This window comes from Tiliqua scincoides, chromosome 5 (genome assembly GCF_035046505.1).
Source record: "Tiliqua scincoides isolate rTilSci1 chromosome 5, rTilSci1.hap2, whole genome shotgun sequence".
In the NCBI taxonomy this organism is placed as follows: Eukaryota; Metazoa; Chordata; class Lepidosauria; order Squamata; family Scincidae; genus Tiliqua; species Tiliqua scincoides.
Genome location: NC_089825.1, coordinates 102,857,398 through 103,001,576, shown reverse-complemented (window position 1 = coordinate 103,001,576; position 144,179 = coordinate 102,857,398). Strand labels below are relative to the sequence as shown.

Genomic DNA, 144,179 nt, shown 5'->3' with positions numbered 1-144,179 from the left:
ATTAATGCATCTTGTAGGTCTTTATCAGTGTACTTGGCGGCATTGGCATTCTGTGCCAAGGCCTAAGGTTTTGCTGATGCTACTACAGACTTTAGGGTACACCAGTTGGTCGAGGGTTTGTAGCAAATATGTCCCCCTAAACCTGACCGGCATAAACCCAATACTCCCGGGATTTTAGTCAGGTTGAAAAATCGTTTTGAGGTGCTGTGTTCGACTCCATATGAGTCCTTACTGTTTAGAACCATCAGCATTATTATGTTTATTGGTGCCTTCCGCCCCAGTGAGGTTTTATGTGCCTCAGCGGGTGACCAGTCTGGAAGGGCCTTATAGCTGCAGGAGGTAGTTATTAAAGCTGACACGGTCATTATCACCCTCCGTCATTCAAAAACCAACCAGCGGGGGGTGGGTTTAAAAGTGTGACTGGGCCTGGCACAGAACCTAGCCTTGTGCCCGGTAAGAACACTTTGATCTTATTTGGCTGCATGTCCTACGGTCCTGGGTGCCTTGTTCTGCAATGTTGATACCTCACCTGTTACATTTTTCCAGATTAGGGTCCGTTTTCGCAGGGCATTGGCGGACCTTGGGTTCTGGGGGGAAGATTATGGCCTGCACTCTTTCAGGATTGGGGCTGCATCAGCTGCAGCTGATATCGGCCTCCCAGCCTGGGACGTTCAGAGGATTGGCCATTGGCGCTCCTGCGCATTTAAATACAACGTCAGAGAGCCTGACGAGCGTTGAACGGGATTGGCTCGGCCATTTCCCCTTCCCCTGGTGGTAGGGGCGAGGGGTGATGCAGATACCACAAAAATTTCTGGGCGTGGCCCGTGACAGCTGTTGCACTGGCATTGCCAGGTGCTTATAGTGGCACTGCCACGTGGTAGTGTATTGCAAGTTATTTTTCCGGGCTTGTCCTGTGACAGAAGTTGGGCGCTCACTTGCACTAGCTTTGCCATGTGCCATACAGTTAAGTAATGCATGTTTCTGGAATTGTGATTCCTGTTTTTCCTGTCCACAGGTTCCAGGGCGGGAGCAGTTTGGTTCCTTATCTGCGGACGCTCCATTGTTTTCTGGGCAAGGAAGAGGGTGGCTTTGGCACGCAGCTGCAGCTCAGTTCCATGGTTACTGTGCATTGGGTTGCATGGCAAGGAATGCTGCGGGATCAGCTTCTTCCTGCCTTTTACGAGTTTGTCCATGCTCGCACCCCACCTCACATCATTGTTATAATTTGGAGGAGAATGACCTGGGCCAGAGGACGACTCTGTCCTTGAGGCTCCAGGCCTGCAGCGATAATCTCCACATTAGTCAGAGTTTTCATGGGATGGTCATCTTATGGTCTGACGTCTTGCCTCGCAGGGTTTGGAATTACACCTCTGATGTTAAAAAGATTGAACTGGCTAGGAAGAAGGTAAATTCGTATGTGAGGCGAGCAGTACTCCATCATGGAGGTGGTGTCATTTCTCATCCAGGCATCAGGTATGATGCGCCCCAATTGTTCAGAAGCGATGGAGTACACCTTCCGGTGTTGGGCAATGATTTTTTTTTTCTTGATTTGCAACAGGGCCTGCGGAAATTTATTTCTGTGTGGGGCGGTGGTGGGGTGGTGGTACCAAGAGCTAGGCTGACCCCTTGGGTGGCAGGTGTTGTGCGGGTTTTGGGAAGCAAGGTCATCTCGATGTACACCACAGGGTGGCAAGGGCTGGGTGGACTCCACGCTTGGTCATACTGGCATTCCCAGCTGGGTGACTCAGGCTGGATGAACCTCGGCCTGGTGGTAAAGGTGCACCACGGGTTCGCTCGGGTGGCCTGAGCTAGCCTGCCACCCTGGCCGTTCGGGTTGACAATGAAGGGGGCAGCAGGCTTGTACTGATGCTGCTCAGAGTCTGGTGTGGTCGCCCAAATCATTATAGGGGGAAGTAGACGGACAGCTCCATTTCCCACATGTAGAACCCGCATGACTTATTTGTTAGGCCCTGTTGCAATCTTAAGTATGCTTAATTAGTTAATAAAGTGACCCTTTGTACCATATGCCCTTGCCTGTGTCTTTATTGGGGGGTGCTGGGTAAAAATGATATTAAGAGGCTAACGCACAAGAGGAACTGGATTAGGAAATATGTAATGATTTATTAGTTATAGTGATGTATGATATCTTGCACCCTCTAATATTGTTTGTATGTATTGTATTGTGTGTTATGTTTTGTGTGTTTGTTATTTTTGTTTTTGGGAAAAAAATTTTTTTTAAAAGGCAGGGAACTAGAAGCATGCAGCAACAGCCCAGGTTTGCATGATTGTAAAGGACTTTGTGCAGCTGGAATGCTATAATTGGAATCTATCTAACTCAGTGTTTCCCAAGCTGTGGGTTGGGACCCACCAGTGGGTCAGGACCTGATTGTTAGTGGGTCAAGAAACTAAAACTGACAAGCTGATAGTTGACAAGGAAACTGTATTGAGCTGTATGAAACGTGAAACTGAGCCACAAGTGAGCATTTACTAATTTGGAATTAATTGGTTTTTCTGTGTAAATATCAAATGCAAACCATTGACTTGATAATTCTGCAACACCACTGAAGGAATAGCTAAAAAATCTTGTACAAGAAGAACAGGATAAGATGATCAAATATTTGAGATCAAAAGATATGGAAGAAGAATGACTTCTGAGTAACAGGTCTCTGTTGGTAAATTTTAATGGAGAGATAAACCCACCAGCTGGGAATGCCGGTGGCGGGAGACTTGTCCGGTTCCCCGCCTGCATGACGTGCTGAGCAGCTCTTGGTAGGGGAGGGGGCAAGCCTGGGGCATGTAGTTAAAAGGCTGGCCCCATGCTTCCCCCAACCTGTTTGTTCCTTGGCAGCAGTGAAAGCCACCCACCCGCCTTTAAGCACAGTCAGAAGTCTAGCTGGTTGCCTTTTGGGGCCGGGTAATAATTTTTAGGCTTTTCCCCTGATTGGCCATGGGGTGAAGCTTTTTTTGACATACCCCTGACTGTCCCCTTGGGGTTCTCGTGGGTCTTTCAGCCAGGTTGGCCGTGTCTGGCAGGTTAGTGCGGGAATGGGAGGAGAAATAGGGAACCGGTGTCTACCTTCATGCAAGCAACAGGCCGAGTTAAGGCCAGTGCTGAGCCCTGAGGCTACCCGGATCAGGGGTAGCCTGGTTTGACCCCAGAATGGAATTGGTATGCTCAGCTTTGTGATTCTTCGGCTCAGGGTGGGCAGAACAATTCAGCAGGCTGGACCCGGTTTCCAGGGGTTGGTGATGAAGAACCTGGGGAGCTCAGGTTCTGAGTCAAGCTGGTTTGCCCAAAGGAGGGCTCAGACAGGAACTGTCTCCTAATAGTTAGGTGTCCGCATAAAGGGGGGGGTGGAGTATAGCCAGGACACATTGCATTGCACCAATCGCTGTGCAGCCTTGTAATGGAATAAATTATGGCCCTGTTTCAACCGAGTCTTTTTTGTCAGGCATGTTTGTGGGGGGATACTTGAGCAAAGCTCCCTGCTTTGGAGCAAAACTCCATTCAGGCTTTGGTTACGAAAAGGGTTTCCTTTATCTTTTGAAATAAATCGAGGTTGTTCATGTTATCCTGTTTCAATCCTTTACAAGAGTCACCCCCCCTTACTGGTTGCAACTGGGGCTGTGTACAGCCTCCTCTGCAGGACTTCTGAGGCCTCTAGAGGGCCTTTAAACATCACGTCCAGTTTTCATGGAGGAGGGCTGAGGGAGATCATAGACAGTAGCAGCTGCGAGGGAGGCATGGGCAGCAGTGCTGCCTCCAGAGGTGTGGTGCCCCAGGTCACTTGCCCCCCCTTGATCCTCCAGGTACGCCAGTGCTACAATGTGTCAGAGAATGTGATTGGGCAGTAAGCCACTCTATTCTCTCCAAATGCATTTGAGCTGAAATGATGAACAGCAGCACACCTGCTAAATGAACTTGGAAGGACACAACAGCACTACGGAAGTCCCCAGTTTCACCTTATGATGCATTTTTGCACCATTAGGAACAAAAAATAGCCCCAAGCTATTGTTCTGACCTTTTGGTTGTGGTTCCTAGTGGTGCAGAAATGCAAAGTTTAGTCCCTTTCCAAACAAAATATGCCAAAGTTCCATTTTCATTACCTCATTAAAATTCAAATGCATTTGGAGAGAATAGAGGGGCTCACTGCCCAATCACACCATTCAATGCACCATTGAGACAAGTGGCATGCAATGAATTGAGGGCTTTTCTGTCACTTTTATCCCTCTGCATCATGCCTCTCCTTTTTAGTTTCTTATTCTTCACATAAAACAAGTACCCCCCCCCCCCCGGCCACCACTGCTGTTCTTCACTTGTTGGCTCACTTCAAGCTCCAGAGTGAAGCTGGTTGCCTTGCAGGGAGTAGAGGTTAGGGTTAGGGTAGAGTGGAAGGGGATCGTTAGTTCTGCTCACACAGGGAGCACTTCTGTTTTGGCGGCCTCAGGGCTCTTCACCAGCAGACATACTGCCCTATATGCAAGCTGTTCCTCAGTGGTGTTTGGGGGAAATAAGGTCACCTTAGGCATGGGGCCTGATTGGGTCCAAACTGCCCAATCAAGTTAAAGCTGGCCATGACTAGCTTAGACAAATTACATGGGCAACATTGTACATTACTGCAAGAGGCAAATGTGGTGACATGAAACAACACATCAGCAAGGTTACTCAATCCTGCTTCCAATAAGCATCTTCCTGGTGTTCAGATCAGATCTTAGAACAATAATATAACATTTGGGGAAAAAGATACAAGTCAATAATCCCAGGGTGGAGGCCAAGATAGCAAACACCTCCACAGCCACTGTGGTTTTCCCCTTGGTGCTGAGATACACTGGGAGAAAGGAGATCCAAACACTGCAAAAGACCAGCATGCTGAAGGTGATGAACTTGGCTTCATTGAAAGCATCTGGCAGCTTTCTGGCAAAAAAAGCTAATGCAAAGCTGATGAAAGCCAGACAGCCCATGTAGCCCAGTACACAGTAAAACATGAGGACAGAACCTTCGTTACATTCCAGTATGATTAGCCCAATCTGTGAGTGCCTGTTGGCATCTGGGAAGGGAGGCGATGCTGACAGCCATGCAAGACAGATGGCTACCTGAATGAAAGAGCAGCACAGAACAATGGAGTTGGCTACTTTTGGGCCTAGCCATTTCCTCATCTTGTTGCCTGGCTTGGTGGCCATAAAGGCCAGGAATACCATGACAGTTTTGGCCAAGACACAAGAAACAGCCACTGAGAAAATGATGCCAAAAGCCTTTTGCCGGAGAAGGCAGGAAACCTTCCCAGGCTTGCCAATGAAGAGCAGGGAAGAAAGGTAGCAAAGGAAGATGGCGCCCAGAAGAACACAGGTGAGGTTCCGGTTGTTGGCCTTGACAATGGGAGTGTTCCAGTGCTTGAGAAAGATTTGCATCACCAGACCTGTGATCACAGCAAAGGCAACAGCGAGGGAGACCAAAGCAATCCCTAAAGGCTCCTGGTAGGAAAGGAAAGATGCCATCTTGGGGATACACTGATTACGGTTCTTGTTTGGATATTGATCTTCTGGGCATGGATCACAGTGACCTGCATCTGAAAAAGGTAAACATTGTGACATTCTGAGTTTACTCTGATTGTGCAGAGTGGCCATCTTTAAAGTACATCAAGAAGGCTGGCACCCAGGAACCAAAGCTTTAACACACCTATGTTTTCTCTCTTTATGCACAGCCCTGATGAGGAGAGATAAAAGCCATCACTTAGGAGAATATTTCCCTTTGATGTGGAATCTTGAGAGACCATTTTCACTGCATAGCATGGCTACAGACTCTGCAAATTGGACTATGAATAGCAAATAAATACAGTGTATCGATGGGGAATAGGATATGGTGCCACCAGTGCCAACAATGACACCAATTATGCCTCTCTCCTGGACGTGATTTGCCCACCCCATAACTGCCCTTCCCTACTCCATTCCATCCCCTCCCTGTCCTTCCGCCATCCTATTCCACCCCCTCACTACAATCCCCAAGCCCCTCCACTGGACTTAACTGGTCCAGCACGCATCTCTGGGGCTGTTGTGCTTTAGTGACAGTGTGTGCCAGTGGAACCACTACCCACCAGCGCAGAGATTCAATAGATGTTGGACATATGCCCTTCTCACCCCCACTTTGGATACTCATGGATTATGGTCTGTCATATATTGAGGTGCTGCATGAACAGGGATCCATAGTCACAAAATGTCACAACAAACACAAATTTGTAATTAGTAGCTGGTAATTGTTGACATTCACTAACCTGTGTGATTAGAAATTGTGGTTTCAGGGCAAGATACACAGTCATAGCAACAAACTTGTTCCCCCTCTCGATCTCTTTTCTTGTGTCCAAGAGGGCAACTCTCAACGCATCTAGAAGGTGGTGGTGTCTAATGATTAAAAAAAGAAATTGGAAGGTATGTAGCACTATGAATACAGGACATTAGAATTTTAAGGCCCCAATTCTATCCAGTTTTCCAGTCGTGACGCAACAGTGCCATCAGGGCACACACTGGGTCCTACGGTGGGAGAGCACTCACAGAGGCCTCCTTAAGGTAAGGGAATGTTTTTTCTCTTATTTCAGGGCTACACTGCGGCGGCATCAGTGCTGGAAAATTGGATAGCATTGGGCCCTAAATCACTGTTAATTGAGATCGCATGAAACGACCAGTCAGAATTGTGAAGGGGTCCCATAGAAAAGAGACCCAAGGGAGACAGGAGAGGAAGAGGAGGGAAGTACATACAGAGAAAGAGGGGCATCCCAATTCTAACTAAATCCCTCCTCACCGATGAAGCCACACCATCTGAGCGCATGCTAAAACCTGTGGAGGGGCAGTCCTGGAGGTCTCCTCCAGATAAGGGAACATTTGTGACTGCTTCCCCACCAAAGGATGCAGTGCACACCCCACTGGTACAATTGTACCACCACTGGAAAATTGGATAGGATTGGGCCCTGAATCTCTTGTTCCATGCAATTAAACACTGTCTGATGGTGAATGCTTCACAGAAAAATATTTCAACATGGATAACATGTCTAGATCCATTGTCCAAATGAACGCAATCTTCATCACTTCCAGCTGGTGTGGTCTCACTTCACTCCCAGTAAGATCTGTCTCCGATCAACCTGTTGAATTTGGGCATAACTGCTCAATGGAGATGGCAGAGAACCAGGAAAGTGAATGAAGGGAAAGTATTTGAAAAAAGTGTGATTATTCATTATGAGTATTTCTTTGGCTTAGTTACACTGTAGAATGGAGAGTATACTCAAGTCAAATATAAATGTGAAATTTTTGGGTGTCAGAAGAACAGATTATGGCTCCCCAGCCCAGATCATATCAAGCTTAGTTCAGAGATCTTTCCTTTATTTGTACCTGCTTTAATCTCTTATTCCATATAATAAAATCCTCTCTGATGATGAATTCTTCACTTGAGAAAGAATTTCCAACTATCAGGGCAATATGACCAGATGCATTGACTGAATGGATGTGGTTGAGGATGTCGTACCCAGCTGACAAATGCCTCTTCTCAAAAAAGATTTCCTGTCCAGCTCCATTATTAAAGTGAATGTTTTTCAGGAAAGAGTGGAGCTGCATTGAAAGAGAGTCAAATAAACCCACTGAAACAGGACAGATAAACTCATAGTAGTCAATCATGTCCCAATCCTATCTCCCACCATTTGCACCAAACCAGCTGCTCGATGGAGACAGACTTTGTATCCTATGGTGGGGTGGTGAAAATGGCACTTTTCTGCGGCAATGAGGTCACCTTTATGCTATACTCCCTACCTCACCTTGCCACACCCCTTGGGTTTGCACCATTTGCACCATTTGCACCAAACCAGCTGCTCGATGGAGACAGACTTTGTATCCTATGGTGGGGTGGTGAAAATGGCACGTTTTCCTTACTTCCTGGTAAGGCCCCATGATCCTGACAGCATCAATCTTTGCCCTGATCCTCACCCAGCCCACCCACCACCACCACAAATCCCCTACAACAACTAGTCAGCGCCAAGGGAGCTAGACCAGCCACTGCTGCATGGCCAGTGCTACTTGGCCCAGTAGTGCATGACAGTGTTGCATTTCACAATGCCATAAAACATACTGTGCTTCTGGAATGCAACTTCCAGCAGTGCAGGTGATGAATGGGACTGGGCACTCAGGGCCAAATCCTATCCAACTTTCCAGCTCTGGTGTTGCCACAATGCAGCCCCATGGATAGGGACCACATGTCCCCATACATTAAGAAGGCCCTAGTGACTGCCCCTCCATCACAGGATGCAGTGCGCACCCCACTGGCACAATTGCACCAGCAGTGAAAAATTGGAGAGGATTGGGCCCTTAGTCTTGTACAATCATTCTGCTATAGTACTTGAGTGAAGGGCATCAGAATAGAGCCCTGGAGAAGCAACATCATGCTAGTGACATGCAGTCAGGCTAGGCAGGGTAGGCAGAGCCTCACCTGACCCAGCAAGTAAAAATACAAAAGAACCCAAGAAGTTAAAAGTCCTTTTTGCCTTTCCCATACTGCTTCTCTCTGCTGCAGCACACAGCCTGTTTTCAGGGAGGACAGGGAAGAGACGGAATGTGTGTTGCCTCCCCTGGCCTGGATCTCACTGCACGTCACAGGAGGTAGGAGGGAAGGGGCAGGAAATGTAGAGGTTTGGAGATGGGAAGAGAGAAGGAAGTGCATAACTGGGAGAATGGATGGAAAGATGGTTACAAGATTACCTGCCAGGGCTGAACATTCTGATTTTGAGATGTACTTTTATGAAGCTTCCCTTTCTCTCGGGACATGTACATGGCATGCAAAGCATTCGCAATTGCGTAGACTGCATTGTAGATGTTGAAGCTCTCGCCTGTCATACCAGTGTCATAAATGATCTCTAGTTTCCCCTCTCTTGTACAGTTTTCTTTTTGGAATTGGGTCTCATTGAGATCATAACAATGGCTTGTGTCAGAAGAATAGACATGGAGAAAATTCATGACTGCTTTATTAGGAGTAAAGTTATGAAGGAAGTCCTTGAAAGCTGGCACTGTATTTTTGCGGAGTGAGAAAGATAAGGCTCCATGGAAAATGTTTTGACTCAATACTCGCCCAGTTGGTAGCGAAACAAAACTCCATTCTGGTGGCACTATCCACACTTTCCGGATGTACTCCTTTGTGTTTTGTTCAAAAATATCTAAGGCAAATGCTATGTAATCCTGAAACCATGATTCCCCATGAAGAATAATCACATTGGCTTTGGTTAATAGAAGCGTTTCCCTTATCTTTTGAAATAAACCTAGGTTATTCATGATATCCTCTTTCAATCCACCATATATATTGACTGTTTCCACGAATGCAACACAAATGCTGTTCTGTTCAAACAAAGTTTGGAGGTCCTGTACAAATCTCTCCTCCGCATCATTTGAAACAAAGCCAACCCACGTCCATCTGAAGTGCAAGAGAAGCTGGACCAGCCCCACAGAATATGTTGTGTCCTTTGGTGCCATTCGGTACAAAGTAGGAAAATCATTTTTATCACTCAGCCCTGTCTCAGATATACCATAAGAGAGCTAGTGGGAAACGTGAGATTGTAAAGAAATTATAAATGACTGAAGTAATGTGACTACCTCTGAATATCTATCAATATTCAGCCAGCGACATCAACATTTTCCATGATATTTTCACTGTGTCAAGTAGCTCTTCGCCTGTACTCAGTTGCTCGTACCCAGTGATGTGCCTGTTTCTGTTTTTTCATACTTAGTGGCTCACAGGAGGGCGTCCTCCCCACAGTTGGCCTCTCACTAGCCCTAAACCTGTCTGTATCCGCTTCTCAGGTCACTCTAGTGGCACTATTCTGGCTGCCAGCATCTGGACTGGTTGGATGCAGTGATTGGCTCTTTGGAATGCGCAGTTATGAAGCCTGGATGTCAGGACACCACTCCGTGGGTGACAGGCCATGTTGGGATTTCCATGGAAGCTGTTGGCCTTACTGGAAAAAGTTGTACTAGCATTCATGGGATTGATCTTGAGATATGACCAACATTGCACCAGCAATGGTGTATAGTCAGTGCAGCATCTGAATAAGACTGGATTGTAAATCACTAGGCTAAACCTGCTTTCTAGATGTGGCTGCCTGCTGCATCTGTTTCAGACAGCCACACCTTCCCTATGCAACAATTTCTGGACACAAATTTGGATTCCACACATATGGTATTTTTTGATTATTTAATTTGTTTGTCCTCTAGTTACAGTGAACATAATTAAACTGAACTGCATTAAAGCAAAGTACTAATGAACATCAGCAACAAAATCACAAACCTGTGGGATCTTGTAGACACTGGTGACTGTGGCCAACTGGCTGGAAGTTTCTTCAGTGAGCCCTCCAATAACAGACAACACATTCTCTTTCCTAATGCATGCATAATTAGTTACACTCCTTTGTTCTGTGAACAAAAGCTTCAAGAGGGTATCATATGTTCTCTGTGAATCATGATAGATGTCACGCATGTTGGATCTCAAGGTGACATTTGGCAAAAGGTTAGGATTCCTATTGATCTCATGAATCGCAAAGATGAAGGACAGGGCTTGCTGAACCGGTTCATGATTTACGCTGCAAGGTGATTTGTACAATGTATGTTATAGCAGAAATACTGTCTGGCAGAGATACTTCTAGCAGAAGCGTACAGGAAGACCTTGATAAAACTGAATACTGGACTTAAATGAATGCAGTTAAATTCAACAGGAACAAGTTCAAGGTTCTGCACTTGGGCAAAAATAACCAGACACAGGTATAAAATAGGAGATACCTGGCTTGGCATCACAACAAGTGAGAGGGATCTTGGAGTTGCAGTGGATCACAAGATGAACTTGAGTCATCAGTGTGATGTGGCTGCAAAAAAGGCAAATGCAATTTTAGCCTGCTTTAGTAGAACTGTAGCTTCCACCTGGGAAGAAGTTGTGGTTCCTCTTTGGTCTGCGTTAGTCAGACATCAAGTGGAGTGCTGTGTCCAGTTCTGGGCACCTCCCTTTAAGAAAGATGCAGCCAAACTGCAGTGCTTTCTCCAAGTAGCATGTTGTTTAACTGTTGATGCACATAACCTAACCTAGCCTGTCAGTTTGGTGGACCACCAAAAATTGGGTTATGACCCACTAGTGGGTCCTGGATCCAAAGTTTGAGAACTGTTGATCTAAGTCCTTGTTGCATCTTCTCCTGCCAATTTCTCCTGCTATTCTTTGTGAGAACTGTAGCAGAAAGTGGCTGTTCATGACTTTCACCCATTCCAAGCGGTTAAAAGTTCACAATTTTTCCAAAGATGGTCAGTGAACAGACAAATACATGTATCCCACCCATTCAATTGCTTTTAATAACTCTGCATCTTCAAGCAACTGATATTACTACTATGAAGCAATTTAGAACTTACCTCACAATCGGGACCGAGTTACGCGGATATTCTGTAAAAGTGTGAATTCTCTTGGAAACTGATATTATAGAGAAGATCCCCCCTATGATAATTTCTGTCAGCATGGTTAAGTCCGGAGTAGCACCAGCCACAACAACAGAAACAGCAACACTAACATGAGCACCACTGAACTCTTACAAGCTACGATCTTCCTGACTACAGTGGCCCTGATTGCAAACACCATCAGTGGAAGTAACACAGTCCTTGATGCTCCCTCATAGAAATAGGTTCTGTGGACCCAGAGTTTCTGCTAAGAAGCTTTTGTCTCTTTGGTGAAGAAAAATTGCCTGAAAATGGCCTTCTCTGTAAAAGAATCCCTACTCTCACCTTTGAGTCGTACGTTTGAGGCAACAGAGTTGTGAGCTCAGAACTTCACCACCTATTGTTATATACTTATTCTTAACTCTGACTTGTTATTCTCCTGAACTGAAGAAAAGAAGAAAAATAAGTCATCAATAGTGATTTTGATCATTATAGAGCATCAATAATTATCCATTTTGATGATTATAGAGCAACCATCTCCTTTGTGGTAACAGATACTCTGGGTCTGTGCAAGGGGGGGGGGATGGACATGTTTACAAGAAGACCAAAAACTGACATTTGTCCTCCCATTTCTAGCTAATTAGGACATTTGCTTCAAACTACTACTGTACTACTGAGAGCAGTAAAAAAAAATATTTGCAAGATGTTAGAAAATTTGCATCTGTCCTCCCTGTTGTAGCTAATTAGGATGTTTGCTTCAAACTGCACTCCTGTGAGCAGATAGACATTCACTGAGTGGGCTGTTCTTAATTTTACTTCAATGGCATATGAGAAGAATTGTGTGGCCCCACAGAGAGAGGCCCTGCTTTCCAGGATGGGAGACACCAAGGAGGAAGACCCAAATGTGGGTGTTAGATGACTCAGTCATTGATGATAATAGCCAGGCTGGACAGTGAACAAGGTTTCCTATTTTGTGTTCGGTTTAGTTCAAGGCATTGCAGAAATCCTTCTAGATCTCTAACCTTACTTCTGGCCTTCCAGATTAGGAGGATCTAGATTAGGAGGACATCTGACATAGGAGGACATCTGAGATTTAATTTCCTCTAGGCCCCAACTGCTTCCAGGCAGTGCCACAGATCTGTGACAGCTCCCTTGTTAACAGGTGGAAAAGAGAGATTGAGCTGGGTGTCATCTGCATATTGGTTGCAGACACCCAATTCCAAATCCCAAGGTGACCTCCTCTTGTGACTTTAACATGTACACATCAAACAGCATGGGGGACAAGATAGATCCCTGTGGCAGCCCACAGGTCATTCATCAGGGTGCTGAAGGCATGTACCCCGCCTCACCATCTTGATCCAAACTGAAAGGAAGGAGCAGAACCTCTGCACAACCATGCCCTCAAGCCCAAACAGAGCCAGCCAGTCCAGACACCATGGTCAATGATATCAGAAGCCACTGAGTGGTCAAGTAGGACCAACAGTGACCTGCTCCCTCTATACAGTCCTCAGAGTGGGTCATCCTTCAAGATTGGCCATTGGATTGGGCCATCAGTCTGGAGACAGGTGCCTGAATTAGTGTTCAATCCTTGATTGAACTTGGTCATGAAGTTGGTGGATTGGAAAACTTCCTTTTGTAGTTTCTTTGTTTACTCCAGGAAGCTACTAGGATGTGGCTTTTGTCCACAGGTTGGATTGTGTTGTACAAGCAAAGTGCACATGGAATTTTCCAAGAAGCAAAAGCAAGGCAAGAATTCTCTCAAGCTAGGCAGATAGAGTGGAGGGTGATGCTAGTGTCTGACTGCTCAAAGTGACCAAAGTGTGGCCTTCCTCAAGACTTGTGGTATATGAAGTCTACGCCATTAGTCCTAATTAAGGGTCATAGCACAGGCCTGGGTCGTGCTCTCAGAATTGACCATATACATATATAATCAAGTGTGCCATGCATCACACATCCAATTAGAAGCTATCAGGCCACAGCACTGCAAGACATCATGCAGATGCAAAGGAGACATTGGAATTAGCGCAATGTGCCCCATGCAAAAGGAACTGAAATGCAACATACAAGATGAAATATGCAAACATGTGCTGCAGCAAACAGGTAGCAGCACACCCAACACAAACACCTCATTTGCCAGCATTCAAACATGTTAATAGACGTGCTTTTCAAAACATACACCTAACGTGCACAAACGAGAGGGGAAGCAAACACGTGCCCAGATTCTGTGTCAAAGCTACGTGTGCCATCCATGGAATTCGGGGGTGAAAAGATGACTGTGGTCAAATTCAATTGGACTGAAATTTTTATTGACGTCTTCAGAAAACCAAGCAGGGGTCTTGATGGGGATACTCAAAATTAGCATAATCCCTCTGACACTATGCAGGGGAAATCTAATACTAGCAATCAGGCTTCATGGTGTGCGATGACGGCCAATGGTATGTTTGTGTTTGGTCCGCTGCTGCAGCGTTTGTTTGCACATCAGCTATGGTGCATTTTGGTGTGGTGCATCTCACAAGGGAGCAAAAATGAGCTCCTTTGGTCCAGACTTTTGCTTTAATACACAGGGCCAGGCCATCATCAATAACCAAACCACCACAATGAGGAATAGGCCCCCTTCCAAGTCACATTGCGCTAGCCACTGATATAGCGGGGGGCTGGGGCAGGGTTTGGAAAAGCCCTGGGCAGCATTAGGGAGAGGGAGGCGGCATGCCCCCATCCACTATCTCATGCCACCGCCACCCCAACACACCTCCTGTGTACCCTGTACTGAGGCCTCCAGAGGGTCTCCCAACTGCTTCTGGTTTTTAACAAAAAAATGGAAGTGATGTTTTAGGCCCTTAGAGCACCTGTGGAGGACTAGAAGAGCCCCCTCCCTCCGCCATCCACAGCCTTCTAAGGACCTAAAATGTCACTTCCCATTTTCACCGAAAACCAGAAGTGCAGTTGGGAGACCATCTGGAAGCCTCCATGAGGGGGAAAGGGGGGGTGGCATGTGGGAGTGGACGGTGGCATGCAGCAGTGACAGTCTCGGGGATCAGCATCTGTGGTCCTGCCCCATGGCAACACAGGAGCCAGGATCACAGCTAGCACTAGCTGCCCTCTCAATATGGATTAATCATCACCTTATGAGTTTCTGTTGCTTCCAATTTCACCACCAGGGGGAAGACACATCAAGTTGCTTGCTCTAGGTAGAAAGCTCCTTTCCCCTTTTTTCTGTTTTTAAACATGCTAGCAATCAAATTCTAATTAAAATGACCCCCAATTTACCCTAGTGTTTTGGGGTTTTTTCCCCCCATGCTACATTCTCTCAGGTATTATTTGGGGAGTATATGGGCAATTGCATTTATGTTGCGTTCTTGAGCAAAGTACAAGAAAATACCTACAGCACTGATCAGACATCCTTTGAAGATCAGAAAACAATTCTAACATTAGTAATTGTGATTCTTAGTGGCTACAACTGATTTAACACATCATCATTTAATGGAGAACGTGTATCAAATTAAAAACAGGTTTTAAAAATGCTAGGTGGGAGAGTGTACCCAAGAGCCACACTGTGCTACAGCCTTGGTTAGTTGCAGCTTTACGTTTTTTTAAATCCACGCTGGACTGGGTCCCTTGGTTTAATCCAAATATGGTTGAAACATTTGACCATTGTGTAAAATTACATGCTTGCACTTTAAATATTCTGCATCCTCTGCTCCTTCACCATCCCCAGGTAAATCATCTATCGGCCCAAGCATCATGGGTGACAATATACATCCATTTTTCCACCCCAAAGAAGAAGCAATTAGTGTAGTTTTAATTTTACTGGGAAAACTGTACATCCACACCAGGCTACAGTGTTTCAGCAAAAGAACTACGGGAAACAACATCTATGATTAGTTTTACAAACTGCTTTTTTCTCTTAATAATGCCTTGGAGTTGAGATCAGACTTTAGAATAATGGTATAGCATTTAGGGGAAAAGATGCAAGCCAATAACCCGGATACTAAATTGAATGAAGGAGCAAGACAGAACAATGGGGTTGGCCACTTTCTGGTCTAGAATTTCCTCATCCTGCTTCCACAAGGACCACCACAATTGTTTTTGTCAAGACACAAGACACTGCCATAGAAAACACAACGCCAAAAGTTGTTTGTTGCAGAAGGCAGGTCACTTTTCCAGGTTTCCCAATGAAAAGCAAGGAAGAGAGATAGCAAAGCAGGATGGAGCCGAGAAGAACACAGGTGAAGTTCTGGTTGTTGGCTTTGACAAAGGGAGTATCTCAGTTCTTGTTCACAGAGCAAAGAAATGCAGTTAATTATGACTGTGATAGGAAAAGAAATGTGCTTTCTCTTATTGGAGGGCTCACTGAAGAGACATCCAGCCAGTGGGCCACAATCACCAGTGTCTACAAGATCCCACAGGTATGGGATTTTGATGTTCATTTTCATTTGTTCTGGGCTTTATGGTCACTGAGGGTCCACTGCTTCATTAAGTTATGCTCAAACAAATTGAAGAAACTGAAATGTCTGCATTATTGGAAGCCAAGTCTGTGAATGTTCTGGCCTTTGAATTTCTCTATTTACAAGTTGGAGAAAAGTAATTATAAGGAATCAATTGGTACACATTGTGGAGAGTGACATGAACTGACTGATGAATTGTCCTGTCCTGCTTAGGAAGATGGATAAGAACTCAACTGGAGAAGAAAATAAGTTTTGAAATACTGAAAATCGAATGGAAACTATTTTGGCCCAATGTTGCATATAAGCAACAGGGATCAAATGTGTATGCATGTGGGCTGGGCAAAATGGATTAATGTTTTGAGTACTTACCCCTGCTAATTAGGCAAAGAGGCACCTTTTTAAGTGTGCTATCCTTATATTTAGCAAGGAGAGAACAACTGTCCCTCTTCACCTCATCGTGGCATCTTTTCTGTTGGGTGTTGCTGGTGTCTCTCACTTTTTACACTGAAAGCCTTTGGGGACAGGGAGCCATTTACTGATTGGTTTTGCTCTGTAAACCACTTTGTGAACTGCTTTTTGTTAAAAAGCAGTATATAAATATTTGTTAATAATAATAATACTAAATATTGATAGACAATATTTAATAATGATAGACAATAATAAGAGGTCGTTTCTTGATAAATTCCATGTAATTTCTGTAAGATCTAACGTAGCTTACTTCTCCCTTCAGCTCTCTTATGGTTCATCTGTGACTACGCTGAGTGGTAAAACCAACTTTCCTCCATTGTACCAAATGGCACCAAAGGAAAGGACTTCTTCTGTGGGGCTGGTTCAACTTCTGGGGTTGGTGGGGTTATTTTTTTTTGGTATTCCACCTTTTACCAGTGTTGCGTTAATGTGTCTACGGTAGAATAAGGGTTAAGTAGAATTATTATGACCTTGAGAGAGGCCGGATTTTATGGCCATTTTAGTGGTTCTCATAATATACTGCTTTTATATTTTAAATTAGAGTAGTCTTGTGAACAGCATTTTTTCAGTATCGTAATATGGGTTTTTAAGCTGTGTTGGCTTTGTATTGGTACTGATTTTATGCTGGTCTATGACCATAAAAAAGATTTTGAGATTTGAGACAAACATTTCCCACCTGCTCCAAAAGATTTCCTGGCTATGAACTGGAAAAATATATTTATAAGAAAAACTCAACCTTTGTTCTTCTCCTTGTAGCTAATTAAGAGTTTGGTTCAGAATCTACTACTTTGAGCAGATGGGCTTTCTCCAAATGTATACACAGAAATTCTGCTTGCAGGCTTTTGCTCTTTGGTAACTATAGTGAAGAAAGTGAATTGAACCCTATTTCTCTATGGAGTAACACCTATTATCAGCTCTGAGCAGCACATTTGCTTCATAACAAGTGTGAGCTTGGCTATATTTTTAACATGGACATGTTCTATTACTGAACTGAGAAGAAGAAGGGGAAAAAATGATCAGCAGTGATTTCGATAATTACAGAGCAGACAGACACTGATATCAGAAATTCCCTGTCTATGTAAGTGGGGGAGGGGGGAATGTTAGCAAGAGTTCAGGGAATCTGCGTTGTCATCCTAATTACAGCTAATCAGAAAAGTTGACTCAGTTATACTAATGCAAGCCAAAAGCTTGGTCCCCTATATCTTTATGGAGGGCACAGAAAAATTCCCATCTGGCCCCCATCTGTGGGTCAATATCACTGAGACAGTTAGGCAATGGTCTGATTCAGTATTAAGCATCTTCCTAGTTGCTTAATACTAGAGTAGTAGAATTATTTATAGGCTAATTCATTAGTTGTAGGGAAAGAATATCTAGATAGAGAGCCGATGATTTTTTTTTCTTGAAGGCTCTGGATCTGAGAAGACCTTTGTGACAACTGCAGTAAAATGTTATGTGTCCCAAGAAGCAAATGCAGGAGACCACTGAGAACAAATGAGGGTACAGAAAAAAAGGATAGAACCCTAACACTACCTTCATAGTTTTCGGATTCCAAATGTAAAAAAAAAAATAAAAATAAAAATAAAAACAGAGAGAGAGAAAAAGATTAGGAAATCTGGAAAGTCCCTAAACTCTGACAAAACTTTGTTGTTCTGTGGTGTACTGACGCTCACAAATTGGTTATACTCCACAAAGAAACTTTCTGAATTAACAGGGGAACTGCTACGCGCAATGGTCTTTACCATGTATGTCCAAAGTTAACTTCAGAAAGATACTGAGTGTTTTACCCAGCACCCCCCAATAAAGACACAGGCAAGGGTATATGGTACAAAGGGCCACTTTATTAACTATTTAAATATACTTCAGATTGCAACAGGGCCTAACAAATAAGTTGTGCGGGTTCTACATGGGGGAAACGGAGCTGCCCATCTACTTCCCCCTATAGTTATTTGGGCGACCACGCCAGACTCTGGGTAGCGTCAGTACAAGCCTGCCGCCCCCTTCATTGTCACCCCGAAGGGGCAGGGTGGCAGGCTAGCTCAGGCCACCCGAGCGAACCCACGGTGCGCCTTTACCACCAGGCCGAGGTTCATCCAGCCTGCCTCATCCAGCCGGGAATGCCAGCATGACCAAGCATGGAGTCCACCCGGCCCTTGCCACCCTGCGGTGTACACCGATATGACCTTACCTACCCAAAACCTGCACGACACCTGCCTAAAGTGACCAAGAAGACCTATGGAAAAACCCCATCCCGCCCCTAACTCCACAGTCCGCGGTAGGCAAAAAACCACCAACCGATGTGCCAATTAGGCTGATGGCAAAAATTCCTACCCGGTCCCAGAAGGCAACCAGCTAGTCTCGGACTGGCAAAGGGTGGGCGGGTGGGTGACCGCTGCCTGGTCCCGACTGCGCGGGCTTCTCTGAGCAGCCTGCATGTGGCCCCAGACCAATTAGCCCCCAGCCAATCAGCTGCGAGTCTGGCCCTTCCTGTGTCTTGTGCTGGGGCAGGGTAAACGCCGGTGGCATGCTAATACCGGAATTCTAATAATGCTAATACCGGAATTCTAATAAATGAGACTTGGGGGATTGGGTCCAATGGGAATGCAGAAGCAGACAAGTTTTTTAAAATGTCAAAACATCTTCTATAAAGAAACTTCCTCTAAAGACAGAAGAGTCCCTCTTCTAATTTACACTGATATTAATCTAACAGCCGTTTGTTAGAACATATTTCTCCTTCCCTTACTTTCTAATGAACCTGCAACATCAATTATTCCTTCAGCTATTTCTAATTATTATGGCAATCCTTAGAAACATTTAACTTAAAGAAATAGTTCTACGTAGAGAGGCTGATTCAAGAACATTGTTGTCCTATTAAAATTAACATTTTAATCAATTTTAAAGCATTTTTATCAAGTGTAATCACTGTCATATAGGTGGTATAGGGGTTGAGCCTCATTATTTGCTGGTTCTGTTCCAAGCACTCACATGGATGGCAAAAAACACACTACAGCAAATCAATTTAAAAAACAAAGTTTCTTTGCTCTGGTGACTTAAAAACAGCCTTGCTGACCTTTGTGATGTAAGATAAGAGTCATTAAGAAGACAATCCATCAATCAGTCTTCCTCCAAGCTAGCCCCGCCCTTCACCAAAACTTCACCAGTTTTTTAAACTGATTTTAAAGGGGTGCATTTTTCCCCTTCTCCAGGGATCAGCACATTCCTTCTCACTTGCAGTGGCCATTCATGTTGAGTCAAATCCATGTATAAAAATCTGAGTATAAATAGTCTGGACCTGAATATGTATTTTATGCCTATGGCTGTCAGCAGACAAAGCATAAAACAAGCTTAAAACACCCCTCCCCCCCGCCCGAAGAGCACAACTACATAATTCATTTCAGGCGCAATCTTTCCTTTCACTTGGGCTGGCACAAGTCCCTTGAACCGACCTGAAAGTGTCACAAAAGTGTTGTAAGGCACATTTGTGCCACTTTTTAGGGAGGTGGGCCATCACCCAGGGATCCCCTGGCCTCCCTGAGCCGACATGGGCCCTATAGAATGGGTGAGTTGTGTTGGCCAAGCTTGACTGGCGCAGGGGTCTGGGGGCCATGGGGGCAGGGAGGAGGCAGGAGGGACGTGATTCAGGGTGGGGGGAGGGAGGCTTCAGGTGTTCCCAGGGACAGGCAGGGAGTGGGAGGTGGGGCCAGGATCTGGAAGTTATGCCGGATCCTGATCCCATTCCTGAGTGACTCAGGGCAGTCCCGGGCTGCTTGGATTTGCAGAACCTTATCAAGTGGCGCAGATCCAAGTAGACCCATTGGGGCTGATGCAGCGTGACATGGAGTAAGGGGAAAGGCTTCCCCTTGCCTCAGACTGTGTTGCTTTTGGCCCCAAACTTGCACTGGATGCAGCGCTAGCTGAGGAAGATCACCAACAACCTTCCCATGGTGGTAGTGCCTTGTGGAGCACTTGTTAAGCTTTATGCTCATCAGGTGGGAACCATTCATGTTGCCTTGCATTCCCCATCACCTGGCTTTCAATCAGAGCCAAGGCACACTTGCTTACTCATAAGTAAATGTGAACGTTTTGCTCAGTTTTGCTTTCCGCAGGGCTCAATACAATTGTCAGCTTGGAAGGAGGGACTTTGTTTTCTGATGTTTTGGGGGACCTGCATTTGTTGGAGTGGGACAATTCCACTGGTGCTGCATTCCTCTCAGCCTGGCCTTTCCAAATGGATCAAGGCACATTCGCCTGCTCACAAGTAAATGCACAGTGTGGCTCAGTTTCACTTTCCATAGGAGTCATGCATTTACGGTGGCAGCTTCTGAGCATGCTCAGAAGACTCTGCAGCTAGTTAGTAGAAATCAGCAGAGCTGCATGTGGAGTTAGGAGCTTAGAAACACAGTCAGAAAAACTCAGTGGTTCAGAGATGCCCTGCAGCCACTTTAATCAGTAAATTTCAGTGTTATTTTGTTAATTGAGCAGGATAGATCAGCGGTTCCCAAATTCCTCTTCGGATGTTGAGAACGCTGTAAGTCTTGCTGGGAGTGGGGCCTAGGTCTGGGGGCATCTAGGAGCGTCTTGGGGAGGGTCCGGGAAGCCTGCAGCCCCCCTCTGCAGGCCTCTGCAATGCTTGAAATCACTCCAATCGGTGATCTAAGTGCACTTCCAGTTTTCACATGACAACAGGAAGTGCACTCTGATTGGCGATCAGATGCCCAAAAAGGGGGCTGCAGGCCTCCTAGACCCTCCCCAAGGCCAGCACAGCTCTCCAGGTAAGAGGGAAACCCACTGGGTCCCCACTGCACCATGATCACTGTGGCGCCTTTGGGAAACCCATTGCTGGGCCACATACCATAAGTGGGAATGGCCCACTTCCTGTTCCCTCAATGGGTCGCAACCCATCACTTTGGGAACCTATTGGATATAGCATTTTATAGTTTTATAAACTCAATTTCATGTTATTTTGCGGTATTTTGTTTTTACCATTTTAGACTGCCCCTACTCATATGTCCCTTTGTGTTCAGTAGGGCTTTCTCCCAGAAAAGCATGTATAGGATCGTAGCCTTAGGTTCAGTGAAAATGAACATATAGCAGCTGCATACCTGGCAGCTGTGCCACCCAGGGGCACAGGACCGCAACATGTTGCCCCTCCAGAGGAGTCTCACTCAGCCATGCAGAGCCTCACGCAACACCCCTGGGTGCTCCAAAAGCCTTCTGAGGCCTTCAGAGTGCTGTAAAACAGTATTTGCGGGCTCTTTTTAGTGCAAAGGGGCATAGCATGGGGCCTCCCGGCCCACAGAACAGCTCGAAGGGGTGGGCGGAGATGGCAGCAGTGGTGCCGCCCCCACAGGCTCCACAGGCATGACTCCTGGGGCTCTTGCCTGCCTGACCACCCCAGGACCACCACTGATGTATAGAGATTAGAAATCCACTCCTAAGTCTATGCGCTAAGCATGTTCTTTTTAGTTGTATGAATAAGGCCAAAACTTGTTTGTCTTCCGGTGCATACTTAGCCACTCAGCTACAGAAGCTCTCAGAATGGTAACCCCATCAGGGAACACATGCCAAAAATGTACCAAAACAAAGCTTTAAAAATGTGCATTGATTTGTGTGGACTGATATAGTTAAGCATCTAAAAGTTTGTAGAAGGTGATTCATTATTTTGCATTACAAAGTAAATGAAGCATTTGGGATTATGACCAGTGGGAATGAAAGGATAAGGAATGGTGAATGTTACTTTAAAAAATAGTCTCAAGTTGAAAACTCTCTTCTAGGCAGAGATATTTGTCCCTTTTCTTCCACAGGTGAAAAACTCTTTGTTCTTTTAAAATAATCTTCTAGTTCACTGTTTCCCAAACTTTGGGGACCTACTGGTGGGTCCAGACCTGATTTCTGATGGGTTGCCAAAAGGTGATGGGAAGATCAGATAAGTAATTGCCTCAAGCCCTGAGGCTATTAAAAATAATTTGCTGTAGATGCTAATCACCCTGCAAAGAGCTCAACTCCTGCAGAAGCATATAATTACAATCAGGGAGAGACTAACAACAAAAACAACAGGTATTTATATACTGCCTTTCTGGTCATTGGATTGCTCTTAAGAACATAAGAAGAGCCCCGCTGGATCAAGCCAATGGCCCATCTAATCCAGCTTCCTGTATCTCACAGTGGCCGAACCACAGACCTCCGCAGCCCCATGCCCGGGGCAAAGCTCCGCAATGGCACTCCCCCGCGGTCTATCGCCACCCTCCCGCACAGTCTGTTATATGCCCCATCTCAATCTCTCTCTCTCTCTCTCTGCATTACTGTGTTAGTAATTTAATTTAATTTAAATAGCTAAGAGGATGCTTAAACAATTCAACACTGATTCTTAGCAAGTCAAATCCTACTTGTGATGAAAGAACTAGGGGTTACCAGTGACCACCCACTGATCCAGGGCAGTGTCACCTAGTGCCAAGCGCTCACTCTTTTCCCATCCACTCACTCTTTCACTTGGTTTGAAAATGCACCTTATTGGACAATGCCTTGGTATTGCCTAGGAAATGCCACTGCCATCAGCCCAGGGTATCAGGGTGCCAGAGGGGTTCCCTGAGCAAGGCCCCTCTCCTAGAACAGGTTGTGATCTTGATGGGTCTCTGTTGAACTCACAGTAGCGCCTACAGAAGTGCCTACAGTAGGCTGACAATTCCACTGTTTTCCCAGAACAAGGCACATTGATTTATATTTTATTAAAAGATTGATAAAAGGGAAAGGGGGATTAATACAATTTAATTGAACAGAAGGAACAAATATTTCAAGGCCTGGTTAATACAGAAGCCTTTACCACTAGCACACATATAATCAACCAGTGGTGCTGGTGCTATGCAGAAATGCCAAGCCAAGTGGTAGTCTTTGCATATTCCAGCCAGGGGCAGGGGAGTATCTTCCCTGTGGCAAAACAGGGCACACCAACTGGAGCTTGGGGAAGCAATTGGAGCACATGTGCCCTCTCAGCAGCTGGCCAGGCAAAATCACCCAACCAACTGCTGAACGCATGGGAGAACCCTGAAAATGATGTGATGATGCTGGATGGCATCATGATGTCATGGTGCTGCTGCCTGGGCACCAAAAGCCCTGGGTACACCTCTGGCCAGGGGGCTTGCCAGTCAGCCTCACCAAGCCAGACAAGCGCTGCTTGAGTGGCCCTGGCTCACCCCCTGACTTCATTAACCTCAGAATGGGTGCAAGTTGTCAACTCCTTCCCACCCAGCCTGCACAACACCTACCTGAAGTGACCAGAAGAGGACAATTATGCAAATAAAATTATACTACTAGGAAACGATCAGGCAGGCACCTGAATGATTGCCATAAAAATCATTTTATGGTCAATCTGGTCAGTCTCAGGTTGGTGCCAAATATTTATTTTATGTACTCTCTTTGTTAAAGAGGGGAGAAGGTCAGTGCAAAGTTTAGGGGTAGGCAAAAAAAAACAACTGCTAATCTGGCTGACTGCAAGAAATTTCTACCTGGCTCAAATAAAGGGTCAACCAGCTACTCAGACTGTACGAAGGGTGAGCAGGTGGGCATTGTTGGGCGAACTTGAACTGTGAGGTACATGCTGTCAACCAGGTTACACAGCTCACCTTGCCTGCTACCCAGAGTTGCCCCAGCTAGTAGAAAGCCTACATTTTCACACCTTTGTTCCCACATGCTGGAGAGGGCCAGTCAAGTGCTTCGGCGCAGGATATCACCTCATCATAATTATGAAAGATAATGTACTCTGATAGGGTTGTTCCATCGTCCTCAGGCCTTGAGCTTTCCAAGGCATTTGGTCTGACACTGTTGATGGACTAGTCACAATGCTGACTGAGATGGACTTCTCATCTGATCAACAAGGGAATTCTTCTGTTTATGTCCGGCATGGGATTGTGTGCACAAAGAGCTTCTATGTATGTCATGAAGTCTAGAATTACTCATACACAACTGCCAATTTCAGTTAGATAACAAACCAGTTCATAGCTTATCCATGCTGAGATGTGAAAGGTCTTGTCATCCTTCCTCACCAAGCATATTAGAGGTAATAAGAATAGGAACTTATTTTTGAAGCCAAAGTATCTGGGATCCTTGCCTCCTATTGACGTCAAGGAGCCCAGTGTGTAACTTTGGTTGGGGGGGGGGAGCTTACGCAATGCCACGACTAGAGGAATACAGAATCCCCAGTTGGATACTGCTAGGAAACTACCAGGCAGATACATGACACAGGATGATGGCATGGTTGCTATAAAAATAGCAATGGTGGCCAGACTCTTGTTGGTTCGAAATATCTCTCAAGTGGCAGAGGAGGACTAATGGACGTGTTTGCCTGCTGCACTCTGTTACATATAAAGGGGGGGGGAGGTCAATGCTAAGGTAGCTAGCAGCTGGCATCCATATTGAATGTTCAGGCTGAAAAGACCACTGGGAAAACAGAAGGAACTAGATGGCGGACATTTCCCTTCCATTCTGAGGTCAACTGGGGTGATGGAGTGGTGGTTGTCTTGTCCACAGCAACTCACACGAAAAGAATTAACATGGGGCAAGGCTCATCAGGATACATATTTTCTGGCCTCAACATTTATGTTGTCCAAGCACACGTTAAACTATAGATGTGTAGATACTCTCTGAGAAAATCAGCAAAATCTAATTGAAGCTTTCTTTTGTTTTATTGAAATTATCTAAGAAACAGTGGCGTCAGTAGAGGGCTGTGGCGGGTGACACGCATTGGGGGGCTGACACCACTACTGGTCAAAATTTTTAAAATCTTGGTATTTTCGAAAAGTACCATCATGTTATATATCAGTCAATGCATAATTTCATGCACAATGTAGTGAAACAAAGTACATTGAAATACCTCTATTTTTTCAAAGATTATAGCTAAAAGACCAGCAAGAGCAGGGCGATGGTACATCACCATGCCCATCACCCAGGCCGTTGCCCTGCCCAGTGCATGGGAGGAGGTCCATCATAGGGGTGATGCACTGGCCTCCCACACTGGGTGACACAAACCCTAGTTATGCCACTGCTAAGGAATTCTCCGAAATTTTGCTTTGGACACAATTCAGTGGCTATCTATCTTTCCAGTCACTTGCGCTATATTCTGAAGTATTTGTCTGAAGTTCTAGAGATGAAATAACTTCAGAAACTAATGAGACTTTTGGGAGGGAGCCCGAAGGGAATTTTTTTAAAAGCAGAGGTTTTTTTTAGAGAGATTAGAAAAAAAGTCTAACCCATGGTTTCTTAGTTAAAAATTCCCATTGAAGATAAAGTTGCCATTTTCTCCATTCATTTATCCTCATATTAATCAGGGAGTTCAATAGAAGGAGTTTGCATTTCTTTTTTTGTTCTAATTTGGTATGAATTTGAATTTGGTATGAATTCAGCCAAGGAAAGGACAATTAAAATGCCCTTGTATTCAAGAGTGGGGTTTTTCTTAAATCAGAATTTCTGGCCAAATAATTAACTTTTGTTTTAGTTTCAAACTTTTGAGCTATGTTTCTCCCTTTTTAAAGTGTTTTTCTTTGTTTTATTTTAATTATGCACAGAGGCTTTCATAGGAGAGGTGTTAGCAGTACAACAGTGTCTCCGTAACGCCATAGGATATCTTCAACCTGGATATCCTTTTCTGCTGTTTTCAAAGGATTTTAAGAAGGCAAGTAATGCATTTTCTTTGTCATTATGTTGCTCATAACATTCATTATTTAGGGATATGCATTTCATATGTAAATTATGTATTTATGTTATTTTATTCCCATATTCTACTCTCTCTCTCTCTCTCTCTCTCTCTCTCTCTCTCTCTCTCTCTCTCTCTCTCTCCCTCTTTGCCAGCAAAGATAAAAAGTAGTCATATTATGGAAAACATGGAATTTTTCAAAATGTTTTCTTAATCAATCTCTGCTTGGTTCTCTTGCACATATCCAAATAAAGCTCGTTAATGAAGCCTACCTGCCTGTCTATCTGTCTGGCATAGCAAATTAAAATTTTGTAAAATAAATATTGTCCGCATCTTTCATTTTCCATACACCACACATGTCCTTCATTCAGTCTTGCTTAACAGCACAATCTTAGGCATATCCACTCAGAAGATCTCATTGTGTTCAATGGGGCTTCTTCCCAGAAAGTATAAATAGAACTGCAGCCTAAAAGACCTAATTGATCACTTTCAAAATTCCTATTGGATGATGATCAACACACTCAGATCTGAACAACACTGATCTCCTTTCAGATATTATTGAGTGATGATGAAGACTTTGCTGAAGCACCAATTTATTAGATAGCTCTTTGCTAAATTCATTTGATACCTCTTTATCAGGTAACAAGTGTTACCCTTCAGTAGTCTTTGCCCATCTCTGTCTGGTCATTTAAAGTCTGCCTGTCCATTTAATCTGCTTTAATCTTCATATCGTCATTTAAAATGCATTGCTTGGTCAGAACCCAAAGAACATGCAATTCAAGTTCTCATATTCCTCTATTCAAATGTCTGCTACTGAAATGGGACTTATATTCTCATTGGTTAAGAACTCCAACATGCCCCAAATATTTGGGTCTTGTTCTTTCTAAATTTATGAGTTGTTTCGTTTTTCTATAATCATGTACGTACCCTGAACCTCATATGTGTGCAAGAAGTCATTCACAGCAACTAGAAGCACAGGCTTGGGATTCATGTTGCCTTCTACATCATCTAGGCAGTTGATTTTGATGTAGATAAGCCTGGTGATGGGGACAGGTCGTCATGCTCCTCGCTATCCACCTTTCTTGCATGTAGAAGTCCAGTTGTTTGAGTGAATTTCTTTTGCAAGATGCACCATTGTTTCTGGGGGTTTTGTAGTTGGTGTTGTTTCATCCTAGAATAAATGCAACATACTCAAATGCTCCTACAAACTGTCCATGTTGTCCATATCCAACACTGTCCATATTGATTGAAGATCTGTGTTAGATGAGATGAATTCTTTGGAACAGAGTTTATCTTTAAATAAAGAGGCTAGTTTGATTCAGTCAGACAGTTTCTAGAAATTTTAAAAACAATTATTTAATACCAGTGAAAAACCCAAGAACAATATTATTTTGAAGAGGGGTAGGCCAAGGAAGATGGATATTTTCCTCTTTCCCCCATCTGCTTCCTCCATTTCCAATGTTTCTTAAAGGGAAGAACTAAGTTCCAATTTTTTGGGTTTTCCTATGCATCCCAATATAAATTTGAGTGTGGATGCTGTCCAATGCAAATGGAGGAAGTGATCCCTGAATTTGTATGATAATAATGACTTATGCAAAAATCTGGAATTCTGGGGGGAAAAAATGATTCACTCTATCGCTTGTATAACTGAAACGTAATAGGCATATCGTTCTTGGCAACGTTAGAATTCTTAGCTCATAACTGCCCTGGAGATTTACTGCTGCCTGTGACTTTGATCTAGCTCAGATTTTCTCAGTGTTGTCCTCCACCATACCACGTCACATGGTCCACTTATTGAAAGTACCACCAGAAGCAACTGGCAATGACATCATCACCAGTTACTTCAGGATTGGGAGGCTAGGTGCAATGTGACAAAAACCAGTAAGAGGCTCAGGGTGAGCGGGAGGGCTTTTTTCAGTGTGGAAAAACATACTTTGGAGCCCCCTACCACTGTTTGTTGGGTCACATTCCTGGTCTTGCTACCAGGCAGCAGGTGTCCAGTGGTCCCACAAGTACCCCCAGACATCACTTCAAGTACCACTGGTGGTATCCGTACCATTGTTGAGAAACATGGATCTAGTTCACACAAATAGGTGATAGGTCATAAAACTGTATGTATATGTACATAATATTTCTTCTTCTTTCTTTTTCAGGCCTTATGCAGGAAGTTGGTGAAAATGAGACAGAAGTGACTGAATTTGTCCTCATTGGCTGGTCAGGTCGACCAAAGGCAAGAATGGGTATAATGGCATTCTTGCTGTTTTCCTACTCAATAATTGTTGTTGGCAATGGGCTCATTGTCTTAGTGGTCATCACTGATCCACGGCTCCACAACCCCATGTATTTTTTCCTGTGTAATTTGTCCATCCTTGACCTTTGTCTTACGTCATCTGGGATCCCACAGTCTATAGGCTACTGCCTGGTGGACAGACCTGTTATATCTCTTCCTTTGTGCTACACTCAAATTTATGCCGGTCTGTACTTTGGCGCAACTGAGTGTATTCTTCTGGCTGTTATGGCTTATGACCGTTACGTCGCTATTTCGAATCCACTGCGCTACACGCTCATCATGAATAACACCGTCTGCATCGTGTTAGCCGCTTTTACGTGGATTGTCCCCTTTATGATCACAGTCATCCCCTGTGTTGCTAAGCCAGCTAGATTCTGTGGAAACAATGAAGTGAACCATTTGTCATGTGAATTTAAAGCAGTCTTTAAGCTAATCTGCACAGACACCTCCATGAGTCAAATAAGCATTTCTGTAACCAGCACTTTTACACTAGTTTTTCCCCTTGGCTTTATTCTTTTTTCCTACATACGTATTCTTTCGGCCATCTTGAGGATGCACTCTGGAGGTGGCCGAATGAAGGCTTTTTCCACCTGTGGGTCTCACCTGGCTGTGGTGAGTATGTTCTATGGCACCTGCATGTTCACCTACCTCCTCCCTGAGAGTGTCAGGAGAATCAACCGCGATACTGACAAAATAATATCTTCATTTTATGGAGTGCTGACCCCTATGTTTAACCCTTTGATTTATACACTGAGAAACCAAGAAGTGTTGGGTGCGTTGAAGAGACTGACGGTTAAAAAAAGTGATGTGTAATATATCTTCAACAGATACTATGGTAGCATCCTTGTACCATAACTTTGTATCTTTGTGCCGCATCTATTATCTTTGTCATATCTTTGTATGATAGTATGGTACCACATTTTAACAGGTGCATTTTAATAATAAAAATATTATTATTTTTAAAGTTCTTAGAAATATAAAAATTGTGAAGTTATTTTAGAGATACATCTCCAGAGGTATAGAGAAAAATGTAAGCAGTGACCTAAATGGTCTTGAATTTCTCTTGCTCTATATCCAGGCATCTCTTCAGGATTTTCCTTGTGGTGACCCCAATATTGTGGAACTCCCATTCTCTGGTGGATGTGGGAACTTCAGTTGAGTGCGATGCTGAACATTTTAGTGTTTCTATTGGCTCTATTTGTTAACTTATGATTTCAATGTTTAATATTTTTAACTGTATTGTTATTAAAATTATTGCTATTATTAAACATACACAGTTTACTAGGTTTTTGGACAAGGATTTTTTTGGATTCACACTTGTCTGAGTCCTAGCCACCAATTTAGAAGCTAATGAAGTATCAGTGCAATATGTAGCATGTTTCAGTAGTATGGCCTTTTGCAGCTATACGGCTGGTATTCTATCTATGCCAGCATTGTCCAGATGTTTCCTTAGGGCCCACAGCATTGCGCCTAGTGTCCTGTTCAGTACTGGGAATGTTCTTGCTTTCTTTCCCCAAAGCTGCTGAACTTCAATTTCTAAATCTTGCGTTTCATAACCTTTTCCAGCTCTTTCTCAATTCTGCTGTCCCCAGCGATTGCCACATCAATAAATTTCTCTTGATTTTTTTAGTACCAGCAGAGTGCTTATTATGGCTATATTTACTGTTATTATTGTAACAAGGCAATTGTGTGAAGGTGGGATAGCAATTCATTAAAAAATGTAATCATGCCTCTTCCATTTCATAGACCTTAGGACAAAGCATTTACAGATGTTGTTGCTGTTTTTCAATTGAGCAGTTATGGGTGCAATCCAAGAACACATATGGGCTAGCGCAAGTCCTTCGCACCAGCCCAATGATGTTGCAAAAGTACTTTACAACTGTGAAGCACTTTTACATCACCGATTGAGCTGGGAGGCCAGTCCAAGCTCTTTGGGGCCATGTAAATGGTAAGCCCCTACAGGCCAAGTCAGGCTGTTGGGGAGGGCCAAAAGGAGGAGTTTCAGGGCAGGGGTAGGGCAGGCGGTGGTTGGGTCCATGGGCGGGCAGTGGTGGGGTGGGGAGCATGCCAGGATCTAACCCTGGTCGTGGGCAGCCCAAAGCAGCTCCAGGCTGCTCAGATTTTCGCTACCTCTGGAGGTGGCGGAGATCCTAGTAGCTGCATTGGGGCTGCTGCAGCTTTACCTAGGGTAAGGGCAATGCATTCCTCTTGCCCCTGGCCGAGCCACAACTGGCCCCAATCCAGCCGGCCTCCCCGTTCCAATGCGGATAGGATTAGGCTGCTAGTCAGCAAAATGTAACATGAAGCAGTTATTCCCTTGGGTACTACCACAGAAGTTTAAGACAAAATGTGTTCATTTAATAATAGAATGAGGCACACTAGATGTCTCTGTACTGTATTCCACAGAGATGTCTCTGAAGTCTTTTATGTGCATTGATAAACTATAGTACAAATATCACATACTGTTAAGAAGATTAAATACACTTAAAAAATGTTGTTCTAAAGACTTAATTATCAATATTATTACTACAGTAGGGTTGAAGGAGAAGTTGGGGATATTTTTGGTGCCCAACTCTATATCTACTGTTTTCCATAGCAGGAGAACCATGTAAGCCTGATAATCTATCACAGAGTTAAGCATGCTTAAGACCATTGGAAATGAAGGCATTAAGCATATTTAACTAGGATCCCAATCCTAATGAACTCATGTCCTGCTGGCAGAGAGCTGGCCCAGAAGCATAAGTGGCTGGAAGCTACATTCGTGGGGCAGTAGAAAGGCCTCCTGCCAGCACCACTGGTACATTGGCAGTGAGGATAGGCAGTGGGAACAATGGGCCTGGAAGGGGAAGGAACTGGGGAGTGTCTGAGCAGCCAGGGGGTGCGTGGGAGACAGAACTAGGGAGAGAAAGTGCAATCCTGGTGGTACATGCATGCAACAGGACCCAATGCCTGTCCCCTTTCCTCTTCCCTCTCCGTTATTGTCCTCAGTTTGCACCAGCAAAATAGCTGACACAGATCCAAGGAAACTAGTAAGGGCAGCAAAGGTTTGCTACAGGGTAAGATAATGTTAGTTCCCTTACTATGAGAAGACTGCCACATACCGCCTACCTACCATAGGGAACATATGAATATTTTTGTTTACCCAGTGGGTCATTAAACTCTGGAACTTCTTGCCACAGGATGTAGTTATGGCACCTGGCCTAGACTGCATGCAAAAAGGAAACTGCATGAGTTGGGGGCTGGTTAAATTCCCCCATGCTCTGCCCACGCCTCCTGCAGTGTCCAGTCCTTTACTCAAGAGTCCTGCATGCATGAGGAGGCTGGACAACACCTGATCTCATAATGATTTCGTGTTTGTGAGATTGGTAGAATCATTGCAGCTGTTGCTGCTTGGTTAGGAGGCCAGGGGGGCAACCCATCATTTTCTGTGGATGATTTCTGCGTGATTGCCGCAACACAACCTACAAAGACTAAGAAGCACATTGGATCCATATTATCCATATGAGCACTAGGAAGTATTCCAAAGTGATTGACAATACCAGTCCTATCCTTTTGTTAAATACCTTGTAGTGAAAGGCATAGAGGAGGACATTCCCAACCCTCTTGGCCTTTCTAATACGCAAAAGAAGGATAAAGCTACAGCCAAATCCTATTGGTCTTCTCCTTTGCGGGAACTAACATTATGTCATCACAAGCAATAAATAAAACATACAAACAATAAAAACAGATTATGGCTGTCGTAAAAGCTATTCTGGCAGTGCACAAAGCTATGTGCTGCTGGAGGGCCACCGGAGAGGCCGCAGAGGCCCACGGTACAGTGGAAGACAAAGGAGGGCCTGCCTATGAAAGTGAGTTGGCAGTGAAATGCAATGGGGTGGGGGAGGGCAGAACAGGGTGGAGTGGAGGTTGGCAGGAGGTGTGCCAGGAGCTGGAGGTGGCACCTGATGTGGGAGATGCTTTTCCCACACATAGCAATTGGCATGCCCCCTTTCTCTCTGATGGGGAAGCCTTGGGTGGGACCTGGTCAAGGTGATGCATTGGAAAGCTGGAGGTTTAAGGGGAGGTAAAAGGAAATATCTTTCCTTACCTCTCCCAAGCATCCCAAACTATTCTAGCACCCCAAACTATTTCAGCAGCTATTCTACTTTCAAGTTAATATTAGAAAGCCTCTTCACTGTACTCTGAAATTTTATGCATGGAATAACTACACAAAGTAATGAGACAATTGGGACTGTTCCCAAAGGGGAATAAACTAAAAAAATCTAGTCCATATTTTCTTAGATAAAAAGCCAACTAAATATGAAAGAATTATTTCTCCATTCATTTACACTGATGTTAAAGATTTCTATTGAAGCTGTCTACATTTTTTCTTTTTCTTTTTAATGCATTTCTGGAGTTACCTCAACACTGCAAACTATTGGTACAGGCTGAAGATACTGAAATTGCAATTCAGGCGCATATTAAAGCTAAATCAGGGTTATTTTAAATAAATTTTATACACTCACATGCACAGTTACACACATAAATGTCTGATATATAATATATATATTTGAATGCATATTCAATTTATATATGTAAGTTCTTTGAACACGTTTTGATTTGTTTCTCATTCTGAAAAATAATTACTCAGTTTTAATCTACGTGATGAAGTTCACTTTCAACTTAAATCGGTGGACCAACAGAACATCTTCAATCTGGAAAATGATTTATTTTGGTTTTGAAGGATTTTAAGAAGGCAAGTAAACTGTTTTCTTATTAACTATTTGCAATAATGTATTTCAAAGTAAAATACTACCGGGTTTCATGCAGATTTTGCTGACCCTATACATATCTTCATAAGTGAGTGCCATTGAATTCAATGGGATTGATAGGGTTGAAGCCTTAATACATTATCATCACAGATATTATATAGGACAGTGTTTCTCAAACTGTAGGCCGGCACCCACTAGGTGGATCATGAGTTGATTTCAGGTGGGTTCCTATTCATTTCAATATTTTATTTTTAATATATTTGATTTGATGCTACCATGGCATGTGACTGCATTAGGAAAATGTGACAGATCTAAACTTTAAACAAGCTGCTCTGTATATGTTTTTAACAATAATAGTAAATGGAACTTACTCCTGCATAAATGGGGGTAGGATTGCAGCCTAGAGTGTTAACAAATTTTCCTGTTTGATGACATCATTGCCAGTCATGACATCACTTCTGGAGGGTCCTAGATTCTCATTCTAAAAAGTGGCCCCAGTGCTAAAAGTTTGAGAACCACTGATATAGGATATTCATCTATTTTATGCAAAGTTCTAGTCTGTCTGTCTGTCTGTCTGTCTGTCTGTCTGTCTGTCTGTCTGTCTCTCTCTCTCTCTCTCTCTCTCTCTCTCTCTCTCGCTCACTCCATGTGTGTGTGTGTGTGATTCAGTAGAATCAAACTGTAGTTTGTCATCAGTGTTATAAATGTGATACTGATTCCCTCAAAATATTTTCTTAGCTTGCATATGATTTTCTTTCACATTTGTAAATTAGTCTTTTTATGCTTGTTTTTTTTTTCCCTGTCTACTGATCAATCATGGTACCTTGATAAGATCAAGACTAACTTATTTATCTTTTTCTGTAGACCATATATTTCCTTCATAAAATTTTCATTAAAAACATCGTATAAAAAACAGAAAATGAAGTTATGTACAAAGGTTTGCAAGATATATTAATAAATGCCTATGGGTGGATGGAGGGATATTCTTTTGAAACTGAATGGACAACACTACAGACTGTAGTCCTCACATTTTTGAATGTCCACCTTTATAGCAAATCATTTGCATATTGAAAATCAGTACAGCGCTAACAGGAGAGATAGAAACAATCTAGCCCAGAGATGCTGAATGTGTTTTGTACAGCAGATCAAATAGCATTCATGGTGGCTGCTAAGGACCAGAACTGGCATCATTAAGCAGCAAAAACCTTCAGTTCATGTGCAAGGAGATCTGCAGAACAGCTAGTGATCCTAGAAAGGCATACATATTCTTTGCACGACAAAATCATGCAGCCACTTCACAGGCTCCCAAACAAATATTATACTATAGATGTGCATCCTGTTATTGAATTAGAGCAAATTTGATGCATGCATTAAAGCCCAATTGAGCTCCTGACAGCCCAAACCTAAGCAACTGTCCGGCACTGACGCAACTGCAATGCAGCCCAGAGGTAAGGGAACAATTGTTCTTTTACCTTGAGGGGGCCTCTGTGACTGCCTTCCCACCACAGAACACAGTGCGTGCCCCATTGGCACAGCTGCATCAGTGCTGGAAAATTGATTCGGATTGGGCTATGAGTCTCTTTTTCAAGGTGGGGACATATATTCGTAGGGTAGACCATTAGTTCCATTCTAAAATTTAAGCACTGTATGGCTTTGAGCTGTAAACACTGAATTTATTGATTGAAGATTTGTATCATATGCTGGGAATACATCATAGAACTGATTGGTTTTAGGAGAAAAAACATAATTTGATCAGTTAACTGTGTAGCAACCCTTCAAAACATATGTTGTATGTTATAAAAACATTGACACAGAGGAAGGAGAGAGCAAAGAAAGGGACTTACCTACCCTCTTTTTCCAACCCCTTCCCAGTAACACAATTCCCACCCATGCTTCCTCACTTCATAGCAGTTGAGGACAACCTACACTTCCCAGCAGTATTGCTTGGTAGATGAAAAATATCCATTATGGATTATACACCTCTGTGAGGGTACCATCTATCTGCCCTGATGACTTTTGGTGGAAGTTTACCAACTCATCACTATTTGTGTGAACTAGCGTTCTGAAGAAGTCTGAGGGATAACCAAATTTTTACAATGTGTTTAATTTTTCAAATGATTCCTCTCCAAAAACAAAATCTACATTCTTTCTCCTTCTCCCCATTACAGATCAGCCTTCATGCAGGAAGTGGGTGAAAACGAAACAGAAGTGACTGAATTTATTCTCATGGGCTGGTCAGGTCGACCGAAATCAAGGATGGTTTTGATGACTTATTTTATCATTTCCTATGCAGTAATCATTGTGGGAAATGGACTCATTGTCTTTGTAGTTATACACGACCCGCGACTCCACAATACTCCCATGTATTTTTTTCTGTGTAATTTGTCCATCCTTGACCTTTGCATCACGACAACAACAATCCCCCAGTCCATAGCCAACTGCTTAGTAGATAGACCCGTTCTGTCTCTTCCAAAGTGCTATGGTCAAGTGTTTTCAGTTCTTTTATTTGGCACTACTGAATGCTTCTTTCTGGCCGTCATGGCTTATGACCGCTATGTGGCCATCTCCAACCCGCTACGCTACACGCTCATCATGAACAGGTCCCTTTGCATTGTGCTGGCTGCTCTGACATGGATTTCTGCTTTCCTGATAACAGTCGCCCCTTGCCTTGCTAAGCCATCCCGATTCTGCGGTAACAATGAGATAGACCATATCGTATGTGAATTTAAATCTATGTTCAGGCTCCTTTGTACAGATACCTCTTTGAGCCAAATAAGTGTCTACTTCACCAGTACTCTGACACTGATTTTCCCCCTCAGTTTTATCCTGTTTTCCTATATATGCATCCTTGTGGCCATCCTACAAATGCACTCAGAAGGAAGCAGGATTAAGGCTTTCTCCACATGTGGGTCCCACCTGGCAGTAGTGAGTATATACTATGGCACATCCATGTTCATATACCTCCTTCCTCAGAATGAGAAGGCACATGAGATGGAAAAAATACTTGGTGTACTAAATGCTGCCTTGCCGCCTATGATGAATCCTTTAGTTTACACACTCAAAAACCAAGAAGTGTTGGGTGCGCTAAAGAGAATGTTGGGAAAAGGTTGGCGTGAGTAGCATCCGAACCATTTTTGTAGATATTTTATTAGGCTATTTTCTTGGAAATGTACGGCCCCATTATTCAAGTTGTTGTAAAATGTGTTTTAACTGTTTTTGAGAATTTCATTAATACAAATTGCGAAATAAATTTTGGCTTCCATGACATAAATGTTCTTCATATTTAAGTTCCTATCAACACAGGCACTTTGTCTGGGCATAGTCCAATGAACACTCAAGACAACACACGTTGGAGAAAGGGTCACTTTATTAGCATTTTAATACAGGAAAAGGAGACTGAGACCTGCAGTTGCAGGGGCAGCGAAACCCCTGTGTGGTGCAGAGGCGGGACCACTGGGCAGCCCCAGAACCAACTCTGTCCCCCAGGCAGGATGTGCACCTGACTCCAAGCTGTGCCCCATTCTTGTGTGATGCAGCTCATCCAAGTCTGTCCCATAAGGGGAAGGCAGCCGGACCGCGGGCTGTGCCGCCTCAAGCTGCTGAGCATCAGGGCCCCAGTCAATGTCCTCATGCCACTGAGCCACTGAGGACTGCTATTGGGTTCTGCCCTGCCTATGCTGTCTGAAGGTGCACTCTAAAGTCCCAAGCACGCCTCTACTGCACCACCTGCCACAAGGAGGGGTCAGCCTAGTGCTTGACCGCCTACTCCCAAACATGGGGAGAAGCGCCTTAAGGCCTGCAGGTCTCTCAGGAAGATGTCTGCCCCTTGCTCAGACAAGTGCACCCCATCTCCTCTGTAGAGAAAAGGCATCAGGAAGGCAATTGCTGGATGCAAAATGACCCATCTATTGGTCTGTGCCACCAACTGGCCAATCTCTTTGGTCACCTTCCTCCTCATCCTCTCCACCTTAGCACAGCAGCTGGCACTACACCACACCGCTGCTGTAGGAAGTCTGACCAGGCCACCGTGAGGCCAAGCCTCAAGGATGGTGAGGTCCTTGCATGCTCTGAGCCTGAGCGATAGCACGGACATCCCACACAGATCGTTTCCACCCAGGTGGATCACCAATACATTGGGCGAAAGGTTCTCCTTCAAATAGTCCACCATTGCGGCAGCAGCTGGCCCCACTGCATCCACTGCCTGGCCAGCCAGCCAACTTGCATGGCAGGGCTGAGCCCAAGCTGTGTTCCAACTTGACTCATGGCTGCCCTCTCGAGGGCCCAAAATACAATGGAATGGCCACAGACCAGTACATGAAACGACTTCTCACCACATCCTGCAGGACGAGAAAGAGAAGTTATTGCCACAACCCCTGTCCCTTGCAGCGCCCCCCAATGGGGGGGGTGCCGATCTTGATGTAGCACTTATAGACTGACGAACGCCAACATCCCATCCGCTGAATGTTGCCGTCAGGCAGGCCCAATGCAGTGGCAGCAGCAGCCGCTCCTGTGCGCAGGGAATGAAGGCTATATTCCTTTGGTTGCAACCGCAAGGGTACGAGGGCAAGTGAAAAGACTGCCCTAAACTAGAATAAAGTCAGCAGGGAGCCATCCACGTGCTGAAATGGCCCCTGCTTGCGCCCGTGAATTTGCTACATACTCTTGCAGTGCCGTAACTGGGCATAGCGGCAACACGCCTGTTAAGCAGGCTGGGCAAGACATCACCCTTATCTTAAAGGAGTAGGGGCCGCAAAGCAGGTTGTGAACAGAACATCACCCCTCCTTGTCAACAGCACATCACCCCTCCTCCGCCAGAGGAAGGACCACTCACATGTTGAGTGAATTGGTAACATCACCCCTCTCTACAAAGGAATAGGGACTGCGAACCTGTTAGCAGGTTGTTGACAGCACATCGCCCTTCTCCCTCTGGAGCAGGGACAGCATGTCCCTTAAGCGGTTGGTAACCATGTCTGTTAAGCAGGTTGGTAACCACATAACCGTTCTTTCAAAGGAGGAGGGGCAGCACACCCGCTAAGCAGGTTGCCAATAGAACCTCACCCCTCCCGCTTGGAGGAGGGGCCATGCACCGTTACGTGGGTTGGTAACCTCACCTGTCTCTCAGAGGAGCCGGGGCAGCATACCTGATAGCAGGTTGTTGACAGAATGTCACCCCTCTCATGGCAGGAAGAAGAAAGCTTTAACCCTGTATGCTCCTTCTGTGGCTGCTCTTTGCCCTGGGACAAATGGGAAAGGAGGGGTCTCTAAGTCTGCACTTATCTAAAAGGTCAGATCTGCCCTTCATGGTTTTCCTTCTATAACTTTGCTTCAATTACCCCTTCAAATTCTGCTGCTGATTTCAAATTACTGACCATACTACACTCCATTCTCTAACACACTACCAGAAATTATGAGTAGCTTGCACAAAACTACATGTAAAACTCCAGCCCTTTTCCAACTCGAATCAAGATCCAGGTCATGAAGAACCATTGCCAACTTAGAGCCCAATTCTGAGCTCCATGCCGCGGCTCCGTGCCATGCTGTAAGTCACATTTGCAAGCCTCACCGCCAGGCTCCCCCCCATCCTCGCCCAGTGCCGGCCGGTGCTGGGCTAGCGGGGGGGCAATTGCCCAGCCTCCGTGACTCAGCGGTCTCACGGACCACCAAGCTGCGGCACCGTAAGCGGGGTGGGGAGGAGGCGTTCCGGGAAGGGGGGAGGCCGGCGGAGGGCCGAGAGAGGGTGGGGGAGGCGTGACGCAGAGGCTATGGTCTCACCTTTCTCCAGACTTTACTCAGCCCTGAAGGGCCTAAAGAAGCACCAACCCTGTTCGCAGGAGCTCCTGCAAATGGAACCCTCTGAGGTCAGAGACAACGCCACCCCTGGGAAAGCTGAACCTGGGTGACAGTTTCAGCCCCAGAAGTCCCTCCAGGGACCCTCGGCCAAGGCAAGTCTGCCTGGGGGGTGCCCGGCCAGGCCCCTGACTGCCCGCACACTAAGTATCGAGACCCTAGGCTACTTACCTACAGGTGGATGCCAGACAGCTCTTTGGGTCAGCCCACTCAAAGACTCCAGGCAGTGGGCTCAGCAGGAAACCAGACCCCTGGAATGAAGTAGGAGAAACTCGTGTTAGAAGGAACGGACCAGACTTTGTGACGTCACAAGGATCTGATGCGTGTAAAAGCGATAACCCAGTTACATTGACTCTGCGGAACAGTACAATGGGCTCCACGCCTCTCTTCTCAGCTGAGTATGAGAAGTTATAAAGCAAGTTATAAACCAAGTTTTAAACCAGGTTTTAAACCAAGATGAATGTAACACCTTGTACGCAGGCAACAAGGTTTTTTGAATTGTGTGGTCTTCCTAAGTTCTTTTTTCACCACGGCCTCATTTCATGTGTCTGGCTCTCTTTATAAGAGCTCAGAATTGCTGTGCTCAGCAACAGGCATGGCGGGCTGAAGACTGATGAGCCTGCAGGAGTAGGCCAGTAGACAGAAGTGCTGTTGCTCAAAGTTAGGATTGGGCTGTTTGTGGCATTTTGGTTGGTCCTAATCATAGTAGTATAAGAATGTGATGTGAGAAAAACCCATGAGAAATTTCACAAGATCTGCTGTTGATTACAGTGCTCTTTCCCCCCAATAGTTTATCCAGGGAATTCTCCCAATTCACTTTGGACAACATTCAGTGGCTATTCTACTTTCAAGTTAAGATTAGAAAGGCTCTTTGCCATAGTCTAAAGTTTTATGCATGGAAATACTGCATAAAGGTAATGAGACAATTGGGAGTCTGCCCAAAAGGGAATAAACTGAGATATAGAGAATGTAAAAGGAAAAAAAAAATCTAGTCCATATGTTCTTTAAAAAGCCAGCTAAACAAAAAATTGTTATTTCTCCATTCATTTACACTGATGTTAAGGATTTTTATTGGAGTTATTTGTCTACTTTTTATTTTCCTTTTTAATGAATCTCTGGAGTTATCTCTTTTAACAGTGCAAACTATTAGTACAGGCTTAAGATACAGAAATGGCAATTCAAGCTCATATTAGATCAAAATCAGCTTTATTTTAAATCAGGATTCTATATAAATGATTGATTTCTATACAATATATATTTGGTTATCTACTAGATTTATATATAATTTGTTTGAACACATTTGATTTGTGTTTCTCCTTCTGTAAAGCAATTTAGCAGTTTCAATCAATGTGAAACTTAGTTCAGTTCAGTTAGTTCAGTTTAGACTTCAAGTAGGTGGACCAACAGAACAGATCACTAAGAAACCTTCAATCTGGGAAAAGTTTTATTTTGCATTCAAAGGATTGTAAGAAGGCAAGTAACCTGTTTTCCTATTCACTACAAATGCATTTCTATTCAGAAATTCCTAGGAAGGATTTCAGCATTTATATTTTGTCACAGATATTATTCAGCTTATCCATATATGATATGCAACATTCTAATCTCACTCTGCATGTGTGATTCAGTAAAATCAAATGGGAGTTTCTTTCACATTTGTAAATTACAACCAAATCCTGAGCTGCCTGGAGTGTGGGGCTGATGCAGCTCCAATTATAGCTACCACAGCATCTAGCGCACTCTAGGCAGCCACCGCCACCTCCTCGGGAGAAGGGGGTTTTCGTCCCCTTCCCCCGAGCAAGGGAAGTAGTCCCGCAATGGGCTACACAATTCTATGGCAGCTCTGGAGCTGCCACAGAATCAAAGTTCCATGTCGGGTTGTGCAGCCTGACATGGAGCTCAGGATTCGGTGGAGCAGAATCTTCCCACCCTGCTCCCTGCCCCTGTAACGCCTCCTCCCTGCCCTCTCCCCACCCTCCCCCCACCCTCCCCCTGCCCCAGAATGCCTCTTTCTCACCCCCCCCATACACCCCAACCTTCCTCTCCGCAGCCTGGAGGTTCGGGTGACCACGGATCGGCGCAGCACCAGCTTTCCACCAGCGCTAGCCCAGCACTAACTGGTGCTGGGCTAGCTCTGGTACTGGGCTGGTGCTAAGTCTCGGAAACGTGGCTTATGGAATGTTTGCGACAGTGCGCGCCGGCGGTAAGTTGGCACGCAAAGCTCAAGATTTGGCTCGTAGGATTTTTCTATCTACTGAACAATCATGGGAAACTTGATAATATCAAAACACCACCAACTTATTTATTTTTTGTAAGTCATATATTTCCTTCATAAGCTTGTCATAAAAACATTGAGGGTCCAATCCTATCTGACTTTCCAGCACCAATGTAGCTGCAATGCAGCCCCAAGGCCAATTTCAACCACTGTGCTGTGGCACACTGGTGTGCTGCAAATGGTCCCCAGATGTGCTTCAGGAATTTGGGAGAGGATCATTTATTAGTAGGGCCACTGGGGAATGTGAATCTGCCATTGGCAGCACAATGTGCCTTGTCAATTGTAAAAAGCTGATGGTGTGCCTTGACGAAATGGCCAGTGTGCCAGGAGATGAAAAAGGTTGAATGTCACTGCCTTATTTTGAGGAGGCTTCTGTGTCTCTCCACCACCACCACCACCACCACAGTATGCAGTGATCACGCTGTTGGCATGACTACACCAGTGCTGAAAAATTGGATAGGATTGGGCTGTGACTGATCAGAAAAAAAAAAAGAAAACAAAATTATTCAGAAATGTTGGCATGATAAGAAATCAAGAAGTAGATATGTGTGGCTAGATAGATGCTGTTTTGAAACTGAGTGGACATCACAACAGCACTCACATATTTGAATATCCATCTGTACAGCAAATGGTTTGCATATAGAAAGTTAGTACAGCAGGGTAAGGAGAGGAATGGAAACAATCTGATCCATTGTCTCATTGACGGGAAAACTTCCACTAAAGTCAAATTAGCTGTTAATCCATTCATTTGCATAGATGTCAGGGAGTTTTGTAGGAGCCATTTTGCTTCATGTTTGCCTATTTTCATTTTAATGAACTGCCAGCGCTACTGCTTTAAACAATGAAAACTGTGGGATTCATATGCTAAAGAAGGCAATGACAACGTGTTTGTAGGCAGTCATAGAGCTATTTTAACTCAGGGCTGCATTGCAGCTGCATCAGTGCTAGAAAGTTGGATAGGACTGAGTAATGAGAACACTGTATTTATATATGACTTTTCAACAGGAGTTGTTCTCTAAGCGGTTAGGAAAATAAATAAAAAATGTCTCCCTGTCCTCAAAGGGCTCACAAACATTAAAAAAAAATACAGAAGAGACACCAGCCACAGCTCAGGAAAAGATGCCATGCTGGGGTGAAGAGGGATAGTGCACTCCCCCTGCTAAATATAAGAGGGAACCACTTTGAAAGGAACCTCTTTGCCAAGTTTTCAAGGGATATGAATGCTTATCCCTCTCAAAACAAGATCACACAGCCAGTTCACGAGCACCCAAATGAATATTGTGCTTGGTATCATGGGCATGTGCATCCTGATAACATACTTGCATTCGAGTAGATTACATGCATCAAAGCCTAGTGGCACTCCTCTTTTACAAGGTTGGGGCATAGCTTTCTGGGTCTTTACTGTTCCATTCTAGATTAAATGCAGTGTATGGCTTTGAGCTACAAATATTGAACTTATTGATTCAAGATTTGTATTCTCTGATGAGAATCCTTCATGGAACTGTTCTGTTTTAAGAGAAAAGTCATCATTTGATTCAGCAATCTAGCAACACTTCAAACTATGTGATATATGTAACAAAAACCAGTCACAAAGAGGTGAGAGGAAGGAGAGAACAAAGAAAGGGATGTGCCTTCCCTCCTTTCCATCACCTTCCCCAAACACAACTCTCACCCATGCTTCCTCACCCCAAAGCAGTTGAGGACAACCTCTCTCATAAGGAGGCTTTCTAGTGCTACCACTTGGTAGAGCAAGAATATCAGTTTAAGATTATAAGCTAAAGAGTTTTATCAGTTAAAGATCTATTTATGTGAACTAGCTTTCTGAAGGAGTCCAAGCGTGGGATAATCATAGCTCTTTAAGGGCGCAATCTTAACCAACTTTCCAGCACTGACCTAAGGGCAATGCAGCTCCAGGTATGGGAACAAAACATTGCCTTACCTTGAGGAGGCCTCCGTGACTGCCAGAGCTGGAAACTTGGTTAGGATTTAGGTCTATGTGTATTTACATTTCCAACGGATTGAGCTAAGTTCTTTCTCTTTTTCTCTATGATAGATCTGCCTTCATGCTGGAAGTTGGTGAAAATGAGACAGAAGTGACTGAATTTATCATTGTTGGCTGGTCGGGTCGACCAAAAACAAGGATGGTTTTAATTATCTATTTTATGATTTCCTAAGTAGCGATAGTTGTTGGCAATGGGCTCATTGTCTCCGTAGTCATATATGACCCACGGCTCCAAAACCCCATGTACCTTTTCCTGTGTAATTTGGCCATTCTTGACCTGGGCCTCTCGGCATCGTCAATCCCCCAGGCCATAGCCAACTGCTTAGTAGACAGACCTGTTATGTCTTATCTGAAGTGCTCTGCTCAAGTGTATTCTATTCTCTTATTTGGAACAACTGAATGTTTCTTTCTGGCCATCATGGCTTATGTCCGCTATGTGGCCATCTCCAACCCACTGCGCTACACACTCATCCTGAACAGTACACTTTGCATTGGACTGACCGCTCTTACATGGGTTACTGCTTTTCTGATTACAGTCGTCCCCTGCCTTGCCAGGCCAGCTCGATTCTGCGGAAACAACGAGATAGACCATATAGTATGTGAATTCAAATCTCTGTTTAAGATAATGTGTACAGATATCTCTGTGGACCAAATAAATGTCTACATCACCAGTACTCTGGCACTGGTTTTCCCACTCATCTTTATCCTGTTTTCCTATATGCGTATCCTTGTGGCCGTCCTAAGGATGCGCTCAGAGGGAAGTAGGATGAAGGCTTTTGCCACATGTGGGTCCCACCTGGCTGTAGTGAGTCTGTACTATGGAACAGCCATGTTCATCTACTTCCTTCCTCAGAGTGAGAAGAAAAATGAGATTGAAAAAATGTTTGGTCCGATAAATTCTACATTGCCCCCTATCATGAATCCTTTAATTTATACACTCAGGAACAAGGAAGTGTTGCAAGCACTAAAGAGACTGTTGAAAAAAAGTTGGCGTGAGTAGCATCGGAAACATTTTAGTAGATATTTTATTACATTATTTTCTTGGAAAGGTACAGCCCCATTATTCAAGCTGTTGTATAATGTCTTTTAGCTGTTCTGGAGCATTACACAAATACATTTCGCAAAGCAACCTTTGACCTGCATGATCATTCATCTTCACCATATTTAATTCCCTATCAACACAGGCACTTTCTCCCGGTTTTACCATTTTGGAACTTCACTATTATAGTACTTGTCAATGACTCCTTATTGTCCCTGCAGAGGTACAAATGTGTCAGGTAGTTTCACAAGGAAAACCTGGCAGTAATAGACACTCCCAATTTTGCCATTCTGGAACTCCACTGCATTGTAGAGGGGTGGCCAAAATTGCTTAATATAAGAGCCACATATGATAAACTTCAAAAGTTTGGGAGCCACAAGAGAGATATTTGAGATCCACAATATTTAAAAAGCATTTAAACTCTAAAATATATTTATTCATTATGGATATTAAATGTATGTTTTAATTCTGTAGACTTTCATTTTATATCTGGAAAATAATGGTAGAGCTTGAGAATTTCTTTTTTACCTTTTCATGTAATTGTGATGCAAAAAGGAGCTCAGCCAATATATTTCCAAGAGAGGCACATTAGATGTTTGTTGTATTGCCATACTATTTGTTGTTACTAATCCTGCAGAAGTACAAATGTGTCTGAAGTACAAATGTGTCAGGTAGTTTCCCAAGGAAACATGGCAGTAATAGACACTCCACATTTCAGGTATCAGGCATAGTTGAAAAATATACTGCTACAACACAGAGAGAAATAAGGGCCCAATTCTATAGACATGCAGTGCCAACACTGAGCTCTAGTGCCAGTGCTGGGTGTCGCAAACATGCTGTAAGGTACATCCGCCACACCCTGCACAGAATTAGCGCCGGCCCAGTGCTAATCGGCACAGAACCCAGCACAGGCTGGATGCTGCCCAGAGCTAGGTATGAGCTCTGGGCTGCGGTGAGGGCCTCGGGAGTGGGGGGAAGGTGTTTCGGGGTGGGGTAGATCAGGGTAGGGGAAGGAACCTAGGCGGTAGGGGGTGGGACTGGCGGTACTGTGTTCCACTGGATCCTGAAGTCCATTTCAGGCTGGAAGGTCTGACATGGAGGCTCTCATGTCTGCACTGGCAAAATAACCCCCTCAGATTTGAGAAGCCCTATTGTGGGGCTTGGGGCTTTCCCTCGAGGAGACCTCAAGCTGCCTCAGCAGTGCTGTTGGATGCCACAGTAGCTGTTTTGGTGCTGCAGCACCTGGCGGAGCCACCGGCTTTGGCTGTAAGTTGTTTTTGACATGCATTCAAGTGGACTGTTGTGCTAGGTTTCATGACAACATCTTTGTACAACACAGGGCCAATTTGGACATGACAACAAGCCTGTGCATGAGGATTCTGTGCCCGCCTTTTCTCCTACAGAGCAGCAGTGGAAGGAAAAATCCAGAGGAGCATCATAGTGGAAGATGCTTTAATGCTATATGCCCCTGCTATGGTCTTGATCTGCCCCCTGCTCCACCAATGGCTGCTCTTTGCCTTGGCACAAATGAGAAAGTGGGGTCACTAAAAGGTCAGATTTGGTCATCATGTTTTTCCTTCTATAACTTTGCTTCAACTTTCCTTTCAAATTCTACAGCTGATTTCAAATGACCCACCATACTGCATTCCATTCTCCAACAGACTAGAGAAATCATTAGTACCTGGTACAAAAGTGCATATATTACTTTAGTCCTTTCCCAACTTTGAAGAAGATCCAGGACATGAAGGCAGATAGGGGTAATTTTTTTTTAAAGAAGTGGTTCGATTACTGACATTTCCCTACTTTAAATCTCAATTTTAGGAAGAACACTTGGGCCGCAATCTTATTTTGATGCTATGCTCATAGTGCACAAGACCAGGCACAATGACCACAATATCCTAAGCCAGTCCAGGCAACACCATGTTGGCATAGCCCCCTCCCATATTGTGGTGCAGTTCTTTCCAGTAACTCCAACAGCATCCATGCAAACAGACCATCGTCCATGGAGAGGCATCCTGCAGTCTGTGCGTTGTCAGAGGTCATTTTATGAGATTTCCACTTTTGTAATTTGAGGATGGGCTATAAGCTAGATTTGTATACATACCTACCTGGGAGTAAATCCCTCCAAACTCAATGGTACAGAGTCTACTTCTTTGTAGACTTGTATAGGATTACCTCGTTAAAGTCCCTTTTCTGGTTATATTAAAGATTAAAAAGTAGCAGGGGAGTGTATTTTAGAGGCTTTTAAAATAATCATTTATCTCCTATTTCCAATGAAACTAAAAAGCTGAAATTTGGCATGGTTGCTTATGGATCACTAATACAAGTTACATTCTGAGATAGATTATGTTTTACTTAGAAGATGGGAAAAAACATCCATCTGATGATCAGTTGATAAAATGATAAACAGAGATGAAGACCATGAACTACACTGTCAAATTCATCATCATGTGGAATCCCTGTAGGATGCCAGCCCGCCATCTTACTTTAAAGGTGATGTACCTGGAATCGTCTTGCTTACTCTCCTGTCTTACTTTCACTTCACATTTTTTTCTTAGGGTAGATAAAACAAAATTACAATTAACAGCACCATCCTAACATTCCTTGGAGCCAGTGCAGCCCTCCCCTTCCTGCCTCAGCTCTGACTGATGCAAACATGCCGTAAAAAGCATGTTTGCAGCTACTCAGGAGCTGGCAGCCTGGTGGTGCCATATCCCAGGCAATTTGGAAGTGTGGAGAGCATGGCAGGAGGGCATCTTGGAAAAAGGGAGATAACTTTTTTGGGGGGGTGGTGGAGGGCAGAAAAGATCAGGCCTTGGAGAGGGCAGGACAGGGGGCAACAGCACTTGTCTATCCTAACCCCCCCCCGGCCAGTTGTCTCATCAAACCGGAAGTGACACTTTTAATGCCTTATAAGGCATTAGGAGGCCCAGAGAAGCCCTCGATAGCTTCCCTTGCAAGGCATTTAAAACATTACTTCAGGTTTTGATGAGAAAACTGTAAGTCACATTGTTTTGCCTTGTTAGTCATTCTGAGCCAAGCAGACGCCTTGGATGGACAAACATGGCCTCTGCTGGGCTCAGAAAGCCTCTGGAGGCAAGGGAAGAGGAGCTACCCTCACCTCTGGAGGTTGGGGGTGTACATTCCCTGGTTTCCACTGTTTCACTTAACCACAGAGGGTTCCGGAACAGAACCCCCTTGGATATCAGGGCATGCCTGTAGTATTAGAACATGATTTTTGGACCTTTTCTTATGAACCAACATGGCTAGAATTGTTCTGCACTTCAAAGAGTTTGATGCAATAAGTGTAGATGTGTGAAAAGCCCATGAGAATTTTCAGAAGATCTGCTGTTGATTTTAGTGCTTTTTTGCCCCAATGGTTAACCCAGGGAATTCTCCCAATTCCATTTGGACAACATTCAGTGGCTAGTCTACTTTCAAGTTAAAATTAGAAAGAATCTTCACCACACTCTGAAGTTTTATGCATGAAAAAACTACAAAAAGTAATGAGACAATTGGGAGTGTGCCCAAAAGGGAATAAACAATGAAATAGAGAATGTAAAAAAAAAAAAAAAAAAAAAAAAAAGAAGATAAAAAGTCAACTAAATATGAAGTAGGTATTTCTCCATGTGATTTCTCCATTCTCTTTCACTGATGTGAAATATTTGTTTTGGAGTAGTTTATCTACTTTTCTTTTTAATGAATATCTGGAGTTACCTTTTTTAGCACTGAGAACTATTAGTATAGGTTCAAGATACTGAAATGGCGCATATTAAAGCAAAATCAGCTTAAGTAAGGATGATATGCATATTTTTTTTATTTCCATACTATTTATTTGATTTATGTATAATTTTTTTGAACATTTGATTTATGTTTCTCATTCTGAAAAACAATTTAGCAGCTTTAACCAACGTGACGCAGTCCAATTTACACTTAGAGTAGGTGGACCAACTGAGCACATCATCAGGAAACCTTCAATCTGGGAAATGATTTTTTAACCTTTCTAAGGATTATAAAAAGGCAAGTAAACTGTTTTCTTATTCACTGTTGGCAATAATCTATTATGAAGAAAAATATTATGTTTTCATGCATTTCTTGCCAACGCTTTTCATATCTATTCAGAAGTGAGTCCTATTCAATTTGATGGGACTGATTCCTAGCTGGTGTGCATAGTATTGCAGCCTGAATACATTACAGATAGGCCTAATCCTATCCAACATTCCAGTGCTAATGTAACTGACTACTAACTGCATCCTATGGTGGGGGAGTCAATCACAGAGACCTCCTCAATATAAGGCAGCCATTTTCAACCATTGTGCCATGGCATACTGGTGTGCCGTGAATGGTCCCCAGATGTGCCGTGGAATTTGGGAGAGGGTCATTTATCAATAGGACCATTGGAGAATGTGAGCTCCCATTGACAGCACAGTGTGCCTTGTCAATTGTCAAAAAGCTGATGGTGCGCATTGACCATTTTAGTGCCTTGCCAGTGTGCCGCAAGATGAAAAAGGTTGAAAATCACTGAGGTAAGGGAATGTTTGTTTCCTTAACTTAGGGCTGCATTGTGGCTGCTTCTGTGCTGGAAAGGTGGATAGTGTTACACCCTTATTCATATATTATATGCAACGTTCTAGTCTCTCTCTGTATGTGTGATCAGTGAAATCAAATAGAAGTTGCTCATTAATGTTATAAAGCACTTATTTCTTTAAATAGTTTCTTAATCTGCATGTGATTTTCTTTCACATTTGTAAATTAGATTTGTTCATTTACCTCAGGGTTGCATGGTGGCTGCATTGGCACTGGAAGGTGGGATCATATTGGGCCCTTAGGGACCTTCCAAAGAATGACCAACTGCATATATGATGGCCATCAGTCCTCAGCATACACAGTTCTGTTTTTGCTTGTTTTCAATCCCTTCTGTGTCGCTTGCAAATCCTTTAACAGTTGGTGAAATGGAACAGTTCAACTCTGCTGTGCCACGTGCCTGCTGACTCTTCAGCTGAGCAGGGAAGTTTGATCTGCAAAACTGAGGCAAGAAGTCACAAGCAGTCCCAGATGTCTCACTTTCCTGGGAGATCAAAGGCTAGGGCTCAGCAGGAGGGTCAGCAGGCAAGTGACTAATACAGCAAGAGTTCAGCTATTTCACTTCACCAACCATCAAAATATTGGCAAGCAATGCTGAAAGGATTGAAAAACAAGCAAAAACGAGAGATCACTTTGCAAGCAAAGGGACCTGCAAGATGCTTCAAGCAAGCTCCAATTGCTCTGCTCCCCACTTCCTCCAGCCTGGTGGTAACAAGCATCATTTTGGGGGGCAGGAGTGTGCAGGGAACTGCATGCTCATTTAACCACAACTTTGCTCAACAACGGGAATCTGAGACCATATCACCATCTCTAAGCGACACACACCTGTATTTCCTTTTTTCATTATTGTCTCTATTGTTATAATTAGGACACTTTTTTGAAAGTATTATCTGATTTCATAATCTAACCCCTCCCCCCCATATGCACACTTTTTACTCCTCTCTCTCAATCTTGGAGCAAGTCAAATTGCAGGTATCCTAAAATATGGGGTGTGTGTTCAAAATATTATCAGCATTTACATCAGTGGTTTTCTAATAGCAGTTCATTTTTGTTTTACACACCAATAAAAATGAAACAAACAGAAATTAGCACCCCATATGGTGTGCCAAAAATTTGAATTGACCTTTTTGTGATTCTGATTTTGACATTGTTTTCCCTTGTAACACATACGAGCCCTTATGCACCTCAATTCATGTGCCAGGAGATCTGTAGAACAGATAACAGTAGTAGTAGTTCTAGATATCATCATCATCATCATCATCATCATCATCATCATCATCATCACAGCCTATGCTGGGTTAGTTATAGTTTGCAGTTCATCATCTCATGTTTTTTGTCTTCAATTCTGTCAACTGGGATTGCAATATTGATGATGATGATGATGATGATGATGATGATGATGATGATGATGATGATGAAGAAGAAGATTTATATACTGATTTTCAACAGAAGAAAGGGTGCAATCCTAACCTATTTACCAGCACTGACATAACGGCAATGCAGCTCCAAGGTAAGGGAACAAATATTCCCTGACTTTGAGGCCTCTGTGAGTGCTATCCAACTGCAGAATGCAGTGCACATCCCATTGGCACCTCTGTGCCAGTGTTGGAAAGCACTGAAATCTGGGGTTAGGATTGCGCCCATAGTTTTCTAGCACCAGGTCCCCTTGGTAAAATTCCTGATTTCTCTTGGCCCCTCTCACCCTTCTTTCTTCCTCCATGCTTGCACCATCACACAATCTGTTTTCCTTGTAACATTTTCTATCTCACTCTCGCTTTCTTTTACATAGCAGCCACTGTTGTTTAGGGCCAGGCAAAGCCATTGGCAAAGTTATTACAGTGCTGAAAAGTCACTTAGGTTTTGGGCCAAGGTGATTTACATAGTAAAATAAATCAATAAATAGCTCCCTGTCCCCAATGGTTCCCTGATTCCTGTTATGCGCCTGTGTGAGGATGCCATCTATCTGCCCTGATGGCTTTCAGTAGAAGTTAACCATCTTATCTACTTTTTGTGTGAACTATCTTTCTGAAGATGACCGAGAGTGGCACAATCACATCCTTAAGGACTCAATCCTAACCCCTTGTGTCAGTGCTTTCCAGCACTGACATAAGGGCAATGCAGTTCCGAGGAAAGGGAACAAACATTCCCTTACTTTGAGGAGGACTCCGTGAGTGCCCCCCAACTGCAGGATGCAGCACACGTCCCATTGGTACCACTATGCCAGTGCTGGAAAGCTCTGACATAAAGGGTTAGGATTGTGCCCTAAACGTGTTTACATTTCCAAATGATTCAGCTACATTCTTTCCCTTTTTCCTCCATATAGATCAGCCTTCATGCAGGAAGTTGGTGAAAATGAGACAGAAGTGACTGAATTTATCCTCATTGGCTGGTCAGGTCGGCCGAAAGCAAGGATGATTTTAATGACTTATTTTATCATTTCCTATGCAGTAATCATTGTGGGAAACGGACTCATTGTCTTTGTAGTCATATATGACCCACGACTCCACAACCCCATGTATTTTTTTCTGTGTAATTTGTCCATCCTTGACCTTTGCATCACAACCACAGCAATTCCCCAGTCCATAGCCAACTGCTTAGTAGACAGACCTGTCATGTCTCTTCCAAGGTGCTATGCTCAAGTATATACTGTTCTCTTATTTGGCACCACTGAATGCTTCTTTCTGGCTGTCATGGCTTATGATCGCTATGTGGCCATCTCCAACCCACTGCACTACACACTCATCATGAACAGAACCCTTTGCATTGCGCTGGCTGCTCTTACATGGATTTTTGCCTTTGTGATTACAGTAGCCCCTTGCCTTGCTAAGCCAGCTCGGTTCTGTGGAAATAACGAGATAGACCATATAGGATGTGAATTCAAATCCATGTTTAAGCTCATTTGTACAGACACCTCTTTGAGCCAAATAAGCATCTACTTCACCAGTACTCTGACACTGGTTTTCCCCCTCAGTTTCATCCTGTTTTCCTATTTGCGCATCATTGTGGCAATCCTAAGAATGCACTCAGGAAGCAGGATGAAGGCTTTTTCCACATGTGGGTCCCACTTGGCTGTAGTGAGTTTGTACTATGGGGCAGCCATGTTCATTTACCTGCTTCCTCAGAATGAGAAGACACATGAGGTTGAAAAAATATTTGGTGCGCTAAATGCTGCCTTGCCTCCTATGATGAATCCTTTAATTTATACACTCAAAAACCAAGAAGTGTTGGGAGCACTAAAGAGATTGTTAGGAAAAGGTTGGCATGAGTAGCATTAGAAACATTCTTGTACGAGTGTAGCATTCAAACCATTTTTGTAGATATTTTATTAGGCCATTTTCTTGGAAATGTACAGCCCCATTATTCAAGCTGTTGTAAAATGTGTTTTAACTGTTTTGGAGAATTACATGAATACATGAATACAAATTGTACAGTACACTTTGATGTTGGGGACATTAATGTTCATCAAATTTAATTACCCAGCACCCCCCAATAAAGACACAGGCAAGGACATATGGTACAAAGGGCCACTTTATTAACTATTTAAATATACTTAAGATTGCAACAGGGCCTAACAAATAAGTCATGCAGGTTCTACATGGGGGAAACGGAGCTGCCCGTCTACTTCCCCCTATAACAATTTGGGCGACCACACCTGACTCTGGGCAGTGTCAGTACAAGCCTGCCGCCCCCTTCATTGTCACTCCAAAGGGCCAGGGTGGCAGGCTAGTTCAGGCCACCCGAGCGAACCTTTAAAAGCGGTGTGCCTTTACCACCAGGCCGAGGTTCATCCAGCCTGCGTCACCCAGCCGGGAATGCCAGCATGACCAAGCGTGGAGTCCACCCAGCCCTTGCCACCCTGCAGCGAACACCAAGATGAGCTTACCTTACCCAAAACCCACACAACACCTGCCTAAAGTGACCAATAAGACCTATGGAAACCCCAGCTCTGCCCCTAACTCCACAGTCCGGGGCGGGTGAAAAACCACCAACCAATGTGCCAATTAGGCTGATGGCAAAAAATTTCTACCCAGCCCCAGTTGGCAACCAGCTAGTCTCGGACTGCCAAAGTGTGGGCGGGTGGGGGATCGCTGCCTGGTCCTGACTGAGCGGGCTCCCCCGTCCAGCCTGCACATGGTCCCAATCCAATTAGCCCCCAGCCAATAGGCTGCGGGGCTGGCCTCTCCTGTGCCTTGTGCGGGGGCAGGGCAAACGCCACTGGTGCGTTAATTCACGTGCCACTGGAATTTTTTTTCAAAAAGGAGCATCTGCCTGGACAACTCTGGTTCTTGTAAGAGATGGTCAAGCAGGCTCTTCAGATCACAATTATTGTGTATTTTAAACCAATATTAAAAAAAATCTCAACCAGGTCGCTGACTTCACCCGAAATAGACCTGCTTCAAGGCAGAGTACCACGAAAGGTATGCAACCCGGCATACCAAGTATTTGGCGTAAAAACATACTCTGGATCCACTCGAGGGAGCAGTCCCAAGCGCTCATCCATATTGGAATTCCATACAGAATGTCTCTTATGGCAAGCTGTTCTCTACATTGGCAGTGGCCATTTTGAATTCACGGTGGCCATGTCAAACCATTCCAAAGCTATTCCCAGCCATTCTGAAGCTATTAGGCAGTCAGTGAATTACTGGCAGCCCCCAAAATGTGTTGCAGCAGCCGAGTTATCACCCCAGTGTGCTTTGGAGCCACAGCCATTAACACTTTGCTGCTAAATTCTCACTAGCAATATAGAAGTCTTGCTTCCAGTGGAACTGAAAGTATAGGCGTCACTTTTATCCACAGTTTCAGATGTCCACCGGTGGGAGGGGAGTGGGATCGTATTCCCAGGGATAGGGGGGCAATGCCTGTATTGCCCTTCAACACATATTTTCAGAGGAGCTTACAATAAAAAATAAAACAAAGCATTGCAATACAGTTTGGAAACAAATCATAAAATCCTGGGACCAGCAACACAAGAACAGGATCATGAATTATTTTGACAAATGGGGGGGGGGGAGGAGGCCTTAATTCAACACTAAAGACAAAATAGGACATGTCTTCTTGAAAAGAGGGTTCCAGAGTGAATTAGGTTGTGTGATTTGCAATTATTTGGAAGACTACAATTGGGGGGGGGGGAGAAAAGAATCATCACAGCAATCCTTGAACCCATAGCTCTGCTATTGTTCTAAACTCAATGAGACTTCTTTGGAGTAAGTGGGGTAGATTGACAATTTCTTTGTGAAAACCAGAAGTGGCAGAGACAGTCTCAGGAGGCAAGCATTGAATATGTATAGGTATTTCAACAAATTAGTCACTGGGGATTGTAAACCACTGGGATTGCACAGAAAGCAAGAACAAGGCAAGAACCAATATGATCTTCTGTGCTTTAGTTATAAGTGACAATGAGTCAATGGCATTTATTGATAAACCCTTTTAAAAAATGGAACCCTATATTTCTATTTTGGAAAATAGCTACTGAAGACCCAGGAGAAAGAGGTCTAAGGAGAGAAGATCAGGAAGCAACTGTGTTTTTGCTTAGTGACAGACATTCATTGCATTTTGAGGGGGGGGGGGGGTGGTTGGTGAAGATCCCAGCACTAAAGGAGTCCAGCAGAATGTTTTTGTTTGATTGACTTCATTTATCAGTATATAAGTGCTAATTGTTCAAATGACTCTGAATTGAAGGAGAATATTTAAAGCTGTGCTTCCAACATGTGAAGGACTCCTTGATTACACCAAATGCTTTGGCTACCTCCTTCCAAAGCTCTCCTATACTTACTTTTGTATCAGCCTCCATGACCTGATTACAAAATTCTCTTTTTCATAAATGCTTGCAGAATTTTTTTTTCCATAAATTTAGGAGTAAAATAACAACCCAAAAGGTAAGCCCTAATTTTTTTTAATAATGTGATTTTCATGCATTTTCCTAATGCCCCTATTCAATTCATTGTGCTTAACTGAGCAAGATTTTGACTTTTCTGAACCCACAACAGCCTTCAGCTAGGACAGAAATGCTTTGCTCTGCCAATTAGAAACAACTGCCAAAGAATTTCTGCATTTTTCAACAGGAGAACGGAGCATATATGGAAATAGTTTCCCCTAAAATCAACCAGACTCCTCTGGCATTCTGAAAATATTATACTCCATTGAAAATGAGCAGCCTTTCTCTTTTCTTTCTTTTATGGTGACATTTCAGTGATTATGATTGCATGTGTTGCAAGTTTGTGCAATTCACAGAGCCTTTTACTATACGATTTTGGGAAGAGTGGTGGTGAAACCTGAAACTTAAAAGAATCACCATCAATGATATATTCAAGGATCCATGCCATGGATCGTTTGACGTAGCTTCAAAGTATAAGAAAGAGAATTCAGAATTGGGTTCAAGGAGAAATAATTTAGTGGTTGTCTCATAATCAGTATGCACATGACAGTGTTAACCAGTCAATTAGGTTGGATGCAGAAGTTCCCCTGGATCCAACGCTTAGAGCCTGTTTTTACCTAGGTTCCCCTGCACCTATGCAATGGCGCCAGGGTGGCTTCCACTACAACCTATGGAGAAATTTAGGCTGCTAGAGGTCTCCGTGGGATAAGGGGACATTTGTTCCCTTGCTCTGGGCAAATCCTAGCAGCTGCAACGGATCAACTCAGACCTGTGCCAGCAATAATGCTAATTACCTAAAACCCCGATTTACCTCACAGGATTGTTGTAAAGACACAAGAGGTAGGAGGAAAAAGGGCAGGTGGATTGGATTCCAAGAGGGGGCAGGATCAGTGGTGGGTCCCCAGTCTCATGATTGATTGATTGATTGATTGATTGATTGATTGGGATCCTGGAATGAAAGAGGTTGAAGACCACTCATATATACATAACCCACTATTCTTCCTCCATTGTTACACTCTAGCAACCAGTAACCCTACGTATACTCTTTGAACATTTGGCTGCTTTCAACCATGCTACATATTCTAAGCATTATTTTGTTCATTCATTGTAAGCAAGAATTCTGCTGAGCATTGGTGCCTTTGTTTCAGTCATGGCCCATGAAGGCATCAGACCTAATATCTATTGTCTGGACCAGGAACTCTGCTAACAGAGGAGTAAACATGTTTGTCTTCTGCAGTCATTTCAACAAAGTGTCTGGAACCTCTTAAACACTAACAGGTTTTTTCAGCATAGGCTTTTGTGGAGTTCTTTTCATTAGATGCAAGGAATCAATTAGGCTTTTGTGGACAAACATGAAGACCTTAGGAACATAGGTGCCTCCAGTACAAGAGAATGGGGGAACCATGATTACATCAGATGGCCTCATGCACCTTGAAACCTGGTATCTTGAGGGACACTGAGGAAAGAAGTGCTGGAATATACTATGATGATGAGAGAACACCCTTTATTATCTCTTCTGCATCTCAGAAATCCCAGGTGCAGCCTGGAATTAGTCTATACCATCTAGGGCAGCTTCAGATGATATTTGTCCATCTGGCTTGGCCTCATGCATTTAAGAATGTATGTACATGATGTGTACATTCTGGCCTCTCCAAGCACATATAGGTGAATTCCTTCAGTTCATGGAAAGCAGATTCAACTAATTACCATTTTCTCTGCGCTCAAAGTACTGCTTTAAAGCATGCATGCCCTTAAACATGTTATGAGGGTATTTGTATCCTGAACTATTGTGTCCTGGTCAAATGCATCCTGGTCATTGTCATCCCACTATAACTGAGCAACAAACCTCGTTGTATATATCGTAACAGTGCAATCCAATCTTGGACTGGAGCAAGCAAGCCAGGAGACTTGAGCTGTATCCAGTGCAAGATAGGGCTGCAAAGTGGTTCAGCCAAAGGTAAGGGGAAACTCATCCCCTTATCCCCGGGGTAAACCACTGCAGCCCCTATGGGTCTCCTTGAACTTGCACCACCTCCTGAGGTGGCACACATCAGAGGAAAGCGGAGTGGCTTGAAGTCACTCTGTGCTGCTTGGGGAACCAGGTTGTGATCCCGCATAACTGCCAGGTCCCAGCCCTGCCTCCTGCTCCCTGCCCACATGCCCCTGGGGCTGTCCACTGTTTTCCTTCCCCCTGCCCTGGAGCACCTCCCTCCCGCCCACCCCAGTGCCTTGTGTCAGCCAAGCTCGACTGACGCAAGGCTCAGTGCCTCCATTGGCGTGGAGGCTTAAGTCAATCTCCACAGGCCAGCGTGCCTTTGTGGCATGCTGTGGCACGCAGCCTAGCCAACTCACAAGGAGGCACAAACATGCATGTTTGTGACCCTCTTGGGCTGGTGCAAAGGACTTGTGCCAGCCCAAAGGCACCTCAGGATTGCGCCCTAAGCATCTTATCCCAGCCCTAACCCTGCCTTTGTGTTTTAAAAATAAAAAAGAACATCTAAACAGCTAAACAGCTTGGAATTGCAGCTTTAGTGTCATTACATGTTAACATACACCCCTCCTTTGTTCCCTCCTTGCTAAACATCCATTTGAATGGGAGGGTTCTGTGATACAACCAAAAGTGTGTTTAAGATGTCGGTTCATTTTGGTCAGTCCTAGAAAAGATTGCGACATTTAGAATATTCTTACAATCTTCAGACCCTTACAACTTCATTTGAAATTCCACCCATCCATTCCTCAGTGATGAAAGCATCATTATGATATAATTTTAAAATGGCAGCAGGTTCCCTAAGAACAACAAATCTACAAATCTATAGTTAGGCCACACCTTGGGTATTGTGTCCAGTTCTGGTCACCACATCTCAAAAAGGATATAGTGGAGATGGAAAAAGTGCAAAAGAGAACAACAAATATGATTACTGGACTGGGATACCTTCCTTATGAGGAAAGGCTACAGCGTTTGGGCCTCTTCAGTCTAGAAAAGAGGCTCCTGAGTAGGGACATGATTGAGACATACAAAATCATGCAGGGGATGGACAGAGTAGATAGAGAGACGCTCTTTTCCCTCTCGCATCAGAACCAGGGGACATCCATGAAAGTTGAGTGTTGGGAGAGTTAGAACAGACAGAAGAAAATATTTCTTTACCCAGCATGTAATTAGTTTGTGGAACTCTTTGCCACAAAAAGTAGTGATGGCATCTTGCCTGGATGCCTTTAAGAGGGGATTGGGCAAATTTCTGGAGGAGTTCATTACGGGTTACAAGTCATAGTAGGTATGTGCAAGCTCTTGGTTTTAGAGGCAGGCTGCCTCTGATTGCCAGATCCAGGGGTCACCAGGATGCAGGCTGTGCCTGTTGTCTTGTGTGCTCCCTTGGGCATTTGGTGGGCCACTGTGAGATACAGGAATCTGGACTAGATGGGCATTTGGCCTGATCCAGTGGGGCTCTTCTTATGTTTCTTAACAAACATAACAAACAAACATCATTATTAATACTGTTTCATTTTTATAGATCCTGTTTTTGCACAGGCAGAGGTCTACTATCCCAAGTCTATTGCTCGTTGTGTTATTTTCAGGAATTTCCTGTTCATACAACCAGCAGGGTTGGTGTCATCGCTATGCAAATACACCTGTTTCAGTCTATGATAGGTCCAAATATACAGAGAATATGTCTTTCAATTTTAAATGCATATTTTGATTTTAATATTGACATTTATTTATTTATTTATTTATTTATTTATTTATTTATTTATTTATTTATTTATTTATTTATTTATTTGCCCTCAGCTTTTCAATGTTACACATGAGACATATTTCTGATGATGAAACATTATCGTAATTTGTGTCATTTCATTTTTAATCATGCCGTATATTGTTAATCATTATATAATACTTATAAAAATCCAGTATCCATATAAAAATGAACATTTGCTTCTTTGACCATTTCAGCTCTTTTCTTCATGCTCGAACCGGGAGACGTGAACAACACTGAGATAACTGAATTTATCATTAATGGATTCTCAGGAAAACCCAAAACAAGAATGGGTTTAAGTATCTTTATGATCTTTGCCTATCTGGTGACCATGATTGGTAATGGACTCATTCTATTGGTAGTCATAGCTGAGCCTCGGCTTCACAACCCAATGTATTTTTTCCTTTGCAACTTATCTATCATTGATATGTCTTTTACTACAACGACAATCCCACAAGCTATTGCCAACTGCTTGGTGGACAGGCCTGTCATGTCTTTTAACATGTGCTATGCCCAAATGAATGTTGGCATTCATCTCGGAACGACTGAATGTTTCCTGCTAGCAGTGATGGCTTATGACCGGTATGCCGCCATCTCCAATCCCCTGCGGTATATGATCATCATGAACTGGAAAGTTTGTGTCACATTGTCTGTTTTCTCATGGGTGGGGGCCTTCTTGCTTGCCGTAGTGCCCATCATTGCTCAGCCATCCCAATTCTGTGGACACAATGAAGTGGATCATATTGTCTGTGAGCTCACAGCTCTCATGAAATTGGTTTGCTCGGATAACTCTGTAGGCCAAGTGGTTATGTTCTTTACCACCAGCTTGACCCTGCTTTTCCCCTTCTCTTTTATTCTTTTCTCCTATGTACAAATTATTGTGGCCATTCTGAAACTCCATTCATCAGGGAGCAGGTGGAAAGCTTTCTCAACCTGTGGCTCCCACTTGACCGTGGTGGGCATCTACTATGGAACTTGTATAGTAACATATGTGAAACCTCAGTCTACATCTACCCAAGAAAGAGATAAAATTACATTCATGTTTTATGCCACAGTGACCCCTCTGTTAAACCCTTTAATCTATACACTGAGAAACCAAGAGGTAAAGGGGGCACTTAGAAAGCTGACAGTTAAGAAATTTTCTTCCTAGGAATGAATGAGATGTGCAAGCTTTTAGATTTCATGACATTTCCATCTTTGGGGGGATTTTTAGGAGTAAATAATAGATGTGATGTGGTCACCTGTATTTCCCAATCATGTGTCAGCTTCACCCACTTGGTTGGGATTTTGTTGCACATCAAAAGAAATGTGAACAGATTTTAATCTGTTCCAGATTTTACCACCTTATGCTTTGCCACTGACTTTCTCATGCTTACGTTTTGTTGTCAAAGAATTAACATTGCTGGAGAAGTTTAAAGAAATAAACGTTTTTAAAAGGTTTGAATATATGTATGGTATGTAAGAACGTATTGATCTGATAACACAGGCCTACAAAATTGAGGGTCAGATAGGTTTTTCCCAAACTTTATGATGGTTTGATATGAACTTAGGGTGCTGATTCCAAAAATGGTATCCGTTTTGCCCTATCACGTCTAGTTTTGGAGATATAGTATGGCCTCATTAGTGAATGGTTCAAGCAGCTTCCTCATGAGGGAGCTGCTTGAACCATTCACTAAGGCTATGCTGTGTCTCCAAAACTAGACATGATAGGCAAAACGGATACCATTTTTGGAATCAGCACCCCAAATATACCTAGGAATTGATACAACGTTTAAGGAAGCAAAATGCGCGTTGGCCTGTGTGATCTATGGCAGAGGTCTCCAAACCCCAACCTGGGGGCCAGACGTGGCCCGCAACAAAGCTCTATCTGACCCACGGCAAGTCTCTGACCCACTCAACTGAATGTGACCAGAGGTGCGTTCCAGATGCATCTGGAGGGTGTTCTGAGGGCTGGAGAGGCCATGCGCCTCCCCCAGAATGCCTTCGAAAGGCCTAAAAACATCACTTCCTTGTTTTCCTGAAAAACCCAAAGTGACATTTTTGAGCCGCCTGAAGACCTTAGGCTTTCTGAGGCTTTCATTTATTTAAATTTTATATTAAAAATTTATTTACTTTTCTGGCCCTTGACACCATGCCAGATATTTGATGTCAACCTCTGGCCTAAAAGTGTAGAGACCCCAATCTATGGGCTCATTCAGATGTATGTGCCATCCTAACCCCAGGTTTCAGGATGTCACACAGGCACACATGCAACTTCAACACAGCCTTATTTTTCACTTAAAACCCAGTTCAACAAAGGGCTTAAGGTCTTGCAATCTTAGGGTGTCACAAAAGCCATGGCACTGTCGTGTGCTTCAGAGCCATCAGCACAAATGTCTGGAAGCCCCACGTGTGTGCCACTGGCTCCCAGATGCTGCACTAGTGCATGTAAGGTGGTGGTGGGAGTGGGTCATGGGTGGAAGAGGAGGTAAGGATTGAGGCAGGGAGTAGGGAGGGCAGGGGGCAGAATGGGGCTGATAACAGCAGCAGTGCATGCTGGGATCCTATCACCCTTTCCTGGCCCAGTCCCTCCCCCTGAGGATCCTTAGACTAAATGCCAGCTAAATAGCTGGTGTAGGTCCAAGGAAACACTTTGGCAGTTAGGGGGCAGGGGGAACGGGGTTGTGATAGGTGTGGGGGATGGGCAGATCAAGTCTGGGAATGGAATGGGCATGGCAGCAGTAGCAGCATTTGTCCATGCGGACCTGTGCAAGTGATTTTGCAAGCATAGATCTGAATAGACACCCCCCACACCATTGAGGCTTACTATGGAACTTGGACAGGTCAAGTCTATTACTAGATGCAATCCATTTTCCCTGTAGCACAGAAGAAAAGACTGTTTTGCTTGTCCCAAATTAAAGTGTTGGGTGTGTGTGTGGAAATATACATGGTATATATATGTAAAACACCATTACTTACTCAGGTTGAGTTAATATGGTCTCATGGTAATTTATCAGATGGTTTAAACTTTAGTATAGTTAACTCTCATTTCAACTAGATGTTTACCTACTATTTGTAACTTAATTATTGGCTCCCGAAGGCTAAGATAAAGGCATTCCCTTAAGGAGTACTGAATAAGTCATCTTCTACCCAAGAGATTTCCTGTTGGGAAAGTTAATATTGTACCACTGGAGAACAGCATTCCCCACTATAACTTCAAAAAAAAAAATAAATAATGACATAAATGGTTCATTAGGCTAGTGGTTACTATTAGAATTATGAATAAGCTTCTAACAATATTCATTTTACTTTCCAAAGTATAAGAAAACATCTATACAAGAACATGCAATCTGAAAATTGACACAGGGAGACTTCTGAGAAAAGAAAGTGAAAAGGAGGCAGCAGTGAAGAGAAGACTTATAAAAAAAAATTAATTCCACACTTGAACTCTTATGCCATGGAGTAGAGAATAGAACCAGGACTTCATGGAGAAGGTCAGGGGTCCATAAAATGGGTGTAAGTGTGGCAGAGGGGGAATTTCAGAACTTTGCTAACCCCATTTATGCACCCCCTGAACACTATGAGCAGCCCAAACCCAACCAGCCTTGGCACAGCAGGGCTGTATGAATAGTAGCCGGCACTGGGGTTGAGCAATCTGGAGGTCTCCTCCACATTGAGCCCCAGCCTGCACAAGTCAAAGAAGATCCATGCAGGACTTTCAGGCCCAGGCCGGGGGGGGGGATAGAATGTGGCGTACACTAGCGCCACTGATACCACCCCTCCTGGGCCTGAACCACTCCTCTCCACCCTCCCCCACTCAGTTAAACCCCCTTGCCTCTGTCCATCTTGCCCCCTGCCCCTGTACATTCAGTGGGCACTTACCGGCTTTGTTGGGTGGTGTTCCGGGAATCGGTGCCCATGGGACAGCGCAAGCCTTCCAACTGGCTCTGCTTACTCCCAGGGTGTTGCAATAGGGTACCATTTGTGACACCCTGCCCTGGCACAGTGTAGCCAGTGTTTAGAATTGGACCATTAAAAGGGGGGGGGTAGGCTTCTATTGGTATGTGTGTGGGGACTCGTGATCAGGTTGGAATCACAACCAGGGGAAAGTTTTAAAGCCCCTCTACCCCTCAAACATCTCTCTTTCTTTTGTGTGCTGTATCCAAAAGAAGGTAGAGTGATTTGAAGGAGCAGAAGTTCTTCAGGCAGCTGAGGTCCTAGACATGGAAGAATAAAGGGCCTGGAAAGGGAAATCTTGGAATATGAGAGTACAGATTATTAAAGGGTGAGCAAGCCATGAAAGACCTGGAAGATAAGGAAATGGATTGCTTGATGTGAGAGTGGCCAGCATACTAGTGACCACTAGTGGACCAATGTGAACCACTGCTGTCCATAAGCCTACTAGCTGAGCTCCCATGTGCCAGGGCCCTTGCCGGCTTACAGCATGGCAATAGCAACTATGGCCATGGTTGTACAGCACTTTGCTTAGCACTGCTATGTATGGAGGTCCCGTTTCATTTTCTTGCAAATGCACCATCTCCTGATGGGGCATTTTAATGAAATTAAAATGATGCATCCAGCTGTGGCAAAGCTCAGAGAAGCACCACTGTGTCTGTAACCATCATCATCACTGCCACTACCGGTTTTGAAAAGAGTGCTACCTGGTACAATAGGTCCAACATCAACTCCAGTGTATTTGCAGTATGTGTTTGTACTTTCTGTATTTTCACTACTGTATTCAGGGTATTAGCAGAGTGATCTAATAAGGAGCTGGCGGCAGTGTGGTAAGTATGGCACGCTCCACAAAGCTATTCAGGGCAATGATGGATAGATAGATACTTTATTAACGGTCATCCGACCAGCTAGTCACAAAACAATACAACAAAATACACAAAATTAAAACCAACATCCCTTTACACATATATAAAATCATAAAATCATCAATTTATACTCTGAATTTTCTTTCTTATCAACTGTGCAGCATGGCAGAAACGGGCCACCCTGATCGATATATCAGGATTTACATCAGATAGCAGAAAAGCAAGCTGCTCCTCCACCTGCATCCCCGTTACAGCGCCAAAAATCGGGGAAATAAATTTAGATCGCAAATCATCATAATTTGGACATTGCAGAATAATGTGGGCAGTTGTCTCCACCCCATTATTATGGCAGGGGCTCAGTCTCTCTGAATAAGGACGCCTTGCGTAACGTCCCAAAAGAACTGCTGATAGGAGTGCATTGCACCTGGCTTTAGTAAAAGCAATCCTGAATTTTGGAATAACGATGTTATAAAAATATCTGGCAGGAGAAAGCATAAGAGCTTGATCCCCAAGAAAAACATATGTAGAAAGTCTGGCTCTCGCAGATCTCATTTCAAGATCCACCAACCTCTGACGCAAAATTTCTTTTGTCTCTCCCGGGCTTATCATTGTTAGGGGCAGTGATGGTAACGTACCATTGTTGCCCTGAATGGCTCCAACACCAAGGGGGGGCACTTACACAGTGTTTTAGAGAGTGTGCTGTACTTACTGTGTCACGCCCCCCAGCTCTGTTTTTGGCCAGGAGACAAAAGAGGAAATAAACACGAGTCTGTCACCAGACCTACAAAGACTGAGCTCACAAGTAGATTTGAGGCTTGTGAAGGGATGAAATAAAAGAATACCAAGCTCCTCAAATAGGTTATTTTTGGATATTGTCAAGTGCTTCCTCTCTTGGAAATAAATTCCCCTTATATTTGCAAGGGTGGTAGTGTGGGTGAATAGAAACTTATTCATTTCACCAAGGGAAATCTGATCCTTTCATATAAATTATATCTTCAGTTCACATTCAGATAAGATTTTTTTTCCCAGATGTGGGTTTTATCTGCAATAATTTAATAGAGCATGATTTCATCGACTTACAGAATTAGAAAATTCCACATTTTCTATGTTGGGAGAACTGAGATGAAACATATCTTTGGACCATATATTTGGATGCATCTTTGAAGGATCTTTGGATGGTTAATTGCGGTTCTTTCTGCTTTTGAAGACACAACATGGATGAAAGAAAAACCAGATTTAGATGCAGAAGCTAACACATTTTCATGGTCTTCTTAAATGTTAAAATTTCCGTGAGAGGTCTCACATTGTTTTGATTTATGGAAATAGTTGTATCAGCACAATGGAATTTTAGCTTCTGAAAGACACAATAATGTGATAAACTGAGGAGTTTCTTGGCTGCTGAAACATCAGACCACAAATACCAGACCATAATGACCATTCCATTAAAGGTATGCACTGCAGCATTTTATTCTCTGTTAAATGTTAAATGTTGCAACATTACCCAGAGTTATGTGTTGCAATGATGATGGGTTTTTCAAATTACTGGAAATAATAAATGATATATGTCAGAATTTAAGGAGATGGAACTACTTTCAAATCATGAAAGAATAAGAGCTAGGAGATCAAAGGAAGAGCATAATCTCTCTGTTCTTCACAGAAACCTAGACTTTAGCATTAAAAAATCTGGTTCAATCAAAATATGATTGAAGCCAACTTCCTATTCTCAAGCAGACACTATCAGAGCACAATCCTATGCATATCCATTCAGAAGTTCCATTGTGTTAAATGGGTCTTAAGCCCAATCCTATATTCAGCAGCACTGCCAGGTGCAGCGGTAGAACAATGGCTACTGCTGTATCCAGTGGCACTGCTGGGGCTGCCAGACATGTCCTTTGGGGTAAGAGGACTTTTGCCCCCTTTCCCCAAGGAAAAACCCAGGTCCTGCAATGGGGCTTCTCAAGTCTGTGCCGGCTATTTTGCTGGTACAGGCGTGAAAGACTCTGGTTTTGCAGCCAGACAGGAAGGTTTTGCAGCCAGACAGGAAGGTTAGGATATGCTGAAGAAACGCTCTGCCAGTTCCACCCTCCAGAGCCAGACACTCCCGCCACCATGACCTCTCCCATCCTGGAATGCCTTTCCCCTGCCCTGCAAACCTGCTCCACCACCCATCAAGCAAGCATACCACCACTGGCGCCACAGAGTCCCAGCGCAGTGCTGAATCTCAGCACCAACTGACACTGGCCCAGTGCCGATGGTCCCTCCTCCCTGGGTGTTGCGGACGTGACTTATGGCATGTTTGTGACACTCAGCACCAGTGCTGGAGCTTCATGCCAGTGGTTGACCCGCATAGGATTGGGCTCTTAGTTTCTGGTATGTCTGTATAGAACTGCAGTCTCAATCCCACACACACAACTTTTTCATATCATACACAACCATGAGTATATCACTAACTTATTTCACATGAGATTTGATGCAGTGTAGAGTCAAATTGATTGTCTGCAAAAGAAGAACTGTTCATGTGCAGGTCTTGCACATCTTGATTCGGCTCTTCCCGTGCAAACCTTTTGCAATACAAGGTTCACCACCCACTTTCTCATATGTTTGGTCTTTGCAGGTGCAGCTGTTTGGAAATACTGAATTGAAACATCAAACAAACATAACTGAATTCATTCTGCTGGGATTTGGGGAGGACCAGGTACTACAGATCCTTCTCTTCCTGGCCTTTCTTTTCATCTGCGTCATGACTATGGCTGGGAACATCCTCATCATTCTGCTGGTTGCAACAGATCACCATCTTCAGACCCCCATGTATGTTTTCCTGGGCAACCTCTCCTGCTTGGAGATCTGCTGCAGCTCCAATGTCTTACCACGAATACTATCCAGTTTCATTACCGGAAGGAAAACGCTTTCAATCAATGCATGCTTGGCACAGCATTTTTTCTTTGCTTCTTTCGGAGCTGTAGAATGCTACCTTTTATCTGTCATGTCCTATGATCGATATTTAGCTATTTGCAAGCCACTACATTATGTCACCAAGATGAATGGCAAATTATGCTTCCTGCTGCTATTTGGCTCTTGGAGTAATGGCTTTGTGGCAAGCAGTCTAACAATAACCTTAATGTCCAAGTTAGTTTTCTGTAGTGGCAACAAAATGGACCATTTCTTTTGTGACACCTTTTCAATCATAGAACTATCTTGTAGTGACACTGTGATATTAAAACAGATTCTATTTTTTGTTGGTTTTATATTCTCTTTCCCCCCATTTATACTGACATTAACATCATATATTTTTATCATTGTGGCCATAATGAAAATCCATCCAATATGGGGAAGCAAAAAGCATTTTCTACGTGTTCCTCTCATCTCTTAGTAGTTATAATTTATTATGGCTCATTGATGGGTGTCTATGTGTTACCAGGCTCCAATAAAGTGAACGGTCTTCCCAAAGTCTACTCCATCTTCTACACCATCTTGACTCCTATGATCAATCCTATCATATACAGTCTGCGAAACAAAGAAGTAAAGGATGCCCTGAGAAGATTTATCTCATTTCTATTTGTTCACACTAAGAAGAAAACTCTGATATAGGAACAGTTATTCGACAGACTAATTTTTCAAATATTTTTTTTCCATTGTGTGGGTTGTACCCTAAAGCAGTCAGGATTAAAGTCCACTGAAATTATGACTAATTGATTTCATTTATTTAAATCGGGCATAGCCAGGATTGACTTTCTTAGAATACAACCAAGGATGTTTAACCCATTTGACATGTAAAAAGACAGTTGCTACAGACATTAGATATGCTTATGAATATGTCAAAATTGATCTGCTGGGTTCCAGTCCCACCTTCCACTCCCTGCTTGCCCACTCCCAAGACCGCCCGCAGCCTGCCCTACCGAGCCCCAGAATGCATCACTCTGGCCTTTTCCCCACCTTCTCCCTGCCCTCCCCAGAGCCTTGCATCAGCCAAGCTTGGCCGACACAAGGCTGTCTCGTGAAGTTGGTGCAGAGGCTGGATTCAGCTTCTACGGACCAGCATGCATCCCTGCGCCGGCAACCAAGAGTAAGTCCTAAAGCCCCTCTACCCCTCAAATATTGCCCTTTATTTTGTGTGCTATTTCCAAAAGAAGGCAGAGTGGTTTGAGGGAGCAGAAGTTCTTCAGGCAGCTGAGGTCTTGGACCTGGAAGTGTAAAGGGTTTGGAAAGGGAAATCTTGGGTTATGAGAGTAGAGATTATTAAGGGGTGAGCAAGGCCATGAAAGACCTGGAAGATAAGGAAATGGAAGAGAAGAGAAGAGAGAGTGGCCAGCATGCTAGTGACCACTAGTTGGACCACTGTGAACCACTGCTGTCCATAAGCCTACCAGCTGAGCTTCCATGTGGCAGGTCCCTTGCTGGCTTACAGCATGGCAATAGCAACTATGGTCACAGTTGTGCAGCACTTTGCATAGCACTGCTATGGATGGAGGTCCCATTTCATTTTCATACAAATGTCCCATCTCCTGATGGGGTATTTTAATGAAATTAAAATGATGCATCCAGCTATGGCAAAACTCAGAGAAGCGCCATTGTGTCTGTAACCATCATCATCACTACCACTGCCAGTTGTGTCATTATTGTTGTCACCAAGCCCTAAACAATGAAGAAAGGAGCAGTGTCTTCTGCCGACTGATAAGACCATAAAGTCCACCCACATGTGCATGGCTTCTACTGACACAGGGGGCCACCAACATGGAGGAGACATGAAGGACACTTAGCCCAGGATCCTCACAAGTTTGGATTCTGTCTGGGCCTTAGTTTGCTTTAATTTTAGGGCATTATTCAAACACAGATTTTGAAAGAGTGCTACCTGGTACAATAGGTCCAACATCAACTCCAGTGTATTTGCAGTACAGGTTGAGTCTCATTATTCAAGAGGGTTCTGTTCTAAGCGCTCATGTGGATGTCAAAAAAGGCACTATAGCAAATCAATTTAAAAAACAAAGGCTCTTTGTTCTGTTGATTTAAAAACAGCCTTGCTGACCTTTGTAATACACACAAAGGCCATCTGTCTCTCTCCAGGAGCTTAGAGACAGCAATCCCTCCCTTCACCAGGAGCCCCAGTGAGGGGAAAAGAATGGAGAAGGTGATAATCCCTGCCATTTAGCCTTAGTTGACATGCTCAGGGGGAAGGGAGGAGTGAAGCCTGCAGAGAGAATGATTGATGGATTGTCAGCAAGCTGCCCTCTCTGGCATTATTAAAGGAATGTTTTCTTTTAAATTAAAGAGCACTTCTCATCAACTATGAGATAGAAAAAATATGTGGATACTTAGGTTATACCTGTAATCACTTGCATGACTGTCTCTCTGCAACAGTAAAAAGCAGTTTTTTAAACTGTGATTTTAAAGGGGTGCATTTTTTTCCCTTCTCCAGGGATCAGCACATCTCATTTGCAGTGGCCATTAATGCTGAGTCAAATTTGTGTATAAGAAAATCAGTGTATAACAAGGCTGGACTTGTATATGCTTGTACTATCTGTATTTTAACTACTGTATTCAGGGTATTAGTAGAGTGATCTAATAAGGAGCTGGGGGTGGTGCAGTAAGTACGGCACGCTCCACAAAGCTATTCAGGGCAGTGATGGTAACGTACCATCGTTGCTCTGAATGGCTCGAATGCCGTGGGTGGGCCGCTTACACTGCGTTTTAGAGCGCGTGCTGTACTTACTGTGCTACCCCCCCTCTAGCTCTACTTCTGGCCAGGAGACGAAAGAGGAACTATTGTTTATCATCACACCCTCAAAGTCTGAGCTCACAAGCAGCTTTGAGGTTTGTGAAGTGATAAAAAAAAAAGAATACTGAGCTCCTCAAATAGGTTATTTTTGGATATTGTCAAGTGCTTCTTCCCTTGACAATAAATTTCCCTTATATTTGCAAGGGTGGGTGATGTGGGTGAATAGAAGCTTATTCATTTCACCAAGGGAAATTGATCCTTTCATATAAATTAGATCTTCAGTTCACATTCAGATAAGATTTTTTTTTTCCAGATGTGGGTTTTATCTGCATTTACTCCAACAATTTCATAGAGCATGATTTCATCGTCTTATAGAATTAGAAAATTCCATATTTTCTATATTGGAAGAACTGAGATGAAACGTATCTTTGGACCATATATTTGAATGAACTTTTGAAGGATCTTTGAATCTTTGAATGTTGAAATGCGGTTCCTTCTACTTTTGGACACAACATGGATGAAAGAAAAACACCCAGATTTAGATTCTGAAGTGAAAACATTTTTATGGCCTACTTAAATGTTAAAATTTCCATGAGAAGCCTCACATTGTGTTGATTAATGGAAACAGTCGTATCAGCACAATGGAATTTTAGCTTCTGAAAGACAAAATAATATGATAAACTGAGGAGTTGCTTGAAGAAATTCTGTCTCGGCTACTGAAACATATGGCTACTGACCATAATGACCATCCCATTAAAGGTATGCACTGCAGCATTTTATTCTTCGTTAAATGTGGCAACGTTACCCAGAGTTATGTGTTGCAATGATGTTGGATACATGGCACAAGATTACTGTAAATAATAATTGATGTAGGTCAGGATTTATGGGGATGGAACTACTTCCAAATCATGAAATAGCAAGAGCAAAGAGATCAAAGGAAGAGCATAATCTCTCTGTTCATCCCAAAACCCAGACTTTAACATTAAAAAATCAAACATTAAAAAATTCAAAATATGATTGAAGCCAACTCCCCCTTTTCAAGCAGATACTATCAGAGCACAAACTTACACCTATCCACTCAGAAGTTCCATTGTGTTAAATGGGACCTAAGCCCAATCCTATACTTGGCGCTGCCACTGGGTACAGCAGCGTCAAAATGCCTACTGCTGTATCCAGTGGCACTGTCGGGCCACCTGAGGTCTCCTTGGAGGAAGGGCTATTTTACTGGCACAGTAAAATTATTTGAGAACCTCTATGCCAGGCTATGCAACCCAACATGGAGGACAGGATATGGTGGGGCAGTGCTCAGCCAGTCCCACACCCCTCCAGGGCCAGTCACTTCCCCTGTCCTACCCTCTTCTATCCCAGAACACCTCCCCCCTGTCCCACAAACCTGCTCTGCTACCCGGCAGGCGAACTTACTGCCACTGGCGCCATGGAGTCATAGCGTAGTGCTGAGGCCCAGCACCAGCAGTCCCTCCTTCCTGAATGTTGCAGATGTGCCTTATGGAATGCTTGTGATATCCAGCGCCAGTGCTGGACCTCCGCGCCTGTGCTCAGCTCGCATAGGATTGGGCTCTTAGTTTCTGGTATGTCTGTATAGAACTGCAGTCTCAATCCCACACACACAACTTTTTCATATCATACACAACCATGAGTATATCACTAACTTATTTCACATGAGATTTGATGCAGTGTAGAGTCAAATTGATTGTCTGCAAAAGAAGAACTGTTCATGTGCAGGTCTTGCACATCTTGATTCGGCTCTTCCCGTGCAAACCTTTTGCAATACAAGGTTCACCACCCACTTTCTCATATGTTTGGTCTTTGCAGGTGCAGCTGTTTGGAAATACTGAATTGAAACATCAAACAAACATAACTGAATTCATTCTGCTGGGATTTGGGGAGGACCAGGTACTACAGATCCTTCTCTTCCTGGCCTTTCTTTTCATCTGCGTCATGACTATGGCTGGGAACATCCTCATCATTCTGCTGGTTGCAACAGATCACCATCTTCAGACCCCCATGTATGTTTTCCTGGGCAACCTCTCCTGCTTGGAGATCTGCTGCAGCTCCAATGTCTTACCACGAATACTATCCAGTTTCATTACCGGAAGGAAAACGCTTTCAATCAATGCATGCTTGGCACAGCATTTTTTCTTTGCTTCTTTCGGAGCTGTAGAATGCTACCTTTTATCTGTCATGTCCTATGATCGATATCTGGCAATATGTAAGCCACTACATTATGTCACCAAGATGAATGGCAAATTATGCTTCCTGCTGCTATTTGGCTCTTGGATTACTGGCTTTCTAGCAAGTAGTCTAACAATAATCTTAATGTCCAAGTTAGTTTTCTGTAGTAGCAACAAAATGGACCATTTCTTTTGTGACACCTTTTCAATCATAGAACTATCTTGTAGTGACACTGCGATATTAAAACTGGTTCTGTTTGTAGTTTGTTTTATATTCACTTTTCCCCCGTTTATACTTACATTAACGTCATATATTTTTATCATTGTGGCCATAATGAAAATTCCATCCAACACGGGGAAGCAAAAAGCATTTTCTACATGTTCCTCTCATCTCTTAGTAGTTATAATTTATTATGGCTCATTGATGGGTGTCTATGTGTTACCAGGCTCCAATAAAGTGAATGGTCTTCCCAAAGTCTACTCCATCTTCTACACCATCTTGACTCCTATGATCAATCCTATCATATACAGTCTGCGAAACAAAGAAGTAAAGGATGCCCTGAGAAGATTTATCTCATTCCTATTTGTTCAAACTAAGCAGAAAACTCTGATATAGGAATGGTTTGTTGATTAATTTTTCAAATATTTTTTTCCCCATTGTGTGGGTTGCACCCTAAAGCAGTCAAACTGCAGTCATAACTGAAATTATGACTAATTGGTTTCATTTATTAAAATAGGGTGTAGCCATGATTGACTTACAAGGATACAACCAAGGATGTTTAACCCATTTGACATGTAAAATGACAATTACCTAATCTAGGTAGATATTAGATATGCTTATGTCAATATGTAATTTGTACATTTTTAAATAGGGTAAGGAATTCACATTTGTAGATTCTGTGGTTGGTTAGCGAAGGTTCATACACAGGATGCAATAATAATGTATACAGGGATAACATAATTATCCATGGATTTTTCACCCAACTCAATGTAATGTGAAGGGCCTTTTAAATTAAAGGGGAAAGTCTTCACTTCAATAGCTTCACTCCAAGGCAAGCAACTCCTTCCTTCCTCCTGAGCACCTGAAAGATAGATAATCACTTTGTATTCTTTCCCAGTACTGTGCTCTGGGTGAAGGGAGGGGTCGCTGGTTCAGAGTGAAACCTTTCTAAGCTCCTGGAGAGAGACTAAGTGATGGAATTGTCTGCCTTATGACTCCGTCTTACATCACAAAGGTCAGCAAGGCTGTTTGTGTCTTACATCACAAAGGTCAGCAAGGCTTCTGAGACATGCAGAGGCCGTGTGTGGCCTCCCCGCGCCTCAGAACACCTCAAATTGCAACTAAAAGGCACTTCCGGTCACATCTGGAGGTCCTCTAAGGGACATCCCATGGATCTAATTATCAAATGGGTTCAGTATTGGCGGAGGGTGGGGATAGATCCCCTGAAGATAACGAGGTCCAATCTGTAGTTGATAATTCACTGAAAACACACAACGTTTGGCTGCTGCAAGGAAAAAGAAAAGAATAAAAAGAGGCTAATTCAATGATAAGAATGTTTGCAAAAGGGGCTGAACATAAATCTGGAAGTTTCATTATCATTATATACGATACCAAGATATGGAATAAATTTGTTCATTTTAAGTGTGTGTGTGAATAAACTATTGTTGCTATAAGTTCTACATCTACTAATTCATCTTGGGAGATAAAGTGAGATTCTCTCTTCTTTCTCACTGGGAACACTCCACTGGGTCTGCAAAACTGATATAATCAGACTTTTTAAAATCAAATACAGAGCCGTATAGAAGCATCTTGTTAGGCACCCAGGGGGAATTTCCATCCCTAATCATGAATACAGTTAAAACAGCATTTGCATAACAGCGAACAGATAAAAATGTTTCTACCTCTTTATCACATACAAGTCCCACTATGAGCAATGTAAATTAAACAAGGACGTTAGTGTCATGGGTGAGAAGCTAACAGCAGACCTTCAAGATTCAGCATCTTTGCCTTAATGGTAATGTATTATATCTGGGCACCTGAATCTACTTTTGGGAAAAATAAAATAGATGGAAAGAGAAAATGAATTAATTATAATATCTAAAGTTATCAGTACAAGATGGGCTATCACCAGCTCCATCAGTGCCTTGCTATTTCACTCTCCCTTTACCCTTAATTCCACTCCCACTTTTGACAAGCTCACATATTCTCTCACAATGTCTGTCTTCTTCTAGGACAGGGTGCTTAAAGGGGTGGTGATCTGAGGTGCTGATGGTTGGGTCCTTTCTTACAGGTGTACCAGAAGCATGATCTAACCCAGCGGTTCCCAACTTGGGGTACATGTACCCAGGGGTACTTGCCAGGACCTTTAGTGGTACAAAGAATTGAATAATGGCAAATAAAAGCAGGTCTATATTAGAATGCCTTGCGGGAAGGAAGGCAGCTAGCCATCTGCAAAAGTCCCACCAATAGCTAGCTTCTGGTCATCAGTCCATGTATTATCAGACATGAATCAGTGGTTGAAAACACATACATTTTAAATAATACCAATTATATTAATTACAAATATTTTGCTAATATGATGGGTACAATTTATGGAAATAGTCTGCCAAGGGGTACGCAAGTGAAAAATCATTGGGAACCATTGATCTAACCCATACTTCTATCTCTTTATTAGCCTCTGTGAAAAGAAGGAGGAAAGCTTTCATAGTGCTTGTGTTTTCCCCACAGATGCAGTCCACGGCATATGCACAATGGACAAACCAAACGGTTGTCACCTTTTTTATCCTACTGGGATTTGGAGACCTGTCACAACTTCAGATTCCTCTTTTCTTAGTGTTTGTGGTCATCTATATCATGACCATGACTGGGAACATCCTCATTGTAGCACTTCTTTTGACTGATCTGCACCTTCAGACTCCCATGTACTTCTTTTTAGGGAACCTGTCATTCCTGGAGATCTGTTACACCTCAACCATTATCCCCCGAATGCTGGCCAGTTTTCTGACTGGTGACAAAGTCATCTCTATGAGTGCATGTATGGCTCAGTTGTATAGCTTTGGCACCTTGGCAGCCACAGAATGTTACCTCTTAGCTGTGATGTCTTACGATCGATACATAGCAATTTGCAAACCCTTACGTTATTCTGCTTTGATGAATTGGAGAATTTCCATCCAGCTAGCTACATGTTCCTGGGTTAGTGGGTTTCTAGGCAGCACTGTTGTCATTGTATTAACATCCAGTTTGACCTTTTGCAAATCCAATGAAATTGACCATTTCTTCTGTGATTTCCCACCTTTGGTAAAACTCTCTTGCAGCGATACAAGCCTTGCAGAAACTGCCCTTCTGGTGGTGTGTTCCATTATATCCATGTTCCCAATTGCCTTAACCTTGACTTCTTATATTTGTATAATCAACACCATCCTGAAAATCTCAACCACTATGGGAAAACAAAAAGCCTTTTCCACTTGTTCCTCCCACCTGATAGTTGTTTCTGTGTTTTATGGGAGTCTCCTTGCAGTTTACTTGGTTCCTTCCGCGGATTCTTCTAAGACCCTGAACAAAATCGTCTCTCTCTTCTACACTGTCCTGACTCCATTGTTTAATCCGCTCATCTACACCTTGAGAAATAAAGAGGTAAACCAAGCCTTGAAAAAATGTCTTGGAAAACTGATCTCTTCAAGAAGGTTATAAATGGGAAGGCATATGCTGTACATAGACACAAGGAGAGCCAGAATGGTGCAGTGATTCAGGAGTCAGACCTTGAAGATCCAGGTTGAAATCTCTGCTCAGCCATCAAGCTTCTTGGGTGACTTTGGACCAGTCACTATCTCTCAGTCTCTTCTAATTCAGAACCCTATCCAGAGCTCACAGTGCCAGCCCTATGCCAGTGCTGAGTGTTGCAAATGTACTATAAGGTATGGTAAGGCATGCCTGCAACACTCAGTGCTGGCTCAGTGCTGGCGCTGGCTCAGTGCCAGTCCATGCTGAACCCAGCACCAGCCGGAGATCCGCTTGCACGCTGTCTGGAGCAAGGGAAGAGTTCTGGGTGAAGGAGAGGTCAGTCGAGGTGAGGGAGAGGTGTTCCGGGGCAGGGGAGGGAAGGGAGGGGGAAGGAACCAGGGCAGGAGGGGGCGGAATCAGCAGAGTTTTGCTCCACCATATCCTGAACCTTGTGTCAGGCCTTTCGGCCCGACATGGAGACTCTATACCGCTCTTCTGGGTGCCAGGAAGCTCAGGATTGGGCTGTCCCAGGGTTGTTGTGAGGCCAAAAAGGGGGAAGTAACCATGTACACCACCCTGAGCTCCTTAGAGGAAGGGTGGTATAAAAATGTCAAAAACAAGCAAAAAATATATATAGGGGGAAAAACTTGATGTTGATTCAAACAAGAAGGCTTATTTTATTCACTTTTCTGGACAGACGTCCTGGACAGCAGGATTCAAAAAAGTTATTTGTTTTCTGTCTGATCTTATGCATGTTTACTTGGGAGTAACTTAGTTTAATGGGATTTAAGAACCCAATCCTTACCACATTGGCATGGCTGCATTATTGCTGGGAAGTTGGATAGGCTTGGGCCCTTATGCCCAGAGAGTCATTGCACTATAATATAACTTAGGGCTCAATCCTATCCACATTCCAATGCCAATGCAGTCATGCCAATGGGGCACTCACTGCATCCTGTGGTGGGGGTATAATCACAAAGGCTTCTTACCTTAGGACCTTACCTATGCTAGTCTAACTATGTACAAATATGTTGAAAAAATAAACTCTTCTTCCCTGTTTGCTCAGTCATCGATGTTGGAGAGCAGAGCTTACTGAAGATAATAAAACATACACACATACACACACAGTTGATTGTTTCTCAGTTTCTACGTAAATGTCTAATGCAACCAATGTATTTATAATGTTGAATATTTATATACCCCTTTTCAACAAAAAAATTTGAAAATGATAGATGTAACAAAATGCATCTAACCCATGTTCTTTGTCATACATCTTATTGGGGTTGGTGGGCAACACAATGGGTTCCACAGCTTCAGAAGAGTTCTTGTGAGGCCCTATTCTATGCCACATATTACATCACCTCATATGGTGTAAGCCAGGGGTGCTCACACTTTTTTGGCTCGAGAGCTACTTTGAAACCCAGCAGGGCCCGGAGATCTACCAGAGTTTTTTTTACAATGTTCGCGCCATCATAACATATAACATTTATGTGTACAATGTATGTTGGTGTACCTTGAGCCCCACTGAGTATAACAGGACTTACTCCTGAGTAGACATGCCTAGGATTAGGCTGTGAGGCTGCAATCCTAGCCACACTTACCTGGGAGTAAGCCCCATTGAGTACAATGGGGCTTACTCCCGGTGTTTCCTCCCAGAGGCACCTGAAGGGGGGGCCAGCACTCTGCGATTACTCATTTTGCCTCGCGAACTACCGGTAGATCGCGATCCACCTATTGAGCACCCCTGGTGTAAGCAAACAGAGAAGGGATTTTTTCCCCCCAGAATTGGACTTGTAAAAGACGCTTATGAATAGGAAAGGACATATTGTACCGTATTTTCTGAAGAAAGCATTTGGCAGGCACAGCTTGTCACACAGGAGCAGCAGCACCCTTAAAAAGAATTATTCTTTGTCCCAGCTAGAGATGCTCTAGGACAGTGTTTCTCAACCAGTGGTCTGAATACCACTGATGGTGCTTGAGGTGGTGTCTAGTGGTACCTGCAAGGATTTAGGGCCTAATCCTAACGAATGCATGCCGGCTTACCACAGGCCATGGTAAGCGTTCCGGGGGCTGCTTTTTTCAGTTAGCATTTCTCCTCAACCCAAAATAAATTGAATTCATAAAACCATGCCCCAACATTGCTAACATCAGGGTGGTTCAGAATAACCCCCTCCTGCTATATACCATTGGATGCAAAATTTCCAGCAGAATGCAGTGCAAAAAAACCAGACTGAAATATCTCCTTTCCATCAAAAGTTATGGCCAAAAAACCAGAAACAAAAAAAATGCATGGAACCCTATGGAAAATGAAACCATACCAGTGAGTAGGCGAATGTGCCATAGTTTGTTGGAAAGGGCAGGCCGAGAGGAATCCAATGACACCAGAATGGTTCCTATCCAATGAAAGCAGCCCCCCAAAATACCCAAAAAGTAAGTCCCTCCCTCCAAGCAGATGAAAGTATTGAGCCCTATGAAAAGCGAAAGTAAGCCATAAGGTCGCATTTACTCGCGAGTAAGCAAACATACCTTGGCTGCTGGTTAACAGCCCGATCCTGAGCTGCCTGGAGCTGCGGGACCCGGAGGCTCCACAAAGGGCCCCCGCCGGATTCCAAGCCTCCTGCGCTACCGCAGGAGGCTCCTTAGGAGAAGAGGGAATTCGTCCCCTTCCCCCAAGTAAGGGAAGCACTTTAGCAGCGACTGTTTGGTCGCCGCTAAAGTGAAGGCGCTCGTGTAGAGTGCGCAGCCCTTCATGAGCGCCTGGGATCCCGCAGAGCTCGGCTCCGTGGACCCGCTTCTCCCCAGCCCCCAGAAATGCTCCCAGGAACGCCTCCCCCCTCCCTGGAATGCTTCCCCCACGCCCCTAGGAACGCCCCCATTCCCCGTTCCACAGCCCGGTGGTCACAGACACTGCCAAGCTGCAGAACTTGGGCGCCCGCCGGGTGGTGGCTCAGCACCGGCCGGTGATGAGCACCTCTGGCAGGAGCCCGGCGGTAAGCCCCGCAAACATGCCTTATGGCACGTTTACGACTGTGGTCCTCGCCAGAGAGGCGCGGTGCGGACCACAGAATTGGGCTCTAAGTCAGGCAAAGGGGAATGCAAGGCTAGCTGCCTGGTTACAATCTGATGAAAGTGGAGCTCAACAAATGCTCCAGAAGGTGGCACCCCCCAAAGAATAAAACAGAGGCTTCATATGGTCAGGTCCATTTTATTTGTTTTTAGACTTGTAAAGCCAGGGGGGTCCTGATAGTGCAATGCTTGAAATAGAAGAATTTACTCTGAACTGGGCACTGGGGAGGTCTGAAAATCTCACTGATATTTTTGTGGGGGGAAGGGGTGTTCTTGCAGGCAGGCTACAGAGAGAATTCACTTGGTGGAACAGGGCTGGCTTCCCCTTATTTAATTATCTGTTTTTCTTTAATTTAATTATTTATAATTATTTTATTTTGCTTGATGATGTCACTTCCAGCCATGACATCACTTCCGGGGGTCCTGGACAGATTGTCATTCTAAAAAGTGGGTCTCAGTGTTAAAAGTTTGAGAACCAGTTCCCTAACTCAAAACATGCCAATGAGACATCCTGGGTGGGGGGTGACACCCTAGTGACCAAAATTCTGGAAATTGTGGCTTTTAGGAATAATACTGTCATGTTATATACCATTTGATGCAGAATTTCATACGTTGCTTGTGGGGAAATATTCACTGCATTTATTTTCTGGCCATTATTATTATTCATTTCAAATCCTGAGCTGCTTAGAGGAAGGGAATAATTAATTATGTTATATGGGGTGAAAAAAATTTATGGGACCCGGGTGTCAAATGAATTGCTATGCTTATCTATCTATCTATCTATCTATCTATCTATCTATCTATCTATCTATCTATCTATCTATCTATCTATCTATCTATTGGCTTTTGAGTACAAATAATAAATGCAATGAATATGTATTGAGATTTACAATGAAGATTTGAGATGCTGCCATTTGGGATTTCTGGATGGTGCCATTAATCTTGATTAATTCTCTCTTCATTCCTTTTTTTAAAAAAAAATCTAATTAATCCTCTAGTGATGAGTGTAGGTGCCTTTGTGGCTATCACCGCAGAAATGATATAAACCTCATATAACAGATACTATTCTCCACCTGTCAGCATGCACTTTAATTAAGAGAGGGGTTTTGTTTTGTTGGTTTGAAGTGTGATTTATCTTAAATCTTATAATCTAGACTTTGTATCTTGGACAGAAGGGCATTGTAACTTAGGTCTAAGAGAGTCTTGAAGGTAGTGTTGTGGCATTCACATTTTACAAATTTGATCTGACTTTGGGTGCAATCCTAACCAATTTTGCTGCACTGATATAGCTGTGCCACTGTGTCCTGCAGTAGGGAAGCAGTCAAGGGGTCCTCCTCAAGGTAAAGGCATGTTTGTTACCTTACCTTGAGGCTGCATTGTGGCTAAGTCAGTGCTGAAAAGTTGTTTAGGATTGTGCCCTTTGTATGATTAATTCAGAGTTAAATAGATGGAGATTCCTGTGATCATCTTACCAATAACTAGTTTTAAGTACATTAAAAATCCAAATGGAATAGAATTATTTGTTGGTGTCCACCTTATGGTCAACAGTCTGGGTCTGCCTAGATCTTAGTGCAGGACTACAGACTGTCAGTGAGGGCAGTTCTCTGAATTCACAGCAAGGGGTTATTTTATTTGCTCTATAGGTTGTTGTGAGGCTTAAGGTCTGGCCTTCAGAAATAGCAAAAGCCTTCAGAAATAAAGGCCATCATTTATGTAGACTAGATCTTGACTGTTTCTGTTGTTGTAGTTGTTATGTCACTAAAGTACATTGCACTTGACAGAAAATGAAGGGACAGGTCCTAGACACAAGGGAAACAGCAAAGTATGGGGAGGGAAGTGGAGGCTAGAGAAGGCAGGGAAGAATATGCAGTTATTTCAGTTACTTCTACTGGTAGTTAGTAGTAGGCAGTAGGTTCAGGAGTTTGGCAGTAGTAGGCAGTTCTACTACTGCCTACTACTATCAAGGAGTTTGTGTTGGATTTGGGAGCTGACAGGGGTTTAAAAAGTGATAGTGATTTAAAAGTAGAGGCTGTGTCATAGGTGTGACAAGAGAAGTGAATTATCTTGGCAGCAAAGTGCTGGACAACGGTGAGGGAGCAGAGGTGAACCATTTGAAGGCCAGTTAGGAGGAGATAGCAGTAGTCAAGGTAAGAGATTACCAGGACGTGAACAAGAACTTTTGCTAAGGGGGCAGAGAAGAAGGTTCATGTTATGAAACAAAAACAAATATATGAAATCAAATTAAATCTAATGCAAATGGAATACATGACCCCCTAACTCAGCTATAAAGTTTTCAACTGGTGGAAAGTATCTGCGCTACTTTCCTTCAAGGTACTGTATTTTAAGCTTATGTTACATTTCCTGTATTTCTAGGTATAGGTATAACCCACAGGACTGCACTCAAGTAATGGAAAAGTAATGCAATGTTTCAGAACATATGGCATTTCCATAATTATTTAGGTGGCATGTAGTTGACTATTTGTACTTATTTCCACATAAGCCCCTGGGGCCTCCTATGTGTCTGCTTGGGCGAGAAAAAAGGCAGAGACTTTTGCTAAATGAGGGATAAGATCAGATGGGTGCAATTGCCACCAGATTCACCCCCTCCTGCCTCCTTCCCACCCCCAGGTTTTCCTCCTCTCCTCCAAGAAATACCCCCGTTCCTCACACTTCCTCCCCATCTACCCCTACCACTATAAGTATTCTAATAATAATAATAATAATAATAATAATAATAATAGCCTTACCACTGCCTTACTTGGTGCCAATGGACAGTATCTTTGCCACCGGCGACTGGGCACCGCCACCAGTAAGTGCACTGGTAGACTTGTAGAGCTCACTGGTGACGTCTGTCAGTATGATGATGTTGCACGTCACATGCTACATCCAGGCACTTCTGCCAGGATCCTGATCTCTGCCAGGATATCTCTCTCTCTCTCTCTCTCTCTCTCTCTCTCTCTCTCTCTCTCTCTCTCTCACTCACTCACTCACACACACACACACACACAAACAGCACAAATCTGCATTAAATGCTATTTGTAAAAAAAATAAAATTCCTACTTATTGCATTTTGCAGTTCCTTTCTCAACACTGAAGATCAATCCATGGATAATACAGCATGGACTAATCAAACTGAGGTCAAAGAATTCATCCTCTTGGGGTTTGGGAATATTCATAAATTTCAGCTGGTTCTTTTCCTGGGGTTTCTCATGATCTACACTGTGACCATGGCTGGCAACCTTCTGATTATCAGCTTGGTTGTAGCTAATCAACACCTTCACACTCCCATGTACTTCTTCCTAGGACATTTATCTTGCATGGAGACATGTTATATCTCAACCATTTTGCCCAGGATGCTAGACAGTCTCCTAACTGGGAACCGGTCTATACTGGTGAATTCATGTTTCATACAATTATATTTCTTTGGGTGCTTAGCTACCGCGGAATGCTATCTCCTAGCTGCTATGTCATACGATCGATATCTAGCAATATGCAAGCCGCTGCATTATGTAACCCTCATGGACGTCAGATCCTGCCTGCAGCTTGCAGGTGGCTCTTGGATTGTTGGGTTCCTGGTTAACTCTGTCACCACCTATTTCATGACACACCTTATATTCTGTGGGCCCAACGTTATTGACCATTTCTTCTGTGATTTTACGCCACTGCTCCGACTTTCCTGCAGCAACACCCTGAAGATCCAGTTATTGATCTTTATACTATCGTCTCTGTTTGGATTGCTGCCTTTCCTTTTAACCCTCATCTCTTACGGTTACATCATAGAGACAATTCTAAGGATCCCATCCTCTACAGGGAGGAAGAAAGCATTTTCTATCTGCTCTTCACATCTCATTGTGGTTACACTCTTTTATGGGACTATCGTCGTTGTGTATGTGCTACCTAAAAACAGCACACTCAGGGACCTTAACAAGGTCTTCTCCGTCTTCTACACTGTCTTGACACCCTTGGTGAATCCTTTTGTATACAGCCTGAGAAATCAAGACATTAAGCAAGCTTTGCGCAAAGCTATCAAACATTCTATGGGTAAAGCATAACATCAAGCTTCTTTGCCTTTTCTTTTACTTTCTCTTCACATTGGAACAAACATTAAAATGATATTTCAAATGCACTGTGGTGACCAGTTAATTGAACATTTTTTTCATTTCCATAGATGAAAGCCAATGAGCTTTAACTTCAGAAAGCATATGGTGCATCAGCTCCTGTTCTGGACAGTGGCAGACCAAGACAACTGTATTTAGTGTTGCAGCTATGACTGTCATGATCAAATGCTGCTTCTAAAGACAAGTAATTAATCTTTAACACTAACACTAATTACGAAGTAACACTAGTTACCAAGGGTGTAGGTGAGGAGGAGCTGAGCTCCCAGACTTCTCCTTCAGTGAGCAGGAGTGCTTACGTGCGTTGAAGCTTTCCAAAGTAATCTAGGGCCCAGTCCTATGAAATTCCTCAATGTATGCAGGCATGCCAAAAAGTCTCACACTTGATCCTGCAAGGGAGCAGGAGTCTGGGAGGTCACCACTGCACAAGGGAACTAACATTCTCTTATGCAGGGGCAAGCCTCTGCAGTGCGGAGGGGTCTACTCAGACTTGCACTAACAACATCACTGGTGCATGTCTGAGTGGACCAGGGCTACAGGTTCAGACCAGAGAAGGGGGCTAGGATTCAGTGGCCACCACTGCCCCAAACCTGCCTGCTTCCTGGAGTTAATCTACCTTTCTCCCACCCATGTTGCCACCCCATTCTCTAAACACAAGCCAAATAGCCAGCTGAGTCCCTACTACTGAAACATTGCTGACTAACAACAAAGCTTACATCACTTCCTGTTCTCTAGATTTCCCGTGTTTGATTTTAACATCATTTGAGGCATACGGTGTAATATTATGGCCCAATCCTTTCCCCACAGCCACTGACATAACTAGCATTGCTCTGGCAGAGGCTGCTTTCCTGAAGTTGCAAAGCAGCCTCTGCCAGACGGTGCTGCAGGCCTGCTTGCAGGGAGACTGGGCCAACCTCCTAAGTGCTGGCAGGTGACTGAAGATCCACTGGCCCAGGTAAGCGAGCATTGGGAGGTTTGATGGAGGCAGGAAGGGGGAGAACAAGGTGGGTGGAATGGGGCAGTGATAGGGCAGGGGAGAGAGCAGATTGGACCCAGGAGGGGGCAGGGGGCAAGATTTTTGTCCTCAATCTTCCTGTGTAAATAATTTGACAAAATGAGTGGTCCATACATGGAGACCTATTTTACAAGGAACAGCCATATCACACATGGTTAATATGAAGTGGGATTCAATCCATGTTAAATGCAGACATCCATGGCCTTTTTTCATGCAGGCAATAAAATTCTTTTAGATATTTATTTACTTGTTCATTCAAAGGCCATGAAGCCCAGCCTTTCCTGTTCAGAAGAACTAATAGGGGTGATACTGAATAGTGCCTTAATATTTTGCCTATTGATCTTTGTACATTACAGGTTCAACCTTGCTATACACTGATTTTTTATACATGAATTTGTCTCAACACAAATGGCCACTGCAAATGAGAAGGAATGTGCTGATCCCTGGAGAAGGGGAAAATTCACCCTATTAAAATACTTTTCTTACTGTTGTAGAGATTTTTATTTCAACAGGATGAGAAGGGGCCTTCAAATTAAAGGAAAACAGTCCTTTACAATAGTTAGAGGGCAGCCCCCTGGCAATCCATCCATCATTCTCTCTCCAAGCGACCCCCTCCCTTCTCCCTGAACATGTGAAAGAAAGATAATCCTTTCTAAAGTGCTTGGTGAGAGACTGATGGTTGGATTGTTGTCTTAATGACTCTGTCTTAACATCACGAAGGTCAGCAAGGCTGTTCTTAAATCACCTGAGCAATGCGACTTTGTTTTTTAAATTGATTTGCTATAGTACGATTTTTTTCCATCCAAGAGTTCTGGGAACTGAACCCCCGCGAATAATGAGGCTCAACTTGTATTCATTCAATTTTTTTTGATAATAATGTTCCTGGTTCTGAAATCCTTGATTATTCAAAAATGTGAAATGTTTATTAGACTGGGTTTTTTTTTCAGGTTATACCATTGGATCTTGATATCCATGGGGGTCCATTCCCACCCAGCCCCAGTGGATACCAAACCCCACAGATAATTACATTATCAGATGGGGGCCACCACCTACATCCAGGAGGTGATCAGAGACCCAGGAAGGCCATGCCCTCCTGACATGGGTTGGGGCTTGCATTGGGTCAGATCCACAGGTCCTGAACCTGGAGATAAGGAGGACTGACCTGTACTATGCTTTTTAGCTTCACGCTTTCATAACATGCTCAATATATTTTTAAAATTAGAATGACTTTTTGACTTGAAAATTCCCAAACTATCATACAATCCCCCTTATTATGGGGGATTCATTTTAAAGTCATTCAATGTTCATTGTCTGCTTGCGTGCTGAGTAGAAAATAAATGCCATTTTAGTACACATTTTTTTCCTTAATAAATTAAAAATTCCAAGCAGTGAGTTCATTTTAAAAAACAGTGTTTCTAACTTAGAGGATGGGGAGGAAAATATACCCCCCCCCAATTTATCATAGTCACAGCTTTCAATTAGCAAAAAGTATGTAATTAATTCCTTGGACACCTTGCATATGAGGCATCATTTCAATGTATAAGGTATATAATTGGAACAATGGGCTGTTTTGCAAACATTTAAGGCAGTTTTGGGTATTGAATGCACCACAGTTTCTTCCAACACTATAAGGATGCCATACCCACAAAAATCAAGTTCTTCAAGAACAGCAGGGAGGCTGAAGAAGTTTGGGTCCTCTGGCCAAATTCTGAAAATTACAATAGAAGAAACTGTACCTTCACCTCATTGGACATAAAGGTAGCATTATTTTGAGTAATGCATGTTAACACATTTTTGTTGGGGGACAAATGGATGATGATTGTTGAGGAAGGGGTCTTTCTCATACTATATTGCAATGTATGAATGGAATGGAACTAAGTATTGAATGGAATTGGACTGTTTTTCATTTCTGCATTCATCACCTACACCTCTATATACACAATCTCCTTCAAACTGTCTTGTGTACTTTGCCTTCCTTCAAAATGTTTCAGATTTGTTTTCCTATAAGGAACCTCCTGAATTTGCTTTAGGCGAAACTGAGAGACAATTTAGAGAGGCATGGACCACCTGAGTTGTCACAAGGTGGAGCAAAACTGTTTGGGCTGACCCCACAATTTCTCAGACATTTTGCCCAGGCTTGGAACCGCAGAATCCCTTTGAATGTTGTTTTAGTGACAACTCTAGTAACGGTCCTATAACAAACTGGCAAGGCACCTTAAATGCAGGATTCAAAATTCCTGTGGTGTAAGAATAATTCTTTGACCTCACCATTTAATTTGCAATATTTCTTACAGATCTCATCCATGATGAGGATCCATTGATAGCTTTGCTTTAAAGAAATGTGCTATGTTTAATTCCATGTTTGTGTTTCCATCATTTCAACATGACAAATGCAGTGGAAACCCAAGAATGGACAAACCAAACAGACATCAGAGAATTCATTCTCTTGGGCTTCAGTGATCTTCCAGGACTTTGGATGCTCCTCTTTGTGGTATTTCTCCTGATCTATGTGGTGACTATGGCTGGGAACCTTCTCATAGTTGGTCTTATTGTGTATGATCATCACCTTCATACCCCCATGTATTTCTTCTTGGGGAACCTTTCATGCTTGGAGACCTTCTACAGCTCAACCATCCTACCAAGAATGCTCAGCAGTTTCCTGACTGGAGAAAGGACCATTCCTCTTTGGGGCTGTTTTATACAATATTATTTTTTTGGCTCTCTGGTGGGCTCAGAATGTTATCTGCTGGCTATTATGTCTTATGATCGGTATTTAGCCATTTGCAGGCCTCTTCACTATTCAGTCTTAATGAATGGCGCGCTTTGCATACAGCTTATGATGGGATCATGTATGAGCTGTTTCCTGCTTAACTCCATAACAACATACTTGATGTCCCAGTTAACGTTCTGTGGACCTCATATTCTTGACCATTTCTTCTGTGATTTTACTCCTGTGATAAAGCTTGCCTGTGGTGACACCCGTCAGATGGAATTAATGGCTTTTATCCTCTCTTCCCTGATAGCTTTTGCTCCATTCCTTTTGACCTTGATGTCTTATAGTTCTATCATCACTACCATCCTGAGAATTCCATCTCAAACTGGAAAGCAGAAGGCCTTTTCCACATGCTCATCCCATCTCACTGTAGTTACTGTTTTCTATGGAACCCTTGTCATTGTGTACATGTTTCCCAAAACCAACACACTGAAAGATCTCAACAAAGTCTTTTCTGTCTTTTATACAGTTTTAACCCCCGTGGTCAATCCTGCTGTATACTGCTTGAGAAACAGAGAAGTAAAGGAGGCTCTGTGTAGGCTCACCTCTCAATTGTTTCATTTTCTAGGAAGGCATTGTTTTTCATAAAAGTTTTCAGTTACAGTAGGAAAGGTGCTGCATTTATGAATCTGTATTCTGTGTATTTATAATTATCTAATAGATCTGGGATAGTCAACTGGTGGCCCTAAGACTGAATCCAGCCCACCCGCACCATGACTTTATCTTGCTTTTCCAAAATTACAGTCGGCCCTCTGTATCTGTAGGGGTTTAGTTCTAGAATCCCACACAGATACCAAAATCCGCAGATGTCACTGACAAAATGGCGTGTATGTAAACTGCATAAATTTGCATAAATTGTATTAATTTGCGCAAACTGCATACGTTGCCTGAACTTGCATTAATTGCCAACACATATTAAAATTGCCTATACTTGCGTAAATTGGTGGGCACGAGGCATACAAGTCTGCAACAGGGTATCTGAATTTTATAAAATGCATTTTCAATCCATGATTGATTAACCTGTGGATGTGGAGCACATGGATATGACTGTATAATCCACTGTATAATCAATGTGCAGAAAAATATTTCACTCAGTTGCAAGGAAAGAGAGCAATGAATCTTTCTGTGTCTATATTATTTTCTCTCTCATGCACATTCCAGTGAAGCTAAGGCCCATTGCCAGTCTGCTTCTTAACAAGCTGCATTCCAGGAAATACATTCACTTTTTTAGTTATTTAAAGATTCTGCAGAACTGCAGTCTCCCAGATCAAACAGTCTCCTGAAGCTTTATTACTATTTATTTTTGAAACTTCCTGTCCTGACCTTCCACTCCTATAGGGGCTACCAGTGCAACAAACACTACAATTAACAACATCATAGAAAATGAGCTTTAAACAGATCTTTACAAGTAGATCTTAATGCCAGCTTCTTCTTTTTTTAAAGGTAACATCAAAAACAGAAGGTTAACTGAAATAAAAAGTTTCCTCTCACTGTTAAAAGCAAGTTTAAAAACCATTTATATTCCCCAGGTCACAGCCCAATCCTAACCAACTTTCTAGTGCCAATGCAGCCCCAAGGTAAGGGAACAAACATATCTTTACCTTGAGGAGGCCTCCGTGACTTAACCTCAACCACAGAATGTAGTGTGTGCCCTGGTGGTAGGGCTGCATTGGTGCTGGAAAGTTGGTTAGGATTGGGCTGGCAGAGAGTTCTGCAGTGCTTGTACCTAAAGTCCTTGTCCCTCATTTCCTTCAGTATTGTTTCATTGAAAGGTGGAGCCTGAAACAAGGCCTCAAATGCAGATTGAAGTGTATGGGCAAAGATGTATGAATTATTTATCTATTTATTTTGCAGTGTAAACAGCTTTATTACAGTAGGTGAGTTTGGAGGAAGTACTGTGCACATTCATCAATTGGGAGACTCATTTAGAAAGTCATCATGATACATGTCTTATACAGTGTCTTTATTGCTTACATCACTGTTTCTCAAACTGTGGGTCAGGATCCACTAGGTGGGTCATGACCAAATTCCAGGTGGGTCTCCATTCATTTCAATATTTTATTTTAGTAAATTAGACTTGATGATAACATGGTATGGGACTGCATTTGGGGAGATCTGTACTTTTAACAGGCTACAATGCATATGCTTTCAACAACAAGAGTCAATGGGGCTTACTCCTGGGTAAGTGTGGATAGGATTGCAGTCTAGGATTTTAAAAAAATTTTCCGGCTTGATGATGTCACTTTCGGCCATGACATCACTTCCACGTTGATGACATCACTTCTGGTGGGTCCTGACAGATTATCATTCTAAATCTGGGTCCTGGGTTAAAAAGTTTGAGAATCACTGGTTTATGATAAATATAATGTGATCTTCTAAATTTCCAATTTCTATGCTTTTTAGAGTGCAAGTAAAAACTGAAAGCTCATGTAATGTGTAATCTTATTTTTTTTAAATGCCTGGATAGATATATATTTCTGGATATATATTTCTGGATAGATAATTGAACAAACAGTGTATTCCAAGCATTTATGTTCCCTGATTCATTCTTCTAATTAGATTATTTCTGCTGTTGAGATTAGGCTTCAGAAGAATAATGTAACATTTGGGGAAAAAAATGCAACCCAGCAGACCAGCTCCAGAGGCCAAGATGGAGAAGACCTCCAGGGCCACCATGAATTTCCCCTTGACACTCAGGTAGGTGGGGACAAAGGAAACCCAAACACTGCAAAACACCAGCATGCTAAAGGTGATAAACTTGGCTTCGTTAAAGCTGTCAGGCAGTTTCCTAGCTAAGAAAGCCACCACAAAGCTGATAAGGGCCAGAAAGCCCATGTAACCCAAGACGACATAAAACATTATGACGGATCCTTCATTGCATTCTACAATGACCTCTCTGGCCAGAGAATGGAAATCTAAGTTTGGGAATGGGGGAGAGGTTACCAGCCAGATAGCACAGATTACAGCTTGGATGAGGGGGCAGAACAGAACCACAGAGTTTGCTGGTTGTCTCTTCAGTATTCTCCTTATCATGTTTCCTGGTTTGGTGGCCAGGAAAGCCAGAACTACTGTGACTGTTTTTGCCAACACACAAGAAACAGCCACAGAGAAGATGATTCCAAAAGCAGTTTGTCGGAGAAGGCAGGTGACCTTTCTAGGTTGACCAATGAAGAGCAAGGGGCAGAGAAAGGAAAGCAAGAGAGAAATGAGGAGGATGTAGGTGAGGTTTCGGTTGTTAGCTTTGACAATTGGAGTGTTCTGGTGTTGAACGAATATTTTTAGGATCAGAGATGTGATCAGAGACAGGGAAAGAGCAAGAGAAACTAAAATAGATCCCAAGATATTTTCATACGAAAGGAAGTTGACATCCTTGGGGAGACACTGATCTTGGTTCCTGTTTGGGTACTGATCTTCTGGGCACTGGACACAGTGAACTGCATCTGAAAAATAAAACCACTAATGAAGGAGGGATATGTTATTTTTGTGGTGGTCAGATCAGCCCACAACCCATGGGGAAAAAAGATTGATTCAGCACCCTACAAGGTGAACTGCCGCTGCCACCACTATCTCTAACTGTGTCTTCTCTACCACTTGGAATTACATTCCCAAGAGTATGGAACAATCCGTGCTTCACCATTGAAAATCCAAGAGCACCACCCGTGAGTTGCATACATTGAAACCTCAGGGTGTGTGTTGAGCTGAGAAAAGAGGGATGGGATTCCAGTGTGTGCAACTGTTGCTGACATCCACCTCCTCCTGCCCATGAACCACCCCCTGTTTGCCCCAATCTGTGCTCCAATCCACCCCCAATTCTCCTACAAATCACCCTTGACACCCATCCTCCACCATCTTACCTGCTCCGGCACGGCCTGGGCAAGCCTTTGGTGCATGTGTGGGCCCTTTGGTTATTTGCACCAGCAATCCCACAGTGCATACAGTTGCTTGCTTGTTGCCACATGAGACTAGGACTTAAGGCAGCGGATCACAAAATCTGCCACTACAAGCCCTCAGTAGGATTGGGTTGCCTGTCATGCTCTGAGTATGGGAAAGACTACTCAAACACCTCCCTTCATCAGCTTTCTAAGCTGTGACCCCAAACCCTACAACTCCACTGCCAACATGACTGAAACTAGGAAGATGCACTTAAAAAATTTTATAGGAAAGCAGAACCTGTACTGATATCGGACACCACCTGATATGATACCAGAGACCCTTGTTCTGCATTTCTCTGTGCAATTGCAGCTATGTCATTATGTGCCAATGGCATCAAATATGCTATTTTGCAATATTTTACCAGTGCACTTATCTACATCAGTAATATTTTTTATGAATTGGAAAGATGGAAATGAACTTCAGGAACCAAAACCCATAGCCAACTGTACATGACACATATCCATTCTTAGGTTTAGAAACCGCTCCTACTTCAGGAGAAAGGAGGAATTGGGCATATGAAAAAAACATGTCACAGTATAATTGAGGAACAGAACAGGGAAATCCTCTTGTTTCTAGTTGACCACCTTCAACTACTGCACTGCAAAGTGGATTAAAAAGGTTTCAACTACCTGACTGGCTAGAATACGTTCCTTCTGGACAACGGACACATTTATAACAGCAAACAGGCTTGCCCTCTGGAACATTTCTCCTGTGTCCTGGTGGGCATCTTTCCACACATCTAGCAAAGGGTACCATCTAAAAACAAAGTGGGAAACACACAGATTTTATCTCATTTCTGTGTTTGTGTCTTGTGCCACTTAAAACTATCCTAGACTAGATAAAACCTTGCAACCATCTGGCCCATTAAAGTCCCTGAGAGCCCAATCCTGAGCTCTTTAGTGCCAACTGTGGGTGTCGTAAACATGCTGTAAAGCACCTTTATGGCACCCTCTTTGTACGGACTGCCGGTGCTGGCCCAGCGCCAGTCAGCACTGAGCCCAGAGCCAGACAGACACCTCCCGGAACAAGGGAAGAGCTCCAGGTGGTGGTAAGGTTTGTCATGGTAGGGATAGGCATTCTGGGGTGGGGAGAGGGGAGGGGAGTGCAGGGCGGGTAGTCGGGAGGGGATGGGACCGGTGGAGCTCTGCTCTGCCAGATCCAATGCTCCGTGTCGGGCTGAAAAGCCTGACACAGAACTCCTCCAGTCTGCGCTGGCAAAATTGCTGACACAGAGTGGGGGAGACCCATTGAAGGGCCTGTGCCCTTACCTGGAGGAAGGAGATGAATGTCCCCTTCCCCTGAGGAGACTGGTGGCTGCCGCAGCACCCATAGCATGCAGCAGTAGCTATTTTGGCGCCGCTGCTCCTCTGGGCACCAGGCAGCTTAGGATTGGGTTGTGAATTGGCCGCTGCTTCCCAGACTTTCTCAGCTCTGCTACCTTGGACTCTTTTAACTGTAGAAGTGAACTAGGACCTTGCATGCATGCAAACCATGTGCTGTAGCAATGAGCTGCAGACATTTCTCAAATGAAAGGAATTTCTTCATAAGGTATTAGACCACCAAGCATCATATTTGCTGGGACTGGCAGTGGTACTTCATGTCAGAGAAACACCATTCTAAGGGACCAATCCTATCCAACTTTCCTGCTTGGGGCAGCCATAATGCAGCCCCAACGTAAGGGAAAAAACGTTCCCATACCTTGAGGAGTCCTCCAAGACTGCCTCGCCAACATAGCAAGCAGTGCATACCCCATAGGCACAGCAGCACCGGCACTGGAAAATTGGATAGGATTGGGCCCTAAGCTCTTCAACCAAGATCCTTTAACTGAAGATATTGAGGATTGAGTCTGAACCCTGTGCATACAAGGTATGTGTTCCATGAATACAAATAAAACAAGTTGGAGTAACACAACAGGGTTCTTTCCACATGTTGGAATGGCTACTCAGTTGAGAAAGATGAAATCTATGTACATATACAAGCAAGAAGAAAAATGATTAAGATCTGTAAAATTATACACAATTTCAGAGATGTTATTCTGCAGCTCTTGCAGTAGAAGTCTTCCAATGAAACTGGCTGGCAGAAGAGTTAGCTGGGTCAAAAGGAGGTACTTCATCAGACAATGTACAACCAGTCTGTGGTTGTTACCACAGGAAGTGGTGATGACCTCTAGCTTAGATGAACTTAAATGGGGATTTGACAAATTCCCACAAGACAGTTCTATGAATGGTTAGAAGTCATGATGGTTGTATACTACCTTCAGGTTCAAACATCATATGACTCTGAATACGAATTACACACTGACAGCTGTGGACCTCTGCAGCCCTGCGCCCGGGGCAAAGCTCCACGATGGTGCCTCCCCGCGGGCTATCGCCGCCCCCCCTGCACAGAAATCTCCCCCCCCTACTCACCAGAGGCTCATGGAGCCTCACACAACCGCAGCCCATGCCGGGGAAACCTCTGTGAGGTTCCCCGGCCCTATAAACTTTGCTTCCGACAAACCAGAAGCACAGTTTCTGCCCCCGTCAGCTTCCACGGGGTCCTAGCGGCCAGCGCCTGGGGAATCTGCCCCATCTCAGTCTATGGCAGGCACACAACTGCACACTGATTGTGAGTGTGCAAGGGAACAGCAGCAGAAAAGAGATATGACCATCTCCTGAAGTGTGGCTTCCCCGAGAAATCTGGTCTGACAAGTGTGGGAAACAAGTTGCTAGATGGAACTTAGGCCTGAGTCAGCTGGACTCTCTTTATGTTCTTATGTTATAATGAGAACATGTTGAACCCCATGATCCATCATGTCCCCACCTGGGTAGGCCACACAATTTCATCTGCGTTAATAATGAACACTTGGTCCCTGGCATCAAGCCTTCCAACTTTCACATGGGAGAATGATCTATTGGGGAAGAGGATCCAGTTCAGGATATCATAGGTAGCAGATCTTTCACTGTTTTCATTAAAAACGATTTCTTCTCCAGCACTGTTGTTGAACCGAATGTTCCTCAAAGTGGCATGAATCTGAAGAAGATATTTAGAGAATATGATGACTGGTTATGAACAGCGACAGGGCCACTGCATCCTTGACAACTGTGTCCCAGTCAAGTGCATCCCAGTTCTAGACATTTGTGTCCATTCTTTTTGCGTCTTGGACATTTGTGTCCCAATATATATATTTATATTAGATGCATTTTTTTTTACTTTTTAAACTCAAAGTAGGGTTAGAGGCTTAGGTTAGTCTTAAAGGCTTAGAGGCTTAGAGCTTGGGTTTGTTGCCCAATTATAGTTTATTCCTGAGTTATATTGGGATGCAATTGACCAGGACATACAAAAAAACCCATGAATATTGATGACCGGAATGCATTTGACCAGGACACAATCACTCAGGATGCAATTACTTTAGTGCCATCATGAACATGTGAGGGTCTGGTGGCCCACTATGATGTCTATCCCATGAGGAAATACTTTTTTCCCTGTAGTCCTTTGTTTAGTTTAATAACAAAGGATCCTTCTGTTCAATATTTTAAAAAATAGTGAGAAGACACCTCCTATGTGGGCTGTCTCCAGAACTTCCAAAGGTGGGCAAGTGTCATGGCAAAGCAAAGACCTCCTGGCACTTGAGGCAGCCTGTCAAAATGCTGCTCTCCTTACCTAGTTATGTTCCATTCTCTGCCCCACTGGTCCAACAGCCTGTCCTCCACATTTTTGATCCCCCTCTTCCTTTTCCAATCCCAGGAATGGCAGGAGGGCTATCAGTGGAGGCAGGTGGGTGGACTGAAGTGGGTTGCCCCCTGCCAGTCTGCTACCTGAGAGGACTGCTTCAGTTGGCCTCATGGATGGGCCAGTCCTGGCAAGTGTGGAAACTTGGAACAAAATATACAGAGGCTATACTTGATTGCAACATTTGGTCTCCTTTTTATTTACATATGGCCATAATCTCCTCCTTGACACACCAATAGTATAATAGGCTGCCAAGTCCTTTATACAAGAACTACAAGTCTGAGGTATCGGATTACCTGCCATGGCTGGACCTCCAGAAGCTTCTTTCCACCTCTAATCTTTGCATGTTTCGATCCTGATGAATATATGGCATGTAATGCATGTGCCACAGAATAGACGGCATTGTAGACACTGTAGCTGTGGACGGTCATGCTCATTTCAAACACAGGAGAGGGTAGGTTTTCCAACTTCTCCTTCCCTGTACAGTTTCTCTTGCCCCATGGAATGAACCAACCTGATTTTACAAACTCACATTTAAATGCAGCTTGCCACCACTTTGGGAGAAAGATATCTCCTTGGGGTATGTATGGATCCAATGCTGAGAGAAAACTGTGAAATCCTGGCACATCTCTTATGTGGACTTTGAAAGAGAGAGCACCATGAAAGTCATTTACATATGACCAATAATTGAATGGTCCTGTTGCAAGAAATTGCCACTGAGACATTAGAATCCAAACCTTCTGAGATGCAGGGTTGTCTACCTCCTCAAAGACGCCAAACTGATCTGCTAATTTCTGCATAAGATAAGAGTCCCCTGAGACAATTATCACTTCAGCATTACTCAGCCAATCAGGAGGAAGCTGTACAACTGGAATGATCAGAAAATCTTTCTTGAATCGTTTAGTGAAGGCCACACAGATGTCGTTCTGGTCAAGCATTGGTGTCAGGTCCTTTATGAAATTTTCCCCATTGTCATCATCTGGAGCAACGAGCCCAATCCAGTTCCATTGGAAATGCAAGAGAAGCCAGACTAATCCCATGTACTGGGGAATTTCATTTGGATCAATCCGGTAGAATGAAGGAAATACGGTTTTTAGTCTGTTGCTAGGATTGAGTGAGCCATAACCAAACTGAAGGAAAGAAGACCTTTGTTTTTAAAAGTCGGATCTCTAAAGGTGATGCCTTTCCCTATAATGTAGTTATCATCCCAAAGGCCGGACTGTCAAGAGGTAATTCCAGTTCCCAGTAAATGGGAAGTAATTTCATGGCCTGTCAAGGGGCTCACTCCTTGCCTTTAGCTCTTGGTTCAGCTACAGAGAAAAAACAACTCAGCCACAGTCTTGGAATCTCTTGTTGCTTCTCTCCCATTCCCCCCAAATCTTTTCCCTCTCCCTTGAGTTATGTTCTCCCACTGATCACTGCATTCAATCTCTGCACATGTAACAGATTTCAAGTTTTCAAGTTACCCAGAAATCAGGCTGGATGGTAAAGCCAAAAAAATGCATTTGGTGTCAATGGGGATAAGGGGACGTAGGAATGATGGCAAAACCCCAAGGTCTGTACCATTCATAAGAATCTTAAAAGTAAATGTTGGTTTATTTAAATCAGCCTCACTACGTGCTAGACCAGGGGTGGCCAAACTGCAGCACAAATGCCACTAGTGGCACATGCAGCAGAGCCAATCTTTCTATTGGCAACCTGGGTGAAGCCTCTACACCTGACCACATGGATTGGCTCAGCACAAATACCGCCACTGAGCCAGGGCTAGCACAGGCCAGTAGGCCACCGGACACCCACCTGCAAGGCATAGTGGGGCAGTACTTGTTGCCCTTGCACTTGACTTAGGCAATTGGCAACTGACCAGCCTGCCCTAGCCCCAGCTTGGTGGAGACCTTTGCATTGAGCCAGTCCATACAGTTGCACGTGGAGGCTTTGCAACAGGGTGTTTGGTACAGTGGCACTCGACAAAGCATGGCAGGTTCAGCCACCACTGGTGGCAAGTGACACTTGGCCCCACTCCCTCTCAACAGTGTGAAGCACTGTACCCAGCAGGGACACTGCCAGAGGCAGGTAGAGCATTCAAATGGCATGTAGCATGTTGCAGGTTGGTCTCCATTGTGCTAGACACCAAAAGCAGCCACAGCTTTTGAACCGAAGATGAAATGACAATGGCTCTTTTACTTTCCTTAGAAAGCAGAAAATCTTGTGATTACTATGTTTCATCTCCAGCCCTAAATTCCTTTGAGAGGGAAGTGAAAACAGATTTCTATTAGTGTTGATACTAGCAAATTTGGTGATTAATTTCCGGTGGTTTATTGAGAAGAACATGTCGTAAAACAGAGAAGGTATTTCATGGTGCACGCACCAAAACAAAAAAGTCCTGTTTTCGGAGGCTACCCAAATCACATGCAATGATAAGGGCAAACTGAGCCAGATCCCTTAGAAAGATTTTAATAGTTCAGCAGAGAAGAACTTGGGGAATCTTCAGTTTTGTGTGTGGGATAGAGAATTAATTTCAATATGGAGATGATATTCTTAATCAAGTCCTCATTCTCATGTACCCTCAAGGACCCGGAGAGATGCCTGAATTAGGTCTAACTGGCCAATAGACCATGCAGTAGTACAAGGTCATTGCAGATCTCCAATAACATTTGCCATGATGACTTTTGGGATTGGACTGGACAAAGGGAGTCCTGATTGGAGACAAGCTGATGAGAGTATTTTGTAGAGTTAGGTTAGTAGTAATAAAGTTAGGAAGACAACTCTCCGACTGAGATTCTGGTCATCCCAAAGGCGGTTTCATGATGGAGCAGCCACAAGAACGAGGACAGATTGATTATGGATCCCCACAAATAAGGTGGGGTATCCAAACATGCATGCGTGTACATGTACACACACAGAGGGGCAGTCTGCTTTAAAATTAACTGTTTGAAGAATCTGGTGGCATTGTAAATCCTTGTCCACTTTATACAATACACTTGCACACTTTACAATATCAGTGAAATATGGATAAAAATAGAGAATGTCATTTGTATACCTCCCAGCCCTCCTCATGTGTTGGCTTGCATTTTTCCTTATATGAATCCTCTTACCTGTGAAATCTTAAGAATGCCTAATATGGATGCCATTTGCATCGAGGTTTTTGAATCAAAACTCCCAATGATGGAAAGTAGATTGTCCTGCCTGTCACACTTATAGTTAGGAACCATTTGCCTGCGAGTGGAGAGCAGAGACAGGGTGGCCTGGTAGGTTTTCCTTACAATGTCCTTGTCATCGTATATACGGAAACCCAGTGTGATGTTGGGCAAGAGCACTGGATCTTTGTTGAGCTCGTTGATAGCAAACACCATTGCCAAGATGTGCTGGTAGTGCTTGGACACGGGGTGAGTTCTGCAATGAGAATTACCTTGGGTGAGGTGCAGAGGAGGCAGTCGCAAGAGATGAGTGAGTGGAAATGAAGTAGACCTGATCCAAACCTCTTTTGATTAAAGAAAATAAAGTATTTCTAGACCCAAATGTCTATCAATCAAATGGGCATATTTTTGCTTCAGCCTCTCACACACTCACACACTCAGAGAGAGAGAGAGAGAGAGAGAGAGAGAGAGAGAGAGAGAGAGAGAGAGAGAGAATGTGCGGTTACATTAGAAATAGAAAATGTAGCTGACATCAAAGCATGGAAAGAAGCCCATGCCAGGGAATTCATATCATCAGCTCCTAAAAGGCTTGCCAATGGCCAGAGACAACTGTGCTTTTTAAGAAAATGTTATTGGCTCCCTTCTTCCCTAGAAATTACATTTCCCAATCCAAGTTGGAGAAGAAAATCAAAGACCATGATAGTTACCATAAATGAAAGACAATCACCACTAATCTCCTTGGTTCATATTTGGAATTGGGAAATAGCAAATGTAAGAGAAATCACTAATGCATATCACTAGAACTAGCACTGAAATCAGTGTAATTTAGAATTTACTCCAAAGTCTTCCAGTGAAAGCTTACTGTAGACGTTCATTGGGGGATTCTGTGTAGGTAAAGCCTATGAGTATGTCATTGCCAACGGGCAGGTGTCCACCAATGCTGAAGTCCCCTGACTTGAAATAGTCATCCTGGATTTGAAAAGGTCTTGCCAAGAGGCATTTAGTTCCCAGTGCAATATCAATAGTGGCCTTCTGAGGCAGGAATGAAAACACAATCAGCAGCCAAATCATGAGCAGCTCAAAGTCTTCAGTTCAATTATCTACAGAATCTGATGGGCAGCAGACTCCAGAGTGTCCAACCAAAAATACGAAGCATAGGCAAAAATGATCAGGTCTTAAGGTGTCAGCTTCCCACCCCAGCCCCACCTGGAAGAGTTCAGATGGATTTTTTGAAGCATGCTTTTGTCCTGTGTTTCTTTGTTAATGACTTAATTGGAGGAAATCCTCAGGGGAGCAGCAATAAGAACAGTTATTTTGATTCTAGGGGGAGAAATAATTCCAGCCTCACTATGTTTGGATCTCTTAGCCAAAGGTAAAATTGTTTTTAACTCAGTTTCTCTATGGGGCAAATGGGCTCAGGGATATGACTTCAGTTAACTTTAGATTCCATCCTTGAGCTTTTGTGATGCTAAGGACCTAAATCCAAGATGGAATCCAGATTGGAGCAGAAGTTAGTTTACCCAGACAGATGGGTGAGGAAAAGGAATTGGGAGTGGCAGCTAGAGGTTTGATTACGACAGAGCAGTATGGGAGCAGGGGCTTGAAGGAAATATTATAATAGTACCAAGGCTGAAGCAAAAACGTTTCTTTGTTTGCTTCCATGGGTTAATGAGGAAATGATTGTTCATTCATTAACAGTAGCAGAGATGGCATTTGTTGGCGGAAAAATATGAGTCCTCTTTCATACTTCCCTTACACCAGTGGATCCCAAACTGTGGGTGGGGATCCACTGGTGGGTCAGGACCTGATTTTAGGGTGATGGAAAGATCAGATAATTAATTGCCTCAAGCCCTGAGGCTATTTGAAAACCATATACTGTAGCTGCTAATTACCTTGCAAAGACCTGCTGCAGTTTGCAAGATAGCCACTAACAGCCCTGCAAACTGAGCTTCTGCAGTCTGCAAGCTTGTGTAAATATAGGGAGATAAATGTTTGAGAGTCTTTTTTTCTGGTTATTATTACTTAAATAAATAAATAAATAATTCCTTTCTAGAACTCCTTTTTTATAAGTCTGACAAACCTAGGTGGGTCCCGATACAATGTAGTTTTAAAAAGTGGGCCCTGGTGCTAAAAAGTTTGGGAACCACTGCCCTACAATATGATGTGTATATCAACATTGGCTATTGCTTCCCTGGTGAGATTAGACAATCACGGGACTTCAATATACATAAAAGGGGTCATCCTATGTGTCATATGTGACCCAGCACTCTCAGGGAAATTGAGGATACCAAAGGCTATCTAGGTCAGCCTCAGTATGCAAAGAACACTGCCATTTCTTGAAGAGGGATTTCCATAGGATTAGGATGCTTGTTTGTGACAGCATGTTATCATAGATACCATCAATACTGTGCAGAGTGTAGACTGTTCAAAATATGGGTTTGCCTATTCTGTCACTATGTTTTAAACATGACCCTGGTGAATACACAAAAGCCTTCATCTGTGAAGTGGCCCAGTGTTTTTTTGGCAAAGGTGTGAGCTGGTGGAAGAGAGCAAGTGATGAAATTATCCTAAGGCAGCATTTCCCAAATTGTGGGTTATGAGCCCATGTGCGGTGGGTCGCTACCCCATGTACGTTGGGCATAATGTGATGCTCTCGGTAGTGCTGCAATGCCTTATTAGGAGGTCCTGGAGACTGGTTCCAGGTTGTATCAGGCCTGCAAACCACTCTATTGGCCTCCACAGGACTCAGAATGGCCCACAGAAGTGACTGGAAGTGACTTATGGTTTGTAGGCACAACTTCCGATTGGACTGGAAGTTACATCTGGTCATTTCTGAGGCCATTCTGAGACCTGCAAAGGCCAATAGAGTGGGTCATGAGACTGACACGACCTGGAAAAGGCCTCTGGGGCATCAATAAGGCACTGCAGCACTATCACGAGTATCATGTCATGACCCAACATGGAGGGTCATAGCACTGAATAGTTTGGGAACAACTCTCCTAAGGTATAGCTTAATTAACTTCTGTACAAGATGTGCTTATTTGTCGTCGGGTGCAATCATAACCTGAAGTAATGCAGTGGTAATGCAGCTCCGAGGTAAGGGAACAAACATTCCCTTACTTTGAGGAGGCCTCTGTGAGTGAAACCCAACTGCAGAATGCAGCACATAGCCCATTGGCACCACTATGCCAGTGCTGAAAAGTACTGACATAAGGGGTTAGGATTGCGCCCTTCATTAGTTCATACTTGGAGTTCATCAAGTATAAAAAACAAGGAAGAGGCAAGATCTGAAACTGTGACTTCCCAAGTCAAAGTCTTAGTTACTACTCTACATCCGTTCCCAATACAGCCCACATCCCAAATAATACAAAAGATGTTTCCTGACTACAACTACAATATAAACAAAGAATCTCACAAGGTGGCAATTTTTTTTCTTCATTTCAAAAGTGCCTGTTACGTTTTGAAATAAAAATGTATTTACTTATAAGTCTTTTCAAGGCCCCCTTCACTTCTTTGTTTCTTAGACTATAGATGATTGGGTTGAGTAGGGGAGTCAAGACCGTGTACAAGACGGACAAAATTCTATTCATCTCTCCTAGCTCGTTGTTTTTGGGTAGCACATAGACAATAATTAAAGAACTGTAAAACAATGAAACTACGATGAGATGAGAGGAGCAGGTGGAGAAAGCCTTTCTTTTCCCACTGGTGGATGACATTTTTAGGATGGCACTGATAATGCAGGCATATGACGTCATAGTTAATAAAAAGGGAGGGAGCGAATTTATGGCAGAAAATACGAAGCACAACTGTATTATTTGTGTAGGATCACTGCATGACAATTTAACAACCAGGGCAAAATCACAAAAGAAATGGTCAATTTCATTGGGACCACAGAAATTCAGTTGTGACATCAAACTTATGACTAAAATCATAATGGCAATTCCATATAGCCAGGATCCAGCTGACAGCTGAAAACAGAGTCTTCCATTCATAAGGGTGGTATACTGAAGGGGCTTGCAAACGGCTAAATAGCGATCATATGACATTACTGCCAATACATAGCATTCAGCAACAACCAGGCTGCCAAACCAATAAAGCTGAGTGAGGCAGCCAGCAACAGAAATGCTTTTATCACCTGTCAGGAAACTGACCAACACCTTGGGGAGGAGAGTTGAACTGTAGCAGGTCTCCAAAAAGGACAGGTTTCCAAGGAGGAAGTACATAGGAATGTGAAGGTGATGGTCAGAGATTACCAGCACAATGATGATGATGTTCCCCGCTATGGTTACATTGTAGATCATTAGGAAGGACAAGAAAAGGGGAAACTGCAGATTGGAGTCACTTCCAAAGCCCAGAAGAGTAAATGTGGTTATTGACGTTTTATTGCCTTCTGCCATGTTCTTTGTAGCTATTGAAAGTAATATTGAAAGTAATGTATCAAAATCATGATATTTGGGTGAAACATTTGAAAGCCTATTCAATAAGATAAAAATTTTATTCCAGAAAACTTTTAGTGTCTAACGGCTCAATCCTATCAAAATTGTGTACTGGTCCATGCCCAATCCCAACCGCTTCCTGGGCCTGATCTGCTGACATGGATCAACTTGGACTTATGCAAGCAATTTCACTGGTGTAGATCTGAGTTGACCCACAGCAGCTGCTAGGGTTACCACAGGACAAGGGGATAAAAGTTCCCTTACACTAAGGAGACCATCAGCAGCATTAACTCCCCCATGGGATGTAGTGGTACCCACACTGCTGTATCACTATATAGGTAAGATTGTGCTAAAGGATCTCCAACTGTTATTGATAAGGCTTCATTGGTCTAGGTGAGCAATGCATTTTTTTTAAAGTAGGTAGGAGATCGCTATCTTACAATTTCTGCTTATTTAAAAGTTAATATGCAAAAAACAGACAGAAGAATTCTGCGGATAAGCAAATGGAAAAACACAGCATCACTTACTTATAAAGAGCATGTCGAGAAATTGTGATTACTGATAGACTCACCCCAAATATGCAGAAAGAGAAATCCTGAGGGCTCAAATAGCTATCTGCAGGTCCTCTTTTCCCATCTGAAACCACTTGAAAAGAAACAAAAAAGGTTCTTTTTAAATATAAACGTACCTCAGAGTACTACACCTCTGTGTGTGGTTTGATTTAAATATATAAAATATGTATGTACATGTATGCAGAAAACAAACACATGAACAAACGAACAAACGAATGAATACAGAATTTGTTTTCTTCTGTTTTGCCTAATGTTTGAATGCAATTTTGAATGCATGTTTCATGTGATAATTTTACTAAATATAGTACCTTATAGGACAAATTTGAGACACTGTAAAAGTGATGCAGATAAAAGCTATCGGTTTCCTAGCCATGGCTTGTGATGATCTTGAAATCTTGAACTATAAAAGTAACTACTGTTAATAGTCAAATACGTTTGCACCAGAATGACTTTTGGCCATCATCGGAAATAAATGCAGAATGTCTTGTTGACGCAAGAACTTACAGCCTTTGTCCTTTTGCCTGAATGTCTAATAGAATCAGCATTAATTCCTTATTGGTGCTGTTTAGTCTTGCCATTAGACATGATATTGCATATTACTCAACATGTGTTTATCATTAAGAGGCTTTATAAATGGGGAAAACAAACTCACTCAATGGGGTTTCTTAAAAAAAGAAAAAGGGGGGGGGAGGCCTTTGAGACTTTAAAGAAGAATCTCGCTTAAATTGCTCTTCTGAGAGAAGACCATATTCTTTTCCCATCACAGGTGATACGGAACTCATTAAAACTTCAGAAAGTACTTCTTTGGCCCCACACAAGGCTAGCTGAAGCTTTAGTGCTTTCCCAGGCACCAAGTTTCATGACCCTTCTGCATGTTCTGCTGCCATCCCATTCACTGAGGTATTTAGGAAGCCAGTCAGCTGTGCAAAAAGAGGCAGAGCACAAGGATCTAGTCTACCTTCTTACCTTAGCTTTGTTGCAACTCCATCTGCTGTGCAGTCCTGTTTATTTCAAATAGGTTGAGCAGAGCATGCTTGGCCTATGCTGGTAGAAACAGCAGCCTACCCTCCTTCTTTTAGCAGCACTTTCTCTAACCTAGGTTTGTAACCTGATGAACAAGGTAACTGGATAGAAAGCAGAATAGCTGCATAAGATAGAATGATGGACCCTGATGCCACAACCAGCACGTGCTTAGTGAATAATGGAATTTTCCAAACAAAGAACAAGAATTTTGCAGGAGGATTTTCTTGCAAATCTAAGACTGCTGAACCTGATCTTGGGGGTGCATTGTTGCTTCTTTCCAGCTGGTCACTCCACTTGAATCTTGGATGAGGATCTATCATTAAGGCTCATCCTTGGACCCCTCAACAGACTCATTTGAAATAGCTGCTGATTTCATGGTCAGGCTAGCATTTGTTTTGGAAGTTCCTGAGATCATCAGGGAAGAGTGGTGGAAATGTGTTCTGTGCCATATTTTGAAGGGGGTCTTCTTCATGTATGCCTTAAGTCCCTGCACAGCACAGCCAGATGTTGCTTGTTGTATAATGGGGAAATCTCAATATATGGGGAATTGTCCATTGGGGGATTTGAGGAGGCTGCCAATATCAGGATTATTCTAGCAGCCAGGCCTGAGGAGAGGGGGCAGAAGGCAAAATCCCTGGGCCTTGGCTTTCAGGAGGCCCAGTCCATGACAAAACAAACTATTCAGTACACAACAAATTTATAATAATAATAATAATAATAATAATAATAATAATAATAATAATAATAATAATAATAATACCTCAGCCCAGCCAGGGCTGCATTTCCAGTACAGCTGTAATCTGGAAACTGTAGTTTGTAAGCCATTTCTGCCCATAAATGCAACAGGGATCAAATGTGTACAACTGTGGGCCAGGCAGAAATGGGTTTTAAGCATAGCTCTAACAGCTCTCAGATTACTTAAGAAACTACAGTCCCTCCAGAATGCATTAGGGGAATAGAAGTGCACTGAAAGTGGATTAAAGCTGTAGTGGAAATGCAACCCAGGTCTTCTCTATAAGTACCAACATGTATTAGTGCAATTCAGACAGGGGAAGTGACACCTTACACTTTCAGACCAGAACTCCTAGGCACCAGCAGTAGGTCACCCAGTTTGGTTCGCAGAATTCCCAAGCCCCAATAGTCAGCTACAAAATGAGAGAGAATGCCTATACCTTTCACCATTGTATAGAAGAGGGAATTTGGGCAGGTGCAGCTCAGCATGGAAGGGTTTAAAAAGCTGCACCTGCCGGAATTCCCTCTTCTATACAATGGTCTATAAAAGGCCTTGCAGAAAGCAAGTCTCTGGAGCACAGAAGAGAAAAGGGGAAAAAAAAGTGGAAAAAATTTTTAAATAGTCAGGCAGGTTTATTTCACCTAGCTTTGTATCAAAATCATCACATAGTAATGAGAGAGATCATGAAAGCCAGTCCATGGATCCCCTTGCATTATTATTACAAGAAGGCCGGTTGCCCAATTACAAGGGTGACCGGAGTTTGTTTAGCCTGGCCTGGAACACAAGAGTCTCCTCCCTGTGGGGGAGCGGAGCTGGGCTGGAACTAAGCGGAGGCAGAGGCCTTTTAAGGGACAACACCTGAGGAGAACTTTGATTTGGGAAAAGAAAAGGAACACAGTAGCACTGAGTTTCAGAGGGTGGTGGTGATAGCAGAAGGTTCTCTCACACAAGCCTGTATGGGAGAGTACTGTCTTTCAGACAGCCTAGATCAGGGGTGTCCAAACTTTTTGGCAGGAGGGCCACATCATCTCTCTGACACTGTGTCGCGGGCTGGGAAAAAGAAGAATTAATTTTCATTTCAAATTTGAATAAATTTACATAAATGACTATATTAGAGATGGAACTTATATTTAAATGAATGAAGGTCTTACAATAGCTGAAGGCCTATAAAAGGCCTTGCAGAAAGCAAGGCCAGCCTTTCCTTTGTTGCCATTGCTGCATCACACATATAAAACAGCAAGCAGTGGAGGAGCCCTTGTCCCACAGCTCATGAAAGAGGTCAAACTATTGGCCATCATGCTGAGAGCAGTTGCATCAGGCCAGCACAGGCTCTAGCATTTCTCCAGAGGGCCAGAGGTTTACTGGAGGGCTCACTGCGGGCTCCCCATGGGTCAGACTGGGAGTCTTTGAGGGCCGCATGTGGCCCCAGGGCCGGAGTTTGGGCACCCCTGACCTAGATGAAGGCCAGTGTTTCAGCTGTTAAAACTTGTTTTAAAATGTAGCAACGTCTAGTTGGTAGGGAAATTGGACTGGGGGCAATCAAACATCTTGCCCCAGGCCCAATGCCAGCTCTCAGCATCCCTGCCAGCAGCTCATGCACCTTATTGTCCTTCCTCCCATGCTGCATGAAACCACTTGTGGCCTTCTCATGTGTTGCTGAAGCCTGTATTGTGGGGATTGGATAGCTGCTGTCATGCGCCAGCCAAACTAAGGGTGCAAAAGGACTGAGCAAGAACAATTTAAGAATAGGATAGAGAAAGAAAGGGAAAGCAGAAACTGAATTGGGAAGAGGCAAACGATCATGACAGAATTATTTTATTACCTCTGAAATAATTTCAGGATTGATGATCACCTGAGGAAGAGCACAACTTTTTTTTTCTAAACAAATAGAATTGTCATCTCAAAATGAACAATTTTTCACCCCAGAAACCATTTTGGGATGAATTATCAACTAAGAATAGATCAACCTACCAACCAAATCTGTAACCCTAAACAAATACTGTCCCACAAATGGGACAAAAAATGCAGTAAGGGAAACCTAAATCACGCTCTTCTTCTCCCCTAAAGGAGGGTTCAGGGCGATACCTCTGAACGCACAGATTAGCCATCAAACTCACCTGGGCTTGGGGAGCTTTCTTGCAGGTTTGGTCAAGCAGAGCTTTACTTTGGGTCTCAAATAAAACAGTTCCAAAAGCCGGGTGTGGGGGGGAGACACCTCACATACAACCATTCCAGCCAGCGGCATATCTAAGGGGGTGCTGGGGTTAGCAATGGCACCGAGTAACAAGCTTTAGGGGGGCAACAAGCTGAACTTGACACTAGTGACCAAAATTGTGAAAACCTTGAGAAAATTGTGAAAATGTACAAATAATACTATCATGTTATATATCACTGGAAAGGTAATTTAAATGCAGAATGCAATGAAACAGACCATGTTGGAATATCTGCATTCTATCAAACATTATTGCCAGTTAACTGCGAGTTGCTGGGGGGAGGAGATTGGTTCCCCCCCCGATTTTCACTTTTGTCAAAGCCTGGGCATGACATCATTTCCAGTTGTAACATCATTACTGGGGTGTTTTGGGATGGGGAAAGGGGGATAGATAATTTTGCTAGTGCCACTGAGATCTTCCCCTTCTCCTTGCCCCAAACTGCCCTTGATCCTCCCCCACTATTGACTTGACTTCTCTGGGGGAGGGCATCAGGAAGCTACTGCTCTCCAGACATTTGGCCATTTTCATCAGCTATTTGCACCAGCAGCCCTCCTGCCTTCCCCCAGTTTTTTCTCCCATCTAGGCAGAAACTACCACCAATAATATACAGTATATGAGATGTTCAAAAATCTGGCTTCAGTTTTGCATTAGATATGGTATAAAAATTCCATGAGCATCTTTGGTTTTTTGTTTTTTTCCCCAGCTATGCAAAGATTACCATAAGTAATCCAGAGGTGTTTGAAAATGGTGTTATTTATTTTACTCAGAAGTAAGCCCATAGTGTTCAGTAAGATGGTAGGCTATGATCCAATCTTACTCACTGGAAAGAAACGTCTCTTGTAATAACCAGTATGTAAAGCATTCAAAAATGAAGATGCCCAAAACTGGCTTAACCCAAAACTGGAATTTTGAAAACTGAGTATAGTCTCCATGAACAACAAAAGATGGTTGCAATCATCAGAAACAAAGTAGGAGCTGATCACTTCCCTAATAACCAATCCACTTTATTTGCAGATGATGTATGCTTCACAGTTTCTTCTCCATCAGTCGTTTAAGTGCCCCTTTCACCTCCTGGTTTTTCAGAGTATAGATTAAAGGGTTTACCATGGGTACCACTCCTGCATTAATGACATACATGGCTTTGTCACTATCATGGCTATCTTTCAACTGAGGTTTGATGTATGTGGCTATAGAGATTCCATAGAAAGCAACCACTACAGCCAGGTGGGACCCACATGTAGAGAAAGCTTTCAGTCTGCCAGCAGCTGAATGGATTCTCAGAATGGCCACTATTATACGGAGATAAGAAAAGAGGATGAAAGAGAAGGGAAAGAGGACTGTGAAGGTGCTGGTAAAATACATGTTCAGTTGGTTAACAGTGTTGTCTGAGCAAATCAACTTCAGGAGTGCCGTGACTTCACAAGCAAAGTGATCTACTTTGTTCTGACCACAGAATCGGACTGGGTTTGCAAGACCAGGAACTATAACAAGTAAGAAGGCTACTATCCATGACCCAACAGTCATCAGGACACAGAGTCTCCAGTTCATGATGATTGTATAACGCAGTGGACTGGAGATGGCTATATACCGATCGTAAGCCATGACTGCCAGCAAGAAACATTCAGTCGATCCAAGGTATATGCTAATGTACATTTGAGCGTAACACCTACCAAAAGATAAGGCAGGTCTGTCCACCAAACAGTTGACAATGGATTGTGGAACTGATGAGGAAGAAAGACAGATATCAATGATGGACAGAATGCAAAGAAAAAAGTACATAGGATTGTGGAGCCGTGAATCGGTTATGACCACTAAGAGGATAAGTCCATTTCCCAACATGGTCACCAAATAAACAATGGTCATGAAAGCTGCCAATCCCATCCTTGTTGTGGGTCGGTGAGAAAATCCAGTGAAGAGAAACTGAGTTATTTCAGTCTCGTTCATCTCTTCTGAGACCTTCATAGTAGTTTGTCTGTGGAGAGCAATGGGGACAAAAAAAGCATATTTGTTCATATGTAGTGTTTGGGAAAAGAAAAATTAACTGTAGATAATATACCAATTATTGTCCTGATAGTCTTAAATCGTGATATGGGCAATGATAGCATGGAAAAAGAATATTTAAGATTAAATGCAGTCAACAGGGAGAACAGAGCTGTTGGAAAAGAAATTGTCTAACCAATGTACAGCATGTCTAACCAATGTCTAACCAATGTACAGCATGTACAGTATCTTTAAATCACACAGCCTTCCATCATTTTCTATACCAAATGCCATATATTCAACTATATTATATGTTTGGTGTACGAATTTAGGCTTGTTCTTACCAAATGAAAAGAACAGGATTCATTTTATTTTCACCAAAAGGATTCAGTGCAGTGGGAAAGGAGTTTGACTCTCTACCTGATTTTATTATGACCTAAAGTATAAGATATGAAACAAATCCTTCTTCTGTAGGTGCTCTGTATAGACAAAAAATGGTTTGCCCAAGGGTGTTTTTGTTAAAACAAATGGTCTCATAAATAAGCATAGGAGAGTCTGTTGAAAAAAGAAAACAAAAAACAATACCACTTAGCGCTTTGAAATTCATGTTTGGCATGTTACCCAGAGGTTAATTAACTGTGCATAATTAGTTCATTATTTGAAGCTATCCCACATCGACAGACTCTGTTAGCATTATCTGTTCAAGTGTTGGAAGTCTGCTTGCATGCAGGCATGTATCATATATGGATGAAGAACTGCATACTTCAGTGGTTCCCAAACTGTGCGCCATGTAACCCAATACACCAGCGCACTTAGAGGGGCACTGCACAGCCTCTTCTCCCCAGCACACTGGGCCAAGATTACGCAAAATCAACCTACCAACCAAATCAGCAACCCTAAATTAACACTGTCCCACAAATGGGACAAAAAATGCAGTAAGGCTAACCTAAATTGCATTCTTCTTCTCCCCTAAAAGAGGAGAGGGGATGCGTCTGAGCAGACAGATTAGCCATCAAACTCACCTGGGCTTGGGGAGCTTTCTTGCAGGTTTGATCAAGCAGGGCTTTACTTTGGGTCTCAAACAAAGCAGTTCCAAAAGCGGGGTGGGGTGAGAGACACCTCACATACAACCATTACAGCTAGTAACATATCTAAGGGGGCATTGGGGGTAGCAATTGCACTGGGCAACAAGCTTTAGGGGGCAAAAAGCTGAACTTGACACTAGTGGCCAAAATTGTGAAAACCGTTTATGTACGAATAATACCATCATGTTATATATTATTGGAAAGGTAATTTTATTGCAGAACACAATGATACAGAGCATGTTGGAATATCTGTATTCTATCAAACATTATTGCCAATTAACCATGAGCTGCTGGGGGGAGCAGACAGGTTTTCCCCCAAATTTCACTTTTTTAAAAACCTGGGCATGACATCACTTTTGGTTGTGACATCATTTCTGGGGCATCATTTTGAGTTCAGCATCAGGCTATAAAATCATTAGCTGCACCACTGATTACAGCAGTCTCCACACCAGGAGCTATGTTGGACTAACCATGTCAGGTCCTTCTGGGTGACAAGCAATCAATGCGAAGTTGGAGCATGCCTACAACACACCAGTTATGGGGGAGAACATCACACATCCTGGTGCAGTTTTTGACCAATGAGCAACTTTAGGTTATTTTATTTCTGTACATGTACTGGGGCATCATGGGACATAGGTTTCCCCTAAGTTCTAAAAATTTCATCCCACCACCCACCTCAAAGCTTTGAGGGTTGTCCTCTTTGCCTGCTCCATTTGCCATGACATCATGTGAGGGCCTTACTACAGACATGTTAGTTTTTGGTTAGTCACAGTTAAGGTTGGCAAAGGCTTCTATCAGAAATGGTCTCATCCATTTGGAAGAAGGGATTTCCCTTTGGGGTGTGGGGATCCTAACTATACCTGTAAAAAGATAGGAATAAAAAGATTCCTGTCCTAACCCTGCTCCTCTAGGATATAAAAAGGAGCCAGGAATAGAGAAGGGTAAGCTGTCATGCATACCAGTACTTGCACCCCCAATATGCAGAATAGACATATCCGGGGTGCTTATGGGGCTTGTTTCTTCACACATAAATAAAATCTTATGAAATTTGTTTGTGCAAAATGTGTGGTTCTGTAAGTTTCAACATGTTCCTTCCCTGAGCCATGTTCCCTTTGGCCACACTGAGAAGTCCCCCATCCTTGCTCTTGTTGTGACCCCCACAAGTTGAAGAGTGTGGGGGGAGGGTATGAGACAAGGGTGCTCCTGACCTCCCTTCACTGGACACAAATTAATTGCACTGGGGTGACTGAGTTTACAGGTGAAACACCCCCCCCCCAAAAAAACAAAAAAAAACAACCTTTGCCTGGTTCTGAATGGGAAGCTTGCCCCAGGAAAGCTCTCAAGCATTCCCAAACTAATGAACTTCTGTTGATTACTGGGGAAAATCCTGCTTAGTAGTAGAGGGGTCCAAGGGGGAGCCCATTTTTTTCAAAAGGGATTTCTCTTGAGGGGAACCCGACTTCCATGGCTGAAATATAGAATCACAGAAATCATGGTGGGAGAATGCCTGTCATAGTTGGGGAGGGAAAAATCAGCAGAACTTAGTCACAGCTCAGTGTTTCTCGACTTTTGCCCCCCCACCGTACTACTTCGCATTGTCCACCTATTGGAAGTACCACTGGAAGTAACTGGCGATGATGTCATTGCCAGTTACTACCAGGTTAGATGACCAGATACAACACAACAAACACTGGTAAGAGATTCAGGGCAGACAGGAGGGCTTTTTCAAGCCTGTTGTGTTGCACTGCTGGTGTTGCTGCCAGGCAATGTGGGGGGTCTGGGGGTCCCACATGTACCACCTCAAATACTACCAGTGATACGAGTAGCACTGGTTGAGAACACTGTCATAGCTAACTTCTCAGCTATGCCAATGCATAAATTGAGTACCTGCATCAGAATTCTCATGTTTGGTAAATCCTTTAAAGTAATGAAATCTCACCAACACATTAAAGCCTCTTTGCACATAACTAAGGGCCCGATCCAATCCCCTGCTAGTCCATAGCATGCAGTGCACTCTCGCTGCATGCTATGGTGTGGTGATCCCCTTACTTACCAACCTGTAGGCCCTTGGCTGCCCATGGGTTTCCTCAGACCTATGCCAGCATAAGTCCAAGAAGACCCAGGGGCATTTTGGGGTGGGGAAAGGGGGATAGGTTTTTTGCAATTTTGCTAGTACCACTGCGATCTTCCCCTCTGCTCCCCCTCGATCCTCCCCCTCGATCGAAACTGCCCTCAATCCTCCCCCACTGCTGAAAACTTCTCGGGGGGGGGGAGCAACAGGAAGCCACTGCTCTCCAGGCATTTGGCCATTTGCATCAGCCATTTGCACCAGCAGCCCTCCTGTCCTCCCCCAGTTTTTTCTCCCAACTAGGCAGAAACTACCACCAATAATATACAGTATATGAGATGTTCAAACAACTGGCTTCAGTTTTGCATTAGATATCGTATAAAAACTCCATGAACATCTTTGGGTTTTTTCCCCCCAGCTATGCAATGATTACCATAAGTAATCCAGAGGTGTTTGAAAATGGTGTTATTTATTTTACTCAAAAGTAAGCCCATAGTGTTCAGTAAGATGGTAGGCTGTCATCCAATCTTACTCACTGGAAACAAGCGTCTCTTGTAATAACCAGTATGTAAAGCATTCAAAAATGAAGATGCCCAAAACTGGCTTAACCCAAAACTAGAATTTTGAAAACTGAGTATAGTCTCCATGAACAACAAAAGATGGTTGCAATCATCAGAAACAAAGTAGGAGCTGATCACTTCCCTAATAACCAATCCACTTTATTTGCAGATGATGTATGCTTCACAGTTTCTTCTCCATCAGTCGTTTAAGTGCCCCTTTCACGTCCTGGTTTTTCAGAGTATAGATTAAAGGGTTTACCATGGGTACCACTCCTGCATTAATGACATACATGGCTTTGTCACTATCATGGCTATCTTTCGACTGAGGTTTGATGTATGTGGCTATAGAGATTCCATAGAAAGCAACCACTACAGCCAGGTGGGACAGACATGTAGAGAAAGCTTTCAGTCTGCCACCAGCTGAATGGATTCTCAGAATGGTCACAATTATACGGAGATAAGAAAAGAGGATGAAAGAGAAGGGAAAGAGGACTGTGAAGGTGCTGGTAAAATACATGTTCCGTTGGGTAACAGACTTGTCTGAGCAAATTAACTTCATTACTGCTGTAACTTCACAAGCAAAGTGATCTATTTTGTTGTGTCCACAAAAACGGAATGGGTTTGCAAGGCCAGGAACTACAACAAGAAAGAAAGCTACTATCCATGATCCAACAGCCATCGAGATGCAAACTCTCCAGTTCATGATGATTGTATAACGAAGTGGACTGGAGATGGCTATATACTGATCGTAAGCCATGACTGCCAGCAAGAAACATTCAGTCGATCCAAGGTATATGCTAATGTACATTTGAGTGTAACACCTACCAAAAGATAAGGCAGGTCTGTCCACCAAACAGTTGACAATGGGCTGTGGAATTGAAGATGTAGAAAGACAGATATCAATGATGGACAGATTGCAAAGGAAAAAGTACATAGGATTGTGGAGCCGTGAATCGGTTATGACCACCAAGAGGATAAGTCCATTTCCCAACATGGTCACCAAGTAAACAATGGTCATGGAAGCTGCCAATCCCATCCTTGTTGTGGGTCGGTGAGAAAATCCAGTGAAGAGAAACTGAGTTATTTCAGTCTCGTTCATCTCTTCTGAGACCTTCATAGTAGTTTGTCTGTGGAGAGCAATGGGGACAAAAAAGCATATTTGTTCTTATGTAGTGTTTGGGAAAAGAAAGAATAACAGTAGAAAATATACCAATTATTGTCCTGATAGTCTTGAATCGTGATATAGGCAATGATAGCATGGAAAAAGAATATTTAAGATTAAATGCAAGCAACAGGAAGAACGGAGCTGTTGGAAATGAAATTGTTTAATCAGCAGCAGTGAAAAGTATGACCCAGTTTTCACCACATCCATCCTGCAGGGAGCTTGCATCTAATGAACTTCATATGCTTGTATTCAGGACCTAGGAGAGGGTGGTAAAGAGGGTAATTTGTACCCAGGCCCAGGGTCAAAAGGGAGGCTCAGAAGCCAAAGGAGGGGGGCCTTAAATTTCCTGGGATTTGACATTTTTGCTATCTTCTGGGGACACTACCATGACTAGGGATGCTGGGGACACTACCGATGCCACATGGGTGGGTAGACCTGGGCTCCAAAGACTTTTCCAGCTTTCTCTACCTTCCCCTCACCCTGCTTTGCCCCTCCCTGCCCCTATTCCGCTCGCCCATAACCACCCTCCCTCGCTGTGTTTCACCCTTCCCTCTTTGCAAAGGGGCCCAAAAGAAACTCTGTACCCCCTGATAAAATTCCTCTCAGAGATCCTGCTTGTATTTCCAAACAAAGAACCAATAGTGACTGATGTGATTTAAGTTGCTATTGTCATTCGTATTAGTAGTTTATGTCCATACGTTCTCTGTACCTCCTCATGTTGTGAGATGTTTCAGGACCATCATTACCAGTTCAAGTTGAGAGACCAGTTGAAACAGGACGTTTCTTTATTTAGAGCAGTGGTTTTCAACCTTTTTCATCTCACAGCACACTGACAAGGCACTAAAATTGTCAAGGCACCCCATCAGGTTTTTGACAATTGACAAGGCACACTGTGCTGACAGCAGGGGCTTGCATCCCTCAGTGACCCTACTAACAAATGATTCTCCCCCAATCACCCACGGCACACCTACATACCAACCACGACACACCAATGTGCCATGGCACAGTGGTTGAAAATGGCTGATTTAAAGGGAATTTAGTTGGTCTTATTCCGAGCTTACTTAAACCTGGATGAAGATACATGTCTTCAGTTTAAGAGGTAGGCAGTTTAAGAGGGTTTGTTTGTTCCTGCTGAAATCAAATGTGTGTGCTAACACACAGAGACACAAACCAGATATCTCCCATTTGTCAGAAACCTTTGAAAACCATTGAAATTACACCAACACAGGACAGCTTGTTTGTAAATAGCTAAGCACCATACCTTATTGAAAACAAGTCTTCCTAAAGACTTCCTGAAGACATCTTCCTGAAGATGAAGTCTTCCTTCATCTTTAAGCGTATGTCACCAATGGAAGTTCAACATAATTGTACCATTTTTGAAATTCATATTATGTTTTTGGACAGGATGATAGAAGTCAACTTCACAATAAGAATTTTTTTTTGATGAAAATTACAAACAGGAATGTGACTGCAGCATGTACAGTATCTTTAACTCACACAGCCTTTGCATCATTTTCTATACAAAGAAAATACAGTTTCATATATATATATATATGAAATTCCGTATATTCAACTATGTTATATATTTGGTGTACGAAGTCACAGCCCAATCCTGAGCTGCCTGGGGCTCTTGGCTGCAGCGGCGATGAGAACGGCTACCGCAGCATCCTGCATGCCTCAGCCTGGCGCAAACGGCGTCTTGGGGGAAAGGGGACTTTTGACCCCTTCTCCTGGGTAAGGGAAGCAGCCCTGCAATGGGACTACTCACTTTACTGCCGACCAAAAGGTCGGCGGTAAGGTAAAGGCGTTCGTGTAGGGTGTTGAGCCATGCACGAACAGACAGGATCCACTGGACCCGTCTCTGTGCCTCCCCGCTCCCTCCCCTTGGAACGCATAGCGCTCGCCCTCTCTCTGCCCCGCCTCCCCATCACACCTCCTTCCCACCCTCTCTCTGCCCTCCATCAGCCTCCCTCCTCCCTGGAACGCCTCCTCCCTGCCCCCCTCCACACCCTCGCTTACCGTGCTGCGTCCCGGCGGTCTTGAGACTACCAAGCAGAGGAGGCCAGGTGCCTGTTAGGCGCTAGACCGGTGCTAGCCCAGCACCGGCCAGTGCTGGGTTAGCACAGGCGGTAACCCAGTGGTTGGACCCGCAGACGTGCCTTATGGCCTGTTTGTGACACTGTGTGGCAGCACGAAGCTGCTGCGCCAAGTTCAGGATTGGGCTCTGAGTCTTGTTCTTACCAAATGAAAATAACAGGATTCATTTTAGTTTCACCAAAAGGATTCATTGCAGTGGAAAAAGAGCTAGAATCTCTACCTGATCTTATTATGACATAAGGTATAATAAGATGTGAAACGAATCCTCCTTCTTCTGTAGGTGCTCTGTATAGACAAAAAATGGTTTGCCCAAGAGTGTTTTTGTTAAAACAAATGGTCTCATAAATAAGCCTAGGAGAGTCTTAAAACAAAACAAAACAAAACACTTAGCACTTTGAAATTCATGTTAGGCATGTTATCTAGAGGTTAATTAACTGTACATAATTAGTTCATTATTTGAAGCTACTGTTAACATTACCTGTTCAAGTTTTGAAGTCTGTTTGCATGCAGGCATGTATCATATGTGAATGAAGAACTGCAAACTTCAGTGGTTCCCAAGCAGTGCGCCATGTAGCCCCATTATACAGCGCGCTTACAGGGGCACTGCACAGCCTCCCCAGCTGACTGGGCCAAGATTACGCAGGATCATGTGTGATCACACCGGATTTCACATGACATCGTGCAAGATTTTGCACAATCTCGGCCCAGTGAGCGGGAAGGCCACATGATATCCCTGTGAGTGTAAAGGGCGCCACAGCTGTGGTGAGTTTCAGAACCATTTGGAATACTTGATTGCTGCCTGACATTTTATCTATTTTCACACACAAGTGGTGCTGGATGCATGCCAGAGAGCATAACACAAGCCAGTCGTGTGGCATGTGAATTTTACTAACCTCTGTGCTTGCCTCTGAAATTTTAGGTATAAAAAGCTAGACTCCTCCCCCTATTGGTAGATGTTGAAACAGGCTATGTGCTGTTGAATGTGCCTGTGAATTGTTCAGCTACCCTCTGGTGCTGAATCAATCACCCCCATTCCATACACTGCCCAAGATCTGCTATGGCAACCTGCTCTTAAGGCAGATATCAGACTGTGGTCTTCCTTTATCTCCCTGCCACTTTCCCAGAGGCACTACTGCAAACTGCGGCTTCATTACCTGCTGAGCTGCCTTTCTTTTGAAGTCTGCTGCTCCAGTACCTTCTGGGCTACTTTGAAAGAATGCTCTTCTGCCTGGGAACTCAGTCTCTCCTTCCTTCCTTCTCTGAGGCTAGGGCCCAAATCCTAACCAACTTTCCAGCACTGGGATAGTGGTGCCAATGAGACGTGTGCTGCATCCTACAGTTGGGTGGCACTCACAGAGGCCTCTCAAAGTAAGGGAATGCTTGTTCCCTTACCTCGGAGCTGCATTGCCCTTATGTCGGTGCTGGAAGGTGGGTTAGATTTACACCCTAGCTAAAGCAACTGCGTAGTCCACCTGGGTCTGCTTTTCAAATCCTTTTTCCTGCCTTTCTCCCTGCCTTTACAACCAATGGAACTTACTCCCAGATAGGCTTGGCTGCAAACCTATACACACTGTACTGCCAGCAAGGGCAAGGGGGTTGAACCCACTGCCCACCTGAAGGGCTGTGGAGACCAAAAGCATTGGATAGAGTAATCATACATCCACTATCAGAAGGATCACCCTGAATGGTTCAAAATGGCACCACAAACTGGAGCCAGAGTGCCATCTGCTGGAACTGGCAATCAAGGCACCTGCTAGGGTTTAATTCTACATCTTTGTTTTCCCAGGGGTCAATCAGTAAGTGATGGAATTCCTCTTCATTTATGTTCTGCTTGCTACACTTCCTTTGATGAAGCAGTTGCAATTCTTAGGGACTGTGGCCAAGAGGCATTGATGGCAAATTATGACATGGGAATTGAATGTGCTGGCATACACTCCCTGCCCCCAGCCATACCTCTAGTGTTCACATAAGTGACAAATGAAGAAGGTCTGACTTAGAGCACAATCCAGAAGTGCTCTTGAGCTAGTACAAATCCTTTGTGCTGGCCCAGAGGTGTAGCAAAAGTGCCATAAGTCACTTTTGCGCCATCATGGGAGTTGGGAGGCCAGTGCACAAATGTGTGCCAGCCTCCAAGAGACTGAATTAGGCCCTGCTGCACTAGCAGAACAGTGTGTTCGTGCTTGCTGAGTCAGGCTGGTGCAGGGGTCTGAGGAGGATGCGGGAAGGCGTAATGGGGGTGTTCTGGGGCACAGGAGAGAGGCTGGTGGGCAGATTGGTGGGAGGACAAGGTCGAACCACGATCTGGAACTTGGGCCAGATCCTAACCCCCTCCTGGGAGGACTGGCCTGGCCTTACACCAGGTCATTCACATCTGCACACCTATTCAGGTGGTGCAGATCCAAGTAGACCCATAGGAGCAGCTGCCACATGATACAGGGTAACCCTTACTCCAAGTTGTGCCGCAACCTGGCCCAACCCTGCTCTGGATGCAGCGCAGGTGAGCCAGTGTGCCTGTTCCACAGCAGGTTTGGATTGGCCTGCCCATTACTTAGGGCAGAGGTTCCTAAACTCGCCAGGTCCACAGCATCCTTCACACTCACAGGGGTGGCGCATGGTCTCTTCCTGGCTTGCCAGGCCAAGATCGCACAAAATCTTGTGTTATTCTTGTGAGATCTCACTCGGTCATGCAAGATGTTGTGCTATATAGGTCCAGTGAGCCAGGAAGAAGAGGCCACATGGTGCCCTGTGAGAGCAGAACAATGCCCCAGGGCCCTGCAGCGCATACTTTGGGAACCTAGGGCCTGTTTGGATGATACGTTCTGAAAGGCCCTGCTTCCATTAGTTTAAGGTCATGAGCATACCAGTCCTTCTGGTACACTGGGGTACTTTTGCATAATGCCTACCAGGTCAATCAATCAATCAATCAACAGTATTTATATACCGCTTTTCAACTAAAAGTTCACAAAGCGGTTTACAGAGAAAAATCAAATAACGTAAATTTGGTCCTTCTGGTACACATGCAGGTTTTGCCCAAATGACCTCTCCACACATTGTTTAAATACTACTTTTAATGCATAGGATTGCACTGTGAGACAAAACAACATAAAATGGCATTACAAATAAGGGTCCAAATACATAGGATTGAAGCAATGACTTGTTTAATTGGCAAGAATGCCCCATTCATATATAAGAAGAAATGGGGCAACCATCTACATTTTTAAACAATGCATTAGTGATAGCAGCTGAATTATTAAGCATATTTATATATTGTGTCTCAACAAAAGTAGTTCACAAAGTGGTTTATATCACTCAAAATACAAATAAATGATTCTTGGTTCCTAAAGGGCTCACAATCTAAAACAGATGCAAAAGAGACACCCGCAATAGCCACTGGGGAAAAAAGCCAGGCTGGGGTGATGCAGGACACTTGTTCTCTCTCCACTGAATGTAAGGGAGTACTACTTGAAAAAGTGTCTCTTAACACCCCCACCCCACCCACTGTAACTTCTCGCAGTCTATCCGGTTTCAGTCAAGTAAATACATCGAACTCAACTCTGAAACTCAGGAACAAAGCCTTCCCCCTGAGATTTTCACTTGTTTTACAAAAACTCTTTGGATTTCCTTTGAAAATGCTTGGATAAGTTTTGTTTGACATGAATGCTGAAATTTCTTTCCAATTTCACTTTTTCTAAACTTCAGTTTCAACCATAGCCAGATATTGGGGTGGGGGGGTAGAGAGAGGAGTCCAGTGACAAAGTCTTGGGCAATAAGTTGTATAAGTATTTCAAGTTCCTTACTCACACATCTGTGTTGATGTAAAAACATACTCCTATCCAAGTGAATGGGGAACATGCATCAATTAAAAACATCACTTTTGACTATTTTACTCCAAATCACAGTGATCTAAAGAACACACATTTCTGTCAGTCCTAGGATGACATTTTCTTCTCTGTCAGTCGCTTAAGTGCACCCTTGACCTCTTGGTTCCTCAGTGTATAGATTAAAGGGTTTAACAAAGGAATTACTGTTCCATAAATTGTAGGAATGATTTTATCTCGTTCTTGCGAAACCTTAGATTGTGGCTTTACATATGTGAATATACACGTTCCATAGTAGAATCCAACCACAGCCAAATGGGACCCACAGGTTGAAAAAGCTTTCCACCTGCCCCCTGACGAATGGAGTCTTATGATGGCCACAATAATGCGTAAGTAGGAAAAAAGGATAAAAGCAAAGGGGACAAGAAGAGTGAAGCTACTTGTGAAAAACATGACCACTTGGCCCACAGCATTATCTGAGCAAATCAGTTTCATGAGAGCTGTGAGCTCACAGACGATATTATCCACTTTGTTGTGTCCACAGAACTGGGATGGTTGAGCAACAATGGGGACTACAGAAAGGAAGAAGGCACCCACCCACGAAACTGCAGACAACATAACACAAATTTTCCAGTTCATGATAATCATGTAACGCAGGGGATTGGAGATGGCAACATACCGGTCATAAGCCATGACTGCTAGTAGGAAACATTCTGTTGATCCTATATAAATGCCAACATACATTTGTGTGTAACACATGTTAAAGGACATGACAGGTCTGTCCACCAAGCAGTTGGCAATAGCTTGAGGAACAGAAGCTGTAGTATAGCAGATATCAACAATGGACAAATTACAAAGAAAGAAGTACATTGGGTTATGAAGCCGGGGCTCTGCTATCACAACAAAGAGAATGATCCCATTCCCAATCATGGTCACCAGATAGGCAAAGATCAAAAAGCTCATTAAACCCATCCTTGTCTTGGGTTTTCCTGCAAATCCAATGAGAACAAATTCGGTGATTACAGTGTCATTCAGTTCTCCCAATTCCATCATGAGGATGATAGCTGCAGTGGTCAAAGAAGCTAGCTTTCAGTTTTGGATGGATGCTGGATTTTCTTATCACCATTATGCAGTGATTTAGCAATGTAGTATCAAAAATGAAATAATACAGACTACAATATTTCCATACTAGAAGTTCAGATAAGTCTTGTGTACAATGTTGGACAAAATCTAAGGGTAGATAAATATCAATATTAAAACGGAAACATGCATGGCCACTTCAAAAAAGCCATACTGATCTGAAACAAATCCACTTGCTATCATTAACGTTAAATATAATGCAACATGATGTAATTAACTGTGCTTGCTACATGATTAGGAAACTCTCCCTGAGCTACTAATAGAGTAAGAAACTTGGGAAAGTTGATCTCTGTCTGCTTTCTCAGATAGATTCTGGGATCTACAGAAAAGGATGATGATGATGATGATGATGAAAGAAGAATTAGTAGTAGTATGCATTTGCTATCTTTGCTTTTCTTAAAAGCTATCATCCCAGGATATAGGAGTGCAGAATATAATTAAAGAAATTATAAACAGTCATGACTAAAATTGTGGAAACCTTTTTGGAATATTTGTATCTATGAGATTTGATGGCTCATAACATCAATCTTTTAAAGACAAATTTCATAAAATTATATATGGTGCGGGATGCACAATTTTGTCCCAGAATGATCAAGGATACCCTTACCTAACACAAAAAACAAACATGGCAGCCACTACAAGGAGGCAAAAACAGTTTAAAATCAGAGGTAGCAGTCTGCTGCTGGAAAGCAATCCCCCACTTGACAGTTATTTTTCCTGTTCCATAAAACATAAACACTCTCTCTCTCTCTCTCTCTCTCTCTCTCTCTCTCTCTCTCTCTCTTGTAGTCCTGGACTGAGATTTTGCATATGCAAATATACAAGTTCTATAGTGATGTCCTCCACAGCTAAGTGGGATCTGCAAGCTGAGAAAGCTGTCAACCTGTATCCTGATGGAGTCAAAGGATGGCCACAATAAAATGCAAGTAGGAAAAACAGGATTAGAAAACAAGGGAAAAGAAGGACCGAACTGTTTATAATGAAGTAACTACATGGTTCACTGAATTATCTGAGCAAACCAATTCCAACGTAGATTTCAAAATACTTGCAAGCCCTATTTACCTATATGCGATTGCCCCATTCCCTTGCACTGCAGTTAACTGTGTTCATAAGGAACTTTATTTGTGCATAGAAGCTCTGAAGTGTTCTTGTATCTGATGAAATAAACTACTCCGTGCCGTAATACATTGGTTATGCTACAAGGTACTTTGTTGTTTTTGCTGCAACAGACAAAAGGGACCAATCCTATTCAAATTTCCAGCACTGATGCATCTGTAATGAACCAAGTGAACCATGCAACTACAGTTTTAAAAAATGGCAAAATTGGATTAACTGTATCCAACCATGTATCCAGTGCTGTATAAAGTATTCTGGCAACAGAAGAGCAGCTTGCTTACTTTAAGAGCATCACATTGGGCAGGCCTCTTTGAAAGTTAAGCAGGTAGAAATTCTATGGAGTTAAATATTGAAGCATTTTCTGAACTCTACTGAAATCCATGGGCTTTTCAAAATACATTCAGAGATAGTTTCTAGGGTGCCATGGGAGACTAGAGGCACTGCAACAGAGGGACAGCTTTGCACATAAGAATGGCAAAAAATAATAATAATAATTGCTAAAACAACCTCACTGAGGGCACAATCCTAACCTGGTCTACTCAGAAGTAAGTCCTATTTTGTTCAATAGGGCTTACTCTCAGGAAAGTGTGGTTAGGATTGCAACCTGAGTCAAACATGGACATATAGTAACTTCATTAAAATCAGCATGTCAATTAAAAAATAAAATATATGCCTTACCTTTTTTTTGCTGTTCCACTCCTTAACGTACAAACAAGTCATTTTAATTACAATGGACCTTTTAAAAAAAAATAATAAGGTTTCTGAAGTAGGTTCCTTAACCATAATTTTGGAAGAATGAGCGATTTGGTAAATTTAAGAGAGCTTTGGAGGGAGAGAGAAAGACCATTTGGAACAATGGTAGAGTTCTTCACCCGAAAAAATAAAATAATAATTTAGATATTTCAGTTTTAGTGTACCTTAAAGCATTTTTAATAGGTTTCTTTTGTCTGAAAATATTCATCAAAATAAAGGTAATACAATGTTACTAGTTAAAGACAACTAGTGCAGGTCATATGGCCCCTTGGTCTTCTGTGGTGATCCTCCTTCAAGAAATGTGTTTGCCTCTTAAATGAGTTCATTTAGTATCAATAAATACCACTGAATCCTTGCTTCATAAAGGTGCATAGAACCATCCAAGCTCCTTGTACATTCCTACTGGGTTTAATCTCCAGAGACTCATTTGTTTGAGAACGTTCATGAAATAATCTATAGCTATAGCCTGTGGTTTTCACAATTATGTCTGATTTTACACACAGATGTATTGGCTGCAATCCTATACTATTTACCTGGGAGTAAATGCCATTGTTCTCAGTGGGTCTTACTTCTGAGTAGACATATACAGGTTTGCACTGAATGGCAAATAAAAGGATTGCACTACATGGGTAGGGCTTTAATCTTAAACATACTTACTTGGAAGAATGCACCACTGAACAAAACAAGACTTACTTCTGAGTACACACAGTTTCTGAGGGCACAGTCCTGACCCTAACTTGGGCTGACGCAAGTCCCATGTGCCAGCCTGGGAATGTCCCTAAAGTGCCATAAAGCACCTTTGTGCCACTCTTCTGGGAGATAGGCTGGTGCATGGATGCACACTGGCCTGCCTGTGTCACCATGGGCCTCTGGGAGAGGGTAAGTTGTGTTGGCTGAGCTCGGCCAACACAGGGGTCTGGAGGTGTGTGGGGAGGGCAGGGAAGATATGGGAGGGAGGTGTTTTGGAGTGGAGGGTGGGTGGGGAGTGGGAGGCAGGGCCAGGACCTGGCAGTTATGCCATATGCTGACCCCATTCCTGGGTGGATCAGGGCAGTCTTTGGCTGCTCGGATTTGCACCACCTCATCAGGTGGTGCAGATCCAAGTAGACCTATTGGGGCTGCTACACCATGATATGGGGTAAGGGGAAATTTTCCCTTTCCCCAGGCTGACCTGCAGTCAGCCCCAAACTTGTTCTGAATACAGTGCAGGCCTAGTGGCCTGCCTCTTTCCAGCACAAGTTAGAATTGGGCTGTTAGTCTCTTTCTGCACCATTCTATCCCCATGTAATCAGGGTGACCAGATACAATGGAGGATCGAGTGCCTATACCTTTAACCATTGTATAGAAGAGGGAATTTTGGCAGGTGCAGCTTTTTAAATCCTTCCACGTTGAGCTGCACCTGCCAAAATTCCTCTTCTATACAGTGTTTAAAGGCATATTTGGTCACCCTGCATGTGATGTAGCAGCACTGGCATAGTTTTGCTGCATCCAATGGGGGATTTTCAGCTACTGGTGGTCTCTCCTAAGGGTAAGGAGACATTCCTGCCTTGCCGGGTGGCCCTGTGACTCCTTGCCCCAGCAGACACTATGGGGCAACTAGAACCTGCACCAGCAATATCACTGGCACAAGTCCATGTTGCAGTCCAACCCCCAGGTCATTTTTGACAAAATGAATGACCAGAATTTGGGAAGGAGGCAAGTGCTGGATACGCACCAGTGGCAGGAGCTTGCCCTATTTTGTTCCTTTTCTGGCTGCTCAGCGAATAGAAGCTAGGTTCCCAAGGCCCAGATGAGTTCCAAAGGCACTGGAGCATGCCCACTTGCAGACCCAGAGGACAGTGAACTTTACTAGCAAAGTACAGCCCAAATGTAACAGAAAGAAAAACATAAACACCCATTAAAAAGCACCCCTATAATAAAGGCCATGCTGGCCACTTTGAACGTGGGTGGACATAACCCTTGAAGGCAGCAGATTTCCATCTGCCAGTTCTCTTAATGTCACTGCTCTTCCACTCCAATCAGGCTGCTGTAGTGACTGCCCCAGTCCCGAAGGAATGGAGGCCAAATTCAGATGACATCTGCCCCATCTGATCCAAACAACTTCTCTCTACCTCCAGGAACTGGAACCTGATTAGGGGCTCCCTCCCTTGTGCACAGACAATGGCCCCTCAGCCTCACCTATTTCACCAATGTTCTCTGGCAGCAAGGCAGCTAGTCCAAGGGGGGAATCCCCCACCATGTTCAATTGGCCCCACTGTCACCAACCCAGCTGGTCCATCTGTGACCACTGAAGCTGCAGTTTCACACCCTCCTGAACCCAGTGGATATCTGGGTTGCACAATGCACAGCTGGATGTGTCCCATTTTGGGCCCCTTCCCAAAGGGGGGGGGGGCGAAACAGGGTGGGTGGTGCCGGTGACAGCTGGAATCGTCTTTGGAGTTCAGTACTTCCTGATGCGGAATCCAGGTCTCCTGCCCACTAGGGGTTAGCAGCTAGATACAGTAATATGGAAAACCAAACACACTCCTAAGCCTCTCTAAAATCTTTTAAATATAGAAAATAATTGCAGAAAATTACCATCATTGTATTTCGGTTCACACTAGACTGGAAAGCGTCCTTTGTGTATCAAAACATACTTCTGCGGCTGTGTTCCTGAGCTCCTCTACACTCCTTCATGGTCAGCAAATCCACAAGCCGCAGAGCTTCTGTAGCAGGCCAGTTTCCTCCCAGATTTGACACTGTGTTGAGGAGTATGTCTGATGCATATGGCTTGCAGCAGCAGCAGCTACCATGCCCACAGTAGTGCCCCTGCATTCCACTTCGGCAGTGAGTCCAGGTGAGATTGGAAAATGTAAGATCCCAAGAAATTTCTGAGCCCCCTCCTTTGGGTCCTGGGCCTCCTTTTTGACCCTGGGCATGAGTACAAATTACCCCTTTAGTCCCCTCTCATTGGCCCTGATGGGTGGTATTAAAACCAGATCTTTGGACCGAAAGGCATGGAGAATGTGGCAGAGATCCCAACTACCACAACTACGATGAGGTCCAGGAACTCTAAAGCAAACCCCAGATCCCTATTCAATAAATAGCTATACTAAAGCTTCCCAGTGTGTTTTTCATGAACCAGAGGTATAGGAGAGCAGCTGTGCAGCAAAGAGGGCAACATTGCTCAGTCACTCTTGTGTACTTTCTACACAATGTCAATTCAACACACAGTTTCCCAACGCACCAAAATGTGCAACATTCCGACCAAGGTAGCACCCAAGATTCTCATTACAGAGACTCACAAAAGCCAAGAGTGAAATTATGCAGGGGATGGACAGAGTGGATAGAGAGATGTTCTTTACACTCTCACATAACAGCAGAACCAGGGGACATCCACTAAAATTGAGTGTTGGGAGAGTTAGAACAAGCAAGAGAAAATATTTCTTTACTCAGTGTGTGGTTGGTCTGAGGAACTCCTTGCCGCAGAATGTGGTGACAGCATCTGGCCTGGATGCCTTTAAAAGGGGATTGGACAAGTTTCTGGAGGAAAAATCCATTACGGGTTACAAGCCATGATGTGTATGTGCAACCTCCTGATTTTAGAAATGGGCTATGTCAGATGCAGGGGAGGGCACCAGGATGCAGGTCTCTTGTTATCTGGTGTGCTCTCTGGGCATTTGGTGGGCCGCTGTGAGATACAGGAAGCTGGACTAGATGGGCCTATGGCCTGATCCAGTGGGGCTGTTTTATGTTCTTATGAAATGGAATCCCAGCTACTTTTCAGTGCCTGTTTCTGCTGAGATGACTTTCATGAATCCAAGTTCTTCCCATCTGTGCAATTGGGCATTTGGCCTGAAAGTAAGTAACGCAGAAGGAAGAGATGGCAGGCAGTAATAGGATCTCACATGATCACTTTCAGTCAATAAGATTGCCTTGTGCAGGGTGACCAGATGTCATAACTGCAAAAGAGAACAAGGCATACCAAAATGTAGGACATCCAAGAAAAATGTCAGATATGACAAAATGAAAGCTAAAAACACTCATAAATTGATTTCATGTGGTTAATTTAAACACTATGTTACTTATTATTAAATTTAAAACTACATTATATATAATTTATTACATATCCTTTATTAATTACAAGAAGGCTATGTGCTGCATGCAGGGGCCTGCTCAAAGGGAAACAGAGGTTATTATTATTATGGACAAGTTATTTTCCAGGACACATGGCTAAAAAATAGGACATGTCCTGGAAAAAGAGGATGTTTGGTCACCCTGGCCTTGTTCGTTTACTAAATGTTTGAGGGTGCAATCTTAACCAACTTTCCAGCACTGCCATAGCTGTGCCAGTATGGTGAACCTGCATGAGCCAGTATGGTGAACCTTACTCCTTTAAGGGAAGAGTGGTGTTCCATTACCAACCTGCTTAAAAGGCATGCTACCCCTTCTCCTTAGGAGAGGGTGTTGATCTGTAACTAGCCTGCCTACCAGGCACACTTCCCCGACTCCTGTGGGAGAGGTGGTGTTCTAACAGTGCTCTCATCAGGAGTACTGCCCCTACTCCTTTCAGAGAAGAGGGGTGTTCCTTTACTGACCCACTTAGTGGGCATAATGCCCCTACGCCTTTGGAAGAGGGGAGAAGGTTTTGTTTACAACGCTTTTAGCCACTTCTCCTTAGAGAGGGGTGATGTTCTGTTACCAGCCCACTTAATGGGTGCACTGTCCCTACTCCTTGGGGAGGAGCAATGTTTGGTTGCAAACCCAGTTACGGATTTGTGGCCCCTTCTCCTTTGAGAGGGGGATGTTCGATTAGCAACCATTTAATGGGTGCTCTGCCCCTCCTCCTGGGAGAGGGGTGATGTTCAGTTACCAACCCGCTTAACGGGATTGTGGCCCTTCTCCATGAGAGGAAGGCTGTTCTGTTAACAGCCCGCTTAACGGGTGCACTGCCCCCACTGTTTTAGGGGTGAGGTTGTTATCAACCCATTTAACAGGTGTGCATAACCTGCCAGCAGGTATGTTGCCCCTGTTCCTTTGAGAGAGGGGTGATGTTGTTACCAACCTGCTTAATGGGTGAGTGACCCCTCCGCTAGTGGGGGAGGGGTGAGGTTGTGTCGGCAACCTGCTTAGCGGGTGTGCTGCCCCTACTCCTTTGAAAGAGGGGTAATGTTGTTACCAACCTGCTGAGCAAGCATTATTACCAACCTGTTTAATGGGCGTGCTGTCCCTGCTCCAGTGGGAGAGGGGCGATATGCTGTCAGCAACCTGCTAACAGGTGCGCAGCCCCTATTCCTTTGCAGAGAGGGGTGATGTTACCAACTCACTTAACAGGTGAGAGGTCCCTGCTTTGGTGGGGGAGGGGTGATGTTCTGTTGACAACCTGCTTAGCTGCCCCTACTCCTTTAAGAGAGGGGTGATGTTTTCCAACCTGCTTAACAGGCGTGTTGCCCCCTACTAGGTGGGAGAGGGGTGTTGTTCTGTCTGCAACCTTATTAACAGGTGGCAGGTGGTGCGGGTAGGAGGCATGAAATGGACTTTGGCATGCAACTTCAGGCGGCATAGGCAGGGCGGAACCCAATTGCAGTCCTCAGGGGCTTGGTGGCATGAGGACATAGGCGGGGCCCTGGTAAGGACCACAGGGTCTGCCTCAGAGGCTCAGCAGCTCGAGGTGGATGGCCCGTGGTCTGGCTGCCTTCCCCTTAAGGGACAGACCTGGATGAGCTGCGCAGCCTAAGAATGGGACGTGGCTTGGAGTTGGGTGTATGCCAGCCTGGGGACAGATGTGTTCTGGTACCACCCAGTGGTCCTGCCACTACACCACAAGGGGGGCTTCACTGCCTCTTCAGCTGTAGACCCTCCCCTTCTGTTGTAATTGCTAATAAAGGGCCCCTAATGGGTGTGCTGCCCCTACTCCAGGGGGTGTGGGGCGATGTTCTGTCAACAACCCACTTAACGGGAATGTGATCCTTACTCCTTTCAGGGAGGGGTAATACTTTGCTAACAACCCACTTAACAAGATTGTGCTCCCTACTCCTCGGAAAGGAGGCTGTTCTGTTATCAATCTGTTTGCAGGCATGCTGCCCCTGCTCTTCAGACAGCGGGCGATGAGGCTTTGGCCATTCAGGTGCTGATTGGCTCCGGTTGTTGTTAATAACCCACTTTGTGGGCATGCTGCCTCTGCTCTCTTGAGGGAAGGGTGAGGAGGGGTCAGCCATTTCGGGGGGGGGGGGCGGCAGGCTCTTGGTCCCAGTGGGTCCTAGTTCCCTCCTTGCCAATCGCCTCTGGGCTTTGATTGGTTGATGCAATATGCCAAAGGAGCTCTTACAGCGGATAAGCCGCTGGTGCTTCGGCATGCAAGTGCTATATGCACAGGTAGAGGGGTTTTCTCCCCTCAGGGCTGGGGGGACCATTCTTTCAGTTTCCACTTGCTGTAACCTCTCTCCCCTCTCTTCTGCAAATGCAGTCTAATCTGGTTTGCTTGGGATCTCTTCTTTAACCCTCTGCAGGATGCTGTGTTAACCTGGTTCACATTTTGATCTGTGGCCATTCCAATGTCTTTTGGGCCCACAAAGGGCGGCCACTGGCGGTTGCCCCCCCATGCAGGTCAGCTGGTTGGCCAGGCGATGGGGCCAGCTGTTGCCCATGATGGCGGAGTTTGTGAAGAACCCCCCACCCCACATGCGGTAGTCTGCAGCATCACGTGTGGCGTGGGGACCACTGCTGCCCCAGTAAGAAGGTCACTAGGGTGATTGGCCAGTTTGTCTCAGGAGCAGGCGGCCGGGTTATCTTGCATCCTGCAATTGACTTTTCTCTGCCATCTCTCTACAAGGGGGATGGGGTTCACTTGTCAGAGGAGAGCGCAGTCATCTTTCTTGGAGACCTGCAGAGTGGCCTTCAGGCACTCTTCCCCTGTTTGGGAGTGAGGGAATCAAACGCTAGGCTGACCCCTCCTTGTGGCAGGTGGTGGGGGTTAGGAGGCATGAAAGGGACTTTGGCATGCACCTTCAGGCAGCATAGGCAGGGCAGAACCCACTTGCAGTCCTCAGGGGCTCAGCAGCACAAGGGCATAGACGGGGCCCTGGCTGGGAACACGGGGGTCCTCCTCAGAGGCTCAGCGGCTTGAGGCGGCACAGCCCACGGTCTGGCTGCCTTCCCCTTATGGGACAGACCTGGCTGAACTGCATCGCCCAAAAACGAGGTGCAGCTTGGAGTCGGGTGCACATCCTGCCTGGGGGACAGAGTTGGTTCTGGGGCCACCCAGTGGTCCCACCTCCGCACCACACAGGGGTTTCACTGCCCCTGCAACTGCAGGTCTCAGCCTCCTTTCTGTATTAAAATGCTAATAAAGTGGTCCTTTCTCCCACATGTGTTGTCTTGAGTGTTCATTGGACGGTGCCCAGACAATGGGCATCTAACATAGTGCCCTGCTGCAAATTTTACATTGTTAAATGTTTAATAAAGTGGCCTTTAAGTTCAAAGCCTTGATTTTGTGTGCTTAATTGGGGGTGCATGGGTAAAAGCAAAGGTAAAGTTTGTTCTTCATGTCCTGCAGTGGAAAAAGGGCTTTGTGCATCTCCTTATGTTAGCTCTCTGCACAAAAGGCCTTTGCCTAGTTTTGGTTTGAAATTCATATTTGTGGACCAAACTATTTAACCAGTAATTTCTTTCTCTGAAAGATTATAACTAATAAATCGTTTAGAAGAAACTGAAAACATGTACTATATTTTAAACTACCGATGTGAATGGTATGCAACTACTGGAAATAGGCTTCAAATGACTAATATCCTTGTTAAAGTCATGAGTGTGGGCACAATGATTAAAAATGCTCTCTTCTGTGACTCGGGACCAAGCAAATTATTACATGAGAGATTTGTGATGGCCACTTTTGTCCCCCCCAAAAGCAGCTGTGGGTAGCATGCTGAACTAAAAAGAGAAGACCATGGGAGGGCACATAACTATTCCCCCCAAGTTGCTTGCCTGATTGAGATTCCGCCCCCCCTTCCTGAAGTTTCACCGACCGAAAGCTTTATTAGAAATGCCTCTTTCTAGCCAACTCAGAAGTTTCTGCCATTACCTATTTACACTGAATATCAAAAAGCTCAAACTGCATGTCGTCCCTGTTAGGTAAGAACCTGGGTATGACCTACTTCAGAGCATGGTGCAGTCAAACATGCAGACACAGCAGAGTCTTCAGGTGCAATTGTATTTTGAGTACAGAGCCATACACAGAATAGTTAGAGCAATCCAGGTCATACACATGTAATACAGCAGTTCAGAGTTACCTAGTTACAGTCCAGCTTTCTTAAGGCAAAGTCAGTCCATGGCCATTTACAGTGTTTGTTCTCACAAGGCCTCCAGCAGTAGCTTCTTCATTCACCCACTGCAAAGGTGGAGCTGCATGGAGAGGCTTAAATGGGATTCAGCACCCAATCTGGTTTGCCTGGTTAATTAAGGCGTGGCTGCACAGGTGTTCAGGTAGCCAAGCTATCACAGCTGTTTACAACTTGCCCTGAACCAACTGTTTGCAACCAGGCCTGACTGTGCCAGAGCAAAGAGCTAACAGTCCCCCTAAGGAGCCTCAGAGAAATCTGTTTGGGTTGGGGGTGGGGGGAGTTGCAAGTGGCTGTCAGGAAGGGATTTAGCCCCATCTGGCCTCTGCTCCTAGAATGTTCCTAGGCTGAAGTGAAGGCCAAGCTCAACTCCTACCCAGACACAACCTTCCTTCTCTTTCATTCCTGTCAGCAACATCCCACCTTCCACTTTCCTCTTCCCAGTTTTGAGCTCCTATTTTCAGAAGGTAGCATGAACAACATGGGACTCAGTGGAGCCCTCATACATTTGTTGTCATATTTATATTCCTCATCCTTCATGGAAATCAGGGTAGTGTAGATGGCTCCTTCCCCTCATTTATCCTCACAACCCAGTGAAGTATGCTCAACAGTGAGAGAGAGAGAGAGAGAGAGAGAGAGAGAGAGAGAGAGAGCAATTGGCCCAAGGTCACCCAGTGAGCTTCGTGCTTGACTTGGAATTTGAATCAAGATCTCCTAGATCCAGGTCCAACATTCTAAACACAGCAGCATGCTGGCTGTTAAGCTGAGATATTATTCATTTCAATGACATCTAGTAATGATTCACTTTTTAAAGCTTCAACTTGTCATCTGGTAACAGTCTGTAAAACATTTCTAGTCATTATCCTCTAACTGGAATTAGTGGTATTGCAGTGGAATTCATGCTTCAATTTACAGACATTAAAGACAGCTATATATGGATTTCTGCGAAATGGAACCCTTCTCAAGATGCCAGTGCTATTGCAGGCAACAGCTAACAATTGCTGAAACCTTCCTGCAAGAATGGGAAGAAAGAGGGGAGGGTATCCAAAAAGTATAACAATTACATGCCTGAATCTATAAATATATAAAAAAAAGATTGGGTCATGTAATAATTCATTAAAAAATCAGATATATCAACACACCAATATCTTCCAATTATAATGTAGCAGCACAAGCCTATGCAAATTCTACTCAGAAGTAAGTCCCATTGTGTTCAATGAGGCTTATTCCCTAGAAACTGTGCATAGAATTTTAGAGTCCAATCCTGAGCTCTTCACAGCCAGTGTTACGAGGGTACAGCTGGCGTTGGGTGTCATAAATGTGCTATAAAGCAGGTTTATGGCACCCTCTTAGCAGTTGGTGGTGGGTCCAACTTTCTAAACACTAATTCTAAACACCAAGCAAGGGAAGAGCTCAGGGTGGAGGTAAGGTCTGTGGCAGTGGCATAGCTAATGATCGCGTAGCCCAGTGCCAAGCTCAAAATGTTGCCCCGCAAGTGATGTCAGAACCAGAAGTGACATCATGCCTGGGCTGTTTAAAGAGTGAAAATTGGGAGGAACCCACCTCCTCCCCCCAGCAGCTCGCCACCCACTTGCTCTGCTGCCTCCCCCAGTCAATGGCATAGCTAAGGCATCTATCTGCTACCCACAGTCAAAGACGATTTTGTAGCCCCCCCCCCCCCCGCATGATAAAATCAAATTTAATTAAGCAAATAAGTAAAAAGTTACTGGTTCCACACTGTATCATAATAACATCTCATTGGCACTCAGAACAGTCAATCTCATAGGTCAGTTTGGAGTTAAGCAAATCCACTTTTTGTTCTGGTTGTTTTTATTTTCTGGTTAATTTCTGGTTAATTTTATTTTCAGTTGTTTTTATTTTCTGGTTAATTGGCCATAACTTTTGATAGAATACAGGTATTCCAATGCAGTTTGTTTCATTGCACTCTGCATTAAATTACCTTTCCAATGCTATATAACATGGTGGTCTTCATACATACCAAGATTTCACAGTTTTGCTCACTAGTGTCAAGCTCAGTTTGTTGCCCCCTTAAAGTTTGATGCCCAGTGCAACTGCTACCCTCTGCACCCCCTTAGCTATGCCACTGGTCTGTGGGGGCATGGGGAGGGCGGGGGGAGGGCTGGACATTGTGGACCTTGGTGCTTTCCCTAGTGGAAGGGGACAAGGAGATCTCTGGCGGCCCCAGCGGTACCACTGCAGTAGCCATTTTGGCACACCTCATCTGGCAGAGCTGCTATGGATAGGATTGGGCTGCCCATGGATAAACATCCTGAAAATCATTGTTTTCAGTAGTAAAATATTAGGCATTGATGAGAGTCTCACATTTTATTTTTCACCCTCAATCACATAGTGACTACCATCCAATACAATCAGTCTTTGAAGACATATAAAAGGCTGACTGCTGGGATTGGGCTAGCTCAAAATCTGAGTTTTGTATTGACTATTGAGCATGAGCAAATTGAACAAGAAGAATGTTGGCCAGGAAAAAAGATGTTGAGATTGACACTTTCCTGGAGGCACACTTCACAGTTTCTTCCCTGTGAGTCGTTTCAGTGCAGATTTCACTTCCTGGTTTCTCAATGTATAAATTAAAGGATTTAACATTGGTATTACTGCTGCATTAACTAATGTAATAACTATGTCGCTATCTTGGGTTTCTTTCGACTGAGGTTTGATATACCCGACTATACAGTTTCCATATAACACGGCTACCACACCCAGGTGAGATCCGCAGGTAGAAAAAGCTTTCCATCTGCCACCAGCTGAGTGGATTCTCAGAATGGCCACAATGATGCGTAAATAGGAAAAGAGAATAAAGCAGAAGGGAAAGAGGACTGTGAGAGTACTGGTAAAATACATGATCAATTGCTCCACATCCATGTCTGAACAGATCAACTTCATGAGGGTTGGGAGTTCACAACCAATATGATTTATCTCATTATAGCCACAGAAATGGATTGGGTTTGCAAGGCAGGGAACTATAGACAATAAGAAGGCGACTGTCCATGATGCAACAGCCAACAGAATGCAAACTCTCCAGTTCATGACAATCGTATAGTGTAGTGGATCGGAAACAGCAACGTAGCGGTCATAAGCCATGACTGCCAGCAGGAAACATTCAGTGGATCCAACATATAGGCCAGTATAGATTTGAGTAAAACACATAGCAAAAGACATGACAGGTCTGTCCATCAAGCAGTTGGCAATGCTTTGTGGGGCGCCAATTGTAGAGAGACTGAGATCAACGATGGATAGATTGCAAAGGAAAAAGTACATAGGATTGTGGAGTCGGGGCTCAGCTATGACCACCAAGACAATCAGTCCATTTCCAACTATGGTCACTAAATACACAACGGCCATGAATGCTGCTAAGCCCATCTTCGTTTTGGGCCGGTCAGAAAATCCAATGAGGACAAATTCAGTGATTTCAGTCTCGTTCATCTCTTCTCCAACCTGCATTAGGAATTGAATAGAATTTTGCTATCATATTGTCATGCCTGTTGGTTACCTACCTACCCCCCCCCCCCACACACACACACATCTGAAAAATTAAAAACAGCATCCTATGTGTGTGAATGTGGAGGTCCACCATGCATGCTGTGAAGCATAAGATGTATTTAGCCATCAATGGACAACATTAATAAAAACTGGAAGAAAACCTATCGTTTCTCCTGCTCTAGAATATGGTTGTCTAAGGAATGTTGAGAGTGGTAAGCACACGCACACACACAGTCACATCTCTTAATGTTATGTCATGTTGCGGTCGTTTTCACCATCTCTTACGTAATCCTACCTTTTGGGAGAGGCACCACATCAGTTTAAGTCGCTTTTAACCAATGCTTATGCCCATTGGATAAAAGTGACTTAAACTGATGTGGTGCTTCTCCCAAAAGATATGACTAGCTACAATAGCTAAAGAATAGGCAAGAATAGCTGAAAGATATCATAGCTTGATAGGAAATTGATGTTCATGCAGGTTTGCATGGAATGAGATCAAAGTGAAGTCATCAACAGGGACACTCTGACAGGGATTAAACGTGTACACCTGTGGGCCAAGCAAACATGGGTGAATTAAGGAACAGTAAGGGTATAATATTATGCACACTTACCTGGGAGTAAGTCCCACTGAATGCAACTGAACTTACTGCTGAGTAGACACGTTAGGCTTGTGCTGTAGTTCCATTTCAAGGTTTTTGATATTACATCTTGTACTTTTAAATACAGCATATATTATATATGCCAGTGTATGAGAATGAATGTTCCACATAAAATCCTGTGATAACAGGATTAATTTTCTAAGCATAAAAAGGCATCCCAAAAGTGAAGGAAGAGAACTTATGTCTATATAAGTCATGCTGAAAGATAAATAATTCCCTCCTGATGGAGGTTTTGTACCAAAAGTATGATTTGACAATGTGCTTTTCACTCCTTAGAGGTTACATTGCTACAAATAATTAGTTCATTACTTGAAGCAAATCCATACCAACAGGCAATGGCCTGGATCCAAAAAGCAGTGAACAGGGGGATGAAATAACTGAGTACTGTTCCATGAACAGTACTGTCCATGCACAAGTGAAATACTGCATATTCAGCCAAGCTACAATGAAGTGACAGTGCAGTATGATATCATCAGTTTCATCATACAAAAATAAATGTCTTTTTTGACCACATATTGCTTCAGGTTAGCTCTGGTGTTGCTCATTTAGAAGCTGTTTTACTGGTGGGATAGTATGAGATCATAAGTGTTCAACTGTATTACTAAAATGTAGACAATGATAGATATTCTCTGTCTAGTCCTCTGGAGGGGGGAGGGTGTGGAGGGTGGGCTGCCTGTATCCGTGGATATTGAAACTGCAGATACAGGATCTGAGGATATGGGATCCCTCGGTATACTGAGCTGGGCATACAGAGTGCCTATACCTTTAACCATTGTATAGAAGAGGGAATTTTAAAGTCTTTCATCTGGAGCTGCACCTGCCAGATTTCTCTTTTCCTTTTTCCGGGGGCACCATCGCAGACCTTTGCGCAGGACTGGGGAGGTCCGCCTTCGGGTTGGGCCTGAATGCATGAAAAGTGAAATGAAAAACTCTACCAAAGGCATGCGCACTCAGGACTAAGCTCTATTTATCTCAGTACGACTCTTGCTCTGAGTGTTAGGCAAAAAAGATTTTAGGAACTTCCAGACAGAATCTCAAAAGATAGCTCAGCTATGTTAGCTGTAAGCTACCATCAACAGCTCCTTCCCTTCAACAGAAGGATAAAGTTGTACAACTGGGAAGCAGGCCCAGGAGTTGTGTGGTGAAGCTTAAGATGTTCCAAGCCTTGATGAAAGTCTAGACCAAAAGCTGGATCTCAGGCTCTTTTCTTCAGATGGAAAGAGTATTTCACCTCTTAAGATCTTCAATCAGCTCTCTTGTCAAGATCTACCACTCTACTACCCCTCAGGCTGGACCTGAAGGCCTTTTGTAGGCTTTGCAAAGAACTCTCCAAATTTTCAGCCATGTGAAAGGCCTTCTTGCTGCACTTCACTCAGGTCAGGGGTTGATTGACAATTGCTGGTAAAACTCTTGAATCCTTTCCTAATATGAATAATGATTCATAACACTGTGCTATGAATTTGGGTGGGAATATTTTCCTTACAGAACAGTTTTAAAAAATGCACCTGGTTTCATTTCATTTTGTTTTAACTTTTTTTTTTTCCTGAAATGTGTGCACATTATAACCAGGGCCAGCTTTTAGGCAATGGGGACAATTTCGCCCAGTTGGGTCCCACGCATGGTGGGGGCCCCACACTGTCCTTCTGCCGCAGCTGCTTCCGATTGCCCTGAAATTGGTGCCATGCCGGCAGCAGCATGTGTGCCTCGCTCATCTGTGAGATGCTCTCACATCTTCTAGCACCATCCTCTACCCGTCTCACTCCATCCTGAGCTGCTGCAGACAGGGCAGTGACAGGCGAGAGGCAGGGAGCACTGCAAGCTGGGCGCAAGGTCCCTCCCTTCCTCTGATTGATATCCCAGGTGCCTATTCTGGACAACCACTAAAGGTCCAGGAGTCCTATCCACCAGCACAGAAGTAACAGATTTCTTTTTCTTGGCCTGGCTCCATTCAAGAGCTAAAGAATTAGTAGAGGGGGCCCTGCAAAATTAGAGAGGGCCCCACAAAAGCATTTCCAATTGGACCTCGCAGCTCCTAAGGCTGGCCCTGTTTATAACTGTTTTCAATAATAGTTTATTCTCATTGATTGCATACTGACTACTGCAGTAGTTACTCTATTGCTTATATCTCATGCAAGGTTCATTGATTAAATTTAAACATAATACACATAGCAAAAGTTCAGAATAGGTACCTTTGTCCATTATTCTGGAAAAGCTTATTGTTGGGGTTGTATGATAACTTAAAGTAACACTTTAAGAAACAGAAATATCAATTTATTGATGAAGACAATCAGTAATAAACCTCTTATTACATTAGAGAATATAAAATACTTCCAATTAACAAAATTACTTCTAAACAAAATGGCTTAAGGATAAAGCGGCCCAACACAGTTAATATTAGTTATGGCAAAATCTTATCAAAGCAAGGGGACACATTATTTATAATGAACTGGCTCTCAGTGGGACTTTGCTTTCATTGGGACTGCATCAGGACTAAGCTGGATCAGGGCCAATCATTAAAATCTACAGAGGCAAAGTGTATGTAAATGTCCCAAAGTGTATGTACATTTTTTTAAAAAAAAAATTTTTCCCCTGCTAGGCAAAGAATTGTGATCTATACTCTATTAGGGATTGGCATCCAGGCACTTAATTTAGGTTTAGCTTAAGAAAGTAAGTCATATCTAAGTTTCATTTTAATGAATGAGACTTAAGTTAGTCTCAGCTAATGGGTCTCACTGATTTCAGTGATGCTTAGCTGAGATTCACTCTTTTGAGTTACACCCCCTGCACTGTTTCCAACAGGATAAAACGTAGTGGCGTAGCAAGCAGGGGGTGATGGGGGTCAGCTGCCTCAGTTTCCACCACAGAGCAAGCCAAGATGGCAGCCACATTCTTCAAACGCTTAGAGGTGGTGGGTGCAGCTTCGTGAGCGCACCACCACCTCTTGTACCTTCTCATTTGGAGGCCTGAGTCTCCATATGAAAAGGAAAAGGAGTTGGCAGCAAAATTGTGAAGTCATACCCCCCGCCACTCATAAGCAATATAAGTCAGTCGCTAGGCCAAGCCACTGATATGGCAGCTTTCTTGCTGTGCTTCAAAAGCAGCCAACTAAGTTGCTCACAATGCAGATGTAGTTGGCGTTGACGTGGGGATGTTGTCACATCACTGCCAATTACTTCCATATGTGCACACTTGGGAGCAGGGTGATGCCAGGAGTTACTGCCATGGGTGGCAGATATGATTGCTATGCCCCTGACACAGTATTATTCATTTATGTCTGATATCCATTTCCACTGCATCCTGCAATTAACGTTTCTCTGCTATCTCTCTACAAGTGGGATGGGGTTCACTTGTCAGAGGAGAGTGCACCTTCAGGCAGCATAGGCAGGGCAGAATCCACTTGCAGTTCTGAGGAGCTCAGCGGCACTAGGGCATAGACGGGGCCCTGGCCGGGACTACGGGTTCTGCCTCAAGAGGCTCAGTGGCTCAAGGTGGCACGGCCCATGGTCCAGCTGCCTCCCCCCTATGGGATAGACCTGGATGAGCTGCGCCGCCTAAGAAAGGGGCAAGGCTTGGAGTCAAGTGCACACCCAGCCTGGGGGACAGATGTGATTCTGGTATCTTCCAGTGGTCCAACCTCTGCACCACAGGGGCTTTGCTGCCAAAGCAGCTGCAGGTCTCAGCCTCTCCTTCTGTACTATAACTACTAATAAAGTGGCCCTTTCTCCCAGTTCTGTTGTCTTGAGTGTTCATTGGGGGCTGCACAAACAATCCTGGGTTTCCAATACATTTAATAATGAACCAGAGTTTGTCATAAATTGAAAGTGTCTTTGAATAGCAGAGGTAATCATTCCTTCATTTTTTAATTTAAAAATATGAAACAATTTAAGGCACAAATACCATGCACAGTAAATGCTTCACAGCTTCTTTTCTTGCAGTCGTTTAAGTGCCCCTTTCACTTCCTGGTTTCTTAGTGTATAGATTAAAGGATTTAATGAAGGTACCACACCTGCATTAATCACATACATAATTTTATCAGTATCCTGGCTATCTTTTGACTGAGGTTTTATGTACAAAGCTATAGAGATTCCATAGTAAACTACCACTACAGCCAGGTGAGATCCACAAGTGGAGAAAGCTTTCAGTCTTCCACCAGCTGAGTGAATTCTCAGGATGGCCACAATTATACGGAGATAGGAAAAGAGGATAAAGGAGAAGGGAAAGAGCACTGTGAAACTGCTAGTGAAATACATGGTCATTTGGCCCACAGTCATGTCTGAGCACACCAACTTCATGAGTGCCGTGAGCTCACAAGCGAAATGGTCAACCCTGTTATGTCTACAAAATCGGGATGGGTTTGAAACACATGGTACAATCACAAGTAGGACGGCAATTATCAATGACACCACAGACAATTGGACACAGAGTTTCCAGTTCATGATGATGGTATAACGTAGTGGTTTGGAGATGGCGACGTATCGGTCATAAGCCATGATTGCCAGCAGGAAGCATTCAGTTGTCCCAAAATATGCAGCAGCAAGCATTTGAGTATAACACCTACCATAAGACATGGTGGGTCTCTCCACCAAGCAGTTGACAATGGATTGTGGAAATGAAGACGTAGAAAGGCAGATATCAATGGTGGCCAAATTAGAAAGGAAGAAGTACATAGGATTGTGGAGCCGGGGATCTGTTATGACCACCAAGATAATGAGTCCATTTCCCAAGATGTTCACCACATAGACGATGGTCATAATTCCTGCCAAAGTCATCCTTATTTTGGGTTGGTCAGCAAATCCCATGAGAACAAATTCCATTATTTCTGTCTCATTCAACATATCTGGATCTTCCATTATTATTTTGTCTGTGGTGGACAATAGAAAAATAAACATTTTTGTTCATGCTTCATATTTGAAATAGAGATTGAATTTACTGTGGATGATATACCCATTTGTAAAATGACAGGTATATTGGGGATTGCATAACTCAAAAACATTACCCATGTACCCCCTCAAGTGCGTATAAGGGCCACTTTATTAAAACCAAACATAAAATCATCTGCAGCAGGGATCCAAACTCCTCTCCCAAAGTGTGAGCCACTAGGTGGGAAAATGACACTAAATCAAAAGATCTCCCAGGTAATAAACAGGTGTATCCATCTGATTCCATGCTATGCTTGGTCAAAGACCAAATTAGCATATCACAGTGAACCCTCAGCATTGAGTCAGTTGGACAGTTCAGATCTCCAAAGGCAAACCCTTGTCGAGATCTTAGCATAGTCATTGGGGGGGGGGGTTGACAGCCAGCCTCACCAATCTGGCAGGAATTTTATATGAGTGGTCCTAGCTTGCTCCTTAAATTTGCTAATCTCAGCCTGGATACCAAATGATTAACTCTTGCTTACCCAGCCTGCACTATACCTGCCTAAATTGGCCAACACAACAATGGGGAAAAGAAGAAAACCTAACCAACCAACCCTACCACTCCAAGCCAGTCTGAGATAGGCAAAAAAACTGTCTTCTCACAGTCTGTCTGGCGGACAGCAAAAAATTCCTACGTACCCCCCAAACTGGCAACTAGCTAGTCTCTGATTGTACCAAGGTGGGTGGGTGGGAGCCGATCTCAAGGGATGATCTGAACAGTGAGATAGGACCCAATCCTATCTGACTTTCCCACACTGGAGCAGCCTCAATGCAGCCCCGAGGTAAAGGAACAAATGTTCCCATACTTTGTGACTGCCTTCCCATCACAGGAAGCAGTGCATACCCCATTAGCACAGCAGCACCAGCACTGTAAAACTGGATAGGATTGGACCCTTAGCCCACACTGCCCATCCATGAGACCCACAGCAAATCACATCTTATGCAGGGGATTGGGGATGACAACATATAAGTCATAAACCGTCAATTCTTTCAGGAAACATTCCATTGCTAGGCAGATGTTTTAAAACTGTGCTCTCGCTCTCTCTCTCTCCTCCTCTCCTCCTCCTCCATCTGACATTCTCTCAAAATTCAAATGCATTCCAAATGAACGTGTGTTTCTCATATGATTAACATATCCTTCAGTAGTGTATTATTAACTCTGCTTCATTTCAGATTCTTAGGATCCACCAATGCCCCAAATAACAAAGGTTTTTTTAAAAAAAAAAATTTAAAGTTGAATGACACTGAGAGTTACACAGAAAATGTAAGCCTGAATATACAGAAAATAATAAGCTCCCCATATTGGTAACGGAAATCTGAGTCTTTACATCTTCATGATTGGAGGGATTCTTCCAAAGTTAAGGAGAAATCTTATTGATTGCAATGGCAGATATTAAAGCATGTTCTAAGTACTGTTGAGGTCAGTGGACAGTTCAAAATACAGGTGCCTTTAGAATATCGTTCTAACGCAACATGAGAGAACAGAGGTGGTTTAGCAAGGGAACACATTTGGATGTAAGAATGGCAAAAGTCTTGCTAGAATAACCACAATGAACTAAACATGGAACGTGGTGGAGTCACTGAAATATATCTGTGAACATAAACACTGAATCTTACCTTCTTGCTGTTCCACTTCTTGAACTATGAAGAAACCATTTTAGTTAAGACAATGAGCCTTTAAAACATATATGAAAATCAGGACATTATGGTCATTTCCTTTACCATAATTTTGGAAGGATGATGCATCAGTAAATTTAAGAAACTTTTGGCCAGAGCAACAGCATTTCAAGCAATGGTGAACTTTTTTCACATTAAAAAAAATGTATTTAAGCTGTAATTCAGTACAGGGAGTAAGCCTCACTTTAGTCAGTGGGGCTTACTTTGGAGGAGACATATTTAGGATTTACACTGCATTCATACACTTTCATTCAATTAGAGTTTTGGGGAGTATTCATGCTCCCTAGCACATTTTTTTCCCATACATTTCTCGCAAGATCTTCTCCACAACGATTTTTCGAAAGCAAGCTAACACAACACACGTCTTCAGTCTTTATGGTCTTCTATAGCTGTCTCTGTATCAGAAGAATAGGTTTTAAAAATAATTTTACTTATGATTAAATAAACACCTTTGAATCATAACTTCCTAGAGTTAAAGGTACATAAAACCATGGATGTTCCTTTTATATCCCCATTGGGTACAATCCTCATTGACTAATTTGTTTGAGAGCATACAAAAAAATCTACCGCCTTTGATTGCATAGTTCTCCGATTGTCACCACCAGGACCTATCTTTCAAATAGAGGTTCTGAGAATTATTTATTTTCTCCAAAGGAATCATACTGATTTTACTGGAACCCCATGAGAGTTGTGTGTTCAGAGAATACAGTTTTCCAGATGAGAGATGTTATGAAATACTTCCCTTTCCTGAATTTGCAGTGAAACACAGGGATCCCAATCTTAACCTTGTCTCAGCATCTTTCATTTTATGAATTGCAAATAGATGCATCCTGTATGTTTCAAGAAAAATGCATTCTTAAGTTATATTTGAATATAGCTGAAATTACGTTTAGATAGGAGCAAAATATATTACCACCGATTTTGTGGTATAAACCAATTTGTTATTTTCTTGTTAACATAAGAACATAAAAAGAACCCTACTGGATCAGGCCCAAGGCCCATCTAGTCCAGCTTCCTGTATTTCACTACGGCCCTCCAGATACCTCAGGGAGCACACAAGACCACGTGATTCTTGCATCTCACTGCCACCTCCCTGCATTTCGCATTCTATTTACACTCACACACACACACACACACACCCCCAGCAAAGACACCAAATTGCAGTTGGGTTGAACTTGTGCTACTTTATTAAACACAGTGACCATTGTTGTTGAACACCAATTTATAACTATTTCATAATAAAAATGAAAATAATATCAGTAGTTTAAACTATTCTGGGTTTACCAAGAGGTCACTCACCACTCCCTTCTCTTTCCAACTCTTTTCCTTTACCCTCCCACTGAAAATGAATATAATGATTTTATGGCCATCAGAGGGCTGGTTTCTTGTCTGTTACCCTTTGATTCAGGCTACAGACAAACGTAATTCAGCCACGAACCTTATCAAAAGCCAGAACCTGGGAAACTTCTTTTCCATTTATCTGCAGCTTTCGTCCTCTCCTCCCTTCTTGCTACAATCAAATGTCTTGCTCCAGGGCTGGCCTTAGGGCAGTTAAGCAGATTTTGCTGAACTGGGACCTTCCCATGCCAGGTCCCCATACTGGGACGAGAAGCACACCCGCTGCCACAACTGACATTCATGAGGCTGGGGTGTCTCTGAGTGGGCCCTCCCGCCTGCTCCTCACTCCAGTTGGCTCAAAATTGGGTGTCCGGGAAACGGCTTATACATACTTTGCACGTAGCGCCAGCAGCCTTGGACTTGCCATGGCTGCTCTTTGCTGCAGCTGTTCAGTGAGTGGGGTGGGGCTGCAGGGTGCCCTGTAATTTCTTTTTTTAACTTTGAGTCCCACCGTTCCTGGGACTAGCCCTGCCCAGCTCTTCAGCCTTAGCTCTTCAGCCAACTTAGCTACCTAAGTTAAGCCCCCTGATTTCCTTACGTCCCTTGTCTGTTTCTTGCTTATACCAATATCCAGCCCTGTTTCCTTTTTAACAATTTCTTTTCTTCTTTGCTTTCTTTACAAAGTAATTGTTTATGCGTAGAATGTAGCTGCAAGTGTGGCCAAGAAATATTCAGTTGATCTTTCTTTGATTCCCCTCTCCAACATTTGCAACGTTACCACACAATAACAACACTTACTGTTGCATCTTCAACTTCCATCATCTTCTCCTGCTGAATCATTCAGCTGTGATTTTCACGATCGCATAGGATCACAGCACACAAAACAATTTTCCCCCATGTTCACATGTTAATCAGTGTTCTGAAAAGTATACCAGTAATACAATTCAAACACAAATTGTTATTGCAGTGTAATTTTAGTATATTTCCAAACTTTCTCCTACCACAATAAAGATGTTTAGGATTTAAAAGAAATAGCCTTCCTACCAGAGACTATCCTTCTTCTGCTGTAGGTTAACTATTAGGCTAGAGGATTACAAGTCACCCAGGAGTGTATGCAGAACAGAGGCTGTAAAACAGCGGTCTCCAAAGTGGAGACTGTTGTGTGCTAGTAAACTGGTCCCTGGTGCTGACGTCATTTCCTGTTCCACCTAACCTCAGAGCACCCTGACCTTTGCGCTGGTCAGCCGCGCATGCCCTGAAATCTGGACACAAAGCCAGCTGGGATGAAATACCCCCAAAGCACAAAGTGAGTGTGAAGGTTGGAGGCACTCTGTGGCATGAACAAGAGGCTTGCCCGCAGAATGGTAAGCCATGTAGGGGAGGGATTCAACAGGGCACCACATCTGCTCCACTGGCCAAAGTCTGGAGAGCCCTGCTGCAAAGCACAGAAGATACCAGTAAGCACATTCACTTCTATGATGCTCTTTGCACATGTCTTCTTTAAATTGGAAGGGCAGGAACATGAGGCATGTGCATAAACACACACAAACTTTTTCAAAAAATTCTCTATAGGTTATTTGTGTTTTTTTCCCCTTTTGGAGTTTGGTGTTTTCCAAAGGGATGGTAGCGATTGACATTTGAGCATACAAATAGCTCTGTGTTAAGGACAGAATAATCTACACTTCACACAATCATAATCAATACTTTTTGATTTTTCAAAAAAATGTCATTTTCCAAACAATTCACTTCATCATGACAAAAATTATTATAGATGGCACAAACATAATAAAAAGTGTGTCACAGTACTTGCATATGATAGCATTATAACCCTATTCTTTCTCGAACTATGCAGTGAATACCATCAGTAAATATCATCAGTATCTATCAGTAATAGCAGTAAATATCTACATTAGAAAATATCAGTCTACAAAGAATTCAAAAATGAAGACTACTAAAAATGAAGATGAGGTCACTGAAAGACAAAAAAGGAACTAATAGGAAACAAAAAAGTCAAGTTGGAGTTCAGCATTTAAGGCCCAAATCCTAACCAACTTTCCAGCACTGTCATAGCAATGCCCATGGGACGTTTGCTGCATCCTGCAGTTGGGGGGTACTCACAAATGCCTCCTCAAAGTAAGGGAATGTTTGTTTCCTTACCTTGGAACTGCATCACCCTTATGTCGGTGCTGGAAAAGTGAGTTAGGATTGCGCCCTAACTAACATTTTCTTTAAAAATATACAACTTAGGGTGCAATCCTGACCAACTTTTCAGTACTGGCATAGCTGTGTCAGTGGGGCACGTGCTGCATCTTGCAGTTGGGGGGTAGTCATGGAGGCCTTCTCAAGAAACGGCAATGTTTGTTCCCTTACCTCGAAGTTGCATTACC

At 43.6% G+C, this 144,179-nt stretch overlaps 11 protein-coding genes across 11 annotated transcripts; 4 read left to right on the top strand and 7 right to left on the bottom strand.

Annotated features, from left to right (window-relative positions):
* Positions 1-13,855: 13,855 nt before the first annotated feature.
* LOC136652745 (olfactory receptor 13H1-like) lies at positions 13,856-29,131 on the top strand. The gene is made up of 2 exons (XM_066629667.1): positions 13,856-13,868; positions 28,182-29,131. The coding sequence occupies exons 1-2, from the start codon at positions 13,856-13,858 to the stop codon at positions 29,129-29,131; spliced, it is 963 nt and encodes a 320-aa protein (XP_066485764.1).
* A 37,429-nt stretch (positions 29,132-66,560) lies between these two features.
* Positions 66,561-74,832, top strand: LOC136652744 (olfactory receptor 2AP1-like). The gene is made up of 4 exons (XM_066629666.1): positions 66,561-66,755; positions 70,783-71,179; positions 71,588-71,688; positions 73,870-74,832. The coding sequence occupies exons 1-4, from the start codon at positions 66,561-66,563 to the stop codon at positions 74,830-74,832; spliced, it is 1,656 nt and encodes a 551-aa protein (XP_066485763.1).
* A 6,200-nt stretch (positions 74,833-81,032) lies between these two features.
* On the top strand, positions 81,033-81,980 carry LOC136652743 (olfactory receptor 6B1-like). The gene has a single exon (XM_066629665.1). The coding sequence runs from the start codon at positions 81,033-81,035 to the stop codon at positions 81,978-81,980; it is 948 nt and encodes a 315-aa protein (XP_066485762.1).
* Positions 81,981-85,441: 3,461 nt separating this feature from the next.
* On the top strand, positions 85,442-86,419 carry LOC136652742 (olfactory receptor 6B1-like). Its single transcript, XM_066629664.1, has one exon. The coding sequence runs from the start codon at positions 85,442-85,444 to the stop codon at positions 86,417-86,419; it is 978 nt and encodes a 325-aa protein (XP_066485761.1).
* Positions 86,420-88,360: 1,941 nt separating this feature from the next.
* LOC136652741 (vomeronasal type-2 receptor 26-like) lies at positions 88,361-96,825 on the bottom strand. Its single transcript, XM_066629663.1, has 5 exons — positions 96,568-96,825; positions 94,213-94,605; positions 92,567-92,776; positions 90,394-90,520; positions 88,361-89,271 (listed from the first exon to the last, which is right to left on the bottom strand). The coding sequence occupies exons 1-5, from the start codon at positions 96,823-96,825 to the stop codon at positions 88,361-88,363; spliced, it is 1,899 nt and encodes a 632-aa protein (XP_066485760.1).
* Positions 96,826-100,049: 3,224 nt separating this feature from the next.
* On the bottom strand, positions 100,050-101,006 carry LOC136652740 (olfactory receptor 6B1-like). The gene has a single exon (XM_066629661.1). The coding sequence runs from the start codon at positions 101,004-101,006 to the stop codon at positions 100,050-100,052; it is 957 nt and encodes a 318-aa protein (XP_066485758.1).
* A 5,606-nt stretch (positions 101,007-106,612) lies between these two features.
* On the bottom strand, positions 106,613-107,548 carry LOC136652739 (olfactory receptor 13H1-like). The gene has a single exon (XM_066629660.1). It carries the CDS (start codon positions 107,546-107,548, stop codon positions 106,613-106,615), a length of 936 nt encoding a protein of 311 aa, XP_066485757.1.
* Positions 107,549-111,460: 3,912 nt separating this feature from the next.
* On the bottom strand, positions 111,461-112,396 carry LOC136652738 (olfactory receptor 13H1-like). The gene has a single exon (XM_066629659.1). The coding sequence runs from the start codon at positions 112,394-112,396 to the stop codon at positions 111,461-111,463; it is 936 nt and encodes a 311-aa protein (XP_066485756.1).
* Positions 112,397-118,470: 6,074 nt separating this feature from the next.
* Positions 118,471-119,409, bottom strand: LOC136652736 (olfactory receptor 13H1-like). The gene has a single exon (XM_066629658.1). It carries the CDS (start codon positions 119,407-119,409, stop codon positions 118,471-118,473), a length of 939 nt encoding a protein of 312 aa, XP_066485755.1.
* A 12,815-nt stretch (positions 119,410-132,224) lies between these two features.
* LOC136652735 (olfactory receptor 13H1-like) lies at positions 132,225-133,160 on the bottom strand. The gene has a single exon (XM_066629656.1). The coding sequence runs from the start codon at positions 133,158-133,160 to the stop codon at positions 132,225-132,227; it is 936 nt and encodes a 311-aa protein (XP_066485753.1).
* Positions 133,161-137,772: 4,612 nt separating this feature from the next.
* LOC136652734 (olfactory receptor 13H1-like) lies at positions 137,773-138,708 on the bottom strand. Its single transcript, XM_066629655.1, has one exon. It carries the CDS (start codon positions 138,706-138,708, stop codon positions 137,773-137,775), a length of 936 nt encoding a protein of 311 aa, XP_066485752.1.
* Between the last annotated feature and the right edge of the window lie 5,471 nt (positions 138,709-144,179).

Excerpts from the sequence above, each read along its gene's own strand:
- LOC136652744 (XM_066629666.1), top strand. The coding sequence starts at position 66,561 with ATGGGGAAGCAAAAAGCATTTTCTACGTGTTCCTCTCATCTCTTAGTA. Across the intron at positions 66,756-70,782 it reads ACAGTCTGCGAAACAAAGAA|GTGCAGCTGTTTGGAAATAC; the intron begins GTAAAGGATGCC and ends TGGTCTTTGCAG. Across the intron at positions 71,180-71,587 it reads TGATCGATATCTGGCAATAT|GCTCCAATAAAGTGAATGGT; the intron begins GTAAGCCACTAC and ends ATGTGTTACCAG.
- LOC136652743 (XM_066629665.1), top strand. The coding sequence starts at position 81,033 with ATGGATAATACAGCATGGACTAATCAAACTGAGGTCAAAGAATTCATC.
- LOC136652742 (XM_066629664.1), top strand. The coding sequence starts at position 85,442 with ATGACAAATGCAGTGGAAACCCAAGAATGGACAAACCAAACAGACATC.
- LOC136652741 (XM_066629663.1), bottom strand. The coding sequence starts at position 96,825 with ATGGTGTTTGCTATCAACGAGCTCAACAAAGATCCAGTGCTCTTGCCC. Across the intron at positions 94,606-96,567 it reads GCATTCTTAAGATTTCACAG|TTTGGTTATGGCTCACTCAA; the intron begins GTAAGAGGATTC and ends TCTTTCCTTCAG. Across the intron at positions 92,777-94,212 it reads ACAACCCTGCATCTCAGAAG|ATTCATGCCACTTTGAGGAA; the intron begins GTTTGGATTCTA and ends TATCTTCTTCAG.
- LOC136652740 (XM_066629661.1), bottom strand. The coding sequence starts at position 101,006 with ATGGCAGAAGGCAATAAAACGTCAATAACCACATTTACTCTTCTGGGC.
- LOC136652739 (XM_066629660.1), bottom strand. The coding sequence starts at position 107,548 with ATGAAGGTCTCAGAAGAGATGAACGAGACTGAAATAACTCAGTTTCTC.
- LOC136652738 (XM_066629659.1), bottom strand. The coding sequence starts at position 112,396 with ATGAAGGTCTCAGAAGAGATGAACGAGACTGAAATAACTCAGTTTCTC.
- LOC136652736 (XM_066629658.1), bottom strand. The coding sequence starts at position 119,409 with ATGGAATTGGGAGAACTGAATGACACTGTAATCACCGAATTTGTTCTC.
- LOC136652735 (XM_066629656.1), bottom strand. The coding sequence starts at position 133,160 with ATGCAGGTTGGAGAAGAGATGAACGAGACTGAAATCACTGAATTTGTC.
- LOC136652734 (XM_066629655.1), bottom strand. The coding sequence starts at position 138,708 with ATGGAAGATCCAGATATGTTGAATGAGACAGAAATAATGGAATTTGTT.